This window comes from Nerophis ophidion, linkage group LG10 (assembly GCF_033978795.1).
Source record: "Nerophis ophidion isolate RoL-2023_Sa linkage group LG10, RoL_Noph_v1.0, whole genome shotgun sequence".
Taxonomy (NCBI): Eukaryota; Metazoa; Chordata; class Actinopteri; order Syngnathiformes; family Syngnathidae; genus Nerophis; species Nerophis ophidion.
The window spans coordinates 37066247-37196363 of NC_084620.1; the positions used below are offsets into that span (position 1 = coordinate 37066247).

General features: G+C 40.6%; 7 protein-coding genes across 13 annotated transcripts; 3 read left to right on the top strand and 4 right to left on the bottom strand.

Annotated features, from left to right (window-relative positions):
- Window positions 1-2633: 2633 nt before the first annotated feature.
- On the top strand, window positions 2634-33281 carry ajuba (ajuba LIM protein). The gene is made up of 9 exons (XM_061913610.1): window positions 2634-2954; window positions 3044-4871; window positions 24771-24872; window positions 24933-25000; window positions 25078-25140; window positions 32359-32489; window positions 32566-32617; window positions 32727-32795; window positions 32859-33281. The coding sequence occupies exons 2-9, from the start codon at window positions 3434-3436 to the stop codon at window positions 32964-32966; spliced, it is 2031 nt and encodes a 676-aa protein (XP_061769594.1). The 5' UTR covers window positions 2634-2954; window positions 3044-3433; the 3' UTR covers window positions 32967-33281.
- A 46-nt stretch (window positions 33282-33327) lies between these two features.
- On the bottom strand, window positions 33328-60585 carry acin1b (apoptotic chromatin condensation inducer 1b). 2 transcript variants are annotated; one of them, XM_061913609.1, is made up of 17 exons: window positions 60404-60585; window positions 57785-57850; window positions 57593-57695; window positions 57390-57457; window positions 56246-57316; window positions 55480-55553; window positions 44567-44687; window positions 41719-41764; window positions 41484-41632; window positions 41264-41413; window positions 41031-41190; window positions 40160-40305; window positions 39970-40077; window positions 39784-39891; window positions 35090-35465; window positions 34541-34638; window positions 33328-34461 (listed from the first exon to the last, which is right to left on the bottom strand). In XM_061913609.1, the coding sequence occupies exons 1-17, from the start codon at window positions 60536-60538 to the stop codon at window positions 34135-34137; spliced, it is 3306 nt and encodes a 1101-aa protein (XP_061769593.1). In that variant the 5' UTR covers window positions 60539-60585; the 3' UTR covers window positions 33328-34134. The 2 variants fall into 2 exon arrangements, with proteins under 2 accessions (XP_061769593.1, XP_061769591.1); XM_061913607.1 differs by having other exon boundaries at window positions 56246-57319.
- Window positions 60586-63374: 2789 nt separating this feature from the next.
- Window positions 63375-85587, bottom strand: efs (embryonal Fyn-associated substrate). Of its 2 annotated transcripts, none has more exons than XM_061913612.1 (8): window positions 85377-85587; window positions 84800-84962; window positions 78962-80218; window positions 78750-78872; window positions 74197-75144; window positions 73981-74037; window positions 72326-72583; window positions 63375-64748 (listed from the first exon to the last, which is right to left on the bottom strand). In XM_061913612.1, the coding sequence occupies exons 2-8, from the start codon at window positions 84809-84811 to the stop codon at window positions 64563-64565; spliced, it is 2841 nt and encodes a 946-aa protein (XP_061769596.1). In that variant the 5' UTR covers window positions 84812-84962; window positions 85377-85587; the 3' UTR covers window positions 63375-64562. The 2 variants fall into 2 exon arrangements, with proteins under 2 accessions (XP_061769596.1, XP_061769595.1); XM_061913611.1 differs by having other exon boundaries at window positions 84800-84965.
- A 1875-nt stretch (window positions 85588-87462) lies between these two features.
- Window positions 87463-93053, top strand: dhrs4 (dehydrogenase/reductase (SDR family) member 4). Its single transcript, XM_061913620.1, has 9 exons — window positions 87463-87560; window positions 89288-89403; window positions 89462-89639; window positions 89698-89799; window positions 89877-89947; window positions 90021-90072; window positions 92489-92623; window positions 92697-92752; window positions 92814-93053. The coding sequence occupies exons 2-9, from the start codon at window positions 89291-89293 to the stop codon at window positions 92926-92928; spliced, it is 822 nt and encodes a 273-aa protein (XP_061769604.1). The 5' UTR covers window positions 87463-87560; window positions 89288-89290; the 3' UTR covers window positions 92929-93053.
- A 3777-nt stretch (window positions 93054-96830) lies between these two features.
- Window positions 96831-106346, bottom strand: tinf2 (TERF1 (TRF1)-interacting nuclear factor 2). 5 transcript variants are annotated; one of them, XM_061913615.1, is made up of 10 exons: window positions 106029-106346; window positions 103243-103445; window positions 103063-103170; window positions 98803-98898; window positions 98620-98730; window positions 98424-98547; window positions 97648-98254; window positions 97396-97451; window positions 97249-97325; window positions 96831-97180 (listed from the first exon to the last, which is right to left on the bottom strand). In XM_061913615.1, the coding sequence occupies exons 1-10, from the start codon at window positions 106054-106056 to the stop codon at window positions 97055-97057; spliced, it is 1536 nt and encodes a 511-aa protein (XP_061769599.1). In that variant the 5' UTR covers window positions 106057-106346; the 3' UTR covers window positions 96831-97054. The 5 variants fall into 5 exon arrangements, with proteins under 5 accessions (XP_061769599.1, XP_061769597.1, XP_061769598.1 ...); XM_061913613.1 differs by lacking the exon at window positions 106029-106346 and having other exon boundaries at window positions 103243-103506; XM_061913614.1 differs by lacking the exon at window positions 106029-106346 and having other exon boundaries at window positions 97245-97325; window positions 103243-103506.
- A 122-nt stretch (window positions 106347-106468) lies between these two features.
- cideb (cell death inducing DFFA like effector b) lies at window positions 106469-119862 on the top strand. Its single transcript, XM_061913621.1, has 6 exons — window positions 106469-106796; window positions 107783-107904; window positions 109885-109999; window positions 110108-110254; window positions 115754-115944; window positions 116027-119862. The coding sequence occupies exons 2-6, from the start codon at window positions 107879-107881 to the stop codon at window positions 116169-116171; spliced, it is 624 nt and encodes a 207-aa protein (XP_061769605.1). The 5' UTR covers window positions 106469-106796; window positions 107783-107878; the 3' UTR covers window positions 116172-119862.
- gmpr2 (guanosine monophosphate reductase 2) lies at window positions 119462-129215 on the bottom strand. The gene is made up of 10 exons (XM_061913619.1): window positions 129051-129215; window positions 128661-128755; window positions 128457-128576; window positions 124439-124522; window positions 122618-122791; window positions 122462-122543; window positions 122264-122370; window positions 122139-122181; window positions 121924-122083; window positions 119462-120197 (listed from the first exon to the last, which is right to left on the bottom strand). Exons 2-10 carry the CDS (start codon window positions 128745-128747, stop codon window positions 120008-120010), a joined length of 1047 nt encoding a protein of 348 aa, XP_061769603.1. The 5' UTR covers window positions 128748-128755; window positions 129051-129215; the 3' UTR covers window positions 119462-120007.
- Between the last annotated feature and the right edge of the window lie 902 nt (window positions 129216-130117).

Here is a 130117-nt window from a genome sequence, read left to right on the forward strand (position 1 = left end):
TAACATCATGTGGTTTATTTTGTACATATGTAGCATTACCACAAATTGATTTACGTGGACCCCGATTTAAAGGCCTACTGAAACCCACTACTACCCACCACGCAGTCTGATAGTTTATATATCAATGATGAAATATTAACATTGCAACACCTGCCAATACGGCCTTTTTAGTTTACTAAATTGCAATTTTAAATCTCCCGGGACTTTTTCTTGAAAACGTTGCGTAATGATGACATGTACGTGTGACGTCACGGGCTGTTATGAATATGAGCGCTGCAAACACACACAGCTAAAACTTTTCTGCTTTAACCGCATAATTACACAGTATTTTGAAGACCTGTGTTGCTGAATCTTTTGCAATTTTTTCAATTAATATTGGAGAAGTCAAAGTAGAACGATGTAGTTGGGAAGCTTTAGCCTTTAGCCACACAAACACACGGTGATTCCTTGTTTAAAATTCACGGAGGTGAAGCTTTCCTATGGATCACAGCGAACATGGATCGCGACCGAATGTCAACCAGCAGGTTTCGGTGAGAAAATTGTGGTCAAAAAGTCGCCACTTACCAGATATCAGCTGGGCTTGTGCCTCCCGTACAGCTGCCGTCGACTTCCCCAAGACACTGCGCGTCAACACACGGCCGTGGACATACACTTCAGACTATCAGGTACTGTTAAACTCACTAAAACAATAGCAACACAATAGAAAGACAAGGGATTTCCCAGAATTATCCTAGTAAATGTCTCTAAAAACATATGAATCCGTCTCAATGCAACGCGATTGTAATCGCGTTTTTTTTTTTTTTTCTAGTCCGTCGCTATCAATATTCTTAAACACAAATCTTTCATCCTCGCTCAAATTAATGGAGAAATTGTCGATTTCTCGGTCCGAATGACATTTTTTGTTGGAGGCTCCCATTAAAAACAATGTGAATATGTGAGGAGCCATCAAACAAGTGAAGTCACCATCTGCGACTTCCGGTAGAGGCAGGGCTTTTCTCCAGTTGCAAACTTTATCGTGGATGTTCTCTACTAAATCCTTTCAGCAAAGATATGGCAATATCGCAAAATGATCAAGTACGACACATAGAAGGGACCTGCCATCCCCGTTTAAATAAGAACATCTCATTTCAGTAGGGCTTTAAACAAGTTGGATAAACTTATTTGGGTGTTACCATTTAGTGGTCAGTTGTACGGAATATGTACTGTACTGTGCAATCTACTAATAAAAGTTTCAATCAATCATCTACAAAGATACAAATAATTGCTGATGTGACATTTAGACATTCAAAATTGAGCAAACTCATCCCGCGGGCCGGATAAAACGTGTTCGGGGGCCTGAATCGGCCCCCGGGCCGTACGTTTGACACCCCAGGTATAAACTGTAATGTTTGCCGTAATAATGTTGAAGCTTATATTAATAATTAGGAGTTTCGGTGACTCATTGGACGTTCATATATGACGATTGACGACAGTATTTTATAGGGAGCCACACAAACAAAGCACAAAGGCCCCTGCAGACAATTGTTTTGTGTGCAAATGGCTCCTCCGACACTAAGCCCAGAAGAATTCCTCTGTTAGCTTTTCAGACAAGTTCCCACTCGCAGGCGGCGGTGAGGCAACGGCTGCACGGGACTCTGGTGGAGCGAACAGGGGCCCGGGCTCCATCTGGAGCCGAGGGGGGTCTCCGGGGCAATATTTAAAACAAATATACTATATGCAACACACTTCCTGCGTGGCTTTCGCGGCTCCGTTAACTGCCAAACGAACGCCGGCTCAAAGTCCTGCAGTGAGGCTGGGTGCCTTTGGCCTGGATGTTTGTTCTAGACTGGGTCATCCTTGGAGAACTCAGACGTGACGACAAAAAAAAAAAAAAGGAAAAAAAAAAAAAAACACGGGTCGCCTCACTCCTCCACTGAGTTCTTCCGCGCATTCCACAGGCTGCTGGTACAATAAAGTAGTGCCGTTGCCTGCACAACGAGGAACAGAATGTGGGCGCGTTTAGCATGTTTTTGGCGACATTAACTCATGCAAATGCATTGGCGTTGTTGTGCATCTAGTGACATACATCATAATAACACTAAATAATAGCACTACTTTTTAAGCAGATTAAAGAAGCACGTTTAAAGCAAAATTAGTAGGACACTGACTACTTAGACACTTGTTTGACTTTGCAGCTAGAAAGTAGACGATTTTATTGTTTACAAATGGGATGTAGTACTTATGTTTATTAGCTGAGTGTTGAGTTTGAATAACTAAACGGCCATGGCTGGAGGAAAGGTGTCCCGGCTGGCGGTTCGGGGGGGTCGGGGGTTGAGGGGGACAAGCCGCAGTTGACTGATAAAGGAACCCAGAGAAGCGTCAAGCTAGACGGCGAGAGGACGCTGAGTAACGGTCCTGGCTCGGTGTTGCCTTCAAAATAAATGACAGTTTGCTAGTCTGGTTCAAAACTTCATTCAAATCACCGAAAAAAAGGCTTACAAAATAAATTACAAGTAATATTTAACATTTTAATTAGATAATGTAACATTTTGTCACTGAATTCCGTCGGGAATCTTCAAACATGTATTCGTGGGATCGTTTATTTTGAAAAGCTAATACCGGAATGCGCTATTGCATCACAGTGTCTTGATTATTATAAAAAAGAGGGGGAGGTAATTATTTAGGGGAAGAAAGAAAGAAACAAAGTTGTCGACCACGCAATGTGCACGGGGATGGGTTTTATTTATACGGAGAGCGTCTTTTAAGAAGGAATAAAGTCGGTTTGTTCGCAACAATATCGGTTTGGTAGATTGGTGATCGAACTGGTCCGCTAAAAGCGCACCGGACTGGATTTGAAAATAGTGAATGATAAACCGACGGACTCACAAGGAGCAGGATTCTTTCTGGAGGTCAAATTCACTTTTGATGTCTTTCCACGTACAGGCTTTTATTTTGGGATGAATGGCAGAAGTCTGGTGAGTCGTTCACACACACGGACTTGTCTTCTTTCTCCTGGGGGACACATTAAGTACTTTTTTTGTGTTTTGTTTTTTTGTCTTTTTAGGGGGCACGCAACTAATCCGAGAACGTCACAGGAGATTTTAATTTAAGAGGTGTTTTATTTTGAAAGAGCTGGACTATGCAGATGTGGAGGGTTCACAAAGGACCACTATAGTGTCCTGGATGTATGTTTATTGTCGAGCTCGCCAGGACTCTTACAATAGTTCAAATGGGTCCTACCTGGATGGTCCACATGATGGCAAAAAGCAGATGACTGAGGATTTAAGTCATGTTAGCGCCATGAAATGCTCTTATTTATCCGGTTTTCTATTTATTTAGTGTGTGTACATATGAGCAGGGATACTTCCGAGCCTAGTTCTAGTGTCAAAGTAGAAAATAGCGGTGGATTGTATTATTTTACTTTGCCTTATTTGTATCCAGCACACTGTACGTCATGGATCGACCGATAAGCAAGTTGTTAGAAAAGCTGAAGCTCACAGACTCGGGCAGCGCTAAATTTAATAGTTCCAAAAAAAAGCAGGACATAGCCAGTAACTCCAACAACAGCAACGGCAACACTGGTATCCCCGGGGGTGGCGGGGGGAGTCTGCCACCCACCTCCATAGCGACCTCGCCCTCCAGACCCGGTCAGTTCTCCACAACAAGCGACGTTCCTGCAACAGGAAGACTGGGAATGGCCCAGCAGACCGTACCTCCAGATGGCGAGCAACCGACTCACCCTACCACCCTGGCCCCGCTGAGGCGTCGCTCCCCCCAGCAGAGGGCCTCCTGCTACCTGGGCGAAGGTGTGGACTCTCATATGAGGCGAGAATCTGGCCTGGGTCCAGAGTGTGATGCATTCGGGTCCAAAGGGTCCTTGAATCAGCGCCGGTACTCCTTGGAGCTCCAGCAGCTGGTCAGAAGGCAGCATCTTCTTTCCCAGCCACCCCCGCTCTCAGTCCCGCCGCCGTACCCAGGCAACCCCGCTGGGTACGGGTCTGCTTCCAGAACTGCTGGAGGTATGGCAGAGTCTGGCTACATCTCAGAACCAGAAAGACACAAGCGTCTTTCTCTCCAGGAGGCGATGTTCTACAAGCGCCTGAGCACGGGTAGTGAACTGTGGGAGAGCACCAGACCCGCGTCCCTTTCTCACCCGCCACACCGCCCGTCTGATGTCAGCGGCGGAGGCTTTTTCTATCCTCCAGGTCCAACCCTGAGTCCATGCTCATCTTTCAGCCTCCAGGAGTCGGTGCTGGTCAGCCCCAGGTCCAGCTTCGCCTCCAGCACGGCCAGCGGCGGTGGCGGCGGGGGTAGCCCCATGGGGAGCCGCTGCAGTAGCAACCGGACCAGCGGCATCAGTCTGGGCTACGACTCTCGTTACTCCACCTCTGGAGGTCTTCCACTACAGCAGCAGTCCCCCTCCATGCAGTCAGGGTGCTCTGCAGCTGGATATGGTGCTTCTGGAAGAGCTGGAGTGACCCCCGTGGAGGCCTGGACTCAATACCTGGACGGGGGGATGCGTCAGGGCGATAGCCGACACTCCTACCCACCGGCTGTTGGAAGTCCAGCTGCCGCGTGCTACCAGGCTGGCCCAGAGTGGTGGGATGAGCAAAGGACCGGAACAAGAGGCAAAGAAGGAGGTGTGGTGGGAGAGAAGACCCGCTACTCTGACCTGCCAGGTACGCGGTACCAAGAAGAGCTGACCCGGCTTCTTCTCCGAGACGCAGCACTAGAAGGGGACAGTCTCCTGGAGGGCCTGATGCTGAAGGAACACTCTCTGGCCCTGACGGCTCTGGCCAAACCCAGCATGGCGCTGGGGCCGTCTTCTGCCGGGGGGCCGGTAAAGACCCAGGAGGATGTTGGGGCAGCGGAGAACCGTCAGGAATTCTTTGGTGAGATCCTACACATCCATTACTTTTGATTGATAAGAGTTTAACAGGCTAAAATGCTGTTGCCCCTTTTTAAACTTAATTTCCAGGAACTTTTATTACTAGAAACCTCCCCCAGGTAAAAGTATCTCTTCTTTTACCTGGGTAATGGCAGGTTTAAAAAACAGAAATCTCTGATAATTGAGAAAAGGTCTAATGCTGGTCTTTTTTCACAGGAAGCTTGAACACAAAACTGTAAAAAGCTGAAAATGTTTGCTGTATGCTCTGAATAGGAAAAAGTAGTGCCATTTAGTGGACTAATATACAAATATAGAAGTCTTAAAGGCCTACTGAAATGAGATTTTCTTATTTAAACGGGTATAGCAGGTCCATTCTATGTGTCATACTTGATCATTTCGCGATATTGCCATATTTTTGCTGAAAGGATTTAGTAGAAAACATCGACGATACAGTTCACAACTTTTGGTCGCTAATAAAAAAAGCCTTGCCTGTACCGGAAGTAGCAGACGATGTGCGCGTGATGTCACGGGTTGTAGGGCTCTTCACATCCTCACATTGTTTATAATCATAGCCACCAGCAGCAAGTGCAGTTCAGACCGAGAAAGCAACGAGTTATCTATTAATTTGAGTGAGGATTAAAGATTTGTGGATGAGGAAAGTTAGAGTAAAGCACTATTAAAAAAAAAAAGAAAAGGCGACGGCTCTAGGCGACGGCAGTGTGAGCGATTTAGATGTTATTAGACACATTTACTAGGATAATTCTGGAAAATCCCTTATCTGCTTATTGTGTTTATAGTGTTTTAGTGAGATTATAAACTCATACCTGAAAGTCGGAGGGCTGCGGTGAACGCCAGTGTCTCTGAGAGAAGCCAATGGAGTAGCCAAGATCACAGCTGCCTTTTTGACAGCTACAGGAGGAGGTGGCATAATCCACTCAAGTCTCCGGTAAGAGCCGACTTAATATCACAATTTTCCCATCCAAAAACTTGCTGGTAGACCTAGAGAAACATGTTCGCTTGACCGCTCTGTGTTGAAGCTTCACCACAAACAAAGAAACACCGGCTGTGTTTCGGTGCTAAAGGCAGCTGCAATCCACCGCTTTCCACCAACAGCATTATTCTTTATAGTCTCCATTATTAATTGAACAAATTGCAAAAGATTCAGCAACACAGATGTCCAAATTACTGTGTAATTATGCGATGAAAAGAGACAACTTTTAGCCGTAAGGGGTGCTGGCCTAATATGTCCGCTACAACCCGAGACGTCACAAACACGCGTCATCATTCCACGATGTTTTCAACAAGAAACTCCGCAGGAAATTTAAAATTGTAATTTAGTAAACTAAACCGCCTGTATTGGCATCTGTTGCAATGTTAGTTTATATATCAATGATGAAATATTATCAGACTGCGTGGTCGGTAGTAGTGGGTTTCAGTAGGCCTTTAAAACTTAACATACTGGCGATCTGTTGAGCAAAAGAAACTTTTCTTACCTATTGGTTTTTGTATATTTTGGGATTTCCTTCATACTTTCTCCAAACAAGCCATTTAGAATTTGCCCAATATGTGATTTTCTTTTAATTGGTGATGTCAGCTGATATCATTCTGTCAAGTTTTACCGAAAAAGTTTTGAGCGAGTCCGACTTTGTAGTGATAAGCTCTTTCTATCCTCTTGTTGTGAGGCAGACTGGCTCGTACATGCACATGCATCCTGCGCTGTTGTCATTTCTAATCGCGGTTTCCACAGTGTTTTAAAAATCATTAATTGGATTTTGGGGAAATTAAGGCCAAATGGCATTAAAAAAACTCAAATATGATGTTTTCTCATTAACAAATAATACAATTGTAGGACTGGGTCCATAGTCAATACATCAATGAATCAAAAGATAATTAGGATGAACCTAATAATCGATTGATTGCTACGTCTGTGTTTCTTTTCTTTGGCTCTGGCTATCAAACTGGCAAAGTCCGAAAGCGTTAAAAAGGCTGATGTCATAGCGGCCACTCCGCTGGACGGTAAAAGTCAAACGTCTTTGCCGTACTTTCGTCACTGTTGGTGTGTTGTCCTTAATTGTGACACCAAGTCACGTTAATGAGAAAGGTGACCTTGTTTTATACATGACTGCTTAATTTCACTCTCCAGTTTAACACACATGAACTAACTTGGCTAACTTTAGCAACTCTTATGACAAACCTCATGTGACCTATGGTGGCCTAAGATGGACAACCAAAGCAATTCTCACAACAAACCACAACCTTTATTCACTGACATTCCCTCACTAAATTAATGGGAGTTCCTTCAGCTGCCTGACACTTTATACATAACTTATATATATATATATATATATATATATATATATATGTATGTATGTAATGTATGTATGTATGTATGTATGTATGTATACATATATATGTATGTATGTATGTATACATATATATGTATGTATGTATGTATACATATATATGTATGTATGTATGTATACATATATATGTATGTATGTATGTATACATATATATGTATGTATGTATGTATACATATATATGTATGTATGTATGTATACATATATATGTATGTATGTATGTATACATATACATGTATGTATGTATGTATACATATATATGTATGTATGTATGTATACATATATATGTATGTATGTATGTATATATATATATGTATGTATATATATATATATGTATGTATACATATATATGTATGTATACATATATATGTATGTATGTATGTATACATATATATGTATGTATACATATATATGTATGTATGTATGTATACATATATATGTATGTATACATATATATGTATGTATGTATGTATACATATATATGTATGTATGTATGTATACATATATATGTATGTATGTATGTATACATATATATGTATGTATGTATGTATACATATATACGTATACATATATATGTATGTATATATATATATATATACATCCAAAACCAGTGAAGTTGGCACGTTGTGTAATTTGTAAATAAAAACAGAATACAATGTTTTGCAGATCCTTTTCAACTTACACACTGAGAAACTTTTTTTTGGCAAATAATCATTAACTTGGAATTTGATGGCAGTAACACATTGCAAAAAAGTTGCCACAGGGGCATTTTTACCACTGGCCTTTTCTTTTGACAACACTAACTAAAGGTTTTGGGAACTGAGGACACCAATTTTTATAGCTTTTCAGGTGGAATTCTTTACCATTCTGGCTTGATGTACAGCTTAAGTTGTTCAACAGTCCGGGGTCTCTGTTGTCATATTTTACGTTTCATAATGCGCCACACATTTTCAATGGGAGACAGATCTGGACTACAGGGAAGCCAGTCTAGTACCCACACTCCTTTACTAAGAGGCCACGCTGTTGTAACATGTGGCTTGGCAATTGTCTTGTTGAAATAAGCAGGGGCATCCAAGATTACATTGCTTGGATGGTAACATATGTTACTCCAAAAGCTGTATGCACCTTTCAGCATTAATGGTGCCTTCACAGATGTGTAAGTTACCCATGCCTTGGAAAGTAATACACCCCCATACCATCACAGATGCTGGCTTTTGAACTTTGCGTCTAAAACAATCCGGATGGTTCTTTTACTCTTTGTTACGGAGGACACGACTTCCACAGTTTCCAAAAGCAATTTGAAATGTGGATTTGTCAGACCACAGAACACTTTTCCGCTTTGCATCAGTTCATTTTAGATGAGCTCGGGCCCAGCGAAGCCGGCTGTGTTTCTGGGTGTTGCACTTACAGATGTAGCAAAGAACTGTAGTTCCTGACTGTGGTATTCTGAAGTGTTCCTGAGCCCATGTGTTTATATCCTTTACACATTGATGTCGGTTTTTTATGCAGTAGCGCCTGAGGGTTTAAAGGTCACGGGTATTCAATGCTACGTGCAGTGATTTCTCCAGATTCCCTGAACCTTTTGATACAGACCTTAGATGGTGAATTTTCTAAATTCCTTGCAATAGCCCGTTGAGAAATGTTGTTCTTAATCTGTTGGACAATTTGCTCACACATTTGTTCACAAAGTGGTGACCCTCGACCCATCCTTGTTTGTGAATGACTGAAGCATTTCGTGGAAGCTGCTTTTATACCCAATCATGGCACCCACCTGTTCCCAATCAGCCTTTTCACCTGTGGGATGTTCCAAATAAGTCTTTGATGAGCATTCCTCAACTTTCTTAGTCTTTTATGCCACTTGTGCCAGCTTTTTTGAAACATGTTGCAGGCATCAAATTCCAAATGAGCTAATATTTACAAAAAATAAAGTTTACAGTTCGAACGTTAAATATCTTGTCTTTGCAGTTTATTCAAATGAATATACTTTAAGTTGAAAATGATTTGCAAACCATTGTATTCTGTTTTTATTTACAATTTACACAACGTGCCAACTTCAATGGTTTTGGGGTTTGTATATACATACTGTGTATACTACTGAACCCATTTCGAACCACTGAGGGTGTAAAATACAATCTATTCAAGATGTTTATTTAGTCATTGTAATGCATCTAAAGGGCTTTTTTGGCATTTTTCCAAAAATCAATCCATGACATGTCTTTTTCTAAAATGTTTAAATCCATCATCCATTTCCCAACACATGCATCATTTGCATGCCTAGTGTGATGTTAATTTATTATTCCATAAAAAACTTTTAACATTTAAAAAAAAAAAAAATGTCCTGATTAAAGAACGTAGCCTCCACTTTATGGCTACTACAAGGCATATTTTTAAAGGATTTGCATTTTTACAACATGTTTTTAAGAGATAAGATTTAATAAATTACTTCTTGGTAAATAATATTGATGAACTATTTCAAATTTGGATGTTTATTTAGAGGCCTTAAGTGCAGTTCCCTTTTTAATAATTTTGATTGAAGGTACATTGTGATGATTGACAGGCGGAACCTTTTGTCTATTGTGTATGGCTGGTGCACAAAGTCAGAACACCGAATGCTTGAAATACTACATCCTGTGAACGTGCTCATGCTGTGGCGAAAGCGAGAAAATGAATAAATGTCAGGAGAATGGGAAATTGCAAATTTCAGCGAAAGTGGCTGGCTGCCTCACTTTTCATAACTTGGTTAAAGTCCGTCTGTTGTAAACCCAGAAAGGCGTTCTGCAGCATGTGTAAGAAGACTCAAAACTTTTCTCAATGGGCAACAATGTGGTGATATCATACATGCCAATCGCTAATCATAAGTCTGCAGTTAAAGGCAGTCAGCAGTTAACAGTGCCAAATTTCTTTGGCATGACAAACAAAGCCACTTTTGCTCTCGCCACCACAACTGTCAGCTGCTGCTACCACTACAGAAAAATAAATGATTAAAAATGCATTTGTAGATAAAACAGTCCTGCGCGTCAATTCTAATTAACTTGATGGTAACAGTTAATGTACCGTAAGTTCTGGACCATAGGGCGCACCGGATTATAAGGCGCACTGCCGATGAGCGGGTCTATTCTGGTCTTAGGGCGCATTAAAAGGGGTAAAAAAAAATTATTTTCTAAATGGAAAACACCTCCTTGTGGTCTACATAACATGTAATGGTGATTCTTTGGTCAAAATGTTGCATAAATTATGTTTTACAGATCATCTTCAAGTCACATATTGACAGTCGCTTCAGGATGCGCCGTTTTGTGGGCTGTCTTATTTACGTGGCTCATCTTCGACAGCGTCTTTGTTCCCGTCATCCTTGTTGTAGCAGTGTAGCGTGCAAGGACGGGAGTGGAAGAAGTGTCAAAAGATGGCACTAACTGTTTTAATGACATTCAGACTTTACTTAAATCAATAACGAAGCAGCATCTCCTCATCCGTGGCTCACTAGTGCAACAACGCCAGAAATGTGTCCCGTGAAAAAACGTCCGACCGGAACTTTCTAATAACTAAAGTTCCGTGGGTGAATTATGTAATCTCACTACACCGGTAGTTCTTAGCGCTTCCATAGCGACATATAAGTTGGAACATCACACTATTTTATATTAGAAATGGCAACATCACGTGATGAATGTCCCATAACAAGAAGATAGAGAAAAGAAGAACTCACGCAAATTTTCAGGACTTATGTAGATCTCAAATTCACATCAGTAGGTACCAGAAGGTAAGAAAACTTGATTTTGCATAATATTGCGAAATCAAATGCCAGATACTATGTCTAAAATGGGTGCCATTTTGCGGTCCTTATACACACACCATAGTAATACTCATATCTCTGACTACGGTAGTCGTAATGGGCCGACAATCCATCAAGCGGTGAGGCTTCAAAGTCATACAGTACTAAAACATTTTAACAGATTTTTGAGTGCCGTGTATAATGTTCTTTATTTTCAATGGAACATTTAAAGTTTTGGTGTTGTTTACTGGTGTCATATTGCAGTCTACACGTATATATTATGTGTGACTGCCATCTACTGGTCACACATATTAAACCATGTACCAAATTAAATTGCTTCGAGGTCGGTAAGCACAACCAGAATTATTCCGTACGTTAGGCACACCGGGTTATAAGGCGTACTGTGCATTTGTGAGAAAATTAAAGGATTTTAAGCGCGCCTTGTAGTCCGAAAAATATGGTAAACTTTTCATCTTTTCAAAATTATCATTTTCAAATGCTTAAAATTTTGTGTGTACACATATTTTTAAGCTTCTGACTCTATATAACAACTATATGCAGGTCATGTGCTTAATTTTTTTTTTAGAGCATTAAAATGGCACCAAAAGCACTAAGATAGATTTGCTGATACCTGTGGAAACCCTGCAAATACAAATGCTAAAATCCTTCGCTGTGGCGTATACTTCTAACATACCTGTTGTCTAATGGAAGCGCAAACATGGGTGATGGGGAGAAGACGCAGTGGAAGTGGAGGCGCATAAATGGGACTGCCCACAAAACCATGCATCTTGCAGAGACGGACAAAAAGTGGCTTGAATATGGTCTGTGAAACATAAAAAATGCAACATTTTGACCAACAAAACAATATTACATGTTATATAGACAACAAGGAAGTGTTTTAAACGTACAACCAAAAATCATAACATGACCCCTTTGAAGGATTTTTCAACATTTTCATGTTTGGTAAAAGTTTTTCCTACTACAACAGCAAGTTCAAACTCAGTCAGGGGTGTGAAGGGGATTTCAAAAGGTGGTAAAGCGTAATCTAGTGAACAAGCACAAACATTTAAAACCTGTAGTTCATATTGAATACTTCCCATAAAGCAGTGGTAGTAGTAATTGTGGGGCGGGCCCCCCAGAGGGGGCATGTTTGACCGCAGGGTAGGGCTGGGCGATATGAACAAAAAAGTATATCTCAATATATTTTCACTTAAACTCGATATTCGATATACATCTCGAAATATTTTCCAGTGAAAGTATACATATAAAGATATTTTTTCTGCAAGATTTACTGAAATCGAAGTGAATGACAAGTGTACTGTCAACAGTCAGTGGTACTTTTATTTACCCTGTTAGTGAAGATTGGTATTAGCAGCACAGAAAATAAACTGTTTAGGTAGCACAGAATTACAGAACATAAATAAAATAGAAAAACATTATTTATACGTAAAATAAATAGCTGTGCAAATAATCCAAAATGTATCAAACTCAGATAAAAAATGAATTTGCTGTCAGGTACTTTTTAATTCCCAGTCGATGATGTAATGGACTGTCACACATTTACGTTCTGGTCAGCGCCAAGTAAGTGACTTGACTTAATTGTGCGGCTATGATCTTCCTCACTTCGGCATACATTTTTGGTAGCATTTCTCTTGGCAGCTGGAGAACAGTTTTGATTTGGGCTTACGTGGTAAACAACTCACATGAATGTTTTATTCAGACGCATACATTTGTCCAAATATGGCCAAGTAGACACATTGTGGGTTTCCTGGACGTCGTCTACATCGCTAAAAGAAACATCTAAAGAAGAGAATCCCTCTGCCATCTTCCACTAGTTTATTTAATACATAAATCGCCCTCTTCTCCGACTCTTGGGCGTGTCTGTTGTGATTTCCTTCCTTGGTTCCATGACCCGCCCTATCTTGCCTCTGATTGGCCTGTTCCTAATGTTTTTCTCTAATCTTAACCAATCGTGACTCATAGTAAACAACCAACCAAGCACGTTTTGGAAGGAGGAAGGGGAGGGGTTCAGCAGCCCATGGAGTGTCGAGAGGGATTGGGAAGCGGGTGCGAGGTACTCAACAAAAAAGCGGTGTTTGGTTATTTTAACGTGAAATAAATTACATTGATATAATTCATATCTTGTTTAAAAATACATTGATATATCTCACAAACTCGATAGATCTCCCAGCTCTACCTCAGGGAACATGCTTTTTTGCTTTATGAAAATAAGACGAAGTGTATCTCATGATAGGAGATGAGGAAAGACCGGTGTGTAGTTTTCTTTACCGTTAAAAAGGATTCTATATTACGCAGTGGTTTATTTATAACAATTTTATAGAGAAAATCGGATAAGCGAAAGAAAATGGATGGATGGATGGATGGATGGATGTCTACAATTTTTTAGTCGTGGTGGAGAGTGAGGGGGAGCGACATAATGTCATGCCCTTTTTTAATTAGTTAGAGAGGGTACTGGCAATGACAGTGAAACCTGGAGGCATGATTAGGAGAAATGGGCGCCCAAATCCGAACCTGAGTGGTGTTTTGGTATTGGACTTACCTGCTCGTCACAGATTGTCCATACCGAGCACCATGTCTAAACATAAGAGTGTCCATATGTGCACTTGGCACCAGGACACCCTAGGCTGCAGTTTGATGACCGACTTTGTAGTTGTGTCATCTGATTTGCGGTCTCATGTTTTGAACGGGCATCACGGTGGGACAAGGGTTAGTGCATATGCCTCACAATACGCAGGTCCTGAGTTGTCCTGGGTTCAATCCCGGGCTTGGGATCTTTCTGTGTGGAGTTTGCATGTTCTCCCCGTGAATGCGTGGGTTCCCTCCGGATACTCCGGCTTCCTCCCACCTCTGAAGACATGCACCTGGGGATAGGTTGATTGGCAACACTAAATCGACCCTAGTGTGTGAATGTGAGTGTTAATGTTGTCTGTCTATCTTTGTTGGCCCTGCGATGAGGTAGCAACTTGTCCAGGGTGTTCCCTGCCTTCCGCCCGATTGTAGCTGAGATAGGCTCCAGCGACCCTTAACGGGATAAGCAGTAGGAAATGGATGGATGTTTTGAACGCTCAAGTGAAGAGAGGGGCAGAGTTTTCTACCGAGCACCACCTGGTGGTGAGTTTGCTCCGATATTGGGTTAGACCTGACATCGCATTGTGAGAGTCTGCTGGGAATGTCTAGCAGTCTCCCCCGTCAGATAGAGTTTCAATTCCCATCAACGGAAGAACTTTGAACATGTCAAGAGGTAAGGTGCTGGATATTGAGTCCGAGTACTCAATGAGTGGGGTTTGAACTCACGACCTACCCTGAGATCGGAAGGTTGTGAGTTCAAACCCCGGCCGAGTCATACCAAAGACTATAAAAATGGGACCCATTGCTTCCCTGTTTGGCACTCACCATCAAGGGTTGGAATTGGGGGTTAAATCACCAAAATGATTCCCTAGCGCGGCCACCCCTGCTGCTCACTGCTCCCCTCACCTCCCAGGGGGTGGAACAAGGGGATGAATCAAATTCAGAGTAATTTCCCCAGTGAAATTACTATCAGTGGTACTTTTACATCAAGTTTTTATTTTATCGACAGTATATGCGCCCCCCGCGACCCCGAACGGGAATAAGCGGCAGAAAATGGATGGATGGATGGATATATGATTTAATTATGTTTGTTTTTTTTGTGATGATTATATTTTTTATTCGAATTTGACATATGATTATATACTTTTATTTTTCCCTTTTTTTATTTCCTGTGAAAACTTTTAAATTGTGCTATCTATAAAATAAACTTGCCCTTGACCTTTCCTATGATCCCAGAACCCGCTGGTGAAGCATGCCGTCAAGCTAACGAAGTAGTTCTATCAGGTGCTTTTGGCTCATGGGACTCTGGAGAAAGTGGACATGTACCAACAGGTCAAGGGGGAGTTTGGGGAAGCCCTGGAAAACGAATTTCCCTGATTAATTATGAGTTAGCGATGGACAAAATTCATCCCACCCATCTATTTTCTACCGCTTATTCCCTTTTGGGGGTGCGCTGGTGCCTATCTCAGCTACAATCGGGCGGAAGGCGGCGTACACCCTGGACAAGTCGCCGGAAAAATGCAATGACTCGCAATCCAAAATTTGAATTGTTTGACGGCTTTAGTTAAAGGGGAACATTATCACAATTTCTAAACAGTTAAAACCAATAAAAATCAGTTCCCAGTGGCTTATTTTATTTTTAGAAAGTTTTTCTCCAAATTTAACCCATCACGCAATATCCCGAAAAACGGCTTCAAAGTGCCTGATTTTAACCGTCGTTATATCCACCCATCTATTATCCTGTGACGTCACAGCGTGACCACACAGAAACAAACATGGCGGATAGCACAGAAAGGTATAGCGATAGTAGCTCGGATTCAGACTCGGATTTCAGCGCCGTAAGCGATTCAACAGATTTCGCATTTATTGAAACGGATGGTTGTGTGGAGGCCGGTAACAAAAACGAAATTGAAGAAGAAACTGAAGCTATTGAGCCATATCATTTGCTCCGATATTGGGTTAGACCTGACATCGCATTGTGAGAGTCTGCTGGGAATGTCTAGCAGTCTCCCCCGTCAGATAGAGTTTCAATTCCCATCAACGGAAGAACTTTGAACATGTCAAGAGGTAAGGTGCTGGATATTGAGTCCGAGTACTCAATGAGTGGGGTTTGAACTCACGACCTACCCTGAGATCGGAAGGTCGTGAGTTCAAACCCCGGCCGAGTCATACCAAAGACTATAAAAATGGGACCCATTGCTTCCCTGTTTGGCACTCACCATCAAGGGTTGGAATTGGGGGTTAAATCACCAAAATGATTCCCTAGCGCGGCCACCCCTGCTGCTCACTGCTCCCCTCACCTCCCAGGGGGTGGAACAAGGGGATGAATCAAATTCAGAGTAATTTCCCCAGTGAAATTACTATCAGTGGTACTTTTACATCAAGTTTTTATTTTATCGACAGTATATGATTTAATTATGTTTGGTTTTTTTGTGATGATTATATTTTTTATTCGAATTTGACATATGATCATATACTTTTATTTTTCCCTTTTTTTATTTCCTGTGAAGAACTTTTAAATTGTGCTATCTATAAAATAAACTTGCCCTTGACCTTTCCTATGATCCCAGAACCCGCTGGTGAAGCATGCCGTCAAGCTAACGAAGTAGTTCTATCAGGTGCTTATGGCTAATGGGACTCTGGAGAAAGTGGACATGTACCAACAGGTCAAGGGGGAGTTTGGGGAAGCCCTGGAAAACGAATTTCCCTGATTAATTATGAGTTAGCGATGGACAAAATTCATCCCACCCATCTATTTTCTACCGCTTATTCCCTTTTGGGGGTGCGCTGGTGCCTATCTCAGCTACAATCGGGCGGAAGGCGGCGTACACCCTGGACAAGTCGCCGGAAAAATGCAATGACTCGCAATCCAAAATTTGAATTGTTTGACGGCTTTAGTTAAAGGGGGACATTATCACAATTTCTAAACAGTTAAAACCAATAAAAATCAGTTCCCAGTGGCTTATTTTATTTTTAGAAAGTTTTTCTCCAAATTTAACCCATCACGCAATATCCCGAAAAACGGCTTCAAAGTGCCTGATTTTAACCGTCGTTATATCCACCCATCTATTATCCTGTGACGTCACAGCGTGACCACACAGAAACAAACATGGCGGATAGCACAGAAAGGTATAGCGATAGTAGCTCGGATTCAGACTCGGATTTCAGCGCCGTAAGCGATTCAACAGATTTCGCATTTATTGAAACGGATGGTTGTGTGGAGGCCGGTAACAAAAACGAAATTGAAGAAGAAACTGAAGCTATTGAGCCATATCACGACAGACAGCGGAATGGGAGGAAGGGAGGAAGAATTCAGTGATCACCTTCTAACCAACGATTGGTATGTGTTTGTTTGGCATTAAATGTGGGTGGAGGGAAAGGTTGGATGCAAATATAGCTAAAAATGAGGCATAATGATGCAATATGTACATACAGCTAGCTTAAATAGCATGTTTGCATCGATTAGCTTGCAGTCATGCCGTGACCAAATAGGTCTGATTAGCACACTCCACATAAGTCAATAACCTCAACAAAACTCACCTTTTGTGCATTCATGCACAACGTTATAAGTTTGATGGACAAAATGGAAGTGGCATAAATCACGTCTTAGCCAACATATCCAGGGGGTTTACCTCGTTCGTCTGCGGGAAGAGACTGCCGTCGTCCCTGAATAGCTCGCACTACGGGAGATCCAGTAATGGTCTATTTTCCAATATTGCAGATTTTGTTGACTTTATCGTTGGAAATGCATCTGCTTTGATTGTCGCAGGATATCCACACATTCTTGCCATGTCTGTCGTAGCATAGCTGTCGTCGGTAAAGTGTGTGGAACAAACTTTTGAATCTTTTGGCCACTGGTGCAACTTGAATCCGTCTCTGTTCGTGTTGTTACACCCTCCGACAACACACCGACGAGGCATGATGTCCCCAAGGTACGGGAAACAGTCGAAAAAACGTAAAATAACAGAGCTGATTTGACTTAATGCGTGTAATAAGATTGAGAATATGTCGGATCGCTTCATGTTGTGACGTCACAGGTGAAAGGACATCGCTCCGACAGGCTAGCCAATGAAAGGCGTTTAAATCGCCAAATTCACCCTTTTAGAGTTAGGAAATTGGTTAAAAAAACATATGGTCTTTTTACTGCAACATCAAGGTATATATTGACGCTTACATAGGTCTGGTGATAATGTTCCCCTTTAAGATAAATGGGTGCTTTGGGGCGTTTGGAACAAGACATGTTGGGTCTTCTTGCTACTCGATACTTTTATTAGGGATTTGTCACAAACAAATTAGGTCATTTTAGATGAAAATTACCTGATACCAATATACAATAGTGTCCATGACACTAATGTAAATTAATTGGAATGTTCCTGTGCATCTCTGCGTTGTGCGATTAATCGCAATTCAAAATTTGAATTGTTTGACGGCTTTAGTCAAGATAAATGGGTGTTTTGGGGCGTTTGGAACAAGACATGTTGTGTCTTCTTGCTACTGGATACTTTTATCGGGGAATTGTCACAAACGAATCAGGTCATTTTAGCAGAAACAAGGTTGTTCAAAGATCTGAGAAAAGTGGGAAATGTCGGACTTTATCCAGGGGAAGCTTGTATGCAACACGTGTGGCATTTTCCTGTATGCTTTGAATGGGGAAAAAAACATCAGGTTGGTAAGGGGAACATTTTAGGGTTGTTGTTTTTTTATGTTTGTGGAAATGCACCTAAAATCCTTGATGAATAAAAGTATTTGCAGTGGAAAATGGGCTAATGTTGGACTTCAATTTCGAGGTGAATGATGTAACGTTGTGGCCAGAGTTGCATATGGTAATTGCTATGATATGCTGTGATGTGTTCATCTGTTCCTCATTCTTCATGTTGTCGTAAATATTATTATCGTCTGGCTGGCTGCCGATTTGTTGGTTTGCATGATGATGATGATGATGATGATGATGATGATAGATTAATAGTTGAAAGCGTGCGTGGATCTTTTAGAACCTGCATGGACACGCAAGCTTGCAGCAAACATTTGATCCCGAAGAACCAATCCAGACAAGTTGAAGAAGAAGACGTATTAGAAAGACTCTCGCATACAAATTGCACGGTTGAATTTTGAAGGCTTCAGTGAGTCAGTGTTACAGTGGCTGGAGGGTTATGTGTGTGTTTCTCTGTGGCAGGGTGTGTTTTACCCAGATGACTTCCGGCCACAGTAATGCCGTGCAGTGTGTGTGCGTGTGTGTGTGTGTGTTGCTGCTGTGGCGTGTGCAGGGGCGGTGTGCTGTAGCCTGTTTTTCTGCTCAGGTATGCGTTCCCGCAGGGGACGTGCAACACTGTATGGCTCGGCTATCAAGGAAGAATAAATGTGCGGCCACACAGTGTACCTAAAATGTTACCTTTTGTTTGCCCTCAATGAAAAATGACTACATTACACATGTAGTATAAATATATCCTTCTTAGGAATTTGCTTTAATAACTCATAATAACACAAATTTAATAACACATTTTTACTTAATTGTAGGTATTCTGGTCCTTCTTAAATACTCTCACTCATTTGTCCTGAAACAACTAATGGCAGCATCCCAAAAACTGCTACATTTTCTGTCTTCATTCAAAACATATTTTTAGAACGACTTCAGCTTGAAATATGCGTAGTGAAATTTAATATATTTGGTGTGTTTTAAGGCCAGTATGTTTACATCATGCACATTTTATATATATATATATATATATATATATATATATATATATATATGTATATATGTATATATATATATGTATATATATATATATGTATATATATATATATATATATATATATATATATATATATATATATATATATATATATATATATATATATATATATATATATATATATATATATATATATATATATATATATATAAGTCGCAGTCTTTTTCATAGTTTGACCGGGGGTGCGACATATACTCCGGATAAAACTTGTGTGAAATTATTAACACATTACCGTAAAATATCAAATAATATTATTAATCCCATTCGCGGAAGAGAGGAAGAAAATGTCAACAATCGTCAAACACACGTCAGCAATCCTCACACACACGTCAACCAATAAGAATTTGGCGGGGGAGAGTCATGACAGAAGTGCATTCTGGGTCATGGAATGATAACTGCTGCATGCTATATGCTACTACCGTAGCTATTAAAATGGATCATTTCATTGTTGGCGTTAACTTATAAAAACTAAGAAGGACTGAACAAAAATGGCACCGAAAATGAAATCATGTACTGCAGATTACAAGCTGGACGTAGTGAAATATGCAGCAGAAAACGACAAGAGGAAGCGGCGCATAACTTTGGAGTTGGCAGAGTTGTTTAGAAGAGACATCGAGGAAGAATATTCCATGGGATTTATCGATTAGGAGTGACAGACTGTTTGGTAAACGTATAGCATGTTGTATATGTTATGGTTATTTGAATGACTCTTACCATAATATGTTACGTTAACATACCAGGCACCTTCTCAGTTGGTTATATATGCATCATATAACGTACACTTATTCAGCCTGTTGTTCACTATTCTTTATTTATTTTAATTCACCTTTCAAATGTCTATTCTAGGTGTTGGATTTTATCAAATACATTTCCCCCAAAAATGCGACTTATACTCCAGTGCAACGTATAAATGTTTTTTCCTTCTTTATTATGCATTTTCGGCCGGTGTGATGTATACTCTGATCTTTCACAGTATCATGTTCTCATATGTTCTCATAGTCATCAGTATCATCAGTATCACAGTATCATGTTCTCATAGTCATCATTGTCACCGACGTCCCACTGGGTCATTATTGTCACCGATGTCCCACTGGGTGTGAGTTTTCCTTGCCCTTATGTGGGCCTACCGAGGATGTCGTAGTGGTTTGTGCAGCCCTTTGAGACACTAGTGATTTAGGGCTATATAAGTAAACATTGATTGATTGATTGATACTCCGGAGCGATTTATAATCCGAAAAATACACACATATATATACGTATACACACATTAAAAACTAAATAATTTGTATTTTATTTTATTATTTGTTGTTATCAGGCCCTAATACGGAGTTAATGAGTGTTACGGCTACTCTTGCGTTCCAAAAAAGTTCAGAAAAATTAAAATAAAGATAGCAGAGTAGTCCTGAGGAGTAGGTTTATGACACACTAAAATCCTTAATAAAAAGTCACGGGGATATTTCAAAATTCAAAATTATTATAATTTATTTTCGCCAACTTAAAATATTCTCCGTGGTTGACTTCACCATAATAAAAATAACTTATTTAACGATAAATATACCGTTTCCTGATTTTTATGAGGGATTTTTGTGAACAAAAACTCACACTCGAGGTTATATGTTTTGCTGTTTGACTTTGTAAAAGCCAGCGTGTTTACATTTTTACTGGAAAAAAGAAATGTGTTTTTTTTTTTTTTAAGGCACACCGTTTACTCACATAAAATAGCAACAAACACATTCACTTCCAGTTGCAAGGCACCCTTGCCAAAAATAGTAAAAGCTGGGGAAAATGTTGCTGAATGCTTGGACTTTGGAAAACGTAGTGCCACCTGATGGACAAATAAAGAAAATAAAAAAAGTCAACAATGAAAGCTAGTCGTCTAACTTGCAATCTTTGACATAAAGGATTCTGTTGTGCATGTTTGTTAAGGAATGATATATATGCTTGTATTCATTCAACACAGACAAGACAGCGTAAAAAAAACAACTAAATGTGAAAAAAAAAAAAAATGTCCCTTAGGCCCTCTTTAAGGTTTTTTTTTTACTTTTAATTCCAGCAGCAGCAGGCATATTATTTAAAGACTGCAGCTTTCTGGTTTAGGTTTGGCGGTGCCAATTTCTAACTGCCGTTGCACTGGAGCGCAGGAATGCTTGATTTGTGTGGCACTCCCTCGGCCACATTAGAGAGGAGGGAAAAATGTGGGCAGATCCTGGAATAGATCACAGGGAACAGGACGTCCACACCGCCACGCCACGCCACGCCACACTGCTGCACCCTGAGCACTCGAACGATTTTTCTTTCCCCTTTGGACTCATTTGGTTTTGGAGCAGTCAATGCTGCAGGACCAAATCAGGCTTTTTGTTGCATTTGCGCTGTTGTGAATCGTGTGCCGCTTAAATTTATCCAACCCAATCCGATCCCCCCTATTTATATCGCACTATTAACAACAAAACTGTCTTCGGAGTGCTGCACATAAAAGAAAACCTTAAAAAGTAGTCAAATTACAAGCATTTAAAATGAAACCAAATAATAATAATAATGATAGTAGAATAAAACAATAACAAACAAAGCAATATAATAGAATAAAACAATAAAAGACATGCCGATTTAAAAGCCAGAGAATAAAAGTGGGTTTTAAGACGAGACTTAAAATATTCAACAGTTGGGGCCATTCTGACGTGAAGGGGCAGAGCATTCCAAAGTTGAGGGCCAACATCAGAGAAGGCCCCATCTCCTCTAGTTTTAAGCCTTGTTTTAGGCTCCCCAAGTGCGAACTGGCCCTCGGACCTCGACGCGCAAGCTGGAGCATTAATCTAGATGAAGTCCGTGATGTACTTTGAGGCCAGTGCATTCAAAGATTTAAAAACAAACAATACACAGCAAAAAGTCAGAGTTCAAAAACAAGAAAAAAAATAGAAAAATTAGGGGTATTTTATTTGAACTGAGCAAATATATCTGCCAATAGAACAAGAAAATTTGCCTTGTCAAGACTTTCCAAAACAATTCAAATTAGCTACCCTCATCCATCCATCCATTTTCTACCGCTTATTCCCTTCAGGGTCGCAGGGGGGCCTTGGGCCTAGCTCAGGTACAATCGGGCAGAAAGCGGGGTACATCCTGGACAAGTCGCCACCTCATCGCAGGGCCTACCTACACTCAATGGACCCAGAAATACCTTAAAATAAGTACATTCTCACTAATAACAACAGAAATAAAACCGCAAAGTTCATTTGGCTGTCATCTGTTTTAATTAAGAAGGTGTCTGAAATCAGATTTCTTGGGGTCATCTTAGATGAAAAGTTGACATGGAAACCTCATATAATGCATGTGAAAAATAAGGTATCTAAAAGCTTATTTATTTTGAACAAGGTTAAATATAGTTTTCCATACAACACAATGAGAATGTTATATTGCTCATTTATTCTACCTTATTTGAATTATTGTGCAGAAATATGGGGAAGTACATATCATAGCAACATAATACCTTTATTTCTTTCACAGAAAAGAGCAATTCGAATCATTATTAAAGTAGGATATAGAGACCACACAAACCCACTCTTCATTAGGTCAGGTTTACTAAAACTAAAAGACATTGTAGAATTGAATTCTCTATTAATGATGTTCAAAGCGAGAAATAAAGTTCTTCCGAAGGACATACAAAAGTTTTTTCTGTTCACATCTGAAGATGAGAACCACAGAAGGCCGTATGATTTTAAACATCCAAGAGTGCGAACAAATTTGAAACAAATGTGCTTGTCTGTTGTTGGTGTGAAAGCATGGAATTCTCTAAACAAAGACTTAAAAAGCTGTAAGAATATATTTGTATTTAAAAAGAGTTTTAAAAAGAGAAAACTGGAATTATATGATTGATTGATTGATACTTTTATTAGTAGATTGCACAGTACAGTACATATTCCGTACAATTGACCACTAAATGGTAACACCCGAATAAGTTTTTCAACTTGTTTAAGTCGGGGTCCACGTTAATCAATTCATGGTAATATCAAACTGAGTTTTGATTTAGATTGAAAGTGTCATTTTGAAAATGCTTAAAGGAAAATGGAAAAGTATGTTTGAGTTAGATGTTGGTGGAGGGAACAGTTATAAAGTCATTTAAAATACTGTAATTTGTGTTAAAAAAAAGGGGCAGATAAATATAAGAATATTATTCTTCCATCTGCTCCTTTCTGATCATGGAAATGTATATGAAACAAAAAAACAAACAAAAAAAACAATGAAAGTGTCAATTGTACGTGACTTGTAAATATGCATTTTCATGAAAGGAATAAAATAAAATGATGATGAGGATGATGATGAATTATGATTAATAGTCATTATTTTGTTTTCATGCTTGAAATAAGAAATTATTACTGAACAAAAGTAGTTTTATACTTGTGAGTGTTGATGACACAGCTTTGCAGCAGTTGATATTCTAGTTCCAAGCATGTTTTACTCAATATAGGTCATGAAATCTCAGCAACAGGCTGTAATATCTTACTGAGATCATTTAAAACAAGTAAAAGACTATAATATCAAATCTGCTTAGTGAGAAGAATTTTCTTATCAGACAAAAAATAAGCAAATATCACCCTTACTGGAAATATTTAATCTTACTCAGATTTCAGTTTTTGCAGTGTAAAATTTTAAAATCAATTCTAAAACGAACAGGAAGCCAAAGCAGAGAAGTGAGAATCGTGGAGATGTCCTCTTTTTTTGTTTAGCTCCCGTTTAAAAGTCATACCGCAGTTGATTATCCCTTTACATTTTTCACGCTTCACTATTTTCACGTTTCTAACCATTCCAGTGTCAAAATGTTCATCTTATTCAGGACTTGTTTTGTGAATTTCTATCTTGAGTATCATAAAGTTGGGTTTTGGATTAACATTCTGTGATTTTTGTAAATAAAATTACAAAAATTAATTTTTAAAAAGACGCTTTTTTGTCAACACTCCACGCATAAGTTGCATAGCCAAAAGGAGATTTTGTGACATGTAACCAGTTTATTATAATTTATATATCTCCAGGATCCATTTTGAATCGGATCATGGGGTGCCTTAAGATTGCCATCTCTGATAGTTACTCAGATATTTGTTGCCGGACAATCATACTCAACACCCCAAAGGTGTAGATCATATTTTGCGGTGCTTAAGCTAAACACCCTCAAGTTACAGTAGGAGCGCATAGAGTTGTGCGAGACATTATAAGTAAACATATGGGGGGGGTTAGTAACAGCACTACCCTGTGGTGTCTGTCATAAGAAAAAAAGGCTCTACTGTTTCTAAGCAGTTTTCGGCTTTAATGTCAGCGTCTTGGGTGTGAAAATCCCTTGCTATGTCTCTACAAGCATCGACACTTTGGCTTGGATTTCACAACGTACGTCCCCTGAAGGTCAGACGGCGAGCAGATTAATTAAATAAATAAATACATTTTTGTTTATGCAGGGACCTGTGTCAAATGTGGAAAAGGTGTGTACGGAGCGGACAACGCCTGCCAGGCTTTGGAGAACCTTTACCACACCCGCTGCTTTACCTGCGTCTCCTGTGGTGAGTGGACCTTCTCCGGACTAATACTTTTGAGCCGTTCTGAGTATCTCTTTGTCACAGGACGCACCTTGAGGAACAAGGACTTCTACAACGTCAACGGCTCAGTGTATTGCAAGGAGGACTACATGGTAAGCTCGGTCTCCGGATCGGTTTTGTTTGTCCCCCCATTTTGTTCTGATCACTCCAATTTCGTCCTCCGTTGCAGTTTTCAGGATTCCAGGCTGCTGCCGAGAAGTGCAATGTGTGTGGACACCTCATTCTGGAACAGGTGAGTTGTGGGAACATACCTCAGTCACTTGGGACATGCGGGGGTGGGGGACGTCTTTCCGTCCTTCTGGTTTCCCACGACGGACTTTCGCTGGAATGTTTGACTGTGTTTTTACCACAAACAAAGACATTTGGACCATATTAGAGCATTCTGACCAACATGGAGTCTGAGAGAGCACGTACTTCGGAAGCAGAATTTACTTTAAATGTCCCATATTTCGGACATTTTAAATACCTGTCCAAGGTGCCACGATAGTGAATGAGGAATACAGTAGTACCTCAACTCACCAGCCCAATCACATCATCCAAAACCAGTGAAGTTGTCCCGTTGTGTGAATCGTAAATAAAAAAAGGAATACAATGATTTGCAAATCCTTTTCAAGTTATATTCAATTGAATAGACTGCAAAGACAAGATACTTAACATTTGAACTGGAAATGTTTCTTTTTTTGCAAATATTAGCTCATTTGGAATTTGATGCCTGCAACATGTTTCAAAAAAGCTGCCAAAAAAGTTGAGGAATGCTGATCAAACACTTATTCGGAACATCCCACAGGTGAACGGGCTAACTGAAAACAGGTGGGTGCCATGATTGGGTATAAAAACAGCTTCCGTGAAATGCTCAGTCTTTCACAAACAAGGATGGGGCGATGGTCACCACTCTGTGAACAAATGCGTGAGCAAATTGTCCAACAGTTTAAGAACAACATTTCTCAACGAGTTATTGCAAAAAATTTAGGGATTTCACCATCTACGGTCTGTAATATCATCGAAAAGTTCAGAGAATTTGGAGAAATCACTGCATGTAAGCAATAATGATACAGACCTTGGATACCACTGCATCAAAAAGCGACATCGGTGTGTAAAGGATCTCACCACATGGGCTCAGGAACACTTCAGAAAACCACTGTCAGTAACTACAGTTCTTCGCTCCATCTTTAAGTGCAAGTTAAAACTCTACTATGCAAAAGCGATTTATCAACACCCAGAAACGCTGCCGGCTTCGCTGGGCCCGAGTTCATCTAAGATGGACTGATGCAAAGTGGAAATGTGTTCTGTAATCTCACGAGTCCACATTTGAAATTGTTTTTGGAAACTGTAGACATTGTGTCCTCCAGAACAAAGAGGAAAATAACCATCCGGATTGTCATAGGCGCAAAGTTCAAAAGCCAGCATTTGTGATTGTATGGGGGTGTATTAGTGCCCAATGCATGGGTAACTTACACATCTGTGAAGGCACCATTAATGCTGAAAGGTACATACAGGTTTTAGATCAACATTTGTTGCCATCCGAGCAACGTTATCTTGGATGCCCCTGCTTATTTCAGCAAGACAATTGCCAAGCCACGTGCTACAACAGTGTGGCTTCATAGTAAAAGAGTGCGGGTACTAGACTGGCCTGCCTATAGTCCAGGTCTGTCTCCCATTGAAAATGTGTGGCGCAATATGAAGGGTAAAATACCACAACGGAGATTGTTGAACAACTTAAGCTGTACATCAAGCAAGAATGGGAAAGATTTACAACTGAAAAGCTTTAAAAATTGGTCTCCTCAATTCCCAAACGTTTACTGAGTGTTGTTAAAAGAAAAGGCCATGTAACACAGTGGTAAAAATGCCCCTGTGCAAACTTTTTTTGCTATGTGTTGCTGCCTGCCATTCAATTGTAAATTAATGATTATTTGCACCAAAAAAAATGAAGATTTGCAGTCCGAACATTAAATATCTTGTCTTTGCAGTCCATTCAATTAAATATAAGTTGAAAGGGATTTGCCAATCATTCTGGTCTGTTTTTATTTACGAATTACACAACTTGCCAACTTCACTGGTTTTGTAGTTCTAGAATGGCGCTCTTAACTCAACATTTTTTGAACATGTAACATGCCTTTTAAAAAGAAACGCAAACTTCTCAATAGGAAATAAGGTTTGGAAAAACAATACATGAAATAGAATGTAGTACAAACAACTCCAGTACTTTTATGAAGTATTGCAATAACAATGTACAGAGTTTACCTTGGAAAGTGGGTTATCATGGCGTCTCCTTGCTGCTTCTTCGCCAAACACACCATCAGCAGCTTTTCCATATTTTCATGGACACATCTCCATGTTGAGAAATTGTTTTAACATTCTTGGCTGGCATTATTTACTCATTCTGCTTCAGTATGGTGCAGACTCGCCGTGGTACGCTCAAATTGCTTCACCAATTTAGGGAGCGACACGCTCTGTCATTTATTTGATGATTTATTTCTTTAAACATTGAACATAATGCACTTCCTTCCTTCCTGTGGTTGGAAAAACAAAGCTATGTCAATCTCTAGCTATAAGTAAATGCCAGTGAGTAAGAGCAGAGGCCTCATGTATTAATTTATGCACATAAAGCTGGTGTACGCCCTTTTAAAAAAAAAATTTAACAGCAAAGTTGAGATGTATCAAGAGTGACGAGAACGTGGAAATTTCAAACAAGCCCCTCTGTGTGTACAAAGTGTAGTCATGTTAAAACCTGTGCATAAAGTGTGGAGTACTAAACCACTCCTTTTGTAATAAAAGGCCACTCTGAATTGTGCAGTTTTATCACACAGCAAAATGCCACAGATGTCACAAGTTTCGAATGAGCGTGCACAGAGCTGTAGCGAGTGAAGTGGATGTTCATTTCTCTACCATAAGGCATCTCCAAAGGCGTTTCAGAGAAATTAGCAGTACATCCAACCGGCTTCACAACCACAGAACAGGTGTAACCATACCTGCCCAGGACCTCAATGGTTGTCTTAGACCAGTCGCCCGGACAGCTGCTGCAACAATTGGTTTGCATTACAAAATAATTTCTGCACAAACAGTGAAAAACCGTCTGAGGGAAGCGAATATGCATGCTCATCGGGGTCTTGACCTGACTGCAGCTTGTCGTCATAACCGACTTAAGTGGGAAAATACTCACATTCGATGGCGTCTGGCACGCTGAAGAGGTGTTCTCTTCACAAATGAGTCCCAGTTTTTACTGTTCAGGGCAGATGGCAGACAGCGTGTGTGTTTTGTGGAAGAGCCGTTTGCTAGTGTCAACGTTGTGAATCAAGTGGCACATGGTGGGGGTGGGGTTATGGTATGGGCAGGTGTATGTTATGGACAACAAACGCAAGTGCATTTTATTGATAGCATTTTGAATGCACAGAAATACCGTGACAAAGGGCCCATTGTTGTGCCATTCACCCGAGACCATCACCTCATGTTGCAGCATGACAATGCATGGCCCCATGTTGCAAGGATCTGTACCCGTTTCCTGGAAGCTGAAAACATCCCAGTTCTCGCATGGCCAGCATACTTACCAGGCATGTCACCCATAGAGCATGTTCGGAATGCTGTGGATTGGAGTATACAACAGCGTAATCCAGTTCCTGTCAAAATCCAGCAACTTCACACAGCCATTGAAAAACTTAATTGGCCGTAGTTTGGAAGGTGACTGAGATTGTCTGTGTTGGTCCTGCGATAAGGGGGCGACTTGTCCAGGGTGTACCCCGCCTTCCGGCCAAACGCAGCTGAGATGGACCCCAGCCCACCCCCCACCCACAAGAGGGTATCTTCCCTCCGCCTTTGGGTGGGGGGACGGGTTCTGACTGTTGTTTGTGCTTACGCACCAAACAGCAGTTCAGAGAACCCACCCTATTTGGGTACACTCGAGGGAGTACTGGAAAGTGCTCCTGCTGGTAATTCCCTTGTCCTACTGGGTGGGGGACTTCAACGCTCATGTTGGCAACGACAGTGAAACCTGGAGAGGGGTGACTGGGAAGAATGGCCACCCGTATTTGAACCCGAATGGTGTTTTGTTATTGGACTTTGTGCTTATCGCAGATTGTCCATAACAAAAACCATGTTCAAACACAAGGGTCTCCATAGGTGCACTTGGCACCAGGACACCCTAGGCCGCAGTTCCATGATCTACTTTGTAGTTGTGTCACCGGATTTGATGTTTTGTACACTCGGGTGAAGAGTGGGTTGGAGCTTTCTACCGATCACCACCTGGTGGTGAGTTGGCTGCGATAGTGGGGGAGGATGCCGGACAGACCTGGCAGGCCCAAACACATTGAGAGTATTCTGGCAACGTCTGGCAGAGTGTCCTGTCAAAGAGAGTTTCAATTCCCACCCCAGGAAGAACTTTGAACATGTCACGAGGGAGGTGCTGGACATTGAGTCCGAGTGGACTATGTTCCATGTTCCGGCTGATTGGAGCTGTGGCCGCAAGGTGGTTAATGCTTGTCATGGCGGTAATCCCAGAACCCGCTGGTGGACACCAGCGATGAGGGATACCGTCAAGCTGAAGAAAGCGTCATATAGGGTTATTTTGGCTCAGGACTACGGAGGCAGCGGACAGGTCCCGACAGGCCAAGCGGTGTGCAGCTTCAGCTGTCCCAAAGGCAAAAACTCGGACATGGGAGGAGTTTGGGGAAGCCATGGAAAACGACTTTGAAGCTATTCTGGACCACCATCCGCCGCCTCAGGAAGAAGAGGCCGTGCAGTGTCAACATCGTGTATGGTGAGGATGGTGATCTGCTGACCTTGACTGTGGTTGTTGTGAATCGGTGGAGGGAATACTTTGAAGACCTCATTAATCCCACCAACACGTCTTCCTTTGAGGAAGCAGTGCCTGGGGAATCTGTGGTGGACTCTCCTATTTCGGGGGCTGAGGTTGCTGAGGTAGTTAAAATGTTTCTCGGTAGCAAGGCTCCGGGGGTGGATGAGTTCCTTAAGGCTCTGGATGGTGTGGGGCTCTCTTGGTTGACAAGACTCTGCAAAATCGTGTGGACATCGGGGGCGGCAGCTCTGGATTGGCAGACCGGGGTGGTGTTGGGGGGTGTGTTCCAACTATCGTGGGATCCCACTCTTCAGCCTTCCCGGTAAGGTCTATTCAGTTGTACGTTTTTCGTCCTAGTCGTGGAACTGTGGACCAGCTCTATATTCTGGGCAGTGTCCTTGAGGGTGCATGGGAGTTTGCCCAGTCTACATGTGCTTTGTGGACTTGGAGAAGGCATTCGACGGTGTCCCTCGGGAAGTCCTGTGGGGAGTGCTCAGAGTGTATGGGGTATCGGACTGTCTGATTGTGGCGGTCCACTCCCTGTATGATCAGTGTCAGATTTTGGTCCGCATTGCTGGCAGTAAGTCCAACACGTTTCCAGTGAGGGTTGGACTCCGCCAGGGCTGCCCTTTTGTCACCGATTCCGTTCATAACTTTTATGGACAGAATTTCTAGGCGCAGTCAGGGCTTTGAGGGGATCCGGTTTGGTGTCTGCAGGATTAGGTCTCTGCTTTTTGCAGATGACATGGTTCTGATGGCTTCATCTGGCCAGGATCTACAGCTCTCACTGGATTGGTTTGCAGCAGAGTGTGAAGCTACTTGGATGAGAATCAGCACCTCCAAGTCCAAGTCCATGGTTTTTGCCTGGAAAAGGGTGGAGTGCCATCTCCGGGTTGGGGAGGAGACCCAGCCCCAAGTGGAGGAGTTAATGTACCTCAAAGTCTTGTTCACGAGTGAGGGAAGAGTGGATTGTGAGATCGACAGGCGGATCGGTGCGGCGTCTTCAGTAATGCGGACGCTGTATCGATCCGTTGTGGTGAAGACGGAGCGAGCCAAAAGGCAAAGCTCTCAATTTACGGGTCGATCTACGGTCCCATCCTCACCTATGGTCATGAGATTTGGGTCATGACCGAAAGGATAAGATCATGGGTACAAGCGACCGAAATGAGTTTCTTCGGCCGTGTGGCGGGGCTCTCCCTTAGAGATAGGGTGAGAAGCTCTGCCATCCGGGAGGAGCTCAAAGTAAAGCCGCTGCTCCTCCACATTGAGAGGAGCCAGATGAGGTGGTTCGGGCATCTGGTCAGGATGCCACCCGAACGCCTCCCTAGGGAGGTGTTTAGGGCACATCCAACCGGTAGGAGGCCACAGGGAAGACCCAGGACACGTTGGGAAGACTATGTCTTCTGGCTCGCCTGGGAACGCCTCGGGATCCCCTGGGAAAAAGCTGGACGAGGTGGCCGTGCCACATGAGCAGAAGGCGCAGCACACACTGAGGACCATCCTGCTTTTTTTTTGTTTTGTTTTAATTCTCATCATGCAACTGCTGATATTAAGACTTTCTCACAGCTTTGACTTGAATCCCCCTCCCCTCCTTGACATAGTGCCACCTGCTGTTCTTCTGTACTGTGGGTTATAAAGGGAACATGGAAGAGACTACTGCTCCTCTACTGTACAAGAACAAGGGATACTGCTAAACTCTGTACATTGTTTTTAAATAGCAAACATTTTGCACTTAACTTTACTGTAAGAGATTTGTATTGGACTGTTGTTTCTGTATGCTGTAATAAATTGTGTTGACTAGTGGATGAAATTGACAGCATTCTATCGTCTTGATTGGTATTGATGGCTCAACAGAATTTGCTTTAAAATTTATTAACTTCTTTTATGGAACTTGCAATACAATACGTACTTGCAGGAGACAAACAATCCAACTATATGCCAGTTAAAAACAACCTGTTTAGGCTGCTGCCCCCGCGACCCAACCTCAGATAAGTGGAAGAAGATGGATGGATTTGATTATGTATAATACATTTTTTGTAATGTAAGCCTCGATAATAATCTTTGTAATTGGTTTCATACATTATGACCTGGTTTATCATGTTAAACTGTAAGAAGGTTGAATATGATTAAAAACAAGTTAAGAGTAATAGTTCAGTGTAAATATTTCAGTGGGCCCTTCTGCAGTGGAAAAGATACCCAATAGATAAAGTGAACCCTATAACCCTGTTATAGGGTTCACTGACATTTTCTACACCACCTAAAAGCGGGGATGACTGTAACTTGAAATGATCTAAAAACACTTTAAATTTGGGACATGTAAGTCAAGAATTTGATGAACTCAAACGTCAGCAACACTAACATAGCCATGTTAGCTACAATGCTAACAGAGTGACTTTTTAACAACGTGCACGTTTGGTTAAATCAGCAAACCTACGATCCTTACATCTTTAACTGGCTCATTTTTATTTTAGGATGAAATTCAAAGTCTGAGATATATTTTTGATTTTCCAATAATCAGTGCTTATAAACTCTACATTACTGTTAAACACCATTGAAAAGTCCACTTTCTCCTCTATATTAGTATATTCTCTTCGTGCTTCAAATAGTGTACTTACAGTCTCCTTTTTTAGAGTAATAATACATCAAGCTTTGTGACCTCAGATCTTGCAAGCCATGGGGAACTCCTACCATCCAGGGTGTTTCCGCTGCGTGGTGTGTGCCAAAGCACTGGACGGCGTGCCCTTCACCGTTGACCAACACAGCCACATTTACTGCGTGGCCGACTACAACAAGTGAGAGCAGAGACTTAAAGAAAAAAAAGTGACATTTTGTACTTCTTGTTTCTTATGGTCTGTGTTCATTTTGCAGGACTTTTGCACCAAAGTGTGCGGCCTGTCTTCAACCCATCTTACCAACCGAGGTTAGAAATGGAATACAATCATGTACATAATATATTATACCAATATATATAGAAAAAAACACGTGTACATGACACTAATGTAAATTGGATTGTTCCTGTGAATCATCAGGGCAGTGAGGAGATCCTCAGGGTTGTGTCCATGAACAAGGACTACCACTTTGAGTGTTACCACTGTGAGGTGAGGACTTCTTGTTTTCCCTTTGTCGTTTGCAAGCTGACCTCCCTTCCTTATCTGACCCAGGAGTGTGGCAAGCAGCTCTCTGATAAGCCCGGCTCGCAGTGCTTCCCGCTGGACTCTCATCTCCTGTGCCACCCGTGCCACATGAGCAGAAGGTGCAGCACACACTGAGGACCATCCTGCTTTTTTTTTTGTTTTATTTTAATTCTCATCATGCAACTGCTGATATTAAGACTTTCTCACAGCTTTGACTTGAATCCCCCTCCCCTCCTTGACATAGTGCCACCTGCTGTTCTTCTGTACTGTGGGTTATAAAGGGAACATGGAAGAGACTACTGCTCCTCTACTGTACAAGAACAAGGGATACTGCTAAACTCTGTACATTGTTTTTAAATAGCAAACATTTTGCACTTAACTTTACTGTAAGAGATTTGTATTGGACTGTTTCTGTATGCTGTAATAAATTGTGTTGACTAGTGGATGAAATTGACAGCATTCTATCGTCTTGATTGGTATTGATGGCTCAACAGAATTTGCTTTAAAATTTATTAACTTCTTTTATGGAACTTGCAATACAATACGTACTTGCAGGAGACAAACAATCCAACTATAACAATTCAAATGTTAACAAAATGGAGCTATCAGAATACAAACGTTTATTTGAATATTTATATATGATTGACATGTGAGCATCTTAAAGTTTATTATCCTGATAGACGCCCTCTTAAGACAAACCAGGACTCAAATCCAGCATTTGATATAACCTATCACATTTTCCTAACTTAGTTGGGACAGTAAGATGAAGTGTTAAAATTAAACATTAAAATAAACTCTAGTAGAAATGAGCCAAACACAAACTGCTCATAGGTAATGTTTGAAAGACAGGATATCTATTTTCGACTTTATTACAGGGCTCTGGGAGGAATAAACTGTGGAACCACAGAACTTTAAAAAAAAAGGAGAAAAAAGAAGGCTTCTAAACCTTGAGAACACTGCCCCCTCCATCTTTTCTGCATTGGATGCCAGTTAAAAACAACCTTTACAAGGAGGAAGTCTGCCCTCCAGTGGGGAAACAATGAAATCATTTTTAAACTGAGCAGGCTGAGGCGTACTCTTCTTACCTCGCGTTTGCCTGTGAATATTTTCACTCATCCAGGTCATTGCATTCTCCATCCCCGCTGGACTGTTCAGGTTATCTTAGAAGACATTTTGTTTATGCTAGGCTACAGCTGTATTATTTAGTGTTTGAGCATGATCTGATGAAAACGAAACATCCTCGAAGACAACCTAAAAAGTCCAGTTGCGATAGATTCAAAGTCCTGAGAATTCTTTGTCTGCTTCAGCGGCGCCGGTCTCTGGTGTCGCTTCGGCTACGAGACCGCCACCCAGCTTCAGTGGCTGTTGTGGGTTGCCCGGAACGACGGTCACCTTCCCTCCTCCTGTCTCCGTCTGCATTCCAGCCTCGCTCCTTGTCTCGGTCGGTATCGCCTCCTCGGCCACCAGTACTCCTGGTGCCCATTGTCGCACCGCCACCTTCTTTCTCCCGGGTTTTTAACCTCTCCTTCCTCTCTTCTTCCCGCTTCTTTTCCTCTTCTTCCTTCTGCTCCTTGAGCCGTCGCTCGCGTTCCTTTTGACGCTCACCCCGCTCTAACAGCCTTTGCACAGCCTTGTAAGAGAGAAACGTACAGGTGTGTTACTAGGGCCCTACAGTAAAAAAAAAAAACCCACAGTAGTCAAATGCCAACCTGTTCTTCTGTGAGGGGCAGCCAGTATATACACGGAGCTGCTTTGGTCTTGAGGAACAAGTCATCCAGAAGCTTTGCAGGAGCCTCTTCTGCCTTCTCTATTGGTAAGAAAAACACTCTCCATTAGCAAATTTTTTTTTTAGCTTTTAATTCACCTATGGGTTTCTGTTACCTTCGTAGTGCTGTGCACAAGTGCACCCTTAATCTGTTCCCTGTGCTATTATTTATTATGACAAACACACCACATGGTGGTTATTAATCCCCATAAGTATGACTTGAAATTTTTCACAGAGTAATACTAACTGTGTCTCATGGTGCAAAAAAAGCAAAGACTGGCTGACATTTTTAGGGAGCTGATAAGTACATGTTGCGTGAGAAAAATTGGTTAAAAACACGGCTGCCCTTGAGCATAATGTCTTTGCAACTTATTGTCCAAAATGCATTGGCTATTTAGTGAATATCTGTAGAACTTGTACGCTTGCTTTATCTTCCAAAGTATTTTGACCTCAATCCAAAGAGGGCGCCACAAATGTCATCTTGATGTCTTACCCTTCTTTTCAGTCCTCCTCTCCTTACTCTTTGCCCTCTCTCGCCGCCTCCGCTCTCTGTCACGGGACCTGGAACGTCGCTCCTCCTCTCCTGGCTTCGCAAATTCACGGATCTTGTCGCGGTCCCACTCGCGTTCCCCACGAGTGCGTTCTCTCCGCTCCATTTCTCTCTGGCGCTCAGCCAACAGGTCCCGTACCAGTGGCGCTCCTCGATCACGATCACGATCACGATCACGATCTCTGCCTCGGTCTCGGTCCCGCTCAGTTTCCTTGTCCCGTTCTGGCATGAGTGGGGGAAGCCGAATCTGGTGAGGGGCCAGCTGAGGGAAGTGGTTCTCCTCTTTTTTTGGCTTTAGGATACCTTTGTGAAAGTCCAGCTGCATAGGACAGAAAACAAAAAGTATGGGAATGGCACTATTTTGGAGAATACAGTAGAACTTTGCTGTACACAAGTACTTTGAAACTAAGATTATGTTTACACTGCAGGCTAAAGTGGACTAAATCAGATTTGTTTCAAAACATTAAAAGAGATTTTTGAATTTTTTTTTTACATTTTAAGGCCCTAAATTCAAATTGTTAAATTTAAGAAATTTTAAGAACCCGCGGATACCGATACATAAACAGAACATTTGGAAACAGTGCTGCCAAAATCTGATGTGTTGTGATGACATATACAATTTCCATGGCTCACCGTGGCTTTGATTTAGCTCGACCAAAGATGACGGAAAACTCGCGTTGCTGTTTAGATTGCAGTCACATTAGAACAGATCAGACTCCAGACAGATTCAGACTACCACTGCCACCTGATGTGACCCAAATCTGATGCGCAGATATCTAAATAGAAGCACTTTGGAACTTTTGGGCTATGTCTACGTGAATTCAGATACTTAATAAACGCATACTTATCTCTGCGTTTAGACCTCTTGTCATTTTCAAATCTCAACAACACTGCCTTGCTACCTTTAAACACATTTTATAAGGATTTACTGTGTGTTTGACCATAAATGTGCTTCTATTTTCACTCATTGTGACCAAAAAAGACATCAAAATAGGCTTTGCGACGGTCCCGCCAGCGCTAATGACATTCAGCTGTTTCGGATACGATACCTCCACCTGATTAGACAACTTTGACATGCAAGACTTTCTGCTTTGTCTCAAAAAAAAAAAAGATGCAAGATGCATGTTTTAGTCCTTATTTGATGACAGATCATTAAGTCAACTTACATGTGTTGCTTCCATTTGTATAGGAGTTGGGCGCGAACGTATACGCGCATGTAATGTGCCCGAACGAGTAAAAAAACATCTCTACTTCCTTCTTGTCAATGTTAAAGACATTATACTCTTCATTGCACATCTATCTCTATAATGATAATTTAATGCATTATAATTCCACAAGAGTTTTGCAGCGGCACACGCACATCTGTGCGCTTATAGGCACTTAAAAATGCAAAATGGCTTCCTAAGCTCGTTAGTGCATCCTAATTTTAGAAACAATCTACACTTCACTCCACATGGAATATCTCACAATGTTGCTGATTAAAGATGTTAATTTGGGTTGCAGCAGCACAGCGTGCATGCAAGTTTTAAATACAAAAAAAAAGGATCTACAATATTGTCAGAGCTCGGTGTAAATGTAAAAGCTGGTTTTAAAAATAATGTACATATTTTATGTCTAGTATATCAAACAGTATAATAACATAAGTGTAATGCCACCAAGTCAGCTGTGGCTTCTTTTTCCAGGCTTCTGATTGGACAAAATGTGCATGACACCAGGTTTATGGGATTGTGTGTGGACAGTTTTGAAACTACACTTGTGGTGATGAAGATCGTTTTAACCCCCAAATATGCATTTTTCAAACTCTCCACATTCGTGTGGACATGGCCTTAAGACTTGCAAAGGCTGTGTCTCACTTGAGGGCAAAAAAAACCCTGATTTGGTTGTAAGTGTAAACAGAGCCTAATAACATGGCAACCTATGATTTTTTTTTTTTAACATTTAAAACACTTCCTTCGTGTCCTACATGTGTAATAATTGTTCTTTGGTTAAAATGTTGCATAGTTAATGTTTTACAGACCGTATTCAAGTCGCTTTTTAACCGTCTCTTCAGAGTGTGCAGTTTTGTGGGCGGTCTAGTTCACTGCCGCTACTTCGACTGGGTAAACGTGCAAAAACTACTGGATGTATCGTATTTCCTTGAATTGCCACCGGGCACATAGTATGTGCCTGCCTTGAATTACTGCCAGGTCAAACTCGTTTCGCAAAATAATTAGCGCATGCTTAGTATTACCGCCGGGTCAAACTTTTTTTTTTTTTTAAATGTTTATAAATTTCAACACTTACAAACAGTTGAGAAACAATAATCAAAATAAGTCTAACAACAGTATAAAACATTACATAACACTATAAAAACAGTACAAAACAGCGCCAGGGGGTTGTAAATTCAAAATAACAAAAATAGAATACAAAAAAATATATATATAATAAACAAAGTGCAAAGCCATTCGCCGGGTCCAACTCGTCACGTCACGAGTGACACTTCCCCTGTCATCATTTTAAAAATAGAGGAAGGAGGCTGATTTAATCATTTGAAATCGCATAAAGGGAAGAAGATTAAGAGCTATTCAGTAGGATTTAAGGTCCACGCTATTGAATATGCTAAAAAAAAAACAGTAAGCAGCTATGTTTTATTAATATACCGTAGCTGCGTGTGTCAAATATAAGTCATTAAATGACTCCCGCCTCCTGGTGGTCGAGGGCGCCAGTGATCCTTCTTGAGACTACTCGGCTGAAGAAGAAGTGACAACAAGTGCCTTAATATGTGCTGGGAACGGATATGACGCAGGAGGTGCACGACGGACCTTTTAGGATGTAACACCACTACTCTTATGCTGGCTGTGTAAACAACCGGGCTGAAAAAAAGCATGTTCCAGTAATAAATACCCAGTGTATTATTAATACAAAAACACTTTATGGTGGCAGCGGTGGGATAAAGAGATCACCCACGGAGCAGAACGAGAGGGGGAGTTGCCCGAGGATAATTCTGTCGTCGCCCGCAAGGAGCTGAGCTAACTGATAGCAGCGGTTTGCATGTCGGGAGCAACCCAAACGAGAGCGCGTTATGGCTACACACCGAAAAGTCCAGTTTTCTAAACTGGACTTTTAATAGAAGCAGGAGGTAATAAAGGAAGATCTCCATCGAGACGGAGAGACTTTTAAAACTGAAGAAAGATAAGGAAGACTTTGATAAACAAGTTATCGATGCTTTTGATCAGAAGGAGCTGCGCATGGACTTAATTTATAAGTAAAGGTAAAACCATATTAATGTTTTTTTAATTAAATGTGCTTTTCATGATGGTACTGGTATCCTTACATCACACTCAAATTTTTAAGCGCAGACCAAAATTTACCGCATGCCTTTGGTAAGTGCCGTAGTGAGGTTCTAAAATAATTAGCGCATGTTTGGCTATACCGCATGCCTTTGGTAAGTGCCGGAGTGAGAAGAGGTTTTAAAATAATTAGCGCATGCTTACTTTTACCGCATGCCTTTGGTGAGCGCCGGAGTGAGAAGAAGTTTTAAATTAATTAGAGCCCCGGCTGCAATTCAAGGAAATAGGAAAGTTGTAGTTTTTGCGCTTTCCAAGGGAGTCTGAGATATATGTTTTGAACTATAAGCGACTTATTTAGAAATTACAACAACAGAGGATGCAAGTGCATTTACGAGCCAGTCTAATCCAAAACAAGAAGTAAAATAAGTTTATAGACTATAACGTTGGACTTCAAATAATAATAATGATAGATAAGATTTATATCGTGCTTTTCTATTATTAGATACACAAAGCACTCACAGAGAAGTGGGAACCCATCATTCATTCACACCTGGTGGTGGTAAGCTACATCTGTAGCCACAGCTGCCCTGGGGTAGACTGACGGAAGCGTGGCTGCCAGTTTGCGCCTACGGCCCCTCAAACCACCACCTATTATTCATTCATAATTAATTCACCAGTGTGAGCGGCACCGGAGGCAAGGGTGAAGTGTCCTGCCCAAGGACACAACGGCAGCGATTTGGATGTCAATAGGCAGGGAGCAAACCTGCAACCCCCAGGTTTCTGGCATGCCGCCCTAAATTGTGGAATCGCGGCCTTTGGGTAAATTTCTACCATATACACTGGCATCACAGGTCAGAAATGTCATAAGTCAGAGCAAATTCCCGACAGCTCGTTTGGCGGAAGTATAAAGGAAGGCAGGATTATTTTACAAATATCTTGGCAATGCCTCCACCGTTTCATTTAAATTTTTCAGGTCTTATGGGGAACCCATATACACAAAAGCAGGTACCATTAGTTTTCGGAATAGGTCCCCTTTAAATTCGGTATTTCACATTAAGAAAAAAATACAGTATTGTACCAACAAATTATGCAGTTATGTTTTGTCAAAGCATCTTTCTTTCAGTGCTGGAAAATCAAGAAATGTAATTTGTGCGACAGCGTCCGCTGCTGAATTCATAACTGCAGTTCTTTTTTCCACCCTTCAGACAGCGGAATATAACCCCTGTGTTTTTTATGATAACTTAAATAAAAAGTCTACAAGTTTTAAAATATACAATTTAAAGTAGAGAGTAGAAATACGAATCAATGTGGGAGAGCAAATGCTGAACTGTGAGTAGGCAGTGATGGACGTGAAGAAGCCTTGGTTACCTCATCCTGTTCACAAAAGTCCACACTGAGCACTTTGGGATTGCTCTGAGGCCATTTGACTCCATGGAGAGCAGCTCTGGTGGCCACTGCCTCCTCTGTTGTAGCATACTGGAAGGATCGTACAAGGCAATAAGCAGCAGATTCATGTCTCAAATGTCCAATGGTGAGAATGAGCTTTGGGCTTACTGTGACGTAGCAGTGTGACTTGATCTTGTCGATCCAGAAGCCTTCTTCCATCACACTGCCTGTCTGTTTCAGCAACTCTTTCAGTTGGTCCAATGTGAATGGTCGGACCTGTAAACACACAAAGGAAAGTTTGAGTACGGTTAGGCATGGTGTAGGTCAGATAAACTTCACTAATCAATTCCAAACCTACCAGGTTTGTCACATGGATAATGTTGGAAAGTTTGCCTCGTGGAGGTGAGGGCTGCCTAGTGGACCGGACAGGGTCGTCTATAGTGACAGACATTCCAGACCTCTGTTGACTGATGGAGCGACGCACCAAACTGTCACTGGGGGAAACTGAAAATAAGAGCGAAAAATGAATGACAAGTTTAAAATAGGTCGCCCTTTATGTAAAAGTCCTTAGAACCTGTATGAGCACCAAACAAGAAAAATATGTATCGGGTCTTGTTTCCTTCCTTTTTAAGAGAAAACGTGCTCAAATGGTCACTTTTGAAGTTGCTGCTTTTGATGGCGTCATTCAAAAACCCCCCAGTCTCATGGACATGCTACCAGCTCTGATCTGCCCCTAGTTACAGGATGTAAAAAAAAGTGTGCTTCTCTACACATATTCAAATATCTGTCAGTCATCTACAGACACTAGAGTTGTAAGATCATTTGGTTTTTCTGCAGCAAATAGGCTGACTTAGCATGATGATTCTGTTAGAATCTGAGTTTAATGTTAGCTTTGTAGCTCACATAGCTATACTGGTTCTGCTAACCATCTGTGTCCTCTGTCCCCTTCAGTGTTAATCAAGTGGAGAGCTTAACTGCATTTGTAAAAAGTAGATCAAGTGCTTCTTGGAGAGACACACTTTGTTGGAGACAAAAAACTTCAATATCATTAACGCCACAGACACACACAAACTGTGTTCCCATTAGGGTTACTAAAAGTACTTTCAAACAGTCTTAAATTACATCATCAATGTTACACTTCCAATATGGTATTATGGTACCCCTGAGACTTACAAACAATTATTATTATTATTTTTTTTTTAAATGGGCCTTCAAACTTTTAACTTCACCTTTCTTTGGCTCAGTATCAGGCTTGTCACATGTCTCATCTGAAACACTTTTCTTAGGTTTGTCTGTGGGGGTAATTTGTTGTATTTCTCGTTCCGCTATCGCGCTCTCCTTCTCTTTCACTTCTTCCTGCCCGTTCTCCTGGTTGTCAGCTGGGACCACCTGGGGAGGGGTTGCAAACCGTCACATGGCCGTCAACAAAGACTTCCTCTCGTTACTTTCCTTCCTCCCTTACTTGTGTGACTGTGCGTCGGATCTTCAGGCCTTTGTCCTGATCGCCCTGGCTATTGTCATTGTTGTCCTCATCCCCGGACATCTGCAGATCCTCAGGGAGCAGAAGGTCAACCACGGCCTCATGGGCTACTTTGATATCTGGGATCAAAGTCTGCCGAGCAAAGAGAGTAAAGATTAATTAACCGCAAAAATAAATTGTAATATAACTAAAAGAAGCCCACCTTGAGTGAGTCAGTAGTGATACTGATGGAAGGCTTCTTTGAAGTAACTGCTGTGCTGGAGCCCCAACGTCTCTTCCTCCCTGCTACAGCTACAGAGTCTGCGTCTCCCCCTCCTACGTCGGTTGCAGTGTTGGGGAGCATCTTGCTGCCTGGAGGGGGGAAAAAATAAACCATGAAGGTAAAAAAAACATTCAAGGCACAATCCAGACATTTTAATGTAGTTTAGGCCACCTACTGGTCAAAGATATCTTGCGAGCAGCAAAAGCCTTTGGAGTGGTGCTCTAGAGAGTAAGGGAGAGACAGAAAAAGAACATACAGAAACCCCAAAGGGTGCGAGGGTGAGATGAGAACTAACAGTGCATACCCCAAATGGGCAACAGAAGGTCAAACAGGGTAAGGGACAAAGTAGCGTTTTTGGGGGTTCAACTAAAATTAGATTCTTAAAAATAAAGTAGTAGTTTGCCTGCTTTAATTGTACCACATTGAGGAGACACACATGCTCCACCTCTGCCCAAAGACCCAGAGATAAACCACCAAGATTACCTTGTGTGCTGTGTGTATGAAGACTAAGCAAACAGAATACAGCATGTGAGTGTTTGAATGGGTTAAATTAATGGATTTATGTGTTGCTACTGTATTGATATTATTTCAAAAACTTCCTATTCAACATTCCCCATGCTCTAATCATTTGGTAATTATAAGAACATAAATGAAGCACAAATGGTTCTTTCAGAAGTTCTGTGAAGCAGAGGTGGAAAACCCTAGTCTGTAAGACAGACCATTTAAAAAGTCAAAGGTAACTTGATAAGTTATAAACTGTTGTAGCTTCAGTCCAAATTTGTGTTTTAGCAATACCATTCTACTATCAAAATAAAACTTTAGCACAAGAAACTGCTGTGATTTACAATTAAATGTTATTTTCTCTAGCAATTATTATTTTGCAAAGATTTTACATGGTTAAGTTATTGTCAGGTACCATTTGACACCTGATTTCCTTACTGGACTATGGCCCAACCGCACGACTCTCTGTACTGTATCTAGGCAACAAGGATCCAATCGGAGAAGGCAGAGGAGTGAGGGCATGCCTCGATTTGAGAGTGCAGGAACTGATCACTGGGATGGACTTTTGTCTTTGAAAGGGGTGTGGGGGCGGGTATGCTTCTTGATCGACTGTTGTTCAAAGTCTTATTTCTTGGGTGGTCTGTGAGTAATAGAGGGTGAGGATGAGGTTCACGTTCAATGTCCAGGTAAATTATAAATCCATTTGTCAAAAGTCTTTGGGAAAGTCCATTGCTGTGCTGTGGTGTCCTGTGGCTTCTAAACTTTGACAGTTCATGCAGATTCAATCTGAAGCCTTAAAATTATGTGGCATTTTGAATTGTAATCCATGAGGTAGTTCAAATGAGAGAACACTTCTTTTGCACAATGCGGGAAGTGCCAAGTTGTGGGCGTAAATGCAACAGGGTGCAGAAAAATACATCTAGACCACAACCATAGCAGTTCACAGTGGAATGATGATAGCAACACACCCAGTGAGTCAGGCTCAATTCCTGATGACGCGGCTGCGGGAGAAAGTGGTGATAAGTGAAGCGTGCGCAGCCATAGATGACATGTCAATGAAGTTATGTCCATTCAAAGTCTGCGTAGTCCTTTGGAAAGCAGCGTCTTCAAAAAAGTGTCATTTAGTCTCATGGCAAATATATTTCCATATTCAAAGGCACATCCATTGTGTTTGGAAAAATTTACAGTCATTACATCATCCCAAAGAATGCAAGATGGGGTTGGAGGCATTTTTAAAACAGTCACATCTGCCCGTTTCAGGCTGTCATCATCCTCAAAATTGCTCGAGAGGAGGGAATAATTCATGTTGCGCAAATCTTCCTTTTCTCCTCGCCGTCTTTCATCAGCATCACATAGTATAGTCCAGTTTAGATCAGCAAGCAGCTCAGCTTCCAACCCCAGAGGCAAGGTTACCCTGACAACCAGGGGCTGCAGTTACCATGGCTGCCACTGCTGCCGGTGGAGGTTTGACGCCAGCTCCTGTGCTGCTTGCTCAAAGTGTCACTGGAGGCCTATTTACACAGTGCCATGGACGGGGAGGGGTTTGCAGACTCTGGCCCTAACTGAGGTATCAGCGATGCACTCGAGCATATCGCAACAGGAGTTGTAGGAGAAGTGGAGGTGGTGTTGGTGGTGGTGGTGGTGGTGGAGGTGGTGGCAGTAGTAGTAGTAGTATGCAGCTTGTACCATTAGGGGCAATGGAAGAGGCATGGGCACCTTCATAACAAAGCAATCAATGTGGTTTTAAAACAACAATCACACCATAAATATATATATAAGAGAGAAGTTTTCATGAGGGGATACAAAAGGCTACAGAGGGAGGAGGCAAGAGGAAAGGGGGAGACAGTGAAAGGAAGAAAGAGGCAAGAAAAAGGCATGATGCATGAAAACACGCCATCATTCTTTAAACAACTAAACAATTACTGATATACAGTATCTTGAAACTAATACAAGAGTATGCTACATTTGTGAAACAGAGTAAGCATGTTTTGCAGCCACTCTTTAATTTAGCAAAAATATTTCATGCCAAACATGTTATTAGGCAATTGTAAAAACAAAAACAAAAAAAAAAAACACTCGAGAGGGTATATTTTTTTTTGCAGTTGGCCCTTTTCCCCGACACCGACAAGCACATCAATGAATGAGAGGCATGCAGTGTGGGGCAAAAAAAGATGATCCAATGAAAACTATCAAAACCAAGGACCAGCAGCATCAGCACTCTTGGGCCCATGGGCAAGCAATTTGCAAAAGATAAGGAAGGATAGGTATGAATAATTAGTTGCAGTAAACACATAGAATTACATCTATACCCGACTCCAACGACAACACAACCTTGTTAAGAAAATAAAAATACTCCATTTGCATCGACTTACAATGAATTGCAACTAAGAGCAAATGGATCAGGTTGTATTGTGTTTGAGTGACTAAAGCGTCAACAATTCATGCGTGGATGTGAATGACAATGCAAAGTTAGTTGGAGACTGTGGCTCCGGCCCATCAACCCACAATCTCAGCTAACTTACCTCCTCCAGGTGGCCCTCACTATTGATTTGGTCGGCTTCTGACATCAGCTGCTGGGACACGGGGCTCTCAGAATCTGGTTCCGCCTCCGACACGGCGGCCAGGCTGGGCTCGGACACCTCACTGTAGGAAGAAGATAAGGTCGAAAGGAAAGGGTGAGAGGAGAAACGACATTGCTTTAATAAATAAAAACATAGGTGGACACTCAGGGGCCACACATTGTCCCACAATTAAGAACTGTATGTACGCGTGTGTGTGTGATCTTTAAGCAAAAAAAAAACTAACGCCTAAACAGTTGTTGCTAGTAGACAATTGACACAACACAAACACGTAGCCCAGTCAGAGAATGACTGTATTGCCATTGCTTCTTGCCACTTACATATAACCACCATATTTTGTACAATAACTAAAAGCACTACAAATTTAAATGCACAGAGTCAAAACTCACGATATGCTACAAAAAAAGTCATATGATTAATGCAAATGACTGAGAAATGTCATACAAACACCTCTCGTGTTGGTATAAGTGCCTTGAAATGTATCCCTTACTGGTTTTATTGTACTGTGGTGCTACATAAACACCCTCCCCATTTTTATGACAGTAGAGGAAGTATTGAATAGACAAAAAAGATCACTTCTACCATAAATCTGAATTATCTGAGGTGTAATTGTAACCGAGGCTAGGCCATGATTGAAATCACAACATACATGTTGGAAGGTCCCAAGGGTCAAAAATGAGTCAGGTGAGAAAATTACATCACACCACAAAGACATCACCTCACTCATTACATATATCCATTCATCCGTCTTCTACCTCAATCATTGGTATGTTTTCATCTACAAAACCATTCTTTGTATCACTCCATCTTATCTTATCTTTTAACAAAAAAATAAGGAAGTCACAACCTCCGTTCAATGAATGTTCTTGAATTTGTCGTCCCCAAAGTAAGAACTGAATTGGGCAAGAAACCATTAAGGTATTCAGCACCGAAGGCTTGGAATAACATACAATCGAATATTCAACTTCAAACCCTTGTTACATTAAATGAGTTTAAAGTTTCTGTGAAAGGATTGCAGTCTACCTTGTCTGCATGCACATGTGTCATATGAGCAAGTTTTAAAGTTGTAAATGTGATGTTTTATGTGTTGTTTACGGTTTTTAATGTAACCTTGCTGCTGCCCTCTTGGCCAGGTCTCCCTTGGAAAAGAGATCTTTGATCTCAATGGGATTTTACCTGGTTAAATAAAGGCTAAATAATAAAAATAAAACCACTTGTCCCTTTCAGGGTCACGGGGGTGCTGGAGCCTATGTCGGCTGCATTCGAGGAGAAGGCGGGGTACACCCTGGACCAGTCGCCACCTCATCGCAGGGCTAACACATATAGACAACTATCACACTCAAATTCATTCACTCGGGCCAATTTAGTGTTGCCAATCAACTTATCCCCAGGTGCATGTTTTTGGAGGTGGGAGGATGTCGGAGTACCCGGGGGGAACCAATGCAGTCGGGGGGAGAACTCCACGCGGGATTGATCTCATGAGCTTCGTATTGTGAGGCACCGTGCTGCCCTCATTACATATATGTCCAGTTTAATGATCCTTAAAAAAAACAGTGTTAATGGATACAAGGAGGTCCTATTTCTGTAACAAGACATTTGTGCTTCTTGGCAGGGGTCATAATAGTTTTTTATGATTATTACAAGAACATTAAATCATAGCCCCATGATTTATTGGACACACCAACCTACTTTCCGTGTTATTTGAGGCACCGGTCGAAGAGAAAAGCTAACCTCTCGTCTCTTCACCGAACAAAAGACACAGCGCCATTGCCCCATGCTCACACCCATAATGGCCACCTTTAATCACACGTAAGACAGAAAGATATCCCCGCTAACATGAATTAAACACAGGCAATCCCGTTGTCCACAACGACCCTGGGGCCGTGGGAAATGGACACAATGAATGAAAGATACCTGTGTCGCACTCTTACCCGTTTTTGTTTCCTTCGGAGACCATTATGACCGAATTTGAGGAGCCTCCCCGGCGAAGGAAGACAACGTAAGTGTCGATGTTTTAAACTGAAAACGTGGATGCTGCAGTTGTCGCTACTAAATAACAACTAATTGCTGCGTCGGTTTGACGAATGCAATGTGAGCATGGCAGCCATGTTGGCTAGTGAACGCCGTGTGGAAGGGGAAAAAAGCGGCTATTTTCCGGTTCGATTTCCAAAATAAAAGGTCTGTAAACGCAAGCAATTTGGAGTGTTTTTCTTAAGAATGCACATTAGTTGTAAAAAAAAAAATACATATAATCATCTCGGTATCAAAATCAGCGCAAGGGACGTTTGCTGATCGAACCAATGTGAGGCATGGGGGGCACCGCCAATCGGGTTGTGGGGCTGCCCCGGTATATGCCTGAAAAAAAATATGAGGAGCAATAATACTGACTTAAGCGTCAACATAATCTAAGGAAGCTACAACACATTTAAGTTCTACAACTCTTTTGTGAAAAACGCGCCTTTTTGAGAGCAGCATGTAAAATTATATTTAAATAGAAATTCTCGTAATCAATTACTTTTGCTAATACACATATATTTCAAACGGCATCTAAAAAACAAAATAGAGAGAAGAATGAGAAAGTAAGGTATCAGAAAATTTACACACAAGTGCAACGTTTATTTATTTTCAGCTATGAAATGTGTGCATAACTGGAACCTGCTTTGGCTCTTCTGGTTATGGTGCTCATTGGAATGGAAAATAATTGTCTCGACAGTGAGTCGAATTCGTTTTTGCTTAAGTGCAACATAGTGAAATGACTGTTAAATATGTAACGGATATTTCTCGTAGTAGTAGCTATATATATATATATATATATATATATATATATATATATATATATCGATACATCCATCCATTTCTACCGCTTATTCCCTTTTGGGGTTGCACTGGTGCCTATCTCAGCTACAATCGGTGGAAGTGTGTGTGTGTGTGTGTGTATATATATATATATATATATATATACACACACACATACATACATAAATATACACACATATATATACATACACACACACAGTATATATACACACACACTAGGGCCGTCAAACAGTGAAAAAATATTTATACGGGATAATTGCATTTTGTTCATAGTTAACCCAAAATTATCGCAGAAAGATATACATATGTCATTAATAAGTGTACCCTGGACAGATCATTTGAACATTTTTCATACCATGGCTGGACAATTAAGCTTTAATTAACACATTTTAAAACTATGCTTTTTGAAAAAGCTCAACATGAATAAAATCACACTACTAAAAATAATTTTAAAAATCCTTGAGTGCAGTGGTGTCTTGCCGGTTTGCATTCTGTAGGACTACAGAACTTGTATTCCTGCTTTAGGAGCACTTGAATTCAGAGGAAATGAGCTACACTTTAATGTTTGTCTCGCCACGTCAAGCACAAACACTAAATGTGGATCTTTGCGATCATGCTTTGATTGTGAAAGACATTGTATTATATTTTTTCTACCGGAATAAATGTTTCTGATATTGTGTACTTTTGGGCAGCAAGGTGAAACAGGGGTTAGTGTATGTGCCTCGCAATACGAAGGTCCTGAGTAGTCCTGAGTTCAATCCCAGGCTCGGGATCTTTCTGTGTGGAGTTTGCATGTTCTCCCCGTGACTGCATGGGTTCCCTCCGGGCACTCCGGCTTTCTTCCACTTCCAAAGACATGCACCTGGGGATAGGTTGATTGGCAACACTAAATCGGCCCTATTGTGTGAATGTGAGTGTGAATGTTGTTTATCTGTGTTGGCCCTGTGATGAAGTGGCGACTTGTCCAGGGTGTACCCCGCCTTCCGCCCAAATGCAGCTGAGATAGGCTCCAGCACCCCCTGTGACCCCAAAAAGGGACAAGCGGTAGAAAATAGATGCATGGATATTGTGTACTTTACATGTTGTAGTAGTTAAAAGGCATTCATAATTCTGCATTACAATGGTTTGACCTTCTCCACCTACTTAATAACATTTATTATTCAGCCTGCCAGACCTTATGTAATTGTGGCCTATCAATATAGCAATGGTAATATTGGTAGATAGGCATCAGCACCCCCCGCGACACCGAACGGGACAAGTGGTAGAAAAATGGATGGATGGAATATTGTGTAGTGGGGGTAGAGCTGCAGAGGGCAGTGTCAGGCATGCCTGCAGTAATAAAAGCTTGTCTCAGTGGTAGCGAAGAAGAAGATGAGATTGTTCAAAGACAATCTTCCTCTTTCATATCACCGCTGCCATTACAATACACTTAATTTCAATCTGCCAAAAAAACATTTATTCAGGTAGAAAAACCTCAGAATATCATGATCTTATTGTAAGATTCAATTTTTTTGTTTTTTATATATATATGTATATATATATATATATATATATATGTGTGTGTGTGTGTGTGTGTGTATATATACATATATATACACATTTATTTATTCTAGCATCAGGATCACAATCAGTTTAACAAAAGGAATTTGACCTGGTAGACTGTGCTCTCTTTGTACAATACAGTTTCCATTGTTGCTGTTTATTGTAAAAGGTAACACACTTTAATCTACCTTCCCTGAATGTTGCAATTTAGTTTGCCAAATATGTAAAAAGTCCTCTGGATTAGATTAGAAAATACCAAGGTATTATACTTCACAATGAAGTCATTATAAAACTAACCACACAAAATAAAGTACATTAAATATACATATTAAGTGCACATGCTTTTAGGAATCACCATAGATTAATAATATCATTTGGAATAAACTGAAAAAAGCAATACAATTATGCAGGATGAATATTGAGCTCTAACGCCACTAGCTTAATGCGAATGTACATGCACACAAATTAGCATGGTCAATCGCAGGGAACATATACAAACAATCCTTCACACTAACATTCAGATCTGTGGACAATTTGCAGTCTCCGATTAACCTTTTTAGAATGTGGGAGGAAATTGGAGTGCCCGAAAAAAAAAACACACGCCCCTGAAAAAATGCACACTCCACACAGAGACCCCCAAAAACAGGTTGGAAGACGTACACGTGTAAATTTAGACGTTCTTGTCGGTTGTAATGTCAAAAGATTTAGAATAATTAACAATGGCTTCAACAAAAAAATGCATTATCAGCTTAAAATACCTATCTGTACTTACTTTTCCCGGGTGTCAACTTGTGTAGGTGCACGACCAGCTGACGCGCTTCTAACAGGCGATTTAGATGCACCTTTTCTTTTTTTTAAATAAAAAGCAATGAGGAACGTTTCCAAACTTTTTACAGCCAATAGTACTTAAATAAAAGACTATTTACAGTATATCCATGCATACAATATATCAATGAAACTTGTTTTATTGTTAAAAAAAAAATTGTTTAAAAAAAATAAAAATTAAAACTGAAAGCGTGGCATGATCGTTTACATGTAGGGGAAAACCTGTGTGTGTGTGTATATATATATATATATATATATATATATATATATATTGGAATATATATATTGGAATATATATATATATATATATATATATATATATATATATATATATATATATATATATATATATATATATTGGGGCTGTCAAGTGATTAATTTTATTAATCATGATTAATCACAGCTGAAGAGTGTTATTAGTCAAAGTTTATTACTCGTCAGCATATTTAAAGTCTGTTAAAGAAAATACCAATGTTTGGACACAAATGCAATTTTGTTGTTAGAATGTAATCAAAGCACATTTTTAAATGTTTTACATAACTGCAAGTCATTAATTTGCTTAAAACTTGGTGACAGTAAGTATATTCAGAGCACATCTTGAAAGTATTTGCAATAATATAGCATACAGGGTACATATAGTTAACACACCCATAAACAATTTTACAAAATGCAGTATTTACACTAGGGCTGGGCGATATATCGATATATAGCGGGTTTGTCTCTGTGCGATATAGAAAAATGACTATCGTAATATTCGAGTATACGTTCTCACGCAGTTGCTTTTAGCTGCGGGCATTACACTTCAGGCTCTTCCTTCTCTTTCCTGTCTTCCCTTCTCACAGGCAAGCAGGCGCACATTCTTGCATACGTCACAAACTGTCATGTCATACGCCACATACGTATACGCCCTCGCAGAGCATAGAGCTAGCATAATGGTCTACGTTAGCTGCTAACTTAGCCGTACGAGAGAAAGAAGGTGCGGATCTGGTAACAAATGAAGGAAGACTTAATTCCCAATAAAAACAGCAGGGTTTCCATCGTCTGGCGGTGGTTTGGCTTCAAGTGGGAATATGTCAAACAGACAACCGTAATTTGTCAAGTGTGGGGAAAAAGCATTGCTATAAAAAGTAGCATTACTGCTAATATGTAGCATCATTGGAAAAGTCACTCACTCGAGAATGAAGAGAATTTAATAAACTTAGTAACATACCACAGAGTGAAGGATGAATACTATTTTATTTCCAACTAAGCAGCTCATTTTTATTTGACACTTAAAATGTCTCTGACAATCTTGCACTTTATGTTTTCGAAATTACTTGAATATTTGTGCCATTGCTTAACTTTAATAAATACACTTTTGGTCAATTGACTTAGTTGTGATTTTCCTCTCTGCACGAAAGTTTAAAAGTAGCATATATGAATGCAGTATGAAGAAGAATGTTTTAATGTATACACATATAATCATCATACTGCTGTGATTATATGCATCAAGTGTTCATTCAAGGCCAAGGCAAAATATCGTAATATATATCGTATACCGCGATATGGCCTTAAAGTATCGCGATATTAAAAAAAGGCAATATCGCCCAGCCCTAATTTACACCTGCATTTATTATTTCAAAAAGAAATAGACACATAATAGAATGATATTTGCATCCTTTAGATCAGAGGTCCTCAACCTTTTTTACACCACGGACCGTTTTAATGTAGGCATTATTTGTAAGTACCGGCTTTCCAATGTGTGGCAGAAAATTAAGACAGAAATAGGTGCATGAAAAAAACAACTCTCCATAATTCTGAATTACCGGTAGTGGGAGCTCGGAGCTTGTTTCTTTGTGATTAGATGGAAGGTTGATAGTTTATACCACGGTTTCTTGACCATAGGTGCCATAACTATGGCCGCATCATAGATGGTGCCGAAAAATATAGGTTCCTCAGCTGTGATCTGTACAGACTGCAGTGGTACTAAGTTGTAATACAGTTTTCCACTACTTGTAGCAGTAATGACAATATTAAACCAACAGAAGAAGTCTGGAGAAAAAAAACATATAGAAACTTCTTAGGTGCAAAAATTATGACTAAAGTGGCAGAGCTGTAATTTCATTTGCACAGAGTTTATTTTGTAAAATATATAAACTATTAATTAATATTACCGGTAAATGAATTAGAATGTATTTATTCTATCACTGCGTGATTGTATGTACATGTATTCTTCATCCGTTTTTAGGTGTCCCTTCTTTTGCAGCATATTTGATAAGTATTTAATTCCACAATCAGCCTGACCTAAGCCTTGATAATAATCTTGGTGATTAACAAATAGTTTCATATCATTTGACAAGGCAGTACATTTTTTAGAAATAACTATTGAATACAATTAAACTCTAGAGTAAATTACTTATTTAGCGTTAGTATTTAAATGGGAAAGTTAGGCCCGTGGTCAAATAGGTTACGAACCTTTGGTTTATACTATATACAGTACTTTCAACCTGCCAGGGACTGCGGGTGTAAATTAACCTACGACTACAATCTTGCACATTTACATTTTATATGTTCATCAATTTGCGTTGTCCCATGTAATATATCCATCTATCCATTTCCTACCACTTGTCCCTTTCGGGGTCGCGGGGGTGCTGGAGCCTATCCCAGCTGCATTCGGGCGGAAGGTGATGTACACCCTGGACAAGTAGCCACCTCATCACAGGGCCAACACAGATAGATAGACAACCTTCACAGTCACATTCAGACACAAGGGCCAATTTACATAGAAAGTCCCCGAGCCCAGGGATCGAACCCAAGACCTTCGTATTGTGAGACACACGCACTAACCCCTGTGCCATAATATAGATATTACAAATACAACAAATTGCGCCTTCTCATCAGGAGTTTTATCATACATCTATGATCAAGCTTATTGGCATGTCTAGTGGGACAGACAAAAGTTAAGTCAGACAAAATGTCGTAGTAAATTTAATGTTTTTGTGCGGCCCGGTAGAAAATGTGTCACTGACCGATACAGGTCCCTGGACCGAGGGTTGGGAACATCGATTTAGTTGCATTAAAAATAAGATGAGTCAATTACACATCTTAAATACATTGTATTTTACACCCTCTCAATTGTTTAAAAAGAGTACAGTAGATATCAAGTTATGTATATAAGTGTGACAGCTTAAGGAACTCTAATTCATTAACTGGGGGCTATACCGGGGCGGTATAGCTTGGTTGGTAGAGCGGCCGTGTCAGCAACTTGAGAGTTGCAGGTTCGATCCCTGCCTCCGCCATCCTAGTCACTGCCGTTGTGTCCTTGGGCAAGACACTTTACCCACCTTCTCCCAGTGCCACCCACACTGGTTTAAATGTAAAAAATAGATATTGGGTTTCACTATGTAAAGCGCTTTGAGTCACTAGAGAAAAAGCGCTATATAAATATAATTCACTTCACAACTGAGGGAATGTCAGAGAATAAGCAGTTATGTCTATTGGTTGCCCGTTCTAGGCCACTGCAGGTCACGTGACGTGCGTCACCCGAACCAGCTAATGTTAACCAAATTAGCTCATGTGTGTTGAACCTCACTACTGCAGACGGCTGAGGGGAGTCGTGTAAAAAACACAAGCCCAGCTTCCTAATGAACATGACATGATGTCACAGTTAAGGACTAGACTAAAGAATGTAAACATCTGGGACCACAGAAGAAGTGTTTCATTGCTGTACGGAGGCAGCGCTTATCACGCTTTCAAACCTTACAAGAGGTATTGTATGCAGTTTGAAACCCTCAGCCGAAGAAAAGTAACAGACAGACGCAGCAATTTATCTATGATTGCAAAGTTATTGTGTTAATTTTCATTTACCGGACGATCGATTGAATTAATACTATCAACACAGTCCAACAATTGTATACTTTTTTAATGCGTCTGGACATCTATGCTTTCTAATGATATTTAAGGCGTTAATTTTCGCATAATTCATTTAATGCCCCGCGGAAACCCTGTATGTGCTTTGCTTTAAGATGGTATTTTAAACTTCTTGTGCACCGATAAGAAAGTTTTTCACTGCAATGCCAACAAATTACCTAAGATTTATCCAAAGTTTCATTAGTGTGTTTTGAAGTAAATTTGCTGCCTTTCATCACTCATCTTTGCATAGTGTAACGATAGGCGCCAACTTCTGGATTTACGTGCGGCCACAAAAAATGGTGCGCTTAATTTATCATAATGCGATCATTTTTTTAAAAGAATCACATGCGTTAACACACTAACATTGACAGCGCTCATTTTATTTTACACACACACACACACACACACACACACACACACACACACACACACACACACACACACACACACACACACACACACACACACACACACACACACACACACACACACACACACACACACACACACTAAAATGTTTCACTTCACTCTTTGTTTCATTGCAGCTATTTGCTAAAATATACATTTGCGTAAAATCAGCACACCATGTAAAGAAAAGGGGTAGGGTTAAATAAGCTCTGCTTCTTCCTACTCCTTTTCGAACATGTTGAAAAGAGAAACTAGAAATTGTGATGTATCATGTTGTAAGCTTGCATGTTCAAAATAAACTCAAACACTATCTTGACAGAAAAAACAGATGTAAATTTTTTTGCAAATGTATTAAAAATAAAAAACTTAAACATCACATAAGTATTCAGACCCTTTGCTCTTTGTTGATGCACCTTTGGCAGCAATTACAGCCTCAAGTATTTTTAAATGCGATGCCACAAGCTTAGTACTCCTATCTTTGGGCAGTTTTGCCCCTTTTTCTTTGCAGGATCTCTCAAGCTATACACCAGGTGAGATGGGAAGTATTGTTTTTCATCCAGGATGTCTGTGTACATTTCCGCTTTCATCTTAAGTCTAGTCAGGGAGGTAACCAAGAACCCGATGATTTCTCTGTCAGAGCTACAGCGTTCCTCTGTGGAGACAGGAGTACCTTCCAAAAGGACAACCATCTCTGCAGAAATCCACCAAGCAGGCCTATATGGTAGTGGCCAGACGAAAGCCATTTCTTAGTAAAAAGTTTGCCAAAATGCACTTGAAAGACTCTCAGACCATGAGAAACAAAATTATCAGGTCTGATGAGACAAAGATAAAAACCTGTGGCGTTAATGCCAGGAATCATCATGTTTGGAGCAAACTAGGCACAGCTCATCATCAAGCTAATACCATTCGTCCAGTGAAAACAAGGTGGTGGCAGCATCACGCTGTGGGGATGTTTTTCAGCTGCTGGAACTGGGAGGCTAGTTAGAATAGATGGAAAGAAAAATGCAGCAATATACAGAGACATCCTAAATGAGAATCAACGCTTCCAATCCAATCTGATGGCGCTTGAGAGGTGCAGCAAAGAGGAATGTGCAAAGAAGAATGGCCGAAAGGGTGCACCAACAAAGTATTGAACAAAGGGTCTGAATAACTTTGTATATGTGATTTTTGAGTTTTTATTTTTAATACATTTGCAAAAACTTCTACATTTTTTTTTTCTGTCAAGATGGGGTGATGAGTATAAATTAATGACAAATAAATTTTACTTTTCTGATTTTAGCAAATGTTTGCAATGAAAGAGTGAAAGATTTAAAGGGATCTGAATACTTTCCGTATCTACTCGAAACTATAACTGTTTAGGTATCATTACAGACCTTTTTAGGAGGTGTTCCTTCTCAGCCCCCTTTCCCTTTGTCTCATCATTACCTTCTTGTTTTAGGTCAGCTTTCTGTGAGAAACACATTGAAATGCAAGAATACTTGAGCTTTTAAACAAAGAATAAAAAATGGCCGAACTCTTAAAGAGGAACTGCACTTTTTTTTTACCGATAATTCACAATCACAATCCTAATTAGGGACAAGACCACATATCTTTCTTAATGCATTCTAACTCTTAAATACATCCGCTTACATTGGAGTGAATGAGAGCATGAAGTCAGAACATTACTATTCGGATCATAAAAAACAATTTTTAGCCCTTAATATTAATCCGCTGACGTCACACTTAAAACGTCACACTTGAATAAAATTCCCCAGACCGTTTGGAGGAAGTACGAAGGAAGGCGAGATTGTTTTATAAATATCTCTGCAATGCCTCAACAGTTTAATTTCAAATGTTCAGGACTAATGCAGATCCCCAAAACACAAACAGGTACTAATATGTAAAATTAGTTGGATTTGCTTAATAGGGCCCCTTTTAAAGCATGTATATAACACATGGATGGAAGTGTTCAGATGTTTTTTAAGAGCATTTTAGGCAAAATAGAGCGACTAGTTTTATTCACTGGTTAGAGTGCATAAAAAAATTAAAACACATGGTCTTGTATTACATAAGGATTGTGAATCATAGGCAAAATTCCCCACAAAGTGCAGTTTCCCTTTAAGAGTAGCCTGATCTTTTCTTATCTGCTTGATGACTGACCTTGACCTGCCTCACACGGCGCGATTGAACCCTTGCGGGTGATGATGAACAGCTTGAAGAAGAATCCGATTGTGAGTCTGAGTCAGAAGAGGAACTTGATTCTTGAGTTTTGGTTGGAGCAGTAACAGGGTTGCCATCTGCCTGCTTTTCCTTGTCAAGCTCATTTGTCCGGCTTTCTTTGACATCCTCAATCTGGTGTTTGCTGTCAATTTCCATCTTCTCTTGTTTCATTTGGAGCTGCGACTGACTGGTTCCTGCTGAAGTGGCAGACCCAGCCTCCTCCGACTCCATCTTGTGCACCAGCATAGAGAGGGGGCCGAGCCCGTGTTTCGCAAGGGGCTCAGGACTGCTTGAGCGGGAGCTTGAATCGGAGTCTTGCCTCTGCAAGGCGGCAGGCAGGACACCCCTTGCAGCATCAGAACTTTCTCCCTCCTTGTCGTCGTTGTCCGGTGGACTCTGCTTCGGAGTATCTGGGAGGCGAAACAGGTCAGGAGGTGGCGAAGGAGGTGGTGTTGGGTGGCGTAGCTGCATCAGGTTCTGATCTGGCTGTGGTGGTGGAATGTGCTGCGGAGGTTGAAGCTTTCGTTTGGATCTTGCAGCAGCAGAAGGTGCATTCGCGGGCATCTGTGGAGGCTGCGGAGGGGCTTGGCTGCCTTTTCGTGCTCCGCCAGGACCAGGCCCCCAGTCCTCGTCATCCTCACTGTCACTGTCATCATCTTCATCGCTGTCCTTGTGGACCTGATCTCCGGCTTCTATGCCAGCAGATCGGCTGAGATGGAGGACAGAGTGGGCTGATCCCCGCTCTCTGGGCGCGGTTCCCTCTTTCTCCTGGCCTCTGGACACAGTGGGGGGCAGGCCCTGGCGGTCTGGCTGGCCCACGACCCGTACAGACAGAGAAGCCACGGCACGGGGAGGAGAGGGTACTGGCGGCTCCTTGTGTCCCTGAGGAAAACTGGCTCTCTGCCTCTTTGCCCCTGGAGCCTCAGGGGGCTCCTTGTTCATCATCATCATTCCCTCCCCCATCAGAGATCCGCCTCCCACCCTCTCCTCTGTCCTGTTGAGTGGGTGTTTCTGCTGGCCAAAAATACTCAAGTCAGCCAGGACTGCATATATTTCAGAACAAGTCAAAATATTGGATGCAAACCATGTCAAAGACACAGGGCGAGCTGTCATCATCTGACTGGTCTTCATCTTCTGGTACAGCGGGACTTTCTGACAGAAAAATAGAGAACAAAATGTATTATCAATACAAACTTCTGAACTCTTTAGCATATTCTCTTGGTGTTAAGAGTTAATCGGGTGTCTTCTGCAGAATTAGCTTGGTTAGTCTTTATTAACTAGTTATACCATCATCTCGCTCCGCCTCTTTCTCCGTCTTTTGGCAGAGGAGTTCTTGCTGCTTGGCCAGGTACTGCTTTATGAAGCTATTCTGGCTCATCTCTTCCCCAATCTGCCATTAGAACACAAAATAGGACAATTAAAGGCCAAATTAGAAAGTCAAAGTTTAAAACAAAACAAAAAAAGTATTATCCATATAACCTGAGAGTTAGGCTGCAGCCCACCATGTGAGGAGGATGACTTTTGCAGGTCCTCCAGCATAAGAGCCTGCAAACAAAATGCATTTGAGTAATAGATCAGATATTTTGCACACAAAATTAAAGGATTATATAACATTTATAGTTTTAACAGTGAGCATAGTTTGTGCGGTTAGTTTTCTTGTGGGTACACATCCCAAAACCACGCATGCGAGGCTAATTGAAGACTAAATAACTTGTCAGCTGGGATAAGCTCTAGCTCATCCATGACCCTCATAAGGACAAGCAGCATTAATATAATTGGGGTGCATGGTGGAGTAGTGTGTAGCAGGTTGGCCCCACAGTCTGAAGATCTCCATTCAAACTTGTGTGGAGTTTACATTTTCACCATGCGTGTTTAATCAGTGTGGTACCTCTTACATTCTATGTTTTATTGGTGCATAAACCAATATTAATGTAGGGCTCATTCAACTTACAATTTACTTATCTTGTTTAGGAGGATTACAGAGTATTATAGAGTATTTTGACCACAATGTTAGGTATAGCTGTATTGATAATTAGTACTACATATGTTGAATGTAATTTTAAACATTTGTATGCATGTACGACACTTAAGACCTTCAGCATAGTATGTGGACCTAAATTATGGGATAGATTAAGCAAATAATTCAAACAATGTACTAGCTTGATGCAGTTTAAGAGGTTGTTCAAACACAAAGTGTTTACAATGTATAAGGAAAAAATAATATTGATTAAAAATAAGGTGATTCATGTCTTTATGTGAATCATAACTGACTTAACTATTTATGAAGAGAACTGTTGTATTTAGTAAACATTGACTAAACGTTAATGTGCTAGAAATTGAAGACAGGAAGTGAACATATAAGAAACTGCTATGAAGTAGGGCTAGGCGATATATCGATATATACAATATATCGCGGGTTTTTCTCTGTGCGATATAGAAAATGACTATATTGTAAAATTCGAGTATATGTTCTCACGCAGGACTTTTAGCTGCGAGCGTACACTTCAGGCTCTCCTCGCTCTTTCCTGTGTCGCCGTCTCACAGACAAGCAGGCGCACATTCTTACATGCGTCACAAACTGTCACGTCACGTCTAGCGGCGTGGCTAATGTTAGCTGCTAACGTAGCCGTACGAGAAAAAGATGGTGCGGATCTGGTAACAAATGAAGGAAGACTAAATTCCCAATAAAAACAGCAGGGTTTCCATCGTCTGGCGGTGGTTCGGCTTCAAGAGGGAATATGTCGAACAGACAACCGTAATTTGTCAAGTGTGGGGAAAAAGCGTTGTGATAAAAAGTAGCATTACTGCTAATATGTAGCATCATTTGTAAAGTCACTCGCTAGAGAATGAAGAGCATTTCAGAACCTTAGTAACATACCACATGGTGAAGGAGAATACTATTTGATTTCCTATTATGCAGCTCATTTTTATTTGACACTTAAAATATCTGACAAGCTTGCAATTTATGTTTTGGAAATGACTTGAATGTTTGTGCCATTGTTTAATAACTTTAATAAATACACTTTTGGTCAATTGACTTAGTTGTGATTTCCCTCTCTGCATGAAAGTTTAAAAGTAGCATATATGAATGCAGTATGAAGAAGAATGTTTTAATGTATACACATATAATCATCATACTGCGGTGGTTATATGCATCATGTGTTCATTCAAGGCCAAGGCAAAATATTGTAATATATATCGTATATCGCGATATGGCCTAAAAGTATCGCGATATTAAAAAAAGGCAATATCGCCCAGCCCTACTATGAAATCTGCGATGAGGTGGCGACTTGTCCAGGGTGTACAACGCCTACAGCCCGAATGCAGCTGAGATAGGCTCCAGCGACCCCAAAAGGGACAAGCGTTAGAAAATGGATGGATGCTATGAAGTGGAAAAGGGGGTAGGATTAAATAAGATCTGCTTCTTCCTACTCCTTTTAGAGCATGTTGTAAAGAGAAATGGAATACATCATGTATCATGTCGAAGCCGCATTCATGTGCGAAATAAACTTAAACCAACCAACATATGGCGGTGTGAATTAAAACTAGCAGTTTTGATTAGCTCTACAGTACTTGCATTACAACAAGTACAGTATGCCTGCGTAGTGAACGTGTCCAGCGTGGTTTATTGATGAAAGCCAAGCTCTTACAGCCTTGATACAGTTGAGGCTTTAGCAAAAAAAAAAAAAAAATCACACCACAACATTGGTTTCGAACAAATAAAGCATGTTTTGCACATAAAAAAAAAAGTGTGATTATGTTGGTAAGCGCGCTCCCGTCGCTTTTAATTTGCACAGAGTGAGCGCGGTCACGTACAGGCCTCGACTTGACAGGTGCACATACAACAGTGTGCAACACCGTAACACAACTACTTACCCAGTCGGCCATTAAACTAGCTTCCTGCTTTGCTACCCCTGCCACAAACGCCCTAACTCAAGTGATTTGCTGTCATTTCATGCGCCATGACACCTACTGTATTCGCGCTTTGTAGCCCCACACATACACAAACATACATATACACATCGTTAACACCCCCCACCACCCCCCCAAACTTGTCCAGACTCGACACAAGCCGCCCACAAGTCCCCCCAAACTTACCCCTTTAAGTCGCTGAATGAGTTTGTTTTTCGCCCCGCTCTTCGGTAGGTTTCTCCGCTCCAGGGCAGCTTTTAAATCCGCGACTCGGAGCGATTGCAAAGGTTGTCCATCAAGCGTAATATCCTCGTCCGCCATTTTGCTCCCTTTGCTTGTCTCAAGTACTCAAGAGCGTCGTTACGGCCGCTGCTCGGCGTCACAGCTCGGCCATTTTCGGAAAACATCGGAAAGCTTGAACCAAAAAAAAAACAAAACATAGGGCTGGGCCATAGCTAGGAGAACTTGGGATATCCAAGGTGGCCATTTTTAACGTCCAACAGCAACTTTTTAAAATAGGATTAATTACTAAACATGACAATAATTTGCTTTGTCATATAAAATTATTTTACAGTTAGCGCACCCTATATTGCAGTGGTTCTCAACCATTTTTCGGTGAACATTTTTTTAAATTCAAATACCCCCTAATCAGAGCAAAGCATTTTTGGTTGAAAAAAAGAGATGAAGTAAAATACAGCACTATGTCATCCGTTTCTGATTTATTAAATTGTATAACAGTGCAAAATATTGCTAATTTATAGTGATCTTTCTTGAACTATTTGGGAAAAAAAATATTTTTTTTAAAAACCTAAAAACTTGTTGAAAAATAAAGAAGTGATTCAATTTTAAAGATTTCTACACATAGAAGTAATCAACTTAAAGTGCCCTCTTTGGGGATTGTAATAGAGATCCATCTGGATTCATGGACTTAATTCTAAACATTTCTTAACAAAAAAATATTTTAACATCAATATTTATGGAACATGTCCACAAAAAAATCTAGCTATTAACACTGATAATTGAATTGTTGTATTTTTTTCCACAGTTTATTAACTTACATTCTTCTTTTGTTGAAGTTTTATTCAACAAATATATTTATAAAGGATTTTTGAATTGTTGCTATTTTTAAAATATATTTTTTAAATCTGACGTACCCCTTGGCATACCTTCAAGTACCCCCAGGTGTACGCGTACCCCCATTTGAGAACCACTGCTATATTGGATAGATTTTCAGTAACTTTATTACACATACAGCTTCAAAATAGCCCATAACCTCCATTTTTGGACCCCATCTGCAAGGCTAATTATACTAAACAAAAAATATTAACGCAACACATTTTTGCCTTTGGTCCCATTATTGAGTTGATCTCAAAAATTGACATATTTTACTTAATATACAAAATACTTTTTCTTCTCCAATATTGTTCACAAATCTGCGTTAGTGAGCATTTCTTCTTTGCCAAGATAATCCATCCCACCTCACAGGTGTGGCATATCAAGACACTGATTAAACAGCATGATTATTGCACAGGTGTGCCTGAGATGCCTACAATAATAGGACACTCTGAAATGTGCAGTGAATGTTAGTCCACTCTTCAATGGTTATGCAAAGTTGCTGGCTATTGGCAGGAACTGGAACGTGCTGTCATATATGCCAATCTACAGCATTCAGGGGTGGTGTGGCTCGGTTGGTAGAGCAGCCTTTGATTGATTGATACTTTTATTAGTAGATTGCACAGTTCAGTACATATTCCGTACATCCATCCATCCATTTTCTACCGCTTATTCCCTTTTGGGGTTGCGGGGGGCGCTGGCGCCTATCTCAGCTACAATTGACCACTAAATGGTAACACCCAAATAAGTTTTTCAACTTGTTTAAGTCGGGGTCCACGTTAATCAATTCATGGTTGCTGCCGCGCCAGATACTTGAGGATTCCAGTCTCAATCCCCGCTTCCGCCATCTTGGCCACTGTCATTGTCCTTGGGCAAGACGCTTTACCCACCTACTCCCAGTGCCACCCACACTATATAATTCACTTCACATCCCAAACATGCTCAATGGGTGTCATGTCCGATAAGTAAGAACTGGGATGTTGTCAACTTCTAGGAATTGTGCAGATCCAGCAACATGGGGCCGTGCATTGTCACGCTCTCGGGTGAATGGCACAAAAATGGGCTTTAGGATCTTGTAACGTAACATTACCTGTGTGCATTCGAAATGGCATCAATAAAATGCACTTGTGTTCCTTGTCAATAACATACGCCTGCTCATACCATTACGCCACCCCCACCACGGCCACTCAATTCACAACGTTGACATCAGCAAACCACTCTCCCACACATGCTGTCTGCCATCTATTCACCCGTGAAGCGAACACCTGTCCAACGTGCTAGACGCCATCGAATGTGACTATCTTCCCACTCAAGTCGGTTATGATTAATTGCAGATGAGCTTTACTGAGACGGTTTCTCACAGTTTGGGCAGAAATTATTTGGTTATGCAAACCAATTGTTGCAGCAGCTGTCCGGGCGGCTGGTGTCCGACGATCATGTAGGTGCACCTGCTGAATGTGGAAGTCTTGGGCTGGTGTAGTTACATGCGGTCTGGAGCTGTGAGCCTTTGGAGACAGCATATGGTAGAGAAAAAATCAAATTCAATTTATGCAAACAGCTCTAGTGGATATTCTTGCAGGACGCCAACTGCACATTCTCCCCAAACTTGCGACATCTGTGGCATTGTGCTGTGTGATAAAACTGCACATTTCAGCGTGACCTTTAATTGTGGGCCGCGTAAGGCACAGCTGTGAAATAATGCTGTTTAATCATCATCTTAATATGCCACATGTGACGTGGGGTGGATTATTTTAGGAAAGAAATGCTCACTAAAACATATTTGTTAACAATATTTGATAAAGTTAGTTTTAGTTCCTTCTTTATCATCCTTAATTTGTCTATAATGACAATACAAAGCTGTATCGTACCTTAAAATGTTACCTCATTAAATTGATGATGTAGTCTGGCATCAAGTCATAAAAGCGGACATAAGCAATAATTTAATGCTTGTGTATATTACACATGAATTATTAGAGTATGTACTCCATATATGCATACTGACAGCACGATTTATATAAGTGCAACTTACAATGATAAATGTCTGTTACTAGAAAAATGTATTTGTTTATTCTGAACAGGAATACATAACATTTATAATATAGTGTTCGATTGTAAAGAGGTGTAGGTCAGTATGGTTCTGCACCTCAGTAAACGGGGATGAGTTCATATGGTGTAGAAAACTTGCATGATGTGACTGGTAGATTTCCATTGATTGCAAACAAAACACGTTTTTGCACTAAAGTCACACAAAGTAAAAAGGGTGCATGTATAACAAATTGAAGCATATTAAAGCTATGAAAACAGGAATTCCAAAAAACATAAATAGAAAAGGAACTTGCACTTTTTCAAGGTGTAATACTTCAAACATCCACAAGGTGACACTAAAGCAGCGAAAAATGGGGCAGGAGTTCTTCAGAGCATGCTTGTTCAGGATGACAAAATAATTAGGGTGCTCTCTCAAATGATCCTAATTTAGACACTTGATTAGTAGGTAAAGTAAAAATAATTTATACAGCTGTGTGGAAGACGGACATGAAAGCAGAAGCATAACTACTTCCAGATGAGTCAATAGGGAGTTTTTGATCAACATGTGTCATTTAGCAAATAGGAATTAGGGTGGCGGGGCATTTAGTGGGATGCAAATGCAAAAGGCAAAAGACAGCATGCAGATCACAACGTGTGGAGACAAATTTGCTTTATGGACAGGTTTCTTATCCGATGTGCAACTGTGGAAAGGAATAACACTGGGTAATTTATCCCCCAAGTTCAAATATTCATGCTCTGGGAATTCCCGTCAGACAGGAATCTTTGCAGGGAGGTTTGTTGTGGATGCTGAGAGTAATCCGATATTGGCAGGATTACAACAAGAAGTCTTTGCGATTCACACAAACAACAACATACAGGTTAATTAAAGATGGATAAGTTGGCTAGCTGCACTAACAGACACAGCTTTCAAGGTATCACAGTAAAAAGTAGGCCAGATCCAGAATGTAAACTTCTTTTGCGCTACAGTTAAATGAGGATGTGGGGAGAAAACAACTTAAAACATTGTAAAGCAAAAGACGTACAAAGCTATTAGCAGCCTGCCATCCTCAATAATAAGTTAACAGTACACACACAAAGGATAGAGTTGAAGCACACATAGGGCTGTAGTGTGTGTGTGTATAGTGTAACAACAAATAAGGCATTTTTCCAAGAGGGAAGGTGTGTAGTGTCAACAAACTGCGGGATATCACGAGGAGATCTCAGCCAGGCGCTGGAGTAGAGTGGAGAAGCCCGCCGCCTGCTGGGAAAGCTCAGCAACCCGGTCCACCATCTCCTGGGACGCAGACACCGATGGGTAGTTTTGGGCAGCACCTTTTGTCGCCACCACCACCGCCTTCAAGGCCTGGCAAAGTCGACCCCCGGAGGTTGTGATCTGAAGGTAAAAGAGAAGTCAAACTGTCAACTGAAGGCACACACAGCTAATCATGCCTGAAAGATAGGATTGCATTTTGGGGGAAATTTTGTTCACAATGCCAGTGTTGTTTTTTTTTGCGTCATATATTGTAATATACAGCTCAAACTAGACAGCTAGCAATGCAGTCAATTGGAGTCCTCTATTCTGCCCATGAAGCCTTTAAAAAAAAACATCCAAAAGCCACAAACAATACTCAATTTTCATGTCATGACCTGCATATTAACTAAGTATTAGCAACATGGTTATTATAAGAGCTTGGAAAAACTTTTAGCAGCGCCTTGTTTACAGAGAGGTAACTAGTTTATGCAGCCATTGACATACTGAGCCGGTGGGGTGCTGCATCGCGTCTGCATTTGTAAAAAATCAAATAATTTTTGATTATAAATCATGCCTTGCACTTGTATAATAGAAGGCTGTAGCCATAGGCAGAGAAGTTGGTCAACTTTGAAATTCAATTTAGACCTGAAGACATCGCAAGACCCGGGTTTTTTCCCAGCTTTTTTGTTTCTACCCAAGTGAGGATTATGATGACTTCAACATGTTTTTAGGAAACAAAAGTCTTGTACCGAACTATATAAACATCCCATCATTCCGGCCGTAAGACTCTTGAACGCATCATCATAATCCCCTCAATTCCCCCCCAAAATGGATTAACTCGCTGGAATATAAAGACAATATAACATACATCCATAATCCTGGATGCATAAGCAAAAGTGCAATATATTTCTCTATACAGTAATCTATTTATATCTGCACATTATTGCTTTTTTCATCCTACACTACCATGAGCTAATGCAACAAAATTTTGTTTGTATTTGTACTGTAAAGTTCAAATTTGAATAACAATAAAAAGGAAGTCTAAGTCTATTCGGAATTCTAGTGAGAGCGGACAATATACAGTAAGTAGGGGTGTAACAGTACACAAATATTTTGGTTCGGTATGTACCTCGGTTTAGAGGTCACGGTTCAGTACAGTAAGAAAACAACAAAATATAAATTATTTGGTTATTTGTTTACCAAATTTGTAAACAATGCCTTTATCCTTTTAACATTGGAAACACTATAATAATTCTGACCACGTTAATCAACATTAAACTGCCTCAAATTGTTGCTCAGATTAAATAAAATGACAAAAGTTTTCTTCTACGTATAAAAAGTGCAACATTAAACAGTTTCAAGTCAACTCATCATGCTTAATTCATCACAGCATTTGGGAAGGCTGTAGATGATTTTTATTATTTAAATGTTATATTTTTATCAACATGTGATATCAGGGACCCTGCCATTCAAAGCTTTTCTGTCAGAAAAAAAACACACGCACGCACGGCAAAATGAGCTAACGTTACGCTAAAAGCTAATCAGCCTTCACCTCAAGCCAGAACTGCGAGCGAGCTGAGCTGCAGTTTAAGTTTCTAGAAGGTCAACGAGCTCATTGTGATGTTAGTAGTAGTTGCCTGGGAGGTGTTTATTATCATTTGGGAAGAGTGCGCTGCCTTATGCCTACCTGTTAAACACCTATCTGCTCGACGCTGAAGCATTTACTACATGCGGTCTGAATACACACTGCTGATTGACTGTTACCGCTATATATGTAATCAATCAGATGGTTGTGTGGATGGGACAATGCTGGGTGCCGAGACAGAGGCAGAAGAAGCAAAGCAGCTTGTTAAGACTTTAGCTTAGAAACTCGTTCGGTACACCCCCGTACCGAACCGAAACCCTCGTACCGAAACGGTTCAATACAAATACACGTACCGTTACACCCCTAACAGTAAATGATAGTCTCATTATGTTTTTTGTTAACCATTTCTGCTACAAGATGCTTCGGGACGGATTTACTAAGACCCAAATACCACACGCTAAACAGTGTGTGCAAAAAATAAAATAGCGTGTGCAGTGAGTGGGCATGTTTCATGTGATCTACTAAGACCGTGTGTGCGTTTGAAAAGTGGTAGAGACTACCTTAATTAAATAAGAATTTTGTGTGCATACAGCGCTTTTACCACAAAGATGGTTATTTTATAAATTCATGTATTGCTCCTATCTGTGTGCGATGTGTTGAACCGGCGGCACACATCTATCATCTGCAAAACCTTTTTTGAATCGCAATCTAGACAACAGAAACATATGCACACTGACACTTAATTCTGTACGTGAGGCTGTGGATCACGTCACAAGCACATTCGTAATTCTGCAATGGATAAAACACAAGAAAATTCACAATGAAAGGCATCTTTTCATGTCGGAGATATATTCAATCAATCAATCAATGTTTATTTATATAGCCCTAAATCACAAATGTCTCAAAGGACTGTACAAACCAGTACGACTACGACATCCTCGGAAGAACCCACATTATATATATTATAGTAATATATTTCCTAAATAAAAAAACATAAAAGAGTGCTAGTAGAAAACAAAAACAATCAATTGAATTTGTTTTAAACAGCCTCATAAGTTATCCAGCAGCTATAAAATTATAAAAGGAAATTGCTGAATAGGCAATATGTCTAATATTTTTTATTTCTGGCCGTCCAATATGTTGACACACACACGTAGGACGGAGGATTCTTGTCTGTCAATTGTCTGTCTTTGCAGCGTGAGCACTGATCCTGCAGCCGTGTGTGGAACAGTCAGTTTGCACGTCCTTCTGACAAGTGCTAAATAAAACGCAAAAAGATACTCGCAAATCGTTGTGTTGATAAATTACATTGCATGTGCTAAACAATTATATTTGCATCTTCTCCTCCCAGTATTGTGGGCGTTTTGATGATCAGCTTATATTTTGCATATTAATGAAGACAGAGATGCAAAATGGTTGCACGACTTACTCTGCTCACTTAACAGACGCAATCCACTTAGCATGCATGTACTATCAGGTTTGCACGTGTTTTAGTACATGCAAACATTGAGTAAATCCGCCCCTTAGTGTTTCACTTGAGTTGGAGCTGCTATTCACTCAGCTTCTAAAACGTGTAGCCTATCCTCCTTATATTAAGGCTCTAAATACAAGGTGGATCATCATTTGTCCCAAATTTTCGCTCTCAGGAAGTCAGCCATGTTTAGTAATAGTAGTTATTGAACGAAATAAATGCGCTGCCGTCATGCTTAAAATGATCCTAATACGATAAATGTTATATGTTATTATGAATGTGCCTGTTACTACATTACATATATACTTACAAAATGTACATATTTTGAATCCTGGCACAACATTAGTTTAAATGACCCAAACCAAACAACTTTTCGCACTCATGGTATAAATAACCTATAATCAACAAATTACTCATTGAATTTTGGTGGATATAATAAAACAAGTTTAAGCACTACATATACGGTAAACATAAAATCACTAATATATAAATTCACTACAGTGCATGATGGGTGACATGCAAAACACTCCACATTTGCCCATGTTTAGCGCATTTTAGCTGTTTGATATTTCTGACTACTTCAAGGAGGTTGTCAGGGAAGTAAACAAAGTAAGAGTCAAATTTTTCACATACTCTTAATATTCAATGTTTTAAGGTTTATACTTCATATTGCATTGTTGTCAGGATCTGTTGTGGGATGCGGGGGTTGTTAAAGTTGAAGTCGTTGAAGGTATGTGTTGTTGTTCACATTCTGTTATAGCTTTCTGTTACACTGAAGTGTTATTTTGGGTACAAATGATTGTTGTTACGTCACAACCATCGCTCTGCTGTGTGGGGAAAAAAAAGCGTGCAGTGTGTATTAGTGTATGCGTGTATGTGTGCGCCTACACATTACAACGAATTGGCAATTACCTTTGATGGCTTTACCGCAGGTTGTGCTGTGTTCTTACATGTTTGGCAAACTTTCTTCTTTAATTTGGTATGAAATTAATATGTAGACTGAAAGCATTGCGATCGCAGATTATGTTTAAAAACAGCTGTGTACACGTGAACACAGATTACTCTAAAACAGCACACATTTTAATTTTTATATCATATATTTTATATCTAAATGAGTAAACTAATTTCAGAAATGTAAAAATAAACATATTTTACATATGTATACACACACGCACATATATATTTACATATAGGGACGGCGTGGCGCAGTGGTGGTGTGGCCATGCGCAACCCAAGGGTCCCTGGTTCAATCCCCACCTAGTACCAACCTCGTTACGTCCATTGTGTCCTGAGCAAGACACTTCACCCTTGCTCCTGATGGGTGCTGGTTAGCGCCTTGCATGTCAGCTCCCTCCATCAGTGTGTGAATGTGTGTGTGAATGGGTAAATGTGGAAGTAGTGTCAAAACGGTTTGAGTAACTTGAAGGTAGAAAAGCGCTATACAAGAACAACCCATTTATCATTTATTTATATAAATATATACATACATATACACACACACATATACACACTTATGTGTATATGTAAATATAAACACACAAATATATACACACATATTCACACACATATATATAGATATACACACACACAAACACACGTGTATATATATATATGTATGTATTTATACAAAGAAACACACTCACGCACACTCACACACACCCTTGGGCTCTATGTAAGCGTGCGCTGATGTTTTAAGATATCGAACAACTAGTATATCACAAAATTAACAAAGGTGTTATTATTCCACAAAGTCAGCTTTGGCTGCTTTTTCTGTCTTATGATTGGACAAAATGCGCATGACGCCCGGTTAATGTGTTTTCGTGTAGACAGACACTGTTTTGAAACTACACTCGTGTGGAAGGAGATCATTTCAACACCGGAGTTGTGTTTTTTAAACCATACTTGTTCGAGTGGACATGGCCTTAGTGATTGGAGCAAACAGACTGTGGCACGAATACTTAGTGTGACTACAGGCCAGCAGGGGCCAGGAGACAGAAGGGGAATAAAGCCCCATGTCTAGTCTTGAGTGAGTACGCTCCAAGTCAAGGGTCTTGAACCACCAAAATGCAATAATAAAATGAAGATTTATTTTTCTTTTGTCAAATTAAATGTGCATGTATACACATTTTGGAAATAATGTGCTTTCTGTTATTTAATATTAATATGTAATCAATCTATTTTACTCTACTTTACTATGTGGGCTACCGAGGATGTCGTTGTGGTTTGTGTTGTGGTTTGTACAGCCCTTTGAGACACTAGTGATTTAGGGCTATATAAATAATCATTGATTGATTGATTGATACTCTAATGTCAAAGTGAACGACCATACAGTAGCAACTGACTAGTGCAAACATAAGGAGAAAATAAATTGAGGAAGACAATAAAGAACATTTCCACAAATATTAGGACAGCAATTACTTTCGCTTCCAGCAAATTATGAAGTGAATCAATTGTATCATGAGTACAGGGGGACATTTGTTATTCCGTCATTTTGGAATTATCCATACATAATTTTCCACAATGGCATTGAATATGTTGTCATTTTTGTCAAATGATTTATGTAGTGTGACTTTTTGGAACAATTCCAAAACAAGACAGTCATAATAAATAACTGGTACTAAAAATATTATGCGCCTCTCACTTAGATGAATCAAACCACACTGTTAGCATCTTCTAGCTAGAAAACAAACTCCAAGTTTGCACCAATGGAGAATCAATATTGATTTTGGCTGTTTTGTTTTAATTAGATATATTGTTGCTTTTATTTGTTTCATGTATGACTAAAGCATTAGATCACTGAGGCAGACGTCTGGACTCAAGCCACCCGATTTGTAGTCAGACTCGAGTCACAGTTCTGATGACTTTGGACTTGACTTGGCAATATGATCAAAGACTTATGACTTTAATTAGACTTAAACATCAATGACTCGAGATTTGACTCAGACTTTAGTCGGATGACTTGAAAATACTTTTGGTGGGTATAATTAGTAAAGGGGCCATCAGTGTTAAAAAAAGTTTACAAAATGTGCATATTAGCAGAATTGCAAAAGGTGAGCTGTGACAATAAAATTTACCAATTCTTCACTCTACCATCAGCATTTGCTCGCTCAACTAAGACATTAACTGTAAGCCATCCATCCATCCATCCATCCATCATCTTCCGCTTATCCGAGGTCGGGTCGTGGGGGTAACAGCCTAAGGAGGGAAACCCAGACTTCCCTCTCCCCAGCCACTTCGTCTAGCTCTTCCCGGGGGATCCCGAGGCGTTCCCAGCCCAGCCGGGAGACATAGTCTTCCCAACGTGTCCTGGGTCTTCCCCGTGGCCTCCTACCGGTTGGACGTGCCCTAAACACCTCCCTAGGGAGGCGTTCGGGTGGCATCCTGACCAGATGCCCGAACCACCTCATCTGGCTCCTCTCGATGTGAAGGAGCAGCGGCTTTACTTTTGAGTTCCTCCCGGATGGCAGAGCTTCTCACCCTATCTCTAAGGGAGAGCCCCGCCACACGGCGGAGGAAACTCATTTCGGCCGCTTGTACCCGTGATCTTATCCTTTCGGTCATGACCCAAAGCTCATGACCATAGGTGAGGATGGGAACGTAGATAACTGTAAGCACGCAAAGGAAATCAGATGAGAAAGTAATGAAACAATACGCTGTCAAAAACTTACGGTCAAACATAATCCAAAAAAAATTACTACACAACACACAAAACAAAAAAGTAAGTAAAACGCACTTAACACTGATGAACAATAAATAACAATAAACACTTCATAAAACAAAACTCTATACAGTAGAAAAAGGGCTCAAAGAACGACGGGAAACCGGAACTTCCCATAGATATGACAGCGCAAAAACAGCCTGTTATGATGTGTCTATGTGGCGGCAATCTTGGTTAGGACAACTGTAAAATTTAATCAAATGCATTTACAATTAAATTAAATCATAACTTGCTAATTGTCCAACTCATTTCAAAAGAAAACGACTTACGATGACAACATAAGTGAAAGAAAAAATGTGCATCTAGTTGTGATGTTTTTCTTTGGCCTATACCTCCTCACTCGATCCAGTTTTGAGTACCGCATTTTTCGGAGTATAAGTCGCTCCGGAGTATAAGTCACACCTGCCGAAAATGAATAATAAAGAAGAAAAAAAACATATATAAGACGCACTGGAATATAAATCGCATTTTTTGGGGGAAATTTATTTGATAAAACCCGACACCAAGAATAGACATTTGAAAGGCAATTCAAAATAAATAAATAATACTGAACAACAGGCTGAATAAGTGTACGTTATATGACGCATAAATAACCAACTGAGAAGGTGCCTGGTATGCTAACGTAACATATTATGGTAAGAGTCATTCAAATAACTATAACATATAGAACATGCTATACGTTTACCAAACAATCTGTCATTCCTAATCGCTAAATCCGATGAAATCTTATACGTCTAGTCTCTTACGTGAATGTGCTAAATAATATTATTTGATATTTTACGGTAATATGTTAATAATTTCACACATAAGTCGCTCCTGAGTATAAGTCGCACTCCTGGCCAAACTATGAAAAAAACTGCGACTTATAGTCCTGAAAATACGGTAATCTTGCTGATTAACATACAAACAAAAACAACAAGTTAATCATTATCAACATAACCCACCTTAGCCCGCAGGTCAGTGGAGGTGAGTAGTCGGGACAGTGTGTCGCCAATAAACACCAACTTGTGGGCCGTCACGATGAGGCTCTTTCCACGGGCCACAAAGATCCGGGGAGGCTGGTTGCCCTGTACGCTGGTGAACAGCACGTCGATGGCGTCAGCCAGGCAAGAGAGGTGAGCGAGGCTCTGGGATGAGTAAAAGCACAGCAGCTCCGAGTCCTCGAGGGAGAGGGACACCGGCAAAGGAGGGGACGGAGTCAGCTGGAGGACGACATGGATGAACAAACAGTCTAAAACATGTAGATATGTCTCTGCACTAAAACAAGTAACAATACATGATTGAATATAAAAGGCAAATATTGATTTAAAAAATCTCAACTGGAATGCTGTATGGAATGGGAAAAATGGACTTCTAAAATAACTTTTTTTCCATTTGTGATTGACTATCTTAGGAACTGAAATACTTATTGAAACCATTTCACACGCGAGACCTGTACATGTATGCTGCATTTTCTTCTCTGCATTCAATTGACTTCTTGATTGGATACAATTGTTTGCCCCCCAAGCGCTTGAGTCAAAGATGACAGCAACCTGACATGACGTCACATGACACCTGGCATTGGGAATTTTTGCACTAGGTAATGTGGAATCGAAAAAATAAAATAAATAAAACAACATAAGTTTAGGGAATGTGGAAAATAATTAGCCTGAATGAGCTGATGTTTTGGAGTGATTTGTAATGGCTGTAAAAGTAGGAATTTGAAATATGTTCCATTCATTTTGCACCAACTAAAAATGTAATGCCTGACAACTGGAACTTTTAGGAATGTGAAAATTGGTGAGCCTGGTCCTGAGTGACCAGCATGTTTTGATGCTGGAATGGTTAGAAAATGTGGAAAGTGTGCAAATGTATAATTTCATTTCCAAGAGACGTTTTTGGAATAGAAAATGTGGAATTGCAGGAAAACTACACTAGTTAACTGGTGCCAAGAGGTCGCCCGGCTGTCTTGAATGAGCTGAACATTTTGACTGTGGTTTGAAATTGCTGACAAATGCTGAGTGAGTGGAGCGTGGAAAAAAAAGGTCTGGAATAATACTAATAAACAGAAATAATTTTGGTGTACAATATGAATGAATGCTCTTAATCATTGACCCAACTATGCTTGCAGTTGGATGCCAGGAGACAATTAAATACAGTACGTCAGTGAACGTCTCTGTTAAAAGACTTCTTGTCTTTCACTTGTTGTCCTGCAGACTGCTCCCCATGTAAGGCCAGATTGTTACAATACACAAGTAACCTCTTGTTGGCTAGCCGGGTGCAACCAAGGACTCAAACACGGCGTACAAAAATGCAGACAGTGATAAAAAAAAGTGACCTCAGTCTTACAGCGAGGGAAACAAAAAGCTTGCTTGTAATCTTGCTTCGAGATTGTGATGTCTTTCTATCTACATTGCTCAGGAAAAGCAAACAAAGTAACAAGACAGTTGGACTGAAATTAGTTCAGCAGTTTTAGCATGATAAATTCTTGAGTCACATGTCTGATTGGTAAACACCTGACTCATCTGCATAGGCTGCCTTTCTGCCCTAAAAAACAGCCAAAATGCCGCTATTTGGAATGGGGGAACAAGCACCGGTAAAAACAAAGGAAGTGACTCACCCTTGGCTCTGAAGTGATCGTTTGTCCGTTCTGTGCCAGTGGAAGCTCCGGTTTTCCCTGAATGGGTTAGGAGAGAACGTCCAGTCATACTGCATCCAGTATCAGTCAACGGTTTATGCACACTTCCTCAATGAATAGCATAAGAAAATGCCTACTAACTTCATACATGTAGTGTACAAAGGCGACATGGCCATGTAATTCAACATGAAAACTTACCTGCAGCTTGACGTACCCAACACTATCTCCATTAGTGACAGGGGGAGCAATGGGGGTCAGGCTGATTCCTTCATACTCATTGCTGGGGTCGTCCTCGCCATTACTGAGGCCAACTGTGAGGGTCACGGTGGCCAAAGTGGGAGGCATGGGGAAGGCCGCCTGAGGCGTTGGAGGCAAAGGCCTTTCCTGGATCCAACTACTTTTACGGGAGCCCATTCCACCTGCGGGTGACTTCCCGTCGGACACTGGGAGTGCGGGCAGTGGCCTGCGAGATAACGATTCCTGTGAAGGGAGTCGGGGGCGTCCCTGAGTCTGCAATAGAAGGGCGCTTTCCTCAAGGGACCGCTGGACGAGTGACAAGAGTCCTTCAGACGGAGGAGCATTGCCAATGGCAGACAATGCCGGCAGAAGGTCTGATAGTCGAGCCCAGGCCTGCTGAAGGGGTAGCGGGGGATCCCCGGAGTGACTGGCTTTCCACGTGGACAGGATTTCCGCCAGGGAGGTGGCCAGATCCCGAGACGACAGAGTTGATGGCAAGCAGGAGGTGGTGCTCAGCACTGCGTGGATAAGGTTAGACAGTGAGGCTCTCCACTGCACATCCCCAGAGCCATTACTGGACAGGGAGAGACGTCGGGTTGAGGTGGAGGATGACGAGGAGGAGTGAGGCAGGACTTCAGCAGTCAGAGCAGGCATGTCGTATACGCCACAGTCTGGCTCCAAAGAATCCCGTTGGTGATCTCCTGTGCTTGCTCTTTTCTCGGAGCCTGGGACGCAGCAGAACTGACCGTTCGGGGTGGCGTCCTCCCCACACAGGCTAGTGGTGGACTCCCCAGGAACCATAGGGACACCGGGAAGAGTGGGGACACTGTAGACATCATCAGCATCGCCCGGCATGGACGTGACCTCTGATGTAGACCCATTCAGCGTTATGGTGGGAACGTCATAGACCTGCAAGCGGAGGGAATTTATGTTTTATGAAGTAGCTGTGTTACAAATTTGTGTACTTACATAATTACACATTTTAAGCACATATTGTAAGTGTGTTCACACTGATAAATGAAAAAGGAGGTACTAACTTGAATGGTTGCAATTAATTAAAAAGAAGAGAAGAAGGATAATTGACAACAGTAATTGACAGTCATGTCAAAACTCGAATCCGCAGGAACTAAATACGCAGTGCAGACAGTAAACTCATTGAAGTGTACTGACGGAAGTATTCCATTTGAGACACAGCTGGTGAGTTTGTAACATGCATGCCTTGAAGAAAAGACATCTGGCATCCACGCACTGATGCATTAAAGAGCTTCTTAGCCAGCTAAAAAGTCAGGGATATATTTATTTGAAAGAGGGAGAGAAACAATCCCAACAGCTGGCACACGTTCAAGTAGCATTCAGGGGAGACCACTGGTGCTGTGGCTTTAGCCTGGCCCTAAGAGATGGGTGTGACTAGGGAGAAAATAGCAGCAGCAATTGGACCGGATAGACAGGCTCCCACAGCAGACTGCAACAGGTGTGGCCTCGTATCGGAGTGGGGGGGAGAAGGAGCTCAAGAGTAAAATGTGGAAAAAGTGATGCAATACTAACTGTAATGTAACTACACCACAAATGTGTATGTTACAATGATAACAGACCTGGCTGCAGAAAGATATTTAAAGGGGGGCATCGAATTTTTTCGTTTCCATCAACTTTTTTGTCTCGTATTTATACTTTTACTAACATGTCAGTTACTTGTTTTATCGTCTTAGTCAACGTGCCTTTGTTTGGATTACTGATCATCTTTTTTTTAATTACTCTGATGTAAAAATAAATAAAATAAAGCTTCCAATGATGCTCTAACAGTAAAATGTGCCCCTGGAGTTTCTCAGCAAAAGACATATTTCACTGGTTTGCTCCATTATTGAGAAAAATGGCATCAGACACTTGTTTGTGAAGTTTTCATGACGTCATGAAGAAAAAAAACCTACTTCCTCATGAACATGATACCACCTCCAACCCCCTAGCTCAGGGGTTCTCCAACTTATTTGGTAAATGGGTTATACTTGTGTAGCGCTTTTCTACCCTTCAAGGTAGCGCTTTGACGCTATTTCTACATTCACCCATTCACACACTCATGGCGAAAGCTGCCATGGAAGGCCCTAACCACGACCCATCAGGAGCAAGGGTTAAGGGTCTTGCTCAAGGACACAACGGACGTGACGAAGTTGGTAGAAGGTGGGGATTAAACCAAGAACCCTCAAGCTGCCGGCACGGCCACTCTCCCAACCACACCACGCCGTCCCCTATTTCTCAAACATTTACTTTACATGAGGGCTAGGGGTCCATAACAATTTATAATAACGGCTTCATATAATAACATTGTTAGTAACACTGTTACTTTTACCAGTAAAGCGTAATCTAATTACTTTTAGGTTACAACGCCGTAAGCGATAGCTTGGTGTATAGTGGCACGCAAGTTCAATTCATGAAATACTCTTTTGACTAGTGAAAGCAACAATCTGCACTAAAATTAACTTGATATCAAATAAGAAGAAGCACCATCACACTGTGACACAGCAGACAACATACGCACACGTACTCTATGGAAATATTGAACAAATCAAGATTGAAGTGACAAACTTGCCATCCAAATAATACCCCGTTTGTCAAAAAGAAGATATGACAGCCATCAAAGCACATTCAATATCTTGAATAAGCAGAGGTAACACAATCCAGTGAAAAGATTCAAAAGAGCTGGCGTCAGAGCAAACAAACTGCCGGTGCTAACTACTAAAGCCAGCAAACACAGCACGGCTGAAACCCTCGACTACGTCACACGTCACAAGGCAACAGGCCCCGCCTTTAAAAAAAAAAAAGAACACAGACTTTGCGCACTGTGCTCTCATATTGAACATTTCTGAAATGCATATGCCAAATATTTAAAAAAAATAATAATTTAAGTAACATAAATTACTTGCTCTAGTAATTAATTACATTTAATAAAAAGTAATTTCGTTAGTAATTAAAATTACTTTTTTGGTCTGTAACTAGTAACTAAAAACCCACCTTTTTAGCACAGCTATTATCTAATTTAGCTGCCTTCTTGTTTTTTTAATGCACTGCTTGCTTATCTGTTTTATTCATGTTTTTATTTCTATTTTATCCATGTGTCTATGTTTTATCTGGTGTTTTTCATGTTTTATGAATTTTCTTTTCTGTATTCTAACTTTCTATTTTTATTTTTTTACCTTTTTTATTATCTATTTTTAAACTTTGTAGCACTTTGAGATTTTAAGAAATATACACTGCGTTATAAATGTAATTCATTATTATTATTACTAACACTATCATTAACTATAATTATTTACTGTTTAAAAGTAATTTTCAGAACACTGGTAATAACATAATTATTGAGATGTTCTAATTTAACCTTTTCCCCCATGTTAAGACATCAAAAATTGTGACAATAACAATATTAACAATAACCAAATAACTTTGTTAAAAAATTAACTTCACCATTTCACCTGCAGAAAATACAAAATGACTTGAATAAGAAAGTTTTGTTGTCCTCAACTGTATATTTCTGTTGGAAATTACCACGCTTTGTGTCATAATGGTGTTTTCAAAATGATACTTTTCACTATGGCAACAGCAAATTAAATACTTAGGCTTAGTATGTGATTTCTTTGTCCATTTCTCTTTAAAGTCTCATTTTTTTGGTCAATTTTTCTTTTCTTGATAAACATTTAAATCTTATCTCGTTTGATTTGATTGATTAAACTTGTATTAGTAGATTGCACAGTTCAGTACATATTCCGTACAATTGTCCACTAAATGGTAACACCCGAATAAGTTTTTCAACTTGTTTAAGTCGGGGTCCACGTTAATCAATTCATGGTACTTCTTAATAATCTTTACACCCATCTTTTATTGTGGCTCACTGGTTTCTTCCCAAAACCTACCCCATTTTGCTTCTGATTGGCTCTAACCTCACTAAAATGTGTGTACTAATAAGCCTCTTGGTCCTGAACGATACCTATTAGCAGTAGCTAATTGGAGCACTTCGCTCTGCCAACCATACATTCGTCAGTCGCAGATGCGCTACTTTTTTTCTTCAGCAAATAGACTAATCTAATATCATTGTCATGTTAGCGTTGTAGCTCACATGGCTACATAACATTTTTGTCCTTTATGTTCCGATTTTGTCTGTTATAAATGGCGTCTATTACGTCGCACAAGTGCAGAGTTGCAGCCTCTATGTAAAAAGGGCTAAATAATACTTACTGGACAAGCACTTGTGGACAAACAGCTCATTAGCATTACAACTACAGACACACCAAAGAGTGTGTTCTCAGTAGCGCTTACATTGAACTGTTTAAACACCAACATCATGGCTAGATTTTGAGGAAAAAAAACAAAAAATTTAAAAAGATTTAAAAATAATAATTAAAAAAAACACCTTCCAGTAGACTATTGTGGCACCGCTGAGATTTGTTGAAAGTTACTAAAATATGAGACACTGACGTGAGCGTCAAATGACATGTACCGGTACTGTAAAATTTAAAAGTTGCCATTACCTCTGTCTCAGAGTCGGCGAGTGGTGGGACACTGCGAGGGGTGTCATAGATGCTGTTATCGTCATCATTGAGGCGAGACGGCACTGGACGCTGCCACCTGCCGCTTGGAGGGGTGTCGTACACCTTTTCACGACGACAACATAAATCATTGTTTAAATTGGATATTCACTACATCATTATATTCTAAAACGTACTCCTTAATCGAGTCTTACCTGGTCATCCAGAGGATCTGCATAATCTCCTCCTTTGTAGTTGTGCATATTATTGATTCTCTCCAGGTCCTGACTCGTCTGCTTTTCCAACTCTGGCTGCGGGTTTGCTGGGGTGCCCCTGAAACCACCGTTAGCATCTCCTGACAAAGGTGCGGTCTGCTGCCCTTCTTTCCTTGTGACACCCCTCACTGGAGGTGCAGGCGGAGGGGGCTTCCTGGTAAGAGTCGGTGATCCAGGGACTCGGGGGTGACCGGCTCGAACCAGCGAAGGGGACCCTCTGTGGCAGGCCAGACCCGTATTGCCTCTGGCCACAGCGGGATTAGGTGGAGCACCCTTAAGCAGCGGTCTGGGAGACACCTGGGTTGGGGATGATTGACAAGAGTGCTGATGGGCAAGAGCTGCAGTTGAGCTCCTTGGAAGGTTTACTACCACAGGGGTGGGGATTTGATACATCCCAGGTATGTCCTGGCTGACTTTAGACTGAGGGGCCCCGGGTGTTCCGCTGACTGTGGTCGGGCCATTGGTGCAGGCAGCAGTGGGAAGAATTCCTCCCGTTGGGGTTTGGTAAACCTCTTCACCTGCCAGTGGTGTTCCTTTTGGCACCAAGTAACAGTCATCGGAGGGTCCCGTTGCGATTGTTTCTCTAGGGACAAGGTATGTGGTGTCCTCTGACTCGTCGGCCACTCTGGGGGAGAGATACACAGACTCCGGAGCCATTTGAACACCTGGCTGTCTGGTAGGCTGAGCAGCTGAGGGTAGTGGGCTTACTGGGTTCTGATAAAGAGCTCCTGTCACTTCTGTGCCACGTCCTCTCAGGGAGGGGGAGCGTGGCCGACTCGTCGATCCCATGTCCCACTCAGGCCTGGGTCGGGATCCAGAACTGGAGTGAGAGCGTGGACGTCCACCCTCCACCCGCCGCAGCTCCCCGGGCCTCAAAGCTGCGGCTCGCCCTTCGCCAACAGCTGGTGGAGAGCGGTACAGGCTGTCTACGTCTTCGGCGCTGCTGCTGGCAGCTGTGCGGCAGAGCGGCGCACCGGGCGCCAGGTAGACGCCATCTTGCCCGGGAGGCGGCGCGGTCTGGAGAAGGCGGAGACGGTTTGCCGGTGCAATGCCCTGGCGGCCATGCAGGGAGCAAAGCCACCAGCCAGGTCCTCCGCTTTGCTCCTGTTCAAGAACCATCAGGATGTCCCCCTTCCTGAACGCCAGCTCCTCTGGACTCTCGGCTGTGTTGTCAAACAGCGCCTTTGCCAACACCGTCTGAGAAAAAGGGGAGAAAATACAAAACAAAACACTTTAACCTCTTAAGGCCCGAGCTGTTTGTTTACATGCTTTTTTTCTTTCTCTTTGGGCTTGTTGGACCCTAATTAGAATAAAAACCATCTTTTAATATCATGTATTTAGACCATAAGTACACAAGTGTACTTCATGTGTAGTGACATGCAAATTTTGAATTATACACTTTTTTTCAAAATTCCATTGTATGTTATACACTTCTGACACCACCAGGTAGCAGTATAAGGGTCCATATGTTAGCGTAAGACCCCAATTCAGTAATGTACGGGAAGGTATAGTTCGGTTCGTAGAGTGGCCGTGCCAGCAACTTGAGGGTTCCAGGTTTGATCCCCGCTTCTGCCAACCTAGTCACTGCCGTGTGTCCTTGGGCAAGACATTTTACCCACCTGCTACCAGTGCCACCCACACTGGTTTAAACACGTAACTTAGATATTGGGTTTCACAATGTACAGCGCTTTGAGTCACTAGAGAAAAGCACTATATAAATATAATTCACTTCACAATTTTGGAAATCAGAGCTAAAAGGTGCTGTCCATGCATGTGGCCACTAAGGCCTTGAGAGGTTTAAAGTAGCTTTTTAACCCATCTCATATCTGCGCTCTCCTAACAACAAGCACATTGAGGGCAGTGCTAAATAGGGACTATAAACAGCTGAATTGTTTGGGTTTGCTTAATATGAGTGAGGAGGGAAGAGTTCATGCATGTGAGACAAAATAGCAGTAGAGTAGGGCTGGGCGATATATCGATATATCGTGGGTTTGTCTCTGTGGGATATAGAAAATGACTATATCGTGATATTCGAGTATACGTTCTCACGCAGTTGCTTTTAGCTGCGGGCATTACACAACAGGCTCTTCCCACTCTTTCTTGTCTCTCCTTCTCATAGACAGCAAGCGCACCTTTTTACATACGTATATGCCCACACGGAGCAGAGATGTAGCAGCATGGGTAACGTTAGCTGTGATGCTAGCGGAGCCATGCGTGCGGTAATACGAGAGAAAGAAGGTGCGAATCTGGTCACAAATGAATGAAGAATTAATCCCGAAGAAAAACAGCAGAAACCACCTCCGTCGTCTGGCGGTGGTTTGGCTTCAAGCGGGAATATGTCAAACAGACAACCGTAATTTGTCAAGTGTGGGGCAAAAGCGTTGCTACAAAAAGTAGCAATACTGCTAATATGTAGCATGATTTGAAAAGTCCCCTTCTAGAGAATGAAGAGTGCTTACTCCGCATGTCAACATCTCCATTCGGTGCCACACGCCCACACCATCAAAATGCCGAGGCAAACATTTCCAGATCAACACCGTATGTAAAAAATAGTCAACAACAAAAGGAGATAATGTCCGCAGCAACCTACCACATAGCGAAGGACGAACACTATTTGATTTCGTATTATGCAGCTCATTTTTATTTGACAGTTATGGAAATAAATTGTGTGACATCATTAGATTAGATTAGATTAGATGGATTAGATAGTACTTTATTTATTCCTTCAGGAAAATTAAAATTTTCAGCACAATGCCATTCAAGATCAGACAAACATTACAAAAGTGCAATTTATTTGTTTTAAACTATTGCAGTGGCGTTCTGTACAAAAAGTGCACTTTAATTTAGTGTTGTTTTGATATGTCATCTTAGTGACATCATGAATAAAAGTGCACTAATAGCTTGTTTTAAAATCTCTCTGACAATCATGCACTTTCTGTTTTGGAAATGACATGAATATGTGTGCCACTGTTTAATAACAGTTTAATAAATACAGTTTTGGTCAATTGACTTACTCGTGATTTCCCTCTCTGAATGAAAATTTAAAAGTAGCATATATTAATGCAATATGAACAAGAATGTTTTAATGTAGACACATAGAATCATCATACTGCTGTGATTATATGTATAAAGTGTTCATTCAAGGCTAAGGCAAAATATTGAGGTATATATTGTGTAGCGTGATATGGCCTTTTTTTAATATCTCGATATTTTCAGGCCATATCGCGATACAAGACATATATCTCGATATTTTGCCTTAGCCTTGAATGAACACTTTACACATATAATCACAGCAGTATGATGATTCTATGTGTCTACATTAAAACATTCTTCTTCATCCTGCATTAATATATGCTACTTTTAAACTTTCATGAAGAGAAGGAAATCACAACTAAGTCAATTGACCAAAACAGTATTTTATTAAACAGTTAAGCAGTGGCACAAACATTCATGTCATTTCAAAACAGGAATTGCAAGATTGTCAGCGATATTTTAAAACAAGCTATCAGTGCACTTTTGTGCATGATGTCACTAAGATGACACATCAAAACAACACTAAATTGAAGTGCACTTTTTGTACAGAACACCACTACAATAGTTAAAAACAAATAAAGTGCACTTGTGCATGATGTCACACAAGATATTTCAATAAGTGTCACATAAAAATGAGCTGCATATCAAATAGTATATGTCCTACGGTGTTGATACAGAAATTGTTGCTTCGGCATTTTGTGGGTGTGGCACCCAACGGAGATGTTGACATGGAGTTTCAAACATTCATTCTCTAGCGGGTGATTTTTCAAATGATGCTACAAATTAGCAGCGCTGCTACTTTTGGTAGCAACGCTACTGCCGTATAAATATTCCAACATGTTCCCGGTTGAAGCCAAACCATCGCCAGACGATGGACCCCCAGCTGTTTTTCTTGGGAATTAATTCTTCCTCCATTTGTTACCCGATTCGCACCTTCTCTCTCTCTCGTATTACCACTCGCAACACACCGTTAGCCTCACAGCTGTTACCCATGCCGCTACTCTCTGCTCAGGGAGGGCGTGTGACGTTGCACGCATGACGTATGTAAGAAGGTGCGCTTGTTTTAAAGGCCTACTGAAACCCACTACTACCCACCACGCAGTCTGATAGTTTATACATCAATGATGAAATATTAACATTGCAACACATGCCAATACGGCCTTTTTAGTTTACTAAATTGCAATTTAAAATTTCCCGGGAGTTTCTTCTTGAAAACGTCGCGTAATGATGACGTGTACGCGTGACGTCACGGACTGTTAGGAAATATGAGCGCTGCACACACACACAGCTAAAAGTTGTCTGCTTTAACGGCATAATTACACAGTATTTTGGAGATCTGTGTTGCTAAATCTTTTGCAAGTTGTTGAATTAATATTGGAAAAGTCAAAGTAGAAAGATGGAGTTGGGAAGCTTTAGCCTTTAGCCATACAAACACACGGTGATTCCTGGTTTAAAATTCCCAGAGGTGAAATTTTACTATGGATCACAGCAGTCAAGCAAACATGCATCCCGACCGAATGTCAACCAGCAGGTTTCGGTGAGAAAATTGTGGTAAAAAGTCGCTTCTTACCGGAGATCAGCTGAGCTTACTCCGTCCATGCAGCTGCCGTCGACTTCCCTGAGACATTGGCATCAAGACACCAAAGGACACACACCTCCAACTATCAGGTACTATTAAACTCACTAAAACACTAGCAACACAATAGAAAGATAAGGGATTTCCCAGAATTATCCTAGTAAATGTGTTTAAAAACATCTGAATCCGTTCCAATACAATCGCGTTTTTTTTTTTTTTACTTTTTTTTTTTTCTAGTGCGTCGCTATAAATATCCTCACACGAATCTTTCATCCTCGCTCAAATTAATGGGGAAATTTTCTTTTTCTTGGTCCGAATAGCTCTTTTTGTTGGAGGCTCCCATTAAAAACAATGTGAATATGTGAGGAGCCATCAACATGTGACGTCATAGTCTGCGACTTCCGGTAAAGGCAGGGCTTTTCTGTTAGCGACCGAAAGTTGCGAACTTTAATGTGGGTGTTCTCTACTAAATCCTTTCAGCAAAAATATGGCAATATCGCAAAATGATCAAGTATGACACATAGAATGGACCTGCTATCCCCGTTTAAATAAGAAAATCTCATTTCAGTAGGCCTTTAAGTCTCTGTGAGAAGGAGAGACAAGAAAGAGGAAGAAAAGCATGCAGTTTAATCTCTGCAGCTAAAAGCAACTGCGTGAGAATGTATACTCGAATATTACAATATAGTCATTTTCTATATCGCACAGAGACAAACCCCCGATATATCGAGTGGATCGATAGATCACCCAGCCCTACCTAAAAATATCGAGATATTAGCAAAAAAGCCAAATCGCCCAGCACTACAGTAGAGTCAATCAAATCAAAACAAATCTAGAACATGAAATTCACGAAGGGGGAAGTGGGCCAAAGAAGGATCAATGGTCAAAACGAACACGGGGGCTTAACGGTAATGAGCAGGGATGAGCAAGGGACGGAGGAGGGGGAGGACGAGAACCGCATCTGTCCCTTGCTGTTCCAGGTTTAATTGCCAACTCAAAGCTAAAAGAGTCAGGCCTAGCCCCCAACCTTCGTTTTTAAAACGACCCCCCTGGGGGTCTGCAAGGGTCTTTTGAGCCATGTGGGGACCCCCCTTTCTACACAGCCAGTACGTTATGTCCAGAATAACAGAAACATACCCACAATAGGTGTGCACAAGTAGGAGTGTACTTACAGACACGGACATTGTTGCAAGGGTGGTGGATTTGACTCAAGTGAAGTAAATCTCAAGCGTGCCAGTTAAGTCAACGGGCTCCATTTAGCTCCGCAGCGGCTCTCCACGATGAAAATTCGATGCCGAGGCACAGCTGGCTCTGGAGGCGACACATTGTCTCCACCTGCTATAAAAAAAAAAATGATGGTCATATGAAAGAGCAACAAATGAAATGCATATTCTGGGAGCCACAACACCTGTCCGTTATTCCACGCCCTGCAAGGTTTTAATGGAAGCTAACATTAGCTTAGCATCACATTTTGAGATTATAGACGAGCGATGTTTTAAAGCAATTGCTATTCGCTGAAATGTGTGTTGTATATTAATATACTCAGCAGGTATATATATATATATATATATACATGTAAAATAATCAATTTACCGCCGGGGCCTAGCTCCTAAGGCTAGAAGGCTAACACTAGCGGCACTTAATGCTGCTTATTTTCATCCGCTTTCGCTGCCCACCACAACACAAAGGCGGTCACCAGCATTCAAGGTGAACCGAGCTCACATTATCGAACAAAACGTACACGTTTACCTTCCTTAACAGCAGTCGCCGACAAACTTCACGTCGGCGCACGGTAAGCGATGGGCTAAAAAAAAAAAAAAAAAAATCACTTCTTCTCAAGCGTAAAAATCCGTGGCCATAGGCGTTCAATCACTTTCAGCGATGACAACACAATGATCTCCGCCTTCTGGAGGGGCGACGCAGTGTGTAGATCTACAAACAATATGGATAGCCCGCGGTCGTTCCGTAAACTCAATCCAGTTGTTTGTCAGATCGCGTACGACTCTTCGGCCAGGATGACTGCTCCTCTCTCATTGGCTCCTTTTATTGTTAGTTGCGTTTAATGACACGATGACAACGCCAGAAATGTGAATACCGATTACTAACTACAGGCAATGTAAAACTATCTGGAAAAAACAAAACAAAATTTACAACAAAAAGTTTAAAGAATTAATATCCCTACATTAAAAATGCCCATTTTTTTATGTGCGTCTATTGTTGACTATTCAAACGTCAACATTTTTAGGTCATTCTAAACACGCGCCCGCTTTTTTTTGGAACATTGCAGAAGTTATATTACCACCGATAGTCACAAACACAGACACACACACTAGGTGCAGTGCCCTGGGAGGTGAGGGGAGCAGTGAGCAGCAGCGGTGGCTGCGCTCGGGAATCATTTTGGTGATTTAGCCCCCAAAAATTCTCTATCATTCCATATTTCTCAGATGACTCAGACCACTATAATGTCACACAATGTTAGATTATTCAGCATATTAGGGCTATATATTTTCCATGCTCTCCCACCTCAGAAAAAAAAATCCAGTGTTCCTCCAAAAATTGCAATTGAAATTAAGTCATTCGGGTTAATTAAATTATTATTCCACAATTTCTGTATATATATATATATATATATATATATATATATATATATATATATATATATATATATATATATATATATATATATACAAGACTGTCTCAGAAAATTAGATATGGTGATAAAGTCCTTTATTTTCTGTAATACAACTAAAAACATGAAAATGTCATACATTCTGGATTCATTACACATCAACTGAATTATTGCAAGCGTTTTATTATTTTAATATTGCTGATTATGGCATACAGCTTAAGAAAACTCAAAAATCCTATCTCAAAAAAATTAGAATATTTCCTCAAACCAAGTAAAAAATAAAGATTTATAACAGCAAAACAAAAGCAAACATTTGAAAATGTCAATTAATGCATTCAGTACTTGGTTGGGAATCATTTTGCATGGATTACTGCAAATGCGGCGTGGCATGGAGGCAAACGGCCTGTGGCATTGCTGAGGTGTTATGGATGCCCAGGATGCTTCAAAAGCGGCCTACAGCTCATTTGCATTATTGGGTTTGGTGTCTTTCAGCTTCTTCTTCACAATACCCCACAAATTCTCTATGGGGTTTAGGTCAGGGGAGTTGGCAGGCCAATCGAGGACAGTAATGCCATGGTCAGTACACCAGTTACTGCTGGTTTTGGCACTGTGAGCAGGTGCCAGATCATGCTGGAAAATTAAATCATCATCGTCTCCATAGAGCTTTACAATAGATGGAAACATGTACACCGCTGCATTTACTCTGGACTTGATGAAACACAGTGGACCAAAACCAGTGCTGACATGGCTCCCCAAACCATTGCTCCCTGAGGGAACTTCCGTTGTCTAGAGTTCAGGAGTGGCTTGACCGTGGGAATACATCTTATCTGTTGAAAAACTCATATATATACATTTTCTACCAATTATTCCCTTTGGGGTCGCGGAGGACGCTGGTGCCTATCTCAGCTACAATCGGGCGGAAGGCGGCGTACACCCTGGACAAGTCGCTATACATACACACACAAACTATTCTCCCCTCTCTCCTTCAGGTAGGAGACTAGGTACGGACCCACACCTCCCGCCACCTGAGCAGAACAGTTTTTTCCCCCCTCGGCCATCAGGCACATGAACAATAACAAGATCTGGTAGCTCAGTTACAGCCCATGTTATTCTATTCTGTGTTATATGTGTTTTATGTTGCACGATTGCACCAAGTAAAATTCCTAGTTTGTGAACCCATTCTCAAACAATGGCAATAAAAACTATTCTGAATCTGTAAAGGCTTTTATTTTGACAGGGACACTTCAACCCGGAACAACTTATAAACACACCACAGAAGCGCCGGGATCGCAAAGAGTCTAAAGGTCTTGGCGTACACTTGAAGTTGTCTTTTATATCGCAAATAATCATATTGCACACGTTAATGTCGAACTGGAGAATGTGATTTATGGGGGGGGGGGGGAATGCGTGTGAATGCTTCGGAGATTAAATACGGAGGTGTACTATGGGTCGTTCTCATCGACTGAGAAATGTAAAAGTTATACTGTGCTGTTGCAATAATTCTTAAGTTCAAAAGGAAATTTGTGTTACAGAATTTGTAGAATTATATTTTAGTTAACCTGAATGACTTAATTTCAATTGCAATTTTTGGAGGAAAACTGGACTTTTGTTTTGGTAATATCCATCTATCCATTTCTACCGCTTGTCCCTTTTGGGGACGCGGGAGGGTGCTGGAGCCTATCTCAACTGCATTCGGGCGGAAGGCGGCTTAAACCCCGGACAAGTCGTTAACTCATCGCAGGGCCAACACATATAGACAGACAACATTCTCACACTAGGGCCAATACATAGCCTTTATATCAGGGGCCACTTAGAGAAAAATCTACTCCCAGGTGGGCCGCACTGATAAAATTACAGCACGAAAAATAAAGACAACTTTAGATTGTTTTCTGTGTTTAAAAATAGAACAAGCACATTCTGAAAACGTACAAATTATGTTATTTTTTTACACTTACATGTTGTGGTTAAATGTATTCTATGTTTATTAGTTGTTATTTATACTTTCTGAATAAAATTATGTTATAATGTTCATCAGTCAACTCATTGGTGTTAATTTTCAATCCATCAAGATAAAAAAAATAATATCAAAATCAAATTACAGGATGTTATTTATGTAGTTTGCTAATTTTTCCCGACTGATCCACTATTATCATGTGTTTTTTTACACGTAGCATCATCTACAAAGATACAAAGAATTGCTATTGCGACATTTAGTGGACACATTTGGAACAGCAGTTTCTTTCATTCTAAAATTTCAGCTCATTTTTATACTTAGCAAACTCATCCCGCGGGCCGGATAAAACCTGTTTGCGGGCCTAATCCGGCCCGCGGGCCGTACGTTTGACACCCCTGCTTTATATGCTGAAAAATCTAACATTGTGTGACATTATAGTGGTCTGGGTCATCTAAGAAATATGGAATTTGGGGGAATTTTACTGGTTAAATCACCAAAATGATTTCCAAGCGCGGCCACCGCTGCTGCTCACTACTCCTCTCACCTCCCAGGGCACCGCACTTAGTGTGTGTGTGACTATCGGTGGTACTTTAACTTCTGCAATGTTCCAAAAGAAAGTGGGCGCGTGTTTAAAATGAGCTAAAAATGTTGACGTCGGAATAGTCAATAATAGACGCACCCATTTTTTTTACTCTCCAAGCCCGATAGCGTGCTTCATACAAGCATGTATTAATTGCATTTCAAGTCGTCAAATGTGTAGGTCCACCTAAGTCAAACTGCTTGATTTTTGTAATTCCAGTGTTGACTTACAATACATTATTTGTATTAAGCTCACTGCGAGTTTTGAGGCCAACTTGTTACAAAGCTGACTGTCAAAAGACTGCAATATCATGCTATAAATTGTATGCATTGATGATTTTCAATTTGGGATGAATTTTCCGACAAAAAGTTTGTTGAATGCTGAATCGTGCATAGGCAGGGATCTAATGTAATAATAATTTTGCTGCACAATGTTCTCCAGCATTTACACTATTATTGCACAAACTGGCGAGCTAACAGCCTTTTTTCAACCGTCAGGTGATGTTAAGGGCTGCTGTCAGGTGCCTTTGGTCCGTTCCTCTCTCAGGGCATAGAAGTATGTCTCAGAGCAGCCTTGCTGGAAAAGTAGCCATCGTGACAGCCTCTACAGCTGGGTAAGAAGGACCTTAAGGATGTTTAAATAAAAAAATGAATATGGTTTCTCCTGCCCAGCATCGGCCTGGCTGCAGCTCAGGCCCTGGGCAAGAGAGGGGCCCATGTGGTAGTGAGCAGCCGGCGGCAGGCCGGTGTGGACAAAGCCGTGGCCCTGCTGCAGAGCCAGGACATCCAGGTCACTGGGACCACCTGTAACGTCGGGAAAAAGGAAGACAGGGAAAGACTGCTTCAAATGGTGAGTGTGTGCAGACTTCCTGTCCTTACCAATGCATCTTATTCTTTGTTTAATGCAGACTTTGGATCAGTGTGGCGGTGTTGACATTCTCGTGTCCAATGCAGCGGTCAACCCCTTCTTTGGGAACCTTCTTGACACCACAGAGGACGTTTGGGACAAGGTTGTCACTATAATTGATTAATTTTTTGGCAGGATGACAAAAAGGCATCTCGCTTGAATTGTATTCATTCATTGCAGATCATGTCCATAAATGTAAGAGCAGCCTTCCTCATGACCAAGATGGTGGTGCCACATATCAAAAAGAGGGGGTGAGTTACAGACCTTAACAATAGCGCAAATGACCATTAGTTGTTTTTTTTAATGTGCAAATATTTCTTTTAGAGGGGGGACTGTCGTGTTTGTGTCATCAGTGGCTGCTTACCAACCAATGCAGGTCAGATTATAGTACAACAGCTTTGACTCGGGGTGTAACAGTACAATCATTTGTATTATCTTGCTGTATTTGGACATTGTTTTGTGTGTAAGAGATGTTTCAGAGCAGAAAATAATTATGGCTTTATTTTGAAAGGTTCCCAACCCAGTCATCTTGTTTTAGACCAGGAGTGTCAAACTCATTTTAGTTCAGGGGCCATGGAAAAAAAATCTACTCCCAAGTGGGCAAGACCGGTAAAATCCCGGCACGATAACTTAAAAATAAAGACAACTTCAAATTGTTTTCTTTGTTTAAGAATAGAACAAGCGCATTCTGAAATTGTACAAATCATAACGTTGTTTAGTTTTTTTACAACTACCTGTTCCGGTTAATAGTTTATGTAATTTATTTGTCGTTATTTATATTTTATGAACAAATGATGTGATAATGTTCATCAAGATAAAAAATATCAAAATCAACTTACAGGATGTTATTTATGTGGTTTGATTATTTTTCTCAACTGATGTACTAACATCATGTGGTTTATTTTGTACATATGTAGCATATTCTACAAAGATACAAAGAATTGCTATTGCGACATCCAGCGGACACATTTAGAACAGCTGTTGTTTTCATTCCAAAATTGCAGGTTATTTTTTTATACTTAGCAAACTCATTCCGCGGGCCGGGTAAAACCTGTTTGCGGGCCTGACCCGGCCCTCGTGCCGTACGTTTGACACCAGTTTTATACCTATCACACCAGAACACTACAATGGGTCTGATGAAGGCTGAAATATCAGCCGAAACTGCCAGCCGGTAAGAAACTGCTCTTACACAAAAAATGTTGTCTGAATTGATTGATTGATAGAAACTTGTATTAGTAGATTGCACAGTACAGTACATTTTCCATACAATTGACACTAAATGGTAACACCCGAATAAGTTTTTCAACTTGTTTAAGTCGGGGTCCACGTTAATCAATTCATGGTATAAACATATACTATCAGCATATTTCAGTCATCACACAGGTTAATCATCAGAGTATATACATTGGATTATTTACATTATTTACAATCTGGGGGGTGGGATGAAGAGGGTTTGGTTGATATCAGCACTTCAGTCATCAACAATTGCATCAACAGAGAAATGGACATTGAAACAGTGTAGGTCTGACTTAGTAGGATATGTACAGCCAGCAGAGAACAAAGTGAGTTCAGATAGCATAAGAACAAGTATATACATTAGAAATATATTTGATTATTTACATTTGGTTATTTACAATCCGGGGAGATGGGATGTGAATGGAGGAGGGTATTAGTAAAGGGTTGAAGTTGCCTGGAGGTGTTGTTTTAGAGCGGGTTTGAAGGATAGAGATGCACTCACTTTTACACCTGTTGGGAGTGCATTCCACATTGATGTGGCATAGAAAGAGAATGAGTTAAGACCTTTGTTAGATCGGAATCTGGGTTTAACGTGGTTTGTGGAGCGCCCCCTGGTGTTATGGTTATGGCAGTCATTAAGGAAGTAGTTTGACATGTAAGACTATTGCACTTATCTATTTGGGACCACATGAACACAATCGATTTAGTACATTAAGTCGTAATTGTTGCAGTTTTGAAAAAGAAACCATACAAAACTACTGTATAAGACTACATATTTACTTTGTATTAAATAATCATTCAGATTGAATAAATTACCTGCTTGAGGCAGCCCTTTGAGACACTAGTGATTTAGGGCTATATAAGTAAACATTGATTGATTGATTCTTTTCAAAAATCACTAAACTGTTAACACAAAAGCTAAGCAGTTTAACATTTTGAATGTTGTTCCCTTACTGTATCCAAAAATGAACCGAACCATGACCTTACAACATGGTTCATACTGAGTATGAACCGTGATCATGAGCTTTGGGTCATGACCGAAAGGATAAGATCACGGGTACAAGCGGCCGAATTGAGTTTCCTCCGCCGTGTGGCGGGGCTCTCCCTTAGAGATAGGGTGAGAAGCTCTGCCATCCGGGAGGAACTCAAAGTAAAGCCGCTGCTCTTCCACCTCGAGAGGAGCCCGATGAGGGGGTTCTGGCATCTGGTCAGGATGCCACCCGAACGCCTCCTTAGGGAGGTGTTTAGGGCACATCCAACCGGTAGGAGGCCACGGGGAAGACCCAGGACACGTTGGGAAGACTATGTCTCCCGGCTGGCCTGCGAACGCCTGGGGATCCCCCGGGAAGAGCTAGACGAAGTGGCTGGGGAGAGGGAAGTCTGGGTTTCCCTGCTTAGGCTGCTGCCCCTGCGACCCGACCTCGGATAAGAGGAAGAAAATGGATGGATGGATCATACTGAGTGTTATGGCTCACTTACACCCCGAGTTATGACAAATCTTGCAATTGTTTCCATTATTTGATCCTGTTTTGACTTTCCCCTTTCTGTTTCTGCAGGGCTTGGGTGCTTACAGTGTAAGTAAGACTGCTTTGGTTGGTCTAACCCGGGCGCTGGCCCCCGAGCTGGCTCAAAGTAATGTGAGGGTCAACTGTGTGGCCCCCGGAATCATCAAAACCAGCTTCAGCTCCCCTGTGAGAAGTTCAAGTTTCTTTTTGTTGGCCTTTTGTATCCTTTAACCACAACATTTTCCTGCACTGATTTCAGTTATGGCAAAACGAAGACATAATGGATGACTTTAAAAGACAGCTGTGCATTAAAAGGTACAAGCTCACAGCACGCTCGTGTAAAATACAAGTATTCATTTTGGTCTCTCCTTGGCAGAGTTGGTCAACCTGAGGAAATAGGCGGAGTGGTCGCCTTCTTGTGCTCAGAGGACGCCTCCTACGTGACAGGAGAAACCATTACAGTGACAGGAGGGATCGGCTGTCGGCTGTGATCCCTTGGCACATACTGATTATCCCTGCTTAGTCGTTTGTATGGTTTATCTTCGGCTATTATAATCAGGTTAAGGTTTCGGGTACATTCTATCGGAAAAAATGTCCTATAAAAACATTAAATTCACATTCAATGGCTAGTCCAATTTTTTTCACTATGTGAGCAACTCCGAGACTCGTTAAATGCTGTGCACGAAAGAATGAATGGCTGTCAAAACAAACGCCCCTGTGTATCCTATGCTATTATTTATATGACAAATTCACCACATGGTAGCACTATTATTAAACCCATAAAAGGCTTATTGGCTTGAAATTTCTCACAGCTATACAAAACAGCCACTGTAACTTTAGGTCAGGGGAATCCAACCAGTCGCTCGCGAGCCACCGGTAGCATGTCAAAGGGTTCTAGAATCTATATATATATCATGAAAAGTGGTGCGTTTTTAAGCATTAACAAGTGAGTCAAGTCTTTTACAAGGGTTTTTACGTGAATGATTAGAACCGATTTGCAGATAAAAGCATGTAAAATAGCAAGTAGGTAATGTTCACAACTTCACATACGTTTTTATTGTCATTGCACAAGTAAAACAAAACTTTGTTTTCAGCCCAAACCCGTTCAAGATTCGACAAACAGTGTACAGGGTTACAAAACAGGAACGCTGATGGGTCGCCACAAGGAGGCCCGTAAAAGATGGGAAAAAGGTAAACGCTGGGGAAGGATGAGTAAAAGAAGTACAATGTAAACTCTGCTCCTAAGAGGGCCCAGTATGGAGGGGGAAAAATCCTCAATTGCAAAGCACTAGAGATGTCAAATAATGGCTTTTTTGCCAATATTTGATATTCTGATATTGTCCAACTCTTAATTACCGATTTCGATATCAACCGATACCGATATATACAGTCGTGGAATTAACAAATTATTATGCCTAATTTTGTTGTGATGCCCCACTGGATGCATTAAACAATGTAACAAGGTTTTCCAAAATAAATAAACTCAAGTTATGAAAAAAATGCCAGAATGGCACTGCCATATTTATTATTGAAGTCACAAAGTGCATAATGTTTTTTAACATGCCTCAAAACAGCAGCTTGGAATTTGGGACATGCTTTCCCTGAGAAAGCATGAGGAGGTTGAGGTGGGGTAGGGAAATAGCGGGGGTGGATATTGTAGCATCCCGGAAGAGTTAGTGCTGCAAGGGGTTCTGGGTATTTGTTCTGTTGTGTTTTATGTTGTGTTACGGTGCGGATGTTCTCCGGAAATGTATTTGTCATTCATTTTTGGTGTGGGTTCACAGTGTGGCGCATATTTGTAACAGTGTTAAAGTTCTTTATACGGCCACCCTTAGTGTGACCTGTATAGCTGTTGACCAAGTATGCATTTTAATTCACTTTTGTGTGTGAAAAGCCAATATTATGTGACTGGGCCGGCACGCAAAGGAAGTGCCTCTAAGGTTTATTGGCGCTCTGTACTTCTCCCTATGTCCGTGTACCACTACGTGCAGCGGCGTTTTAAAAAGTCATACATTTTACTTTTTTTTTTAAACCGATACCAATAATTTCCGGTATAACATTTTAAAGCCTTTATCGGCCGATAATATCGGCAGTCCGATATTATCGGACATCCCTACAAAGCACATATACATATACGTCGAGACTTCCAACAGAGGGGAGGAGTGGAGGCTACAATGGCAGGCTGCAGCTCTTCAGGCGTTGGCCCGCTGTCCATCACCCCTACGGGATTCGCGTTAAGGGCGTTGGATGGGGGGCTGGGGTATGTGTGTGTGGCGTATATTATTTGTGGATGGATGTGTATGTGTAAGCCTGCCGTGTGTCTCTGTTCCGCGGCCTTGGTGTCTAGCAGTTGCTAGTCAGTCCAAAGTCAACAACAGGTGTGTGTCCAAGAGGGACAAGAAGTGAGTTTGTTGTGTCTTCGCCGCACTGTCCTACTGAGAGTCTCAAAGCCAGGGAAACAATCCAAGTTACAATGTTTTGTACGCGAGTGAAAATAAAATGGGCTTTTCACTCTAAATTGTCTATTACTGGTCCTCAAAATTCATCTTGCGTCCGACGAGAAAATAGCCGTTCAAAAAGATTAGTTTGGAAATGTTGCATCGCTAAGTCAGACAGATGCATCAAAACAAGCAAGCATTACAACTCACTAGCAAATGCGTTACTTGAATGTCATGGATGTAAAAGGCAACATGTATGTGAAGTGTATGCTATGTAAGTATGTTGCAATACCTGCACTACACGGCCGTGAAAACCGGTCACTATGTGTATGTGTCTATATGACAGTTCTGGAGGTTTCCCCCAAAACTGAGCTTTAGCGTTGGTTATATGTATACTGGTTTATCATGTTGGTTAAACTTTTCATTTAGTTTGTTATCAAAATCATATGCAGATTTCAAGCAATCACGACGAGTGAACAAAAAAAGTAAAGCTCAAAATACAAATCAAAGGATTGCAACAGTCAACTAGGAAAAGTAATGTAGGATTATTGACTGACCATGCAAAATCAAAAAAATTTAGTCAAAATCATAATTCTTCTTTTGTTGGCCACTTTAAGTGACTGTGTGTGTGTGTGTACTAAAACATGCATGAGTGTTATATTAATGAACCAATTCAGTTAATTTCAAGTCACTTTTAACATGCTGAAAATGTCAGTGAGTTGGAATAAATAAGAAATAGTTCTGCAGCTTTTGTATTCCATCAATTGTGAAAAAGCAGAATATTATTTTGTAATAAAAGTTACTGTAACCTTATCAATCACTTTATGGTAGTGAATATCAAATTAAAAATCTTGATACTTGATCTGGTTAAACATAACAGGCTTGTTATATTCAAGGATTCATCAAACCCCTTAAGACTAATTGAGTTGATCACTGTGTACACCAGGGGTCTCAGACACGCGGCCCCCACCTTAATATGAAAGTTTAATGTTAGCGTGGCCCGCAAGTTTTATATGAAAGGTGCTTGATAGCGTTGTTATTTGGGTCCAAAATGGCTCTTTCAACATTCTGGGTTGCCTACCCCTGCATTAGTGGAAAAGCGGCAAATGAGTAAAAGCAACAGAGACGTTGCCATGGAGACGAGGATTTTCTTACGTGCCTGGCTGCAGTCACACCGCGACACCTGTCCGTCAATAATAACAGTCCACGATAACCTGGACCGATTCAAACCGTTATTTGTTTTTTTTATTGTTTAATTTGCATTGCCTCACACGATGAACCCTACATATACTTATATATGACGCCCGGATAACACTACAGGAGCCGTCACTTTTTTGCGCTCGCTATCCTGATACTTTATTATCCGCCGACCGCCGTGTTGCTGTAGGGAGGAAAAGCGGAACAATACACATTGCAGAAATAACATTATTCTTCGTGCGTCAGCTAAATACAAATATATTCCACAACCCCAAACATGTATTTTTCAAAGCCTGCAGTGAAGAGAAAGGTTAGTGGTGAGCAAAGACAGTTCCAGGAAAAGTGGGAGATGCAATATTTCTTTGTTGAGCACAGGGGCACCCCGACATGTCTTATTTGCACTGAGAAAGTTGCGGTGCACAAGGAATCTAATTTGAAACGTCATTATACAACTAGACATGCTCAGGAGTATGCAACATTTTTTTTAAGAAATCTTTTCTTGCGGCCCAGCCTCGCCCAGACTCTGCGTCCAGTGGCCCCAAGGTAAATTGAGTTGGAGACCTCTGGTGTAGTTAGAGGCACACTTATTTTCATGATTGGTGTAAGACAAGACTTTGTTGTTTCACAAATGCAAATTGTGTGTGTCTGATCTGCTGTGCAAGGGTCAGTCGGCAAAAGATCCGATGTGTAGCACTATTTCAAAAGCGTTACGATTTTCAGTTAATTTGAGATACACAAGAAAGAAATGCACACTGAAATGCAAGAAGCAATACATTTGTTTTAATGTTTTGATGCACGCAATGTGTGGCAAAAGCAACTACGGCGAGTATGGAACATTCTATTGAGTTCAAACTGCCGTTTTCAGAATGGGAATACACGCACTGACTCGTTCAACTTCATTTATGTAAAAGGTAAAAACATACATGTGATAAGTGTAGATAAAAATTGTAATGCTTTAATACTTTTAAAAAAGGTCATATTTTTACCGTCTCTGTTTGCTGTTAAAATGCATGGAGAGGTTCCGCTGTGCCGTGACCGGTTTCCAGAATTCCCTCAGAGTGGGAACATATGTGCCGTGCTTGGTTTTGCAGTAGCGTTTCGTGAACAACTGGGGGAGATAAAATATTAAAACAAGAGCAGAAAATGCGTGTTTTCGACATTGTCCGTCTTACCTACCCTCACTTTAAAGTTCTTGGTGGCTTCGTCTTCAGAATCGACAACGTAGTCAGCACAGTCAGTAGTGCCCAACATCTCTGCACAAGAGAAATCCGCTTAATACGCTTATGGAATGACACCATATTGCAATGCTTGCAATTACCTCACCTGTGTTTAGCTGGTGAGATAAGGAGGCGCCTACAAATGCTACAGTGGGATGATTTCTGTTAGGACAATAACATAATACAATAATTAATACGGGATGATTTACAATGGCATGTGGCTAAATCGCTCCCTCAAAACTAATACAAGGACACACAAAGCTGAATAAAACTAGCGTTTATTCATTTAACATTGAAAATGGGGAACATACAAATCAATATATTTATCAACGCTATACAACGTGTCAACATTGCTTACTCTTTATTGTCCAAGTTGATAACATCAGCAGGGAGAGAAGTTTGAGGGTGGTGGCCTCTTAAGATTTTCAGCGAGGAAGTTTGTGCGGGTGACGTGTGCTTGCGCCAGTAGATGGACGTCCCTTCTCGACCCACTAATTTGGAGATCGGCAGTTTATGGATGAGAACTCTGAGCTGGCGGTTGAGACAGGAGGAAAGAGCTTGGGATGAGCTGGATGTTTCCACGTCATCGGACACACTCTCTTCTCTGTCAGCCTGCTTGCGTTTCACACCAACGCTCCTTCTCGATGCTCTTCCATCGTCCTCTCCCACGCTGTTTTGTTTGGACTTGGGCACAATTGGTTTAATGGAAGTAAAGCTTGGCTCCTCATTTGTGTCATCTCTGCATTCCTGGTGACCATAAAAGTTCAATACTGGCACATCTTTGGTAGATATCAGCCCAATGACAGGGGAGGAGGAAATGACTTTGGCTCGTCTCGTCGGTGTGTCTTCCGGCCCATGCCCAGAAGAATTTATTGGTCTTGCTTGTGGATTTGAGGGCACTTTTCCGGATAGTGGCAACGAGAGGGAAGTCAGTATGGAGTCTCCCATGTTTGGAGGGAGGGATGCTGTTGGAAAACAAAAGACAGGGCACAAAGTTGCTTCTTTTTGTAATATTGTGTTCATATACCACCAATGCTCAAATGAACGCCTATATTCAAATATCTGTAACTTCCTTTTGTGGTCTACCATAACCCAACTAGAATTAGAGCATTTATGGTAAAGTTATTTGTTTACCTGCAGCCTCCAAGTGACCGAGACAGGTTTGATGCTGAAGCAAAATCTTTAAGAGTTGCGGCTGAGTAGCTGCTTGGGCACACTCTTCCAAAACAGCGGGGGCTTCACTGAGCCAGGACACAGTCTACAGGCCAGAACAGATAAGTTCATCTGCTGTAGTTGTACGACAAGGGGGGGAAAAAAGTTGTCTCTTTACCTGGGCAAGGTTGGGGACAGGGAGCAGTTGATCCAGTCGAATAAGAAACTCCCACAGTAGCTTCTCCAATTCCTGGTCAAATAGTGGACCATAATCCTCAGGGAACTCCTCCTGTCAGAGGAAAAAATAAATGTTAATGGATAAAAAAAAAAAGTGTTGCTTATTTGCAATTTGGCGACTCACCGTAAAGAATTGTTCTTTGGCAACAGGATCAGTCAGCAGTGTGTTAACCAACTTGTGGAAGCTTTCAACTGTTTTTGTAATCTTTACATCGGTCTTCTAAGGAGACAGACGTCAGAGTTCAACCAAAAACTTAAAGCAAGCAATGGCTACTTGGTTGCCTCAAATAGAGCTCATACAGTAACTAACCTTGCACATGTTGGAAAATATTTTGTGATAGCTTTTCATCAGACAACACCGAAGAAATGAGCATTTGATGCAAAATAAAGTAGTCAGTGTACAGCTTGTATTACAGTACTGTGGCCACAGAAATAATGACATTTTGGGACACATTTGGACAGTTTCACTTGAGGATGTACAGTTGTACCTAAACCTACTAGTGTTTTGATATAAAAGTTGTCACTCAACTTTTTGTTATGCAAAATGAACTGTTCCTACCTGTTACCTATTTTTGTGTAATTATTTGCCCATAAGTCAAGCTTGGGCAATTATTTTGACTAATTTAGCGAACAAAATGTGTCTGGGGGCCGGCATATCTATTTTTAGGAACACTAATACAAAACCTCACAATAATGTCTGATTGAATGCTCAAAACGTTATGACAGACCGCCTTAAAAACGGAATGGAATTTTTTTTTTTTTTACTGAATGAGACACCCAGAATGTCCATGAAAATATAGAATGTGTGATTTACAATATCAACTATGAACGATAAAACACTGAATATTGACAACATATGAACGTCACACCCTCTCTCGATAGACATATCTTACAATGAAGCGAAACACAACAAAAATGCAACAGACACAGCAAAATATGAATGCAAAGGGTAAAAAAACCCACCTAATATCTGATATATCATTAAGCTTTAGAACTTTGTTCAAAAAATCTCCTTCCCTATCTGTCCCTGACACTCGCATTTAAGGCTGGCCGCCCTGTTAACACTATGTGGGAACATTCCCCACCCACATTGCTTCGTGCCCCGTCTGAGCTGCTGTGACGTAGATTACCATAGTAACTATTATATTATGCAAAATGGTAAATGGGTTATACTTTTTTAGCGCTTTTCTACCTTCAAGGTACTCAAAAGCGCTTTGACACTATTTCCACATTCACACACTGATGGCGGGAGCTGCCATGCAAGGCACGAACCATGGCCCATCAGGGGCAAGGGTGACTTATTCAAGGACACAACAGACGTGACTAGGTTGGTAGAAGCTGGGGATCGAACCAGGAACGCTCAGGTTGCTGGCACTCTCCCAACCACGCCACGCCGTCCACGCAAAAGCGCAGATTTCAACCATTGAAATACTTTGTATAGTTAAATGACAGTAAACAATCTTGCCTTCTTCCAAACGAGCTGTTTGGAATTTGAGACTTCCGTGACGTATTTTGCCTTAGCTATGTCAGCACATATCTGCATATGTGGTTATTTTTTACTCAAATAACTTTGTGCGAAGCCACCATTTTTAATTCAGTAGTTGTCAATAAGTTCCCTCTTTTTCCTCCATCCTCTTGTTGTGGGGCTGACTGGCTTGACATGCACACGCATGCTAAAATCTTCCACTGTTGCAATTTCTAATAAAAAGTAACGTGTACGGTAGTTCTAACTTATAGCTGTCAGTAGACATGATATAGAAGGGCTAAAAACTACAACATGACTGACAGGGTGGATCCTTCAGCTTCGTTCCCACAGCGTTCGATTAAAAACTCCTTCATTCTGCACTCCATCCAGCTGTATAACCACTCGCCATACAGCAATAGATGATATCTGTCTATTACCTGACACCTTCTATGGTAGCTACCTCTCTTTGTTTATGATGTACATTTTCTGCTGGATCAACTCTCTATTTTATGCCGCCCTTTTTTTTTTTGCTGCAGCTGTTACATATTACGGCTGGGCGATATGGCCTTTTTTTAATATCTCGTTATTTTTAGGCCATATTACGATACACGATATATATTACAATATTTTGCCTTGGCCTTGAATGAAAACTTGATGCATATAATCACAGCAGTATGATGATTCTATGTGTCTACATTAAAACATTCTTCTTCATACTGCATTAATATATGCTACTTTTAAACTTTCATGCAGTGAGGGAAATCACAACTAAGTCAATTGACCAAAAATGTATTTATAAAAGTTATTAAGCAGTGGCACAAACATTCATGTCATTTCCAAAAAAGAAATTGCAAGATTTTCAGACATTTTAAGTGTCAAATAAAAATGAGCTGCATAATAGGAAATCAAAATTATTCGTCCTTCACTATGTGGTAGGTTACTACGGACGTTATTAAATTTTCTTAATTCTCTAGCGAGTGACTTTTCAAATGATGCTACATATTAGCAGTAATGCTACTTTTTATAGCGACGCTTTTGCCCCACACTTGACAAATTATGGTCGTCTGTTCGACATATTCCCACTTGAAGCCGAACCACCGCCAGACGATGGAAACCCTGCTATTTTTATTGGGAATTAAGTTTTCCTTCATTTCAGATGTTTCTCCCGTATTACGACTCGTACGGCTACGTTAGCATCACAGCTAACGTTACCCAGTCTGCTACCTCTCTGCTGGGCGAGGGCATATACGTATGTGACGTATGACGTGACGTGTGTAAGTTTGTGCGCCTGCTTGTGTGTGAGAAGGAGAGACAGGAAAGAGTGAGAAGAACTTGTAGTGTAATGCCCACAGCTAAAAGCAACTGCGTGAGAACGTATACTCGAATATTACGATAAAGTCATTTTTTATATCGCACAGACAAACCCGCGATATATCGTATCTCTCGCCCAGCCCTATTACATATACTGTAATATTGTACATAGTAATTGGGATTTGTTATATATTGTATATATTATATAAAAATATAATATAGTATCAATCAATCAATGTTTATTTATATAGCCCCAAATCACAAATGTCTCAAAGGACTGCACAAATCATTACGACTACAACATCCTCGGAAGAACCCACAAATATATATCAGTATATATTATATACTGTATATGTAATATGTAAATATTACATATGTTACATTTTATATTTCTACTCCGGTACATTTTTAGTCTACTTCAGTGGTTCTCAACCTCTTTTCAGTGATGTACCCCCTGTGAATATTTTTTTTTTAATTTAAGTACCCCCTAATCAGAGAAAAACATTTTTGGTTGAAAAAAAAGAGATAAAGAAGTAAAATACAGCACTATGTCATCAGTTTCTGATTTATTAAATTGTATAACAGTGCAAAATATTGCTCATTTGTAGTGGTCTTTCATAAACTATTTGGAAAAAAAAAATAAATATATATATATATATATATATATATATATATATAAAATAAAATAAAAACTGAACAAGTGAATTAATTATAAATAAAGATTTTTACACATAGAAATAATCATCAACTTAAAGTGCTCTCTTTGGGGATTGTAATAGAGATCCAACTATATTCATGAACTTAATTCTAAACATTTCTTCACAAAAAAATAAACATTTAACATCAATATTTAGGGGACATGTCCACAAAAAATCTAGCTGTCAACACTGAATATTGCATTGTTGCATTTCTTTTCACAGTTTATGAACTTACATTCATATTTTATTGAAGTATTATTCAATAAATATATTTATAAAGGATTTTTGAATTGTGGCATTTTTAGAATATTTAAAAAAAATATCACGTACCCCTTGGCACACTTTCAAGTACCCCCATTTGAGAACCACTGGTCTACATAACCCCTGCATTATTCTTTCCATCCTTTGTAACTGAGCTACGTTGTGGAAAAATTTCCTCTGTGGATCAATAAAGTTTGTCTAAGTAAGGTTGTAGTACATTTTATTGTATTGATTTTTATACAATATTTCTTATCTAAACGTTTGTTTCTGTTTTTAAAAGGCTATTGTGCTTTTTAAAACCTAAATATGTTAACATGTTGGTGTTTTAGGTAGGCCAAGCACCGATTAAATTGATATCAGTTCATTTCTGTGGGCGGCGTTAAATTGGGATATGAGTGATTTGAGTTACGAGCTCTATCATAGGACCAAGTGAACTCCTAAGTTTAGATACCACTGTATTTACTTGAATCGTCAGCGGGTTAGACAATAACAGCTGTGAGTTATTTTGAGGGAGAGGTACACGGTTATACACATAAGCTTTACACTGATTACTTTACATTAGATCTAAGTCTGATTTATTCGATGTTGTCCCTATGAAATACTGTGAAAAGATATTTGCAGAAATGTGTGAGATTCTTCAGGTATTTACCAAAGTAGGAGCTGACGATGTTGAAGCGCTAGAAGGAATTCGGATCCTCTTCAGGTGGGTCCTGATGATATTTGGATCGGGTTGTGTCGAGCAAAGCTCCAAGATTAACTGGAAAGAGAGGAACGGAGGATGAACTCGGTAGGTCTGACCAACGTGACAGCATTGTTGTACAATACTCACTCGACCTCGAAACCCTAGGGCGAGCTTGCCCTGATGTCTCAAGGTGAGCAGACCTGGCACAGTCTCGCACGCCGATGTCACAAATTCTTCCACAACCCCGTAGCGCTTTACATCCCTCTGCTTCATCACCTTCCAGAGGGCTGCGGACACCAGACGCACAGGCGGAGCCAGGAGCTTCAGGGCAGCAAAGGGGAGACTGACATCTGCCAGGGAGATATTACAAGGGGTGAAATATCTTTTAGATTTCATTTTTTGGGGGGTAAAAATGAAACATCTAAAACTTTACATTGAAGCACTGATGGAACCAACATAAAAAGCATTTTACACTTAAGAAATGTTTTGCATGTTTTGTTGTGAGTGAATATTGGTATTTACAGAGAGAATGGCAGTGTTATGCAACTGGAACTAATGCTAATAAACAATTAGGATCAAAATTAACAACCCCTAGGACTCTTTGGATGTTTCTCAAAATACCGGCAAACGTGTACAATATCCCTAGAATTATTCATAGAAAAATCAATGACATGTCCTCATTTCGGCACATTTTCAAGATATATTTTCAAAAGATTAGATGGAAAAAAAACATTGGCAAAATCTTTAGACCCCATGTCAGTTTGATTTTGAAAATAACTGAGCATTTTATTTGGTTTGAACTACATGTGAGTAATAATTTACCAATTCATCTTATTTATGTGACCCCAAGATGCAGACCACTTAATCAAAAGGGACTAGCTTTAGAGTCAAGAAGTGATATGCCAAAAAGTGTGCACCTCAAATTGAAGCTGCTCATCTTAAGAAGGTATACACTGCCATTTATGATAATTTAAAAGTATAACATCTAAAAATAACAAAACAACTAGCAATTTTTGCCAGAATAATCAGGTCTTAGAATTGTGCAGTCCTATCAAAAATCTATATGTTGGGGAAAAAAAACCATATAAAGATCAGGCAGCAATTATCACTCCCCAAAGTATTTGTGCCAATTTCCAGAAATGTATGATAGTTTTATTTATCTGCTCCACTTTTGAATCAGAAGAGCCAAGGTTTTTTTTTACTTCTAAACAAGTAAAAAAAATTTTAGTTTGGCTTAATGCAAGTGTTGTTCTAGTGGTCACACACAAGCTATGAGCACTTTGATGATTGCCAATTCCCAAGTGCGGTGCATGCAGCTGCTCACTGCTCCCCTCCTATCCCAGGGGGTGAACATGGGGATAAAGAGGACGGATTTAACCACACCCAGTATGTGTGTGACAATCATTTAACTTTAAAGGCCCATTGAAATGAGATTTTCTGATTCAAACGGGGATAGCAGGTCCATTCTATGTGTCATACTTGATCATTTCGCGATATTGCCATATTTTTGCTGAAAGGACTTAGTAGAGAACATCGACAATAAAGTTCGCAACTTTTGGTCGCTAATAAAAAAGTGTTGCCTGTACCGTAAGTAGCAGACGATGTGCGTGTGACGTTACGGGTTGTGGAGCTCCTCACATCTGAACATTGTTTACAATCATGGCCACCAGCAGCGAGAGCAATTCGGACAGAGAAAGCGACAATTTCCCAATTAATTTGAGCGAGGATGAAAGATGTGTGGATGAGGAAAGTGAGAGTGAAGGACTAGAAAAAAAAAAAAAAGACTATACAGTGGGAGCGATTCAGATGTTATTAGAGAAATTTACGAGGATAATTCTGGAAAATCCCTCATCTGCTTATTGTGTTACTAGTGTTTTAGTGACATTATATGGTCGTAACTGTACAACCTGAAGGTCGGCCCCGCACCTTTCTTCAGCACCAGTCGCCGGGTGGTGGCGATGCCCATCTCTGCCCTTCGCAAGGGACCCTCTTCGAAACACGATCTTTCGAAATGATCGCTGCATAATACACTGTACTTTGAGTGTGTGGTCCAATCCAACAGTGTTCGCTTGACATCTTTGTTCCATAGTAAAGCTTCACCGTCATCTTTCGGGAATGTAAACAATGAAACACCGGCTGTGTTTGTGTTGCTAAAGGCAGCCACAATACACCGCTTCCCCCCCACAGCTTTCTTCTTTGACGTCTCCATTATTCATTGAACAAATTGCAAAAGATTCAGCAACACAGATGTCCATAATACTGTGGAATTATGCGATGAAACCAGACGACTTATAGCTGTGAACGGTGCTGGAACAAAATGTCCTCTACAATGCATGACGTCACGCACATGTATATGTTTCAGCAGGATAGTTCGGCACGAAATTTAAAATTGCAATTTAGTAAACGAAAAAGGCCGTATTGGCATGTGTTGCAATGTTAAGATTTCATCATTGATATATAAACTATCAGACTGCGTGGTCGGTAGTAGTGGGTTTCAGTAGGCCTTTAAACTATGAATACTTTGGGTTAACAGCGATTGACTCATTTAATTGAAAATAAATGGGTTTTATTTGATTTCTTAAAAAGGCCTAATAATTGTGACGGTACTGTATACGTTGTCAAGTGTGATATTTGTCCACAAGAGGGCGGTACATTTTCTCTAATCGTCAAATCACTTTACATCTTTTCAGATGTACCTTGCTGCTGAAGTTTGCAATAATTATGCCTGTAAAATGATTTACGTTTTTTAACTTAAGTTTTGTTACAAAAGTATTGTTAGAATGTAAATATAATTTGTTTTGAACGATCGATTCGTTAAAAGTGGTAAAATAAGTATAATATTTGCTACGGCCGTTTTTAAGAGGGTTACTTTTTAATCCTGTGATATGAGCATATTGGCGCAATACAAAGAGAACAACCACCAAAATACTCACCAGTATGCTTAGGTTTGGTTGACGCCATTCTAAAAATACAAACACCGTTAGCTTAGCAGCTACCCAAGTTACTCATTGACGAGAAGAAAACCGCTAGCTTGCTGGATGCATGGGACAACTTCTGCTAGTGCGATGAGTTTGTGAGCACAGATGCCGCCTAAGGATGTTACTTTTTTCTGCATTAACGTCACAACACCGCCGTCTCCGCCATCGAGCTACATAGATAAGTTCCGTTTCTCGTTCTGCCGCCTTTACCAGCATTAAAGGTGGATGCTCAAAATTTAGCCCGGCAGCAGCCAGTTGGAGGCGCTTACCAAGTTTGGTTTAATATCCCAAAAGCCCCGCTCACCCGGGAAATGAAGCGTTTAAAACAAGCGCACCCAAGCGTTCCCGGATATGACGCATGAATACGTCATCGTTTTTGTAAACAGTGCACTTGACATGACATACGGCAGCAAACATCGAAACACGCTTGTAATGCGAAGTGATTAATGCGTATCTGCACAATGAGCGCATATTAAGTCAAATAATTCAACTCACAAATTGCGTTTGAATTCACAAATCGACAATTTTAGTTTTTAATACTGAGAATATAGACACAGAAGTTATTAGATAGATAGATAGTACTTTATTTATTCCTTCTGGAGAGTTCCTTCAGTAAAATTAACATTTTCAGCACAATCCCATTCAAGATCAGACAAACATTACAGGGAGACAGAACAGGATCGCTGACGGGTCTGCCGGCTTCCAGCGCCCCTTACAAAAAAGGTGAGATACAGGTCAACAAGTGGGTGGAATGGGTGAAAAAAATAGAAGATTAAAATAAAATAAAAAAATCGGTCTAAGCCTGGGCCCTGGATAGGGGGTCCAGACTGAGGCCAAGGGAAAAAAACGACAACTCATAGCCATAGTACACATCCCTCTTACATGTGTGTAAGAGGGAAACATCAAAGAAGACAAAGGACATTAAAGCAGCGGATACAACCAGCCACTTCTACATACAGCTATGAATAAAAAGTAAAAGAAACATATACACTGTGGTGGCCTTTGCGGTGTTCCACGCCATCGTCTGCTGGGGTGGAGGGAGCATGGCTAGAGACAGGAGCAGACCCAACAAAGCAACCAAGAGAGCCGACTCCACTCTCGGCCGCCAACCATCTCGTTAATTAGTAAATAGGCTATGCTTCTTTTGGGACATGCTGAATTTGATTAAGTGTGAAGGCGGGCCGGGAATGACAGCAGGCCGTGCCGTGAGTTCAGTTAAAACATTTTGCAGGAGTACCTAAAAACACCAGAGTGCTGTAATATACCCATTTTTTGGCTATTTATTTTTTTTTTGCAGCAAGTAATTGGGAAAAAAAGAAGCTATTTTAGTTTTTTTGTCCAATTATCCTAACTCTGACAAAATAAATCAATAAAGATAAAATGCATACTTCTGAGGATGGTAAAGGGCAACAAAAAAAATAAAATGAACCAAATTGATGGTGATCAGTAATGTAAAATTACACCTGTTTGGTCACATTGTTGTAATCTATTTGTCATTATGATGATTTTCTTTTATTTTTTGCCTTAATTGTTGGCTATGATATTACTATGTTTTGGTATTTTGCTTTCAAATGTGCTTCCTTTTTATGCTTTGTTACCATCTGACCGTAGTAAAGTCTCAGTGTTTAGTATGTTTAGCTACACAAAGAAATAATAACAACACTTATACACAATATTGATGGACTTTGCCTTGGCTGTCCCCTTTCTAGATTGCCATCATTTTTGGAGCAAAGTCCAGCAACGCGATAAAAGCCAAGCGTCGCTGACATTACTGGCACACCGAAACAACCAAGAGATTGACCAGAATGGACACAACGTCGTCGTTTATAAAGTAAGTGGTAAAATTGCCTTTCTCTGAGCTACCTAGCTCATTTTACAATGTACAAAATAGGGAGCGTCCACACTTGTGGTTGAATTTCCAAAAAGACACTTTGATGTGTTAAGCTTTGCGTTCAATAGTGTTTTTGTCATAGGACCAAAGGTTGTAGAGTGAAGCTCACACGCCTAAAATCGGGACTAGATTGGACATACAGTATTACATGATGTAACTCAACTAGCCAGAACTAAAATCTAAACTAAACTAAATCATTAACAATGTTATTTTTTAAAGAGTTGTCACACAGACAAAGGAAAACCCAAATTGCAATGAATTTTCACTTACCGTACATGTTTGTTATTTTTTACATAATTTTTTTTTTGCAGTCATTGTGACATTCTTCTGTGTCTTTGGTTACTGTAGTGTTTACATTTCAGCTCAAGTGAGACGCATTGTAACAGAGTTTACATGCAAGCAAACAAACCCATTCCCTAACCAAAAGAACAGTGTTAACATAGTCAGCGCACCAAACAATGAGTGTGAAAGCGCCACACACACACCATCATCATCGGCGGTCACTCGAATCGAGTATGACGATCATACTGGTATGGGGGTATCCGTTTATGGAGGATGCCTGTGCGTGATTTTGTTTCATGTGGGGAGACTGGTGCACAGACGATCTTTGACAGATCTGGGTCAAGGTCCATGGGACGTGTCTCCAGCCGTCCTCGTGTGGGTTGCAGTGGCGATCGATACAGGACGCATCGTAGCAGGTTTGACTCGGATTTATTATTTCAATAAATATATTGTCTTGACAGTCAGTCGCGCCAATTTCTAGCTCGCTGGCCCTTTCTGCTCGTCACGGCGCACCTTTCGGTGGCTGCGTCTGCTGTGGGGGCTCATCTCGCTCAGGGTCGATCTCGTCGGGTGCGTACACAACACACCTGTGCTCAATCCCTGCATCTTCTGCTGCATGCTCCGCCTCCTGGCCGCCATCATGGGCAGGACCACCATTTGCCCTGGCCCACTGTCGGCTCCGCCTCTCCACAGTCCAGTGGCATGGATTCCAAGACGACTGGGGACCCTTTTCTGCTGCAGCCTTCATCTGCCATCCCAGCCATTGTGACGCTCTATAGGGTTCACAGTCATCCTCCGCCTGTTCCACCGTTGAGGTTTTGGGTTGTTATTTCCCACATGGGCCCACATTGATGTGGGGGTGCCTTCTTCTGCCATCGCAGCCTTTGTGGTAGTTCTTACATCTACCGTCTTCTGCCTGCTCCGCCGTTGAAGTCTTCACTGTATCCCTGGCTAGGGGGCAGTCAGGTACTAAGCCTTTGCCAAGGGCCACCTGGGGTAACAGTAGCAAAGGAGTTAACCTACTAGTGACCCAAGACCCCATAGAGGAGCCTCTACTGCTGGATGCACTTTAACGTCATGCCCAGGACGTACACACACACACACACACACATACTAAGTCAGGTTTCCCTGCTCGTCAGTGGATTTTTTATTCTAGAATAAAAAAGGGAAACCTGCGAAACAGGCTTGTGTTTTTGTCATATAACGCCCTACCCTGGTATTGAGCACTGTATAACAGATAAACCACAGAAACCTTGACTATATATATAACGCACACGGGGTGCTCAAAAAAACGATCCAAATCCGAATCCCGATTCAATTAATTCCAATTCTAAATGTATTCATATTTTTTTAAGAATTGATTGGGGAAAAAAAATATTATTAAGATTTACTTTTTTAAAGTTTTTTTCGGCAGTTTCCGCGCTTACTCGCACACATGTACGTCATATGTTAGTAACAAAGAGGACTATTTGTAAACTGTAACCTCTTATGATTAGATTTTTTTACCAAATGTTTTTTTGTAAAAATCCATTGGAATCTCGAACTGACCCTGAGTTGAATCGTCCCAAGAATCTTAATCAAATCATGAGATGCCCAAAATCGCAGCACGTACGTATGATCTGTTTTGTCTGTCTTTAGGTCAGTAACCAAGCGAGTGTGGTCTCCACCGCAGCGACCGTTCAGGGTTTGCAGTCACAACAGGGAGATCAAGAAGGGCATCACGGCCGGGACTCTGGAAGAGCTAAAAGAAAGAGTGAGAAACGTTTGGAAACTACTTTCCAAACCCACAATGTTGTTGCTTATTTTCCTGTCATCTTCTGACACCCCCCGTTGTCGTTTTTCTTGGGACGTGTGCTCGTAGGTATGCCAGGCGTTGCTCCTCTCGCTTGTGTCTCTAGTTTGTGAGGACGATGGAACGGAGGTAGACTCCGATGAGTTCCTCGAGACTCTGCCAGACAACTACATGATCATGGCCCTGGAGCCTGGACATACATGGCGACCCCAAATGGTAGGATCTACTTTTTATTTTAACTAAATAAACATGTATGGCTTACATTGAAGCTTAACTTAAAAGGTCCCATTGTCTACTACAGGGGTCACCAACGCGGTGCCCGGCGGGCACCAGGTAGCCCGTAAGGACCAGATGAGTAGCCCGCTGGCCTGTTCTAAAAATAGCTCAAATAGCAGCATTACCAGTGAGCTGCCTCTATTTTTTACATTTTATTTATTTACTAGCAAGCTGGTCTGGCTTTGCTCAACATTTTTAAATCTAAGAGAGACAAAACTCAAATAGAATTTGAAAATCCAAGAAAATATTTTAAAGACTTGGTCTTCACTTGTTTAGATAAATTCATTAATTTTTTTACTTTGCTTCTTATAATTTTCAGAAAGACAATTTTAGAGAAAAAATACAACCTTAAAAATGATTTTAGGATTTTAAAACACATATACCTTTTAAATTCCTTCCTCTTCTTTCCTGACAATTTAAATCAATGTTCAAGTAAATTTATTTTTTTTATTGTTAAGAATAATAAATACATTTTAATTTAAATCTTCATTTTAGCTTCTGTTTTTTTCGACAAAGAATATTTGTGAAATATTTCTTCAAACTTATTATGATTCAAATTAAAAAAAATTATTCTGGCAAATCTAGAAAATATGTAGAATCAAATTTAAATCTTATATCAAAGTCTTTTGAATTTCTTTTACAATTTTTGTTCTGGAAAATCTAGAAATATAGCTTGGTCCAATTTGTTATATATTCTAACAAAGTGCAGATTGGATTTTAACCTATTCAAAACATGTCATCAAAAATATATATTTATTGTAAGAAATCATTTAGATGATCAGTGTTTCCACAAAGATAAATATCATTAATTATTAATAATAACATATAGTTAAAGGTAAATTGAGAAAATTGGCTATTTCTGGCAATTAATTTAAGTGTGTATCAAACTGGTAGCCCTTCGCATTAATCAGTACCCAAGAAGTAGCTCTTGGTTTCAAAAATGTTGGTGAACCCAGTTCTATTGTATCAACAATTTACAGGAAGATGTCAAGATAATGTATTGGAAGGATGTCCATAAATTTAGCCTTGACACTGGAATTTAGACAATATAAAAATGTTTCCAGTAAGCCCTAAATAATCATAATGAGCCGTGTTTGTCCACAGCTGTTTCCAACAAAATGTCTTTCCATGTTTTGACATAACTTGAGAGCTGCGACAATTAATCAATTAAATTGATTAGAAAAAAGATTTTATGTGTATTCTGTTGCTTTGATTAATTATTTGATAAGTGTTAATAATAAAAATTGATAACTTTTTTGGACCACTTGGAGTGCCCAGAATTTTAAAGGTGGACATAGTTTCCGCACGGCCGCTGCAGTAGAGCGCACATCAGTGTGTGTGGGTGCCATGATCTGTGCGGCGGTGAATGGTGGACGTTTTTTATTTTTATTATTTTTGATGCAACTTCTTGTGTTTGAATTTATATTTAAAGTTTCACAATCTGGCATCAGATTGATATATATTTTAGTTGAAAAATATCTATATCTACAGACATACATTACAATGTATTCCAAGCCCACTTAAGCATCAAATGTAATGGTACTTTAACTTTAACTTTAAATGCAGTTAGGTTATCAACATTTTCCATCTACTTTTAAACACATTAATAGTACGATTCAATTGTGCTGTTATTTTCTCCTTTGTGTACAACTTAACAATTATTTGCTTCAGCTGACCTTCTGTAGGAAGAAGTGGTTTATAACAAGTTACTCTTACCATTTTTGCAACCAGCACAAGGACCCTTAAAATTACACTCCTCAGGGAGTGCTCCAAGCACAAAGATCAGAGGGTCCAAGTCGATATGTCTGTGCATAATCTTAGAGAGTTCCACCCGAATTCCCTTCCAAAATGTTTTGAGTTTTGGCCTCCAGCACAAATTAGTTATGGTCCTGTCAAATTTTGAAATTAAAAACTGTTTTAAAATTTCTCACAGCTAAATTCCTTCCATGTAGGAGTGCTGGTCAGTTTCACAAATTTGCCCCTACTCCTGTTCTCCAATCACAACATTCACACTTTTCCCTCACACTAAGAGCACTCTATGATGAAACTGACTGCAAATACTTATATCAATGTCACAATGTCACTTATGTCAATTACACTGTCTTTTCACATGTTCTTTCTTTTGAGACTCTTGTGAAAACACATTCCAGGAGAGACAAATCTTTATGTGACATTAAATAGCTTCTGAGCTGCAAAAACCTAAAAAAGTCAACTGAAATTAAACCACGTTTCTCCTGGATTTGATTACATCATTTTAGCATTCCCCCTTCAAACAGATCATCTGTTAGCCTGAAGTCCTTACTAATCCATTTCCAGAACCTAGTATTCAACTGCCCTGGTAAAAAGTCAACAATCTCAAGAGATTTTTGTAGCTCTGTTATCGACTGATCGACTAATTTGTTTTTCCAATATTACATTATGGGTGCACTTTATCCAGGTATTTTAAATTTTATATTTCGTCCATCTCTTTTTTGAGCCAAACGTTAAAGGTTGCAGTGAAAATTCATAGCAAGAACTTTGTTCTAAAGTCAACGATGTTTCTTTATTCTGCTTTGTCCATTCCACTGCCCAATAGTAAAAATTAAATTCTGGTGAACCAAGCTCCCCACAAGCCTTTTCTTACTGGTCATACATTTATCCATTTTCTACTGCTTATTCCCTTTGGGGTCGCGGGGGGCGCTGGTGCCTATCTCAGCTACAATCGGGCGGAAGGCGGCGTACACCCTGGACAAATTTCTTACTGGTCAATTGTGTCAATTTACAGTTGTGATCAAAATTATTCAACCCCCACACAATTTTGGCGTTTTAGCAAGTTGGACATTTATTCCGTATTTTGTTTATAGTCATGTCAAATAAAGATGTGTCAAAAAGACAAATGCAACTTAAATTGTAACACTGTATTTCACAAAATACCAAAAAAGGACCTTTTTCTTAATATCTCATTGACAAAATGATTCAATCCCCTAGTTACATGCATCTTTAGTACTTAGTATAACACCCTTTGGCAGTAATTTCATCCTTCAAACGTGATACATAACCGGACACAAGCTTCTTGCAACCATCTACAGGTATTTTAGCCCATTCCTCTTGGGCAAAGGCCTCCAGTTCATTCATATTCTTGGGCTTGCGTGCGGCAACTGCCTTCTTCAAGTCCCACCACAGGTTTTCTATAGGATTTAGGTCTGGCGACTGTGAAGGCCACTCCAGAGTCTTCCAGCCCTTCTTCTGCAACCACTCTGATGTTGATTTGGAGGTATGCTTGGGATCGTTGTCCTGTTGGAAGGTCCAACGTCTCCCAAGCCTCAGCTTCGTCACTGACTTCATGACATTTGCAGCTAATATATCCTAGTAGGAAATGGAATTCATAATCCCTTGAACGCCCTGGAGATTCCCGGTACCTGAGGCAGAGAAACAGCCCCAGAGCATGATTGACCCCCCACCATGCTTAACAGTAGGCAAGGTGTTCTCTTTGTAAGCTTCATTTTTTCTCCTCCAGACATAACGTTGATTCACAGGCCCAAAGAGTTCCACTTTTGTCTCATCACTCCATAGAACAGTTTCCCAAAATATTTGGGGTTTGTCCAGATGATTTTTGGCATATTGGAGTCTATTTCTTCTTGTGCCTGGTAGTCAGAAGCGGGGTGCGCCTGGGAGTTCTGGCATGGAGGCCTTCATCTCGTAGTGCGCGCCTTGTTGTCTGGGACGAAACCTGCGTTCCCCCCTCTGCAATGTCCTGTTGTAGTTCCTCAGCTGTTACCCAGGGGTTTTTCACCACTGTACGCACACAGCATCCTCTTTCTACCAAGCCCAGGTTGTGTTTACACTGTGCCTTTAGCTTTAAACTTGCAAATTATGCTCCCAACTGTGTCTCTTGGAATGTGTAATGTCTTTGCAATTTTCTTATATCCATATCCTTTCTTGTGAAGAGAAATTACTTCCTCTCTTGACTTCTTTGACCACTCCCTGGACTCCACCATGTTGCAAATACACCATTGACCATCTACAAGAAGCTGAGCGTCAGTCTTTTTCAATCAGTTTAAATGTTGCTCGTTATGGTTCTAATCACATCTACAGGTGTTTTCAACACCTGATTGAAAAGACCTTATTCAAATTTTGTTCTTAAGAGTTATGATCCTCAAGGGTTTGAATAATTTTGTCAATGAGATATTAAGAGAAATGACACTGTTTGGTATGTTACAAAATATAATGTTGTAATTCAAGTTGCATTTGTCTATTTAATGCATCTTTATTTGATATGACTATAAACAAAATACGGAATAGATGTCCAACTTGCTAAAACACCAAAATTGTGTGGGGGTTGAATAAGTTTGATCACAACTGTAACTCTGGCCTTTTTTGTTGCCATATAAATAATATAACATGTTCTTAGTTTGTTGCTGGGATCCAAATTGGGAGGGACATAAAGAGATATAACAGTCTTGGGAGAGTATTTGATGGTTTCAATATTCCCAAAAAGGGAGAGTGGCAATATTTCCCATCTTTTCTGATCTTTTTCAATTGGATCCATTCATTTTCCATTATTTGATTTGTACAGTTGAGAGAAGTCTGAAGAAATATTGATTTCAATCAAAACCCATTAGGTGACCTTTGTTTCACGCTGGAATCGAATTTGGAACTCTAGTTGCTGGCACGGCCTCTCCATCCTCTGAGCCATGCTGTCCCAAAATGGTACAAATTATAAATTGTTCTTACGTTTGGTGCTCAAACAGAATCTTTGGACAAATATTAGTGTTAGAACATCATTGAGATGTCTCATCAGACTGTTGGTGACCTTTGGTACACATGCTGTATGCTATGCACTCTCTAACACAGTGGTTCTCAACCTTTTTTTAGTGATGTACCCCCTGTGAACATTTTTTTAATTCAAGAACCCCCAATTCAGAGCAAAGCTTTTTTGGTTGAAAAAAAAGATGAAGAAGTAAAATACAGCACTATGTCATCAGTTTCTGATTTATTAAATTATATAACAGTGTAAAATATTGTTCATTTATAGTGGTCTATCTATAACTATTTGGAAAAAAAGATATAAAAATAACTAAAAACTTGTTGAAAAATAAACAAGTGATTCAATTGTAAATAAATATTTCTACACATAGAAGTAATCATCAACTTAAAGTGCCCTCTTTGGGGATTGTAATAAAGATCCATCTGGATTCATGAACTTAATTCTAAACATTTCTTCACAAAAAAATAAATTATTAACATCAATATTTATGGAACATGTCCACAAAAAAATCTGACTGTCAACGCTGTTTATGAACTCACATTCTTACTTTGTTGAAGTATTATTAAATAAATATATTTATAAAGGATTTTTGAATTGTTGCTATTTATAGAATATTTTTGAAAAATCTCACACCTTCAAGTACCTCCATTTGAGAACCACTGCTCTAATAGTCTCTTAAATTGTCACCTCAGGGTGCAATTGTTGCCAGATCTCAAGACAAGATCAAGCCCAAGTCAGGAAAAGACATTGCGAGTGTCACGTTTGACCTTTACAAGTTGAACCCGAGGGATTTGTTTGGCTCCCTAAGCGTGAAGGCCACCTTTCAAGGTCTGTACTCAGTGAGCGCCGACTTCCAGTGTCTGGGGCCCAAGAAAGTCATTAGGTAGGTGGAGTTTGTGCTCGAACCCCCACTAAAGCATATTTCAATCCTAACGATGATAAGTGATGAGATTTTACCGTTGCAGAGAAGCCCTCCGTGTGGCCTCCAGCCTCCTCAATGCCGCAGGACACCTGCTTATCGCCTCAGCCTCCATGATCCGCCGCATCATCGAGGGCGTGGAGCTTTGGCAGCAGCCGCACAAGGCAGAGTACACAACATCCTGGAAGTGACAAACTATGCTTTACTTTAATTATGCAAGCAAAAGATAAATTTTTCAGGGCATTTTGTATTTTTTTGTGTGTAATGTTAAAACAATGAAATGAGTTTGACAGTGATCAATGATAATGTTATCTTTATAGCACTGCCCTTTCTGTGTGGGCGAGAAAAAGCTAACATTTACCCCGTACGTTATCCAACATTGTTTTTCATGTGGGGAAGAAAAAGTCTGAACACTCATGAAGGTGGGTGTTGCCTTCTGGCAAGAGTGGGTCTTTGGTACAGTGCCTGATACATATATTTTAATATACTATGTGTCTATGGTGATTCTCATTCATCCAGCTCATTGAATCTCAGGGCATTCAATCGGTCGCAACCGGACTGTTGGGTTTGTCTTAGAAGACGTTTCGCCTCTCATCCAAGTTGGGTTCATCCGTGTACTATGGTTTATTTGTTTCACACATGCTTAACAAGTTACAATAAGGAACATCACGTACATTTGTAAGATTCAAAGTCTGAAAAGGAGTATAAAGAAGCAGAGTTCATTTCATCCTACAACATATCTATTACTGATAACTGATTTAAAACCTTGTTTAAAAATTGTTTGTCCATTCCTGTGTGAAAAGGAAGGACAGTTGAAGCGATAAAACATCAATAAGCTATTAAGCGTTTAACAAATGCGTTAGGGTAGAACAAAAAAAGATGTGTATATACTGAACAAAAATATAAACGTAACTTTTATTTTTGCTCCCGTTTTTCATGAGTTAAACTCAAAGATCTCAAACTTTTACTGTGTACACAAAATACTTATTTTTCTCAAATATCGTTCACAATTCTGTGTTAGTGAGCATTTCTTCTTTGCTAAGAAAATCCATCCCACCTCACAGCTGTAGCATATCAAGATGCTGATTAAACAGCATGATTATTGCACAGGTGTACCTTAGGCTGCCCACAATAAAAGGCACATTTTAAAAAGGTGAAGTTTTGCTTTACTGGGGATCTGGGAGGGCTACCATTTGCCTCACACAGTGCAACGCATCTTCTTCGTATAGAGTTGATCAGGTTATTGAATGTGGAATGTTGGTCCACTTTTCTTTAATGGCTGTGTGAAGTTGCTGGCTATTGGCAGGATCTGGATCATGCTGTCGTATACGCCAATCTACAGCATCCCAAACATATGCAATGGGTGACATATTCGGGGAGAATGCTGGCCATGCTAGACCCCGATAAGGACGACGAGCATGCAAATAAGCGTCACTGAGACGGTTTCTCAGATATTGTGCAGAAAGTATTTTGTTATGCAAACCAATTGTTGCAGCAGCTGGTGTCAGACGATCATGAAGGTGTACCTGCTGGATTTGGAGGTCCTAGGCTGGTGTGGTATCACATGGTCTGCGGTTGTGAGGTTGGTTGGATGTACTGCCAAGTTCTCTGAAATGCCTTTGGAGACGGCTTATTGTATAAAAATGAACATTGAATTCCCAGGCAACAGCTGTGGTGGACATTCCTGCAGTCAGCATGCCAACTACACGCTCCCTCAAAACTTGTGGCATTGTGCTGTGTGATTAAACCTCACATTTCAGTGTGGCTTTTTATTGTGGGCAGACTAAGGCACACCTGTGCAATAATCATTCTGTTTAATCAGCATCTTGATATGCCCCACCTGAGTTGGAATGGACTATTTTTGCAAATAAGTAATGCTTACGAACAGATTTAGACAGATTTGGGAATGGACTATTTCTGCAAATAAGTAATGCTTACGAACAGATTTAGACAGATTTGTGTATATCGTAAAAATTTTAGCTACAGTATAAAAAATGGGAAAAAAACAAGTGTCGCATTTCTGTTCTTTCTAGTGTCTAAAACATCCACCCATCCATTTTCTACCGCTTATTCCCTTTTGGGGTCGCTGGCGCCTATCTCAGCTACAAACGGGCGGAAGGCGGTGTACACCCTGGACAAGTCACCACCTCATCGCAGGGCCAACACAGATAGACAACATTCACACACTAAGACCAATTTAGTGTTGCCAATCAACCTATCCCCAGGTGCATGTCTTTGGAAGAAGTGGGAGGAAGCCGGAGTACCCGGAGGGAACCCACGCGTTCACAGAGAGAACATGCAAACTCCACACAGAAAGATCCCGAGCCTGGAATTGAACCCAGGACTGCAGGACCTTCGTATTGTGAGGCAGACGCACTAACCCCTCAGCCACCGTGAAGCGTGTCTAAAACAACCTTTTGTTATTGGGGCGGCATGGTGTAGTGGGTAGAGCGGCCGTGCCGGTTGCAGGTTTGCTCCCCACCTATTGACATCCAAATCGCTGCCGTTGTGTCCTTGGGCAGGACACTTCACCCTTGCCCCCATTCACACTGGTGAATGAATGTTGAATGACAGGCGGTGGTCGGAGGGGCCGTAGCCGCAAACTGGCAGCCACGCTTCCGTCAGTCTACCCCAGGGCAGCTGTGGCTACAGATGTAGCTTACCACCACCAGGTGTGAATGAATGAGGGGTTCCCACTTCTCTGTGAGCGCTTTGAGTATCTAGTAATAGAAAAGCGCGATATAAATCTAATCCATTATTATTATCATTATTGTCAATGATAAGTGGAACATTTTAGAATAGGTGGATTAATTAATTAGATTCTATAAAATGTACAAAAAATAAATCTGAACAGGTTGACCTTTTCAAATGATTACTTTTACTGTACTAAATGTTCAGAATTTTGTCATTTTGTTGCCTCAACTGGCAAAATGGTCTTTGCTACATGTCCATTTTGTCTTCACATGTGTTAATTCTGTTCTTTTGCAACAGAAAATGAAACTATCTTGATGGTTACTCAACGAAAAGTTTGTGGAAACATGTCTGACCATCTGCAAGAGCATGTATGTCCTTTTGCAGCAGGCTAATCTGTGACGGAGACGATTGTATCGCCAAATGTCCTCAACATGGCAAATATATGTAATACAGTTTTACTGCTGGGGTGACTTTTGATGTGTGTGTGCGTTTCGTATGCAATTGGAGACCAGCACCGCCTGCACAACATGAAGACCTGAGAGCGAGAGCGACGCACTACAGTTCCTGCAGATGTACTCAGGACATAAAGGTAGCCAAAACATGGACTGGAGTGTAGCGACCATCAAAATAAGTTGTTTCTTGAGATGAGGTATTGACAATATACTTGTGCAAGCAAAACAGTTCCGGATGTTTATGTGGAAATTAAAGCACATTTCTGTAGTGTCTTTATCCAGTTGTCACATTAAGCTCTGAAATTTTAGTGGGATTAACTGGACAAAAAACAGAATTACAAGTACATGAGGAATGTTGTATTGTTTAAGACAGGCTGTGATGTACACAGTTTTTAAAAACATTCTACATTGTGGCGTTATTTAAAAACACGGGCAACAAACAAATAAAACAAGACAGTAACACGTCCAATTAGTGGTGAGGTTGAATTTACAGACAGGACACTTATTTTTAAAAACAACATCGACCTGAAAGTAAACTTTGATAACAAAGTTTTCACCATCAAACTTTGGTATAGGTCAAACTGCAATGTTGTAACATTAAGTCAAAATCAAAATCACATTTTGTAATCGGTATTGGCCCCTAAAATACGGCGTGCAACGAACGTAACATCCTAACGTTTTAAGCAGCGCCTCTTGCATATACCCTTCGGCTTTCAATAAAATGATGAGAAGGGAAGTGGATGTTAAAAGGTTGGAATGGAAATATACAGTGTACTAGTATATTGCTAACACAGGAAACGGCAGTGCGACTGGATCAATGCACAAAAGGTATTATGATGCAGACAAGCAGTGTTGCAGACTCCAAGATGTCAACATGTGTTTCAGGCATCATTGCCGAAGACGGTGTTGAGCTGCTGGGTGACCCTGATGAAGGTTGTCCTGCGGCTCAGCTCTTTGAGCTTGGATGCCCCTACGTAGGTGCAGGTGGAGCGGACCCCGCCCAAGATGTCCCGCATTGTAACGTCCACCGGACCTTTGTATGGGACTTCCACCGTCTTGCCCTCGGATGCTCTGGTGAAGAAAAAAGCCCAGAGGAATAACTTTACTTGGACCGAATACCCAAAGATGGAAGGAAAATAGACCGGCAACAACAATAGATATGTTGGGTCCTTGTTAGGTCCTAATTGGGGGCATGTATAAATACTACGTTTAGTTATATTTTGTATAATAACGAGACCCTAGTGATGGTTTATTAGCAACAAACGTGAGAAAAGTACACGTGGTAACAATTGTTGGTACCATTATGTCAAAGGAAAAACCTGCAAGAATTACTGAAATAATTGAAAACCAAACCCAAGATACAACAGATAGTCAGATGGTGAGTAAATAGAATGTTATTTAGTATAAATAGAAAACACGCTCACAAAAGAAGTGGAGAAAAGAACAAGACAAGGCGAGTGCGGCTAAAAAGGTCAAAAGTCACAAAATGTATTTTGGAAAACAAACACCCAACCATGAGACTGTAAGCATAGCAATGATCCAGACAGCACCGGGTACAGGTGTGTCCTTGTTGCCAAACAAGGACAGGTGTGGGAGCCAGCACTCAGTGGGCAGACAAGGGAAGTGAAACCACAAAAATAAGAGTACTGGACAGGAACAAAAAGACCAAACAAATGGGGGAAAAAAGAACACAAATCACAAGGGTGTGACAGTCACACCCTTGTGACAGTTTAAATTCACATTTAAAATTATTTCTTGTGGTCTACATAACGTGTTATTGTGGTGCATTGGTCAATGTTTTGTATAGATTTTCTTTTACAGACCATCTTCAAGACGCTTCTGTCTCTTCAGGACGTGCCGTTTCATGGTCAGTGAGGCTCTCCTTTAGGCCTTTGACTGTCTCTTCCCCGTCAGCAATGTTTTAGCGCTACTGATGGATATAAATTAGAACTACACGCTACTTTTTGTTAGAAATGGCACGCATGTGCATGTCTGACCCAGAACAAGATAACAGAGAAAATTAGAAACTTATTGCCTACAACTTTGGACAACCATTGAATAAAAGAAATGGACTCGCACAAAGCTAATTGATTAAACTTCTGCCATATATGGAGATAACCACTGACGTAAGTAAGGCAAAATACATCTCAATCGTCTCAAATTCCAAACAGCTCGTTTGGAGAAAGTTTGGGACAAGGCAAGATTGTTTTATAAATATCTCCATGGTTTGATTGATAGGCTTACAAGGATCTCAAATACACAAAAACATGTACCAAGAGGTAAAAAACGGTTTTGCATAATAGGACACCTTTAGAGTTGAGACCTTTAAACGACAATACCTTCATGCAAGAGTCAACAGAAACTGAGTTACCTTCTTTGCAAAGCAGAGTTAATGATACCTACTCAGTGGCCTCGTAGTTAAGAGTGTCCGCCTTGTGATCAGTAGGTTGTGAGTTCAAACCAAAGACTATAAAAATGGGACCCATTACCTCTCTGCTTGGCACTCAGCATCAAAGGTTGGAATTGGGGGTAAATCACCAAAAATGATTCCTGTTGCTGCCCACTGCTCCCCTCACCTCCCAGGGGGTGAACAAGGGGATGCGGTCAAATGCAGAGGACAAATGTCACCACACCTAGTGTGTGTGTATGACAATCATTGGTACTTTAACTTTAATGCAATTAAGTGAGGTACCTAAAGTGTCAAGCAAGTTCATTTATGCACAGGTGAAAGTTTAGAGACGTTCAGATTGTTTATATTATTTTAATATATAATGTCATATTTAGCTAATGAACAAACCTGTACTCAGCAAGGCCGCCCGCATGCTTCTTCATGGCTATTTCTGAGCTCATGCCGTAGAACATCTTGTACTTTTTGCCATTTTTCTCGATGGTTTCCCCGCCGCTCTCCGTGTGGCCGGCCAGCATGCCACCCAGCATCACAAAATCGGCTCCTGCACCTGTGAAACAACACATTGGTAAGAAAATCTTTCAATCGAACACATCAAAACTCACCGAAAGCCTTAGAGACATCTCCTGGGCAAGTGCATCCTCCATCCTGTGTGAATGAAATGGTTGATGTGATGAATAAGTGATTATTCATTTGTATTAATCTTTATTCACAAGTAATTAAGGCTCACAGAGATGATGTGGCCACTCAGTCCATGGGCTGCATCCGCACACTCAATTACTGCGCTAAGTTGAGGGTACCCCACCCCTGTCTTCTTGCGGGTAGTGCACACAGAGCCTGAAGAAGATGCAAATGTGTCAAATGATTTAGTATCAGGAGTTATGCCACATAGGATTAGAATATGACAAGTGCGTGATACTGTGGTCACCTGGTCCGATGCCCACTTTGATGATGTCGGCGCCAGCCAGGATCAGCTCCTCGACCATCTCTCCTGTCACCACGTTTCCTGCCTGACACCCAAAAGTAAAGCAAAGACATGAGTAATACAGTAGCAACAAAATCTTACGGTAAAACTTCTACTCACCATTATTGTGTGCGAGGGGAACTTTACCCGGACTTCTTTGACAAAGTGGACAAAATGCTCTGAATAACCGTTGGCCACGTCGACACAGATGTAGCGCAGCTGCGGCACGGCTGCTAAAATGGCAGCCATCCTTTCAAAGTCGGCCTCACCGGTGCCTGTGCTGACTGCAACATTCTGGGGGAAATGGCGAGGCATAATTTCAATTCTCAATTTTATGAAAGTTTGGCCGTGTCCACACGAACACAGATATTTAATAAACGCATACTTATTGCTGCGTTTAGGCCTTTTTTCCACACGCAAACGCATATTCTTGTCTTTGATAACGCAGAATTTTGCAAATGCTGGCCAAAGTCTAGAGTTTCAAAACTCTCCACTTGGCATATGTACGCGGCACAAACCGAGATTGTGATGATGTCACGGTTGTGCGCTGTCATTTCCAAGCTCAACAACACTGCCTTGCTGGCTTTAAAGACACTACAAGAGGAATTAATGTATGTTTGAACATTAACATGCTGCTCTTTTCACTCAACAAATTAATAAAAAAGACATTAAAATGGGCGTTGTGACTGGCGCAAATGACAGTCAGCTGTTTTAGATACGTTCACTGTCAAACCTCCACCGGATGGGACAACTTTGACAAGCAAGACTTTTTGCTCTGTGTCATAACAAAGGTGCAACATTATCTTATATTTTTAGTCCTTATTTAACGACAAATCATGAAGTTACCTTACGTGTCTTGCTTCCATTCTTGCAGATGAAGCCGGGCACGAGCGTGCTCGCGTGTATAAAGCGACCAAGCAACTAAAAAAACATAATGTGGCGTCCTCCTTATAGTGTGTACTGATGTTAAAGACAATATACACGTCATTACGGAACGACACAGGAAGTCCTTCTTACCGACAGCCATCAGACTGTATAATGCTTATGTTCCTTTTTGACTGTACTTAAATGTATAATAGACTGTATTTATATTATTTACATGTGAATAATGCTGTATAATAGACTGTATTTATATTATTCACATGTGAACAATGCTGTATAATAGACTGTATTTGTATTATTCACATGTGAATAATGCTGTATAAAAGACTGTATTTATATTATTCACATATGAAAAATGATGTATAATAGACTATATTTATTTTATTCACATCTGAAAAATGCTGTATAATAGACTGTATTTATTATATTCCAATGCTGCATAATAGACTGTATTTATATTATTCACATGTAAAAAAATACCTAAGTGTTTATTGTGAGCGAACTGTGGTGCTGAATTATCTCCAAGGAATCAATAAAGTACTTTCCATTCTATTTTATTACACATGTACCAAATCACAATATCGATGATTAAATGCTTTATAATTCCCTTAAAAATGCAAAATGGTTTCCTTGGCTCGTTAGTGCCTGCTGATTTTAGAAATAATGTACACTTCACTGCACATGTAATACATCCCCATGTTGCTAAACATGTTTTAATTCTATGAGTGTTGGGTTTCAGCACCACAGGCGTGCATTCGCTCTTCAATAATGTTCCCAGGGCTCTGTGTACGTGCAGGCTGGTTTTAAAGATAATGTACATGTCATTGTACGTCTAAAGTATATCAAAATAAACACAATAGGAGGTGTAATGCCACCAAGTCGGCTGTACCTGCTTTTTTCAGGCTTCTGATTGGACAAAATATGCATGACAGCAGGTGTATGCCTCTGTGTGTAGACAGTTTTGAAACCACACCTGTGTGGATGGAGATTGTTTTGACCCCGAATATGTGTTTTTGAAACTCTCAGTGTTTGTGTGGACATGACATTGGAAGTACCTACCTCAAGGCATTCCGGATGCTTGGCTGCAAACTCACTCCAGTCATCCACTGAGTAATGCTTATGGACTGCAGTGAAGAGGGTGAACTAACAGGTGAACACAAGTTTAACGCCATGGTGTACAGCAACGTTTGAGATGATAATAGGGCTGGGCGATATACTCGATATATCGCGCGTTTGTCTCTGTGCAATATAAAAAAATGACTAGATACACTGCATGCGTCTCTCCCTCTTTCTTGTCTCTCCTTCTCACAGAGACTTAAAACAAGAGCACCTTCTTACATACGTCACGCGTGCAACGTCACACGCCCTCCCCAAGCAGAGAGATAGCGACATGGGTAACATTAGCTGTGATGCTAACGGTGTGTTGCGAGTGGTAATACGAGAGAAAGAAGGTGGGAATCTGGTAACAAATGGAGGGATAATTAATTCCCAAGAAATACAGCACGTGGTCCATCGTCTGGCGGTGGCTTGGTTTCAAGCGAGAACATGTTGAACATTTATACGGCAGAAGCGTTTCTCCCAAAAGTAGCAGCATTGATCATTTGTAGCATCATTTGAAAAGTCACCCGCTAGAAAATGAAGAGTGCTTCAAACTGCATGTCAACATCTCCGGTCGGTGCCACACCCACAAAATGCCTGAGCAACTATTTCCACATCAACACCGTAGGACATACACTATTTGATATGCAGCTCATTTTTATGTGACACTTATTGAAATATTTTGTGTGACATCATGCACAAAAGTGCACTTTATTTGTTTTAAACTATTGTAGTGGCGTTCTGTACAAAAAGTGTACTTTAATTTAGTTTTGTTTGATATGTCATCTTAGTGATATGCACAAAAGTGCACTAATAGCTTGTTTTAAAATGTCTCTGACAATCTTGCACTTTCTGTTTCGAAATGACATGAATGTTTGTGCCACAGCTTAATAACTGTTTAATAAATACAGGTTTGGTCAATTGACTTAGTTGTGATTTATTTTACTCTCGGGGATTAATAAAGTATGTCTGATTCTCATTTCCCTCTCTGCATGAACGTTTTAAATTAGCATATATTAATGCAGTATGAAAAAGTATGTTTTAATGTAGACACGTAGAGTGGGGCAAAAAAGTATTTTGTCAGCCACCCATTGTGCAAGTTCTCCCACTTAAAATGATGACAGTGGTCTGTAATTTTCATCATAGGTACTAGGGGTGTAACAGTCCACAAAAATTTCGATTCGGTACGTACCTCGGTTTAGAGGTCACGGTTCGGTTCATTTTCGGTACAGTAAGAAAACAACAAAATATAAATGTTTTGGTTATTTAATTACCAAATTTGTAAACAATGGCTTGGTCCTTAACAATGGGAACATTACAATAATTCTGCCCACGTTAATCCACATTAAACTGCCTCAAATTGTTGCTTAAATGAAATAAAATGACACAACTTTTCTTCTACATATAAAAAGTGCAACATTAAACAGTTTCAAGTCAACTAATCATGCTTAATTTATTACAGCATTTGGGAAGCCTGTAGTTGACTTTTATTATGTAAATGTTATATTTTTGTCAACATGTGATAGCAGGCACCCTGCCATTCAAACTAGGCTGCTACATTACTAATGATTAATGTAACTATAGCTGAAAAAAATAGCACAATGGCAATAGGTGACCAATATTCATCCCTGACCACCATGGAGTTCATGTAGGCTTTATGATGCAATTACATTATTATATCAACTATCAGAGACAGAAACTCTTCATTTAACATAATGTCCTTTTTTGCTGCTTCAACACACCTCAATCAACACTGTCCGTAACACACACACGCACGCACACACACACACACACGCACACACACACACTCACACACGCACGCACACACACACACGCACGCACACACACGCAAACACCGCAAAATGAGTTAACGTTACGCTAAAAGCTAACTAGCCTTCACCTAAAGCCAGGACTGCGAGTGAGCTGAGCTGCAGTTTGTTTCTAGAAGGTCGTTGACTTGGAATATAATTTGGGGAGAGTGCGTTGCTCCCCTGCTAAAGCAGGGGTCGGGAACCTTTTTGGCTGAGAGAGCCATGAAAGCCAAGTATTTCAAAATGTATTTTCGTGAGAGCCATATCATATTTTTTAACACTTAATACAACTAAATGCGTGCATTTTTAAGTGAGACCAACATTTTTAGAGTACAATAAGTCTCTTAGTATTTTTAATAACAGTGTTATTCTAAAGTTAACCAATAATGGATAAAATACTTCTTACCACTAATGCGACATCTTGAACAGGTGCGATAAAAAAACGGATGGTTGGATTAAAATGCATGAGAATGTTTTATAATTTGAACGTTATTTTTAACTCTGTGATTACCAGAAGAATTAATAATTACTTATCGTGTTAAGCAATGTCAGCTAAGCTTTATCTGAGAGCCAGATGCAGTCATCAAAAGAGCCACATCTCTAGAGCCATAGGTTCCCTACCCCTGTGCTAAAGACTTATCAGCTCGACATCGACACTGAAGCGCCACCGACATGCGCTCTGAATACGCATTGCTGATTGGCTTTGTATGTAACCAATCAGATAGTTGTGTGGGCGGGACAATGCAGGGTGCTGTGTACAGACAGAGGCAGAGCGGAGCGGAGGATACTTCATATGTTCGTGTGAAACTCGTTCGGTACTCCTCCGCACCGAACCGGAACCCCCGTACCGAAACGGTTCAATACAAATACATGTACCGTTACACCCCTAATAGGTACACTTCAACTGTGAGAGACAGAATGTGAAAAAAAATCCAGGAATTCACATTGTAGGAATTTTAAAGAATGTATTTGTAAATTATGGTGGAAAATAAGTATTTGGTCAACCATTCAAAGCTCTCACTGATGAAAAGAGGTTTTGGGTCAAAATATCACGATACATGGCCCCATTCATTCTTTCCTTAACACGGATCAATCGTCCTGTCCCCTTGGCAGAAAAACAGCCCCAAAGCATGAGGTTTCAACCCCAATTTTCATAGTAGGTATGGTGTTCTTGGGATGCAACTCAGTATTCTTCTTCCTCCAAACACGACAAGTTGAGTTTATACCAAAATGGATACATGGATGATACAGCAGAGGATTGGGAGAATGTCATGTGGTCAGATGACACCAAAATATTACTTTTTGATATAAACTCAACTCGTCGTGTTTGGAGAAAGAAGAATACTGAGTTGCATCCCAAGAACACCACACCTACTGTGAAGCATAGGGGTGGAAACATCATGCTTTGGGGCTCTTTTTCTGCTAAGGGGACAGGACGATTGATCTGTGTTAAGGAAAGAATGAATGGGGCCATGTATCGTGAGATTTTGAGCCAAAACCTCCTTCCATCAGTGAGATAAATAAATAATGATAAAAGGGTTGTACTTGTATAGCGCTTTTCTACCTTCAAGGTACTCAAAGCGCTTTGACACTACTTCCACATTTACCCATTCACACACACATTCACACACTGATGGAGGGAGCTGCCATGCAAGGCGCTAACCAGGACCCATCAGGAGCAAGGGTGAAGTGTCTTGCTCAGGACACAACGGACGTGACGAGGTTGCTACTAGGTGGGGATTGAACCAGGGACCCTCAGGTTGCGCATAGCTACTCTCCCACTGCACCATGCCGTCAGAGCTTTGAATGGTTGATCAAATACTTATTTTCCACCATAATTTACAAATAAATTCTTACAATGTGAATTCCTGTATTTTTTTCCACATTCTGTCTCTTACAGTTGAAGTGTACCTATGATGAAAATTACAGACCTCTATCATCATTTTAAGTGGGAGAACTTGCACAATCGGTGGCTGACTAAATACTTTTTTGCCCCACCGTAGAATCATTATACCGCTGTGATTATATGCATCAAGTGTTCATTCAAGGCCAAGGCAAAATATCGAGATATATATCGTGTATCGCGATATGGCAAAAAAATATCGAGATATCAAAAAAAAGGCCATATCGCCCAGCCCTAGATGATAAAGTTGTGATGCATTGCTTACTTGGTTTAAGGCGAGGGCCATTTCGAAGGTGCCCACTGTGTCCATGTTAGCGGCAATGATTGGGATACCTCTGTAAGTGCCCTTGGAATTCCTAAAGGTGAAGCTCCTCATCAGGTCGACCTTAGACCAGCACACTGTGTTTACCAATGCTCTTCACGGGTAGGTTGGTTCATAATAATAATAATAATACTAATAAGGTACTACCTCACTCCTTGATTTGAGGGTGCTCCGCTTAGGACGTAGGAGAACATCCTTGAAGTCCAACTTGATGTCATTGTCAATGTGAGGCATTTTGCAAGCTGTAAGACAGATCACACTTTAACATTGTCACACAATGTGCACACTTAGAAGTTATGACCCCCCCACCTTCCAGCATTTCACAGAAAAATGAGAGCAGGTATCCCAACGACTGATTGACAGGAATAAAGGATGTCCAAATAATGTTTGGCTAGCTAGTGCTAGTAAACATTCCGTTATTAAGACGCTAACCACGTGTAACGACACAGCGTAACCCGGCTGTCAACATTTTAGATGACACAATTTAGAGCCTCTGGCGAGAAATGTGCTTTGATAAAACAACATTTAGCCTCTTACCTGTTTTATTTACGAATGAAAATGAATAACCTTCAACGAGTTTGTAGCGGAGTTACATACACTTCATGTGCCGGTTCACAAGCAAGAAGCAACAGGAAGTGGTGGACACTCCCGCCTTGTAGTTTTTACAACCCTTTACGCGCACAAACGGTCGGCGAATAAAACTACAAAAAAAACGAAACGCTTTACGGCAAATCGAACTGCTGTCAAATGAACGGAATATTTCGCTTGTTCGTACGGACTCGTGTAACAATATTTGCCACAAAAATTTTTTGGGGGTTACGTTATTTTTAAGAAGAAGGGTTTATAATATCGAATGGTCCAGATGTACTTAGGTAAAGTAGAGCCATCGACATCATATCCCGGAAGTTGTGGGCGTAGCCACACCGGAAAAGTGTTTGACAGTAATCTAGTTTTGCTTCCGTCAGTTTTGCCGAAATGCTTAAAAAAGGATTAAAATGCGTTCATGAGTACAGCACCCCTTGCGACCCCAAAAGTCAAAAGCGGTAGAAATGGATGGATGGATTGATTTGAGTCCATAGACATCCACTGTTTCCAAACGTGATATTAAATGACTACAAGCATTTTTGTGGTGACATATGCTGTTGTTTAGCATCCTCATGTGAATTCAGTGCATGCAAGGGTGTAGTCAGCTGGAGGCGCGTCTTAATGAAATTAAACAATGGATGTCCGCTAACTTTTTGCAACTCAACGCCAAAAAAACGGAAATGCTGATTATCTGTCCTGCTAGATACTGACCTCTATTTAATAATACACATTTAACTTTTGACAAACAAACAATTAAACAAGGCGACTCGGTAAAGGATGTGGGTATTATCTTCGACCCAACTCTCTCCTTTGAGTCACACATTAAAAGCGTTACTAAAACAGCCTCCTTTCATCTCCGTAATATCGCTAAAATTTGCTCCATTTTGTCCACTAACGACGTGTTCTCCAAGGTTTCTCATAGTCATAAATGATAAATGATAAATGGGTTGTACTTGACACTACTTCCACATTTACCCATTCACACACACATTCACACACTGGTGGAGGGAGCTGCCATG

What these genes read in the sequence shown, in the direction of transcription:
- ajuba (XM_061913610.1), top strand. Translation starts at nt 3,434, where the DNA reads ATGGATCGACCGATAAGCAAGTTGTTAGAAAAGCTGAAGCTCACAGAC. An exon ending in GACACCTCATTCTGGAACAG is followed by an intron (nt 25,141 to 32,358) that starts GTGAGTTGTGGG and finishes TTGTGACCTCAG; the next exon opens with ATCTTGCAAGCCATGGGGAA. An exon ending in AACCCATCTTACCAACCGAG is followed by an intron (nt 32,618 to 32,726) that starts GTTAGAAATGGA and finishes GTGAATCATCAG; the next exon opens with GGCAGTGAGGAGATCCTCAG.
- acin1b (XM_061913607.1), bottom strand. Translation starts at nt 60,538, where the DNA reads ATGGCGGACGAGGATATTACGCTTGATGGACAACCTTTGCAATCGCTC. An exon ending in GGCTGCAGCCTAACTCTCAG is followed by an intron (nt 57,696 to 57,784) that starts GTTATATGGATA and finishes TTCTAATGGCAG; the next exon opens with ATTGGGGAAGAGATGAGCCA. An exon ending in GAGGAGGACTGAAAAGAAGG is followed by an intron (nt 34,639 to 35,089) that starts GTAAGACATCAA and finishes TCTTACCAATAG; the next exon opens with AGAAGGCAGAAGAGGCTCCT.
- efs (XM_061913612.1), bottom strand. An exon ending in CAGATCCTCTGGATGACCAG is followed by an intron (nt 78,873 to 78,961) that starts GTAAGACTCGAT and finishes CGTCGTGAAAAG; the next exon opens with GTGTACGACACCCCTCCAAG. An exon ending in CGATCACTTCAGAGCCAAGG is followed by an intron (nt 72,584 to 73,980) that starts GTGAGTCACTTC and finishes GTCGTCCTCCAG; the next exon opens with CTGACTCCGTCCCCTCCTTT.
- dhrs4 (XM_061913620.1), top strand. Translation starts at nt 89,291, where the DNA reads ATGTTAAGGGCTGCTGTCAGGTGCCTTTGGTCCGTTCCTCTCTCAGGG. An exon ending in GGGAAAGACTGCTTCAAATG is followed by an intron (nt 89,640 to 89,697) that starts GTGAGTGTGTGC and finishes TGTTTAATGCAG; the next exon opens with ACTTTGGATCAGTGTGGCGG. An exon ending in AAACCAGCTTCAGCTCCCCT is followed by an intron (nt 92,624 to 92,696) that starts GTGAGAAGTTCA and finishes CACTGATTTCAG; the next exon opens with TTATGGCAAAACGAAGACAT.
- tinf2 (XM_061913613.1), bottom strand. Translation starts at nt 103,491, where the DNA reads ATGAAATCTAAAAGATATTTCACCCCTTGTAATATCTCCCTGGCAGAT. An exon ending in CATCGTCAGCTCCTACTTTG is followed by an intron (nt 98,899 to 103,062) that starts GTAAATACCTGA and finishes CTGTCTCCTTAG; the next exon opens with AAGACCGATGTAAAGATTAC. An exon ending in CGGTCACTTGGAGGCTGCAG is followed by an intron (nt 98,255 to 98,423) that starts GTAAACAAATAA and finishes GTTTTCCAACAG; the next exon opens with CATCCCTCCCTCCAAACATG.
- cideb (XM_061913621.1), top strand. Translation starts at nt 107,879, where the DNA reads ATGGACACAACGTCGTCGTTTATAAA. An exon ending in TGGAAGAGCTAAAAGAAAGA is followed by an intron (nt 110,000 to 110,107) that starts GTGAGAAACGTT and finishes GTGTGCTCGTAG; the next exon opens with GTATGCCAGGCGTTGCTCCT. An exon ending in GGGCCCAAGAAAGTCATTAG is followed by an intron (nt 115,945 to 116,026) that starts GTAGGTGGAGTT and finishes TTACCGTTGCAG; the next exon opens with AGAAGCCCTCCGTGTGGCCT.
- gmpr2 (XM_061913619.1), bottom strand. Translation starts at nt 128,747, where the DNA reads ATGCCTCACATTGACAATGACATCAAGTTGGACTTCAAGGATGTTCTC. An exon ending in CCCTCAAATCAAGGAGTGAG is followed by an intron (nt 128,577 to 128,660) that starts GTAGTACCTTAT and finishes TGCTGGTCTAAG; the next exon opens with GTCGACCTGATGAGGAGCTT. An exon ending in AGATGTCTCTAAGGCTTTCG is followed by an intron (nt 122,084 to 122,138) that starts GTGAGTTTTGAT and finishes GTTGTTTCACAG; the next exon opens with GTGCAGGAGCCGATTTTGTG.